A 112749-nucleotide genomic window follows, 5' to 3' on the forward strand; every position below is an offset into this window, starting at 1 on the left:
TGTCACAGTCACTCTGAAGCTATTGTCTGATTGTCTTAGCAACGTCTGACACGATTCAGAACAACACATAGTGTAATACAATGATCTTATCTCTGGCAGAGTGTATTCCAGACCAAAGAGAAGCTCCTAGTATAAACCACATCCCAGTGATCCAGAAAACAGTGAACATAGAAGAGGCTGGATTAGGACGAGCCCCTCGAGACAGACATGTTTTTCCTGAGCAGAGATGACATGCCATCACATGAGCCCATGACACCACTTCATGATATGATTTATTCATAGTGTTTTGTCATGCACTTCAGCTGTGTGATCGTAGCACTGACGTCTGACTGTATTGGGTCATTCCACCAATTCGGTGCCTTTTGAGAAGTGTAACTTGGTAAAAAAAAACATTTGATTTCACCTAATTTTAACATTCTGTCATAAAGAGTATTCTGTCATAAAGAGCTTTACAATGATGATGAAACTTGACACAGGGTTGACAGAGGGGCATGTCAAAATGCTGAATTTTGGCACTTTAGCCAAATCTGATTTATTGAATTCTCCATGTGGTCTATATTAAATTAAAGGGCACTTCATTTCATATTGAAAAGTTTGTGGTCATACGCACATCCTTAAAAACTTAGGTGCTGGAATATAACAAGCTTTTAAAATGCAATATTGGTGCACAATTTCTATCTTAAAAAAGGCACTATTTTGTGGAACAACCCTATTACCGCCTGATCTCATCCTCACTACATCCTATTACTAGTTTGTCATCTACAGTTGAAGTCGGAAGTTTACATACACCTTAGCCAAATACATTTAATCCTGGTACAAATTCCCTGTTTTAGGTCAGTTAGGATCACCACTTTATTTTAAGAATGTGAAATGTCAGAATAATAGTAGAGAAAATGATTTATTTCAGGTTTTATTGCTTTCATCACAATCCCAGTGGGTTAGAAGTTTACATAAACTCAATTAGTATTTGGTAGCATTGGCTTTAAATTGTTTAACTTGGGTCAAACTTTTTGGGTAGCCTTCCACAAGCTTCCCACAATAGGTTGGGTGAATTTTGGCCCATTCCTCCTGACAGAGCTGGTGTAACTGAGTCAGGTTTGTAGGCCTCCTTGCTCGCACATGCCTTTTCAGTTCTGCCCACAACATTTCTATAGGATTGAGGTCAGGGCTTTGTGATGGCTACTCCAATACCTTGACTTTGTTGTCCTTAAACCATTTTGCCACAAAAAACTTTGGAAGTATGCTTGGGGTCATTGTCCATTTGGAAGACCCATTTGCGACCAAGCTTTAACTTCCTGACTGATGTCTTGAGATGTTGCTTCAATATATCCACATCATTTTCCTTCCTCATGATGCCATCTATTTTGTGAGGTGCACCAGTCCCTCCTGCAGCAAAGCACCCCCACAGCATGATGCTGCCACCCCCGTGCTTCACGGTTGGGATTATGTTCTTGGGCTTGCAAGAAACACCCTTTTCCTCCAAACATAACAATGGTCATTATGGCCAAACAGTCCTATTTTTGTTTAATCAGACCAGAGGACATTTCTCCAAAAAGTACGATCGATTTTTTATGGCGGTTTTGGAGCAGTGAGTGGCCTTTCAGGTTATGTTGATATAGGACTCGTTTTACTGTGGATATAGATACTTTTGTACCGGTTCCCTCCAACATCTTCACAAGGTCCTTTGCTGTTGTTCTGGGATTGATTTGCACTTTTCGCATCAAAGTACGTTCATCTCTAGGAGACAGAACGCGTCTCCGTCCTGAGCAGTATGACGGCTGCGTGGTCCCATGGTGTTTACACTTGCATTCTATTGTTTGTACAGATGAACGTGGTACCTTCAGGAGTTTGGAAATTGCTCCCAAGGATGAACCAGACTTGTGGAGGTCTACAATTTATTTTCTGTGGTCTTGGCTTATTTCTTTTGATTTTCCCATGATGAGTTTGAAGGTAGGCCTTGAAATACATCCACAGGTACACCTCCAATTGAGTCAAATGATGTCAATTAGCCTATCAGAAGCTTCTAAAGCCATGACATCATTTTCTGGAATTTTCCAAGCTGTTTAAAGGCACAGTCAACTTAGTGTATGTAAACTTCTGACCCATTGGAATTGTGATACAGTGAGTTATAAGTTAAATAGTCTGTCTGAATTGTTGGAAAGATTACTTGTGTCATGCACAAAGTAGATGTCCTAACCGACTTCCCAAACCTATAGTTTGTTAACAAGACATTTGTGGAGTGGTTGAAAAACAAGTTTTAATGACTCCTACCTAAGTGTATGTAAACTTCCGACTTCAACTTTACGTTCCTTGTTTAGGCTTTATGATGACTGATAGGTGAGAGATTAAGGTTTGTTATTGCAAAGATCCATTTCAGATACTGAAAGCTTTTGCCTGCAATTACCTCAGCTTTCTGGGAAGATCTATAATATAATTATTAGATTGGGTTGAAAACAACTGACATTGTATTTACTACAATAGATTAATCAGATAAGTAGCAGACATACTGTGGAAGGTGAGGTCATAAAGTCAGGTCAGGCTAATCCTGCAGGTTTTATGACATGATGGGTGTTCTTCTCTCATCCACCATGATGGCTGATTCAGGGAAAAAAGGCTAACTAGTGAGTTATTTTTGTTTCCATTTTCCACATCTGGGAAGTTAACATTACTCCACTCTAACACTGTGGATAATGATGCTGTTAATTAAGGAGCTAATTATGTATTAATAGGAGGAAATTGATTCTGCAGCATGTGGACGACTATTAGTCTGGAGTGGAGGATCAGTTTAGAGAGATTTAGTGTTATTACAATAAATGTACATTGTGATGTGCGTGGAGCAACAGTGGATAGAGAAAAATAAATACATTAGACAACTGTGCAGCTATAGACTGGAAAGAGTCCAGCCTTGGAGTCCATCCACAAAGAGCCATAGCTGTATGCAGTAACCTTGGGAAACTTGTTTTGCCTTTTTGTGCTTCAGTAGGCTTCAAGCTGAGAGCCATGTAAGCCCCTTTGGGTGAGGTTGTTGGGCCAGCGAATAAATAAGAATGAATGATCTTTCCTCTGATACTCCAAACAGACATCTATGTTGTGTCCTACTGGGCTATTGTCCTTGGCTCGCAGTCCCAGTTACAAATTAATTTGTTATTGTTACGCAGTGTGCGCCTCGCTGATAAGAATGTCCCGTGTCAGCTGTGTTTGTGAAGCGGGAGGACTTTGTGCAAATGAGACTGACCCCTCTCTATCTCTGAAAGCACTCCTCTTTTTATTTTCTCTGTTTATTTGGTTCAAGGCTGAGCTGAGCCCCTCTCCCAGTCCTCCCCCAGCCCTCCACTCCTCCCACCCTCTTCAAAAAGAGAAATCCGTGGCTGAATGCCGGTGTCCATCCATCACCAGGCCCTAGCACTGAGACAACGCTTGATCACCATGACTACTCAGGGAGAGAGTGAGCTATCACAAAGGACGTGAATGGAGGTGCTCTGAATGTGGAGACTCACCACAGAGGCTTGATTGAAACTGGAATGAGTACAGTGTTGCAAACCCCTCAAAATAGCTTATAGGCAACTTGTAAAATGCAAATAGCCAGTAGTGACCTCTGGGCATATGGATTTAGACCACTACTGGACCATTACCATACTACACTGGCCTGACTCATGGCCCTGCATAGAAATCACACTACGTTAGCCCCTTGCCATTACTGAAAATGCTACAGTATTCTGAACACACACAGCCATGTGGACCAGTGTCAAGGGTACCATTTGGTACATATTCAGCTGTGTGTATGGGCGACTTATGCTAATAGCCACACAATATATTAGTAGTACAGCGTTTTTCATGGATGCCATCTGAATGCAAGGCAGTGATTTAGCCAAACATCTGAGGGTCATTAGGACCCCAGTGATGATACATACCACTCATCATCTTGCCACGTTTAATGTATTCCTGCCTTATTTAGTTGTCCTCTCACATCACAATCTCCCATTATGTCCATAAATAGTTAATAAGGCATTACAACCATCATTTCTTTCAAGCAATTGGCTCTATGCCCCAAGGTACTGTTATAATTCGTTAAAGAGCGCCCAACCACTCTGCACATGCATGATCCTCAATATGGTAGAAAGAAAACAATGGAGTAGACAGACAGCTGGACAGACAGACAGATAGATAAACAGACAGACAGACAGACAGACAGAGAGACAGAATGAAAAAAAAAAGAGAAAGAGGGAGGTCCTCACCCATGTCCAGTCCTCCTCTTGTCTGGAGTCCCATGCCAACAGGAGGAAGTAGAAATGTAGTCTGGAGCAGGGTGGCAATGTGTGAACCTCAATGTCATGAACAGTTTCTAGAATGACAATGTGAGAGGTGTTAGGAATCTGAGAAGCGGAAGATGACCTTGAATTTTAGCAAGAAGGAAACAATTTTATTCAACACTGGTGTAGCGCAGTATCTTCTCATTACAAAGCCACTGCACATACAGGTAACTACTAGAATAAAGGAAACACTTGAGTAAATGAGGGACACAAAGTATATTGAAAGTTGTAGTTCCTGAGTTAATTGTCTCTCTCTGTGTGTGTGTGTGTGTGTGTGTGTGTGTGTGTGTGTGTGTGTGTGTGTGTGTGTGTGTGTGTGTGTGTGTGTGTGTGTGTGTGTGTGTGTGTGTGTGTGTGTGTGTGTGTGTGTGTGTGTGTGTGTGTGTGTGTGTGTGTGTGTGTGTGTGTGTGTGTGTGTGTGTGTGTCAGTCACCAGATCTCCAACCAATTGAACACTTATGGGAGATTCTGGAGCGGAGCCTGAGACAACGTTTTCCACCACCATCAACAAAACACCAAATTATGGAATTTTTAGTGGAAGAATGGTGTCGCATCCCTCCAATAGAGTTCCAGACACTTGTAGAATCTATGCCAAGGCACATTGAAGCTGTTCTGGCTGTTTGTACAAATCAGTACAAACAGCCATACACACCCTCCCTGTACCCTGTATCCTCCTCACTCCCATCTGTCTGTGAGCAACTCCATGGCAGAGACTTCTATTTTTTACTTTAAAGGTCCAGTGCAGTAAAACACTTGATTTTCCTGTGTTTTATATATCTTTACACACTATGAGGTGAGAATAACACTGTGAAATTGTGAAAATAATGAAATTGCCCTTTTAGTGTAAGAGCTGTTTGAAAAGACCGCCTGAAATTTCAAACTGTTTTGGTGGGATGGAGTGATGGCCTGCCTGTTGACATCACTGAGGGTAAATTCATTAATAGACCAATAAGAAAGAGACTTTTGTCTGTAATAAAGCTCTTTTGTGGGGAAAAACTCATTCTGATTGGCTGGGCCTGGCTCCCCAGTGGGTGAGAGCAATGCCCTCCCAGACCCACCCATGGCAGCACCCCTGCCCAGTCATGTGAAATCCATAGATTAGGGTCTCATTTATTTATTTCATTTGACTGATTTCCTTTTATGAACTGTAACTCAGTAAAATTGTTGAAATTGTTGCATGTTGCGTTTATATTTTTGTTCAGTATAGTTAACATTTAATTAAGAATGTTTTTGGGAAAGCCTTTTCATCTCTACCAGAAGGAGGTTATCATTAGCATCATCGCTAACGGCTACACAAAGTGGTAGACACGTACACCGCACATACACAGATCGGGAATTCTCATTGCCTATTCTGAAATTTGCAGGAAATACGAATCACTGATGCATTCTGTTCATGTCTTATGATAAACTTGGGCAAATTCATTCATTTTCAATACATATAGTTTATTCCCTACTAAGTTAAAAATATATATACTATATTGTTGAATTCCGTTTTAATGTCTTGATTCTGTCTGTGTTCTCCACATTGTGGATTTTATAGGGCCCCATATTTCTCCAGGCCCATCCCTCAGCTTTTTACCAAAACACAAGCGGGGTGGCCACTTTGTTATTGTTTCAATTAAGGATTCTAGCTTTCAAGATATGTGGGTTTTTGGTAACAGAATGACAAGACACTAGGCAATATTTCTTAAACTTACAGAAGGCACATTTCTGCAAAACTAAATATAAATGTTGATATTAGTTGTCAGAGGTCTTTATTTCAACATTATTGTGTTTTGATGTATTTAATACCTTTTTAAATTGAACATTTTAGTCATTTAGCAGACGCTCTTCTCCAGAGTGGCTTACAGTTAGTGAGTGCATAATTTTTTTAATATATATATACTGGCCCCCCGTGGGAAGGTGCAACATGCAGATATCGCTCCTCCGTTTCCTGGTTGCAAAAATTGTAATAGTTTGCCTGATTTCAGTTTGTGACAACACAAGCAATGCATAGTGTAGAAAATCATTGTACCATCTAAACCCCTGTGAAATGTATTTACAATAACTACAAATATTTTATTTTCAGCTGTTTGAAGCCGGTGTACAAAACCAAAAGTAAAAGACGCAAAAAACTGAACTTAAGAATGGTAAGCATAGAAATAACGCACATAGAACATATCCTCCGCTTCTTAGACCTGCTTTCAATGATAATGACACATCTATAACTCACATTTCTAGGTGAATTTGCTCTGGTCATCCAAAAGTGACATATTGCAGCTTTATGACTTTTTCTGCAGCTGTTTTCCAAGACCCCTTTTCCATTTGTTTGAGCAGAAATCAAAGCCTTTGCTTATTCCTACTTTTTTGGATGGAAAATGGTTGACAAAATGTTTACATGCCTTAATAAGAAAAAAATATAGACTTAGGTTTCATGTGCTCCTATATGAACTTCACGTTAGTGCTCATGGGGCGTTTAACATTGAAATTCTCCTGTCTGACTGACAGTGCTGCTAGTAGGAGCAGTGTTCCTTCAGACCGTGGGATCTACAGATCAAAGTGGGGCCCCCTGCAGAGACCTGCGCTCCAGAGTAAAAGAAGCCTCTGTTTGGAAACCCATGCTCACACTGCTGGCTAATTAACTAAACCCTGTTGACGTCTTACCATTTGCATATACACGCTCAAAAAAATAAAGGGAACACTAAAATAACACATCCTAGATCTGAATGAATTAAATAATCTTATTAAATACTTTTTTCTTTACATAGTTGAATGTGCTGACAACAAAATCACACAAAAATTATCAATGGAAATCAAATGTATCAACCCATGGAGGTCTGGATTTGGAGTCACCCTCAAAATTAAAGTGGAAAACAAAACTTTGATGTAATGTCCATAAAACAAGTCAAAATGAGGCTCAGTAGTGTGTGTGGCCTCCACGTGCCTGTATGACCTCCCTACAACGCCTGGGCATGCTCCTGATGAGGTGGCGGATGGTCTCCTGAGGGATCTCCTCCCAGACCTGGACTAAAGCATCCGCCAACTCCTGGACAGTCTGTGGTGCAAAGTGGCGTTGGTGGATGGAGCGAGACATGATGTCCCAGATGTGCTCAATTGGATTCAGGTCTGGGGAACGGGCGGGCCAGTCCATAGCATCAATGCCTTCCTCTTGCAGGAACTGCTGACACACTCCAGCCACATGAGGTCTAGCATTGTCTTGCATTAGGATGAACCCAGGGCCAACCGCACCAGCATATGGTCTCACAAGGGGTCTGAGGATCTCATCTCGGTACCTAACGGCAGTCAGGCTACCTCTGGCGAGCATATGGAGGGCTATGCGGCCCCCCAAAGAAATGCCACCCCACACCATGACTGACCCACCGCCAAACCGGTCATGCTGGAGGATGTTGCAGGCAGCAGAACATTCTCCACGGCGTCTCCAGACTCTGTCACGTCTGTCACGTGCTCAGTGTGAACCTGCTTTCATCTGTGAAGAGCACAGGGCGCCAGTGGCGAATTTGCCAATCTTGGTGTTCTCTGGCAAATGCCAAACGTCCTGCACGGTGTTGGGCTGTAAGCACAACCCCCACCTGTGGACGTCGGGCCCTCATACCACACTCATGGAGTCTGTTTCTGACCGGTTGAGCAGACACATGCACATTTGTGGCCTGCTGGAGGTCATTTTGCAGGGCTCTGGCCTTGCACAAAGGCGGAGGTAGCGGTCCTGCTGCTGGGTTGTTGCCCTCCTACGGCCTCCTCCACGTCTCCTGATGTACTGGCCTGTCTCCTGGTAGCGCCTCCATGCTCTGGACACTACGCTGACAGACACAGCAAACCTTCTTGCCACAGCTCGCATTGATGTGCCATCCTGGATGAGCTGCACTACCTGAGCCACTTGTAGACTCCGTCTCATGCTACCACTAGAGTGAAAGCACCGCCAGCATTCAAAAGTGACCAAAACATCAGCCAGGAAGCATAGGAACTGAGAAGTGGTCTGTGGTCACCACCTGCAAAACCAGTCTTTATTGGGGGTGTCTTGCTAATTGCCTATAATTTCCACCTGTTGTCTATTCCATTTGCACAACAGCATGTGAAATGTATTGTCAATCAGTGTTGCTTCCTAAGTGGACAGTTTGATTTCACAGAAGTGTGATTGACTTGGAGTTACATTGTGTTGTTTAAGTGTTCCCTTTATTTTTTTGAGCAGTGTATAATATACCGCATTTGCTGTAATATTTGCCACACATACTAAGCGAGTGGCGCCTGTAGGTTTGTCTAACAAGGAACCCTGTTGTCTAATATAAATACTAATGTAATCCGTTTTTAAACAGGTGAGTTCATTACAAAATGTGTCAAGTTGTTCTGTAAATGGAAAGCTCCTGTACACATGGTGACGAAGAGCTTCCTTTTTTTCCCCCTCTTATGTTTTCTGTGTTACATTTACGTCATTTAGCAGACACTCTTTTCCAGAGCGACTAGGGTTAAGTGCCTTGCTTAAGGGCACATTGACAGATTTTTCACGTAGTCGGCTCAGGGATTAGAACCAGCTACCTTTCGGTTACTGGCACAACGCTCTTACCCACTAAGCTACCTGCCGCCCTAGATATTTTGAAGTATGTTTGCTGTGCCAACCTATTCACGAGTGCTGTGCGTTCAATAATTGAAGTGTGAAATCTCACGTGTGCTACCAATAATGCATATCCTAAATTCTCAGGTGTGCCATCTATTAAAGTGACGCTCCAGAACTTTTGTACAATTTCAGTCAGTAGTTTTGAAAGTGGCGCTCATGAACCAAAACGTGTCCCCGTTTTATGTATACTACATCATGCAATTGTGTACTACCTCATACATTTTGAATGATGTTACGTTCTGCAATACAAAAAAATTTGCAATTCGGGTGATATATTACGAATCCAATTCGTACAATATGTTACAAATTAGTTGCGTTTAAGACACCGGACTGCATCTTTAAGCTCGTTTGCCAATGATATGCCAATGATGGGCTCCCGAGTGGCTCAGCGGTCTAAGACACTGCATCTCAGTGCTTGAGGCGTCACTACAGACCCCCTAGTTCGATTCCAGGCTGTATCACAACCGGCCGTGATTGGGAGTCCCATAGGGCGGCGCACAATTGGCCCAGCGTCGTCCGGGTTTGGCCGGTGTAGGCCGTCATTGTAAATAAGAATTTGTTCTTAACTGACTTGCCTAGTTAAATAAAGGTAAAATAAATAATCCAAATTGAGAGGTGACATTCCTGCGTGCCTCTCTTTCCACTCTTGATTGTGCACAGGTGAAGGAAATGAACAGGACTCCCTAAAGGACAGAAGTGCACAGCCAGTGAGCGAGCCTCTCTCCCCATATCCAACAGTACAGCTCTCAGATGGCTGCCTGCTCCTAGGACGCACCCGGGCCCGTATCCACGACTGCCTCTGAAGACTCCTCACTCTAAACAAAAAACTAAAGATAAGTACTATTTTCCACTCTCTCTTGAAGTTATCATCTACGGATCAACGTCACTTCTGTAATGTGTGCACTTTGGATAACTTATGATTATGCAGGATATGAGCTAACATTGTGCTGAAGATATAGAAGTAAAAGGGAATTCATACGGGGAAACTCTATCTACCTGACTCGGATACTTACTCTGCCTCCTTCCCGAGGACGGACCTTAACCCTCCCTACACGGAGAAGGGAACTTGTGTAGCGAAAGAGATTCAATGGAGAGCTAAGGAGAAAAGGCCTAACTAAAAGTGGAGGAACTGACACCAGGGTGGACTCGACTACAAAGGCTACATTTGGATGAGTATTGACTGTTGGAAATGAAGATAAATGTTGATTGATGGATTTACACAAGAGGCTTTTTGTTGTGGAATATCTATTTTTGAACATTTTTACCTACCTTTTCCAAATAAAGTATTGTTCATTGTGAAACTTGCCTGGTTGTCATTCATACTTTCTGAAATTGCACTGGGCCGCATACAGTCAGGAAACACTCATTCACAAACATGTTTAGGCTTTACTCAACCCTGCTCTAAATCCTCGTACACAAACGTGCATACACACCACATTTGGGGTAAAGAGAAAGTATCCTGGCAGAGTTTTGACGTGGCCTCCAGTCCAGAGACACAGCAGTGTTGTGAACAGGCAGGGTTAAGACAGCCTCGGAATGTCCTCACAGTGGGAGAGAAAGGCCTGGATTATAAATTGTGGAGCCTTTTAAAGGCTATGTAGATTAGCAGCCAGTCATGTTTGCTGTCCTAAATAATTAATGAGTTGTTTGTACCAAAAGCGGACCCCACTTTTTTTACTGCTGTCTGCAAACAAACACTCTGGCACGCAAGTGGAAGTACTAGGCAAGGTGTGAGGAAGGCTCCAGAGATGGCCCAGTATAGGGTCTGATGTCAGAATTAAATAACAAACATCCATCCATCCATCCACAGGCTGTTGGAGGGGTGTGTGAATGTGTGAAAGGTGGGGGCTGTTATGTAAAGGCTGGGTACACCACTTGAACTACTCAACAAGGTTATTATAGTAAACTGAAACTAATCATGAAAAAAACAATTTAGTAAACTGAAATAAAATAATTTCAGTATAGTTTTAGTTTTTCATATGGGTTTGTTAATTATCTTTGACTCAAACTGACTAAAATAAAAACCATCATGAATTATGTTCAGATTTCATTTTTCTAAACTTTGAGCACAAATCTAAAGGGGTTTAAAATCTAAAGGGGTTTTCAATCTTTTGGGGAGTTTAAGCTACCCTGCTGCCAGGAGATGGCGATGTTTCAAACAGGCCTAGTTCGTGCCTCAATATCACTAGCTATCACTAGCTAACAGGTACAAAAATAGTCTAGATAGCTAAATTGACTCTTCTTACATGTACTACTAAAGTTAAAAAGCATTGGATTTGCACATGGGCAAGAGTTTCCTTCCACCATATTGTAGCAAATTTGGGGGATACCCCCAACTGGGACTCAAACCCTGATCCAGTGACTGACAAGCCAACATCTTACCCGTTACACCAAGAGGTCCAAAGCTCTTGATGAGATCGCTAGGAGTTTATTTAAAGTCGCTACAATATTTTCAGTCTCAGCGCTAGCCTATTCCTTTTAAATCCAAGTCACATTGAGATTTACTTTATAATTTAAACCTAACCTAACCTATGACCTGGCCCATCCCATTATGTATTACTGGCCCCCATTTGGCAAGGTGTGACATCCCAAAAAACACAACAACAAAAAATATTCAACACAATTGGCTCCTAGACTCTCCCACACATGCTTTCTATCCCTAACACTAAAACTAAATATTCTGAACAAAAATATAAACGCAACATGCGACAATTTCTACAATTTTACTGAGTTACAGTTCATATAAGGAAATCAGTCAATTGAAATAAATAAATTAGGCCCTTATCTATGGGTTTCACAAGACTGGCAGGGTCGCCAGGCCCACCCACTGGGGAGCCAGGCCCAGCCAATCAGAATGAGTTTTTCCCCACAAAAGAGCTTTATTACAGACAGAAATACTCCTCAGTTTCATCTGCTGCCCGGGTGGCTGGTCTCAGACGATCCCGCAGGTAAAGAAGCCGGATGTGGAGGTCCTTGGCTGGCGTGGTTAAAAGTGGTCTGCGGTTGTGAGGCCGGTTGGACGTACTGCCAAATTCTCTAAAATGACATTGGAGACAGCTTATGGTAGAGAAATTGAACATTAAATTCTCTGGCAACAGCTCTGGTGGACATTCCTGCAGTCAGCATGTCAATTACATGCTCCCCCAAACTTGAGACATCTGTGGCATTGTCTTGTGTGACAAAACTGCACATTTCAGAGTGGCCTTTCATTGACCCCAGCACAAGGTGCACCTGTGTAATGATCATGCAGTTTAATCAGCTTCTTTGCCAAACCTGTCAGGTGGATGGACTATCTTGGCAAAGGAGAAATGCTCACTAACAAATTTGTGCACAACATTTGTGCATATGGAACATTTCTGGGATCTTTTATTTCAGCTCATGAAACATGGGACCAACATGTTGTGTTTATATATTGTTCAGTATAATATAAAAATGAAATATAAATATTTGTATACAACTAAATAAAAACAAATCAGGTCTGAAAACTAACTGAAACTAAACTGAATTTCAAATAAAAATATATAAAAATTATAAAAATATAAAAACACAAAAATATAAAAACCTTGCTACCCAAGCACCAAGCACCAATTGCAACTGTTCTGTGTTTTCTGTGCCCATACCTGTCTCAGTTCCAAAGTCAATAGGGGAAGCCTAAGGGCCACAGAGAGAGACTGAAGTAGAACTATTACAAAGGTGGACGATACCCTGTTAGGTTAAGCTATAAAACATGCATAACCATGACTACAGCTCTTTACAGAACCATTCCTAACCAAATAGACAGGAAGGAGAATGAACTAATGTTTCACTCTACCCTGAGCTAAATGATGAATTGTGTAAAATCATCTTTGGCATGTCATATTAAAAATCCAGAGATTGGAGAGTCAGGCAAAAGCAGAAAAAGCTGATGTAGACAGACAGAGCACAGAACGCCATTAGAGAAATGGGCCTCTCTCATCGCCAGGGCGACATACTGTACACCTCTCGCTTTAATTAACTGTCTCTCTGTCCTAACGGGAAAAACAGCAACACAATAAATTACCATGCTGCTCATCTGCAGCCCTCCACTCAGATATGGCTGAGTAATCTTCCTATCTGACTGGTGACTACCCAGATGAAATTCTGTCAAATCATATCGGCAGCTCCCACAGCAATTTGCATAACGATGTTAGATGTTTCCAACCCAACTGATGACATGCATAGTCCGTATGCTTAATTTGATTTTAGAATTTGTTTTTCTATTTGAATTGCTGTTTTAATTTGAAAATGAAGCAATGGCAATCGTTGTGACGGAGTGGATAAGAGGGCAATTCAAACTACAAGTAGAGCGGGAGAGAGCCCCTAATTGTAATTTCAATCAGGTGGTTTTCAATTCAGCCTTCAATCAACTTGCTCTGACAAAACCCATTTACACAAATCTTGAGAGGATATTGTTATTATCTTAGATACCTTTGTTCCTTTAATGTACATCAGAAGAGGCTGGTGGGAGGAGCTATATGAGGATGGGGTCATTGTAATGGCTGGAAAGGAATCAATGGAATGGTACCAAACACATCAAACACATGGAATCAACGTGTTTGACTCCGTTCCATTGATTCCATTCCAACCATTACAATGAACCCATCCTCCTATAGTTCCTCCCACCAGCATCCTCTGCTGTATATACGCCTGTCCCCCACACCCATTTCGAAAATAATAATCAAAATCAAATAAAAACCTGTTTTTGATTTGTAATTATGGGGTATTGTGTGTAGATTGATGAGGGAAAAAATATATTAGTATTATTTATTTTTTTACCCCCTTTTTCTCCACAATTTCGTGATATCCAATTGCGGTCCAATTACGATCTTGTCTCATCGCTGCAACTCCCCAACGGGCTCGGGAGAGACGAAGGTCGAGTCATGCGTCCTCCGAAACATGACCCGCCAAGCCGCGCTTCTTAACACCCACTCCCTTAACCCGGAAGCCAGCCACACCAATGTGTCGGAGGAAACACCGTTCAACTGACGAACGAAGTCAGCTTGCAGGCACCCGGCCCACCACAAGGAGTCGGTAGCACGCGATGAGCAAATAAAGCCCCCCTGGCCAAACCCTCCCCTAACCCAGACGACGCTGGGCCAATTGTGCGCCGCCCTATGGGACTCCCGGTCACGGCCGGTTGTGACACCACAACACTGCGACGCAGTGCCTTAGACCGCTGCGCCACTCGGGAGGCTGGAAAATTTTAATTTCATCCATTTTAGAATAAGGCTGTAACATAACAAAATGTGGGAAAAGTCAAGGGGTCTGAATACTTTCCGAATGCAGTGTATATGTTAACTTATATGAAAAACAATTTAATACATTATTGTGGTAATTTTCCTACATATACAATCAGGTCCATAATTATTGGCACACTTGATAAAGAGGAGTAAAGAAGAATATTGTATAACATACATAATACAAATACTGAGCTATATTGCATGCAAAAAAAGAGACAATTATATCATTTTATACTGATACAATTAGTTAGAGAAAGAGAATTTGTTAAACAAGTAATAAAAAAAAATATATATATATATACTGGTCAAAATTGTTCGCACCCCTGTTTTCATTACTCCAGCACCTACCCTTGTGAGGATGACGACACTGAGCCTTTTTCTAAAATGTTTTATGAGCTTGGAGAACACATTGGGAGAGATCTAAAACCATTCCTCCATGCAAAATCTTTCCAGATCCTTGATATCCTTTGTTTGCGCTTCTGGACTGACCACAGGTTTTCAATGGGGTTCAAGTTGGAGACTGAGATGACCAATTGTTCATGTTGATTTTGTGGTCATAAACATTTCTCTGCCGATTTTGATGTGTGCTTGGGGTTATTATCTTGCTGGAAGATCAACTTGCGGCCAAGTGTCAGCCTCTTGGAAGAGGCAACCAGATTTTTGGCTAAAATTTCCCTGTACTTGGTGAAGTTCAAGATGTATGCTGGACACTGTGTACCATGGGATGTTGAGGTTTGTTACGAACTCCAAAGCCCTCACTCATCACTATACCCTCTATATGAGAGTGGGCTGGCCTTCCTTAGCTCTTCAGAGATTAACTCATTGGTACGTTTTTATTTATACTTGTGTAACTACATTGTCCAGCAGATTAAAACTATCGCCTGCGCTCACATGACTGACTGTGTTTTGTTGATTGTGCCTAAGACCCATACAGAGCTATGGAAAAAAGCTTTCCAGTTCTCTTCCCCTTCAGCTTGGAACAAGCTTCTAATGGTCCTGATATTACAGGAGCTCATCCCTTTAAATTAGTTTAAAGCTAGTTTAAACACAATGATGGAAAATGAAGTAGGGGGCTGTCAATGTTTTGACACCTAGTTGCACCACACTTTCCCAAACCATCTTGCTGTTACAGTTTTTCTCAATTGTTTACACACATTTTCTGAAAGCATGCCTCATATTCTCAGAACTCTACACACAAATCAAAAAACACACACACAATGGGCAAAACCCCTCAATTCTCCAGCAAAATGAAACTTTACATTCAAAACAATGTTATTTCTTATCAAAATGGTATTTTGTTTTCAAATGACACACACAAACCATCATATGAATAGACATTTATAAGAACCAGTTGAACACTGATGTGCTCAATGTAAAACACTATGATGAATGGAAAACACTTCTTCTCCATTCATCATAATGACTTAGGCTTTTTTTTGGTTCAGTGTTGCCATTACTACAGACAGTACATACATAAGTGTGTTGTAAAATATTTGAGAATATTGTTTTTATACTCAGAACACACAAATACACGGTAACAAATATGTTTCATTTTTCCAACAAAAACAATGTACACAGTGTACATCCCATTCCCAACCAACACAAAGTTGCACATACAGTGGTCTACATACAAAACAGAATAATTTAATGTATACAGTTACAGTAAAAAAAACTTTAAAAAAAAACTATGCTGCATCTTCTCTTCTGTTGCGGTCTGGCCACAGCACCTCATCCACATCACAAGCAATGTTTTCCCTGGCCAAGCAGCGGGGGAAATATCGTCTAGCATGGCGATTCCAGCCATGAAAAGCATCAGCTGCTATATCTCCACATGCGTCTTCCATAGCTTGGAGAAGAGGTATACGCGTTTGTGGATTTCGGTCATACACTTCCCATCTCCAGGCAGAAAAAAATTCCTCAATAGGATTGAGGAATGGAGAATATGGAGGGAGATAAACAACTAAAAAGCGTGGGTGGGCAGTGAACCAGTTACGAACCAGAGCAGCCCTGTGGAAACGTACGTTGTCCCAAATGACAACGTACCTGAGCTGCTCTGGGCCATCTACCTGATCTGGTGGAACGAGTGTGTTGTGTAGGGTGTCCAGGAATGTGATCAGATGGGCGGTGTTGTAGGGGCCAAGGGTAGCATGGTGATGGATGACGCCGTGGTGGGTAATCGCTGCACACATTGTGATGTTCCCTCTGCGCTGGCCAGGGAATTGAACAATGGCACGTTGGCCGATGATATTCCTTCCCCTCTTTCGTCTTTTTGTGAGGTTGAATCCAACCTCATCAATGAAGATGAACTGGTGCTCCACTGCAGCCACCTCTAGCTCAAGGACTCTCTGAAACACACATGACAATATCAGAAATAGACATGGAGTGGTCACTATTGTGAAGCACAATCATTATGATTACAATACTGAAATATGTATAATTTATACAGTGTTGAGAGTATGCATCAATTGTGGGATTGTATAGGACTCACTTGCACATAGTTATATCGCAATTCTTTGACTCTTTCTGAATTGCGTTCAAATGGCACCCTGTAGACCTGCTTCATCCTGAGATTATTTCTGCGCAAGACACGGTCCCGTGTTGATAAGCTTACCCTATCAATATTTTGAAATATCTCATTGTTTTCTATTATTTTTCTTTGTATTTGCCGTAATGTTATGGCGTTATTTTCTAGGACCATGTTCATGATTTCAGTTTCCTGTTCAGGAGACAGAACACGTTCCCGACCACCTTGTGTTGGTAATCTTTCAGTTCTGCCAAACAAATAGTTGTTAGGCCTACTGCTGCTAGGTAGCTCTCTCTCTGCTCTCCCCCTCCCCTCTGTATGTTCTTGATTGCAGGAGTGAAGTCTGGTGTGCGGGAGTCAGGGTTCCAGCTGCAGCTCATTCACCATAATCACCTCAGCCTTAAAGACCCGGTCAAACTTGCCACTCATCGTCAGATCATAGTCAAGACGACCATGTTAGTCTCGCTGTTGACTCAACCTGCTTGTTTTCGCTCTTTGTGTTTTTGGCCTGTTCTATTTACTTTTCTCCTGTGCCACAGATTATTGGAACCTGACTCCTGCCTCCGCTTCACTCCTGCCACCACCATCCAGCTTTCCACTACCGGACCTCCCTTTTGGACTCACCACGGACACTAGGACATTACGGTACCACTCCTGCTCAGAACCTGGATCTGTTACCCTCCCTGTAAACCTGGACTTGCTCTTCCCCTATTTTTGGAAACCTGGACGATTGCACATTGTAAATAAACCTGTTAAACCTTCTCTGGCTCGGTGTAGTTGTCTGCATTTGGGTTCATATCTAGTTAAATCGTGACAATAGTAAAATGCTGTAAATACAAAGTAGAAATACATTTCCAAATACTTGAAACACTTTATTTTTACAGTCCTACAGAACAGTCCACAGGCAATACTGTACTACTGTACTCATTGAGTACTTTATTGATATGCAGTACTGCAATTTTCTAGTGAGAGTAGATTTCTTACCTATTCTCATTTCGGAATGTCCGGATGGTGGATGCTACAGTGTACCTGCTCAAATTTGGCTGTACTATTTGCCCAGCCTCCCTCATTGTTAGACCATGGTTGACCACATGATCAACCAAAGTGGCTCGGATCTCATCAGAGATTACGGTCCTTGGCCTTCCTCGTCCTCGTCCTTGTCCTCCCCGTCCTCCTCCTCTTACTCTCACTCCTCTGGCTCTGCCTCTGTTTCCAATGTTGGCATCCATTGCTCCAAAACAGAAGAGCTCACCTGTTGCCCTTTTATGCTAAAGCTCTGATTGCTAATTGTAAAACTGTGTGACGGGTGTTTGCCCATGTGATGAGTCAGTGTGCATATTTGAATGGCAGTGTGTTCATTGCGAAACAAGAGATTTTCTGCATGAAAATTGTGCCAAATGCAAAGATTTGTGTGTAGTGTTTTGAAAAAAGTGTGTTGTAGAACTGCAATTTGAGTGTAAAGCAGGTATTGTGCTTGTAATTTAGCAGAATTGGTTCAGGGGGTTGGTGCATGAGTTACATGTTGTGGTCATTGTGTCTCAAGTACCAGTATTTGTGTGTAAACAATTGAGAAACTGTAAATGTGTAAATATGTATATTTTTTACAGTTTTTGCCTATTGCTTACACACTTTTTGCAGAATTTGGCTCATTATGTCAAAACTCAACACACAAGCCAATCAGACATAGCACTTGGAGATTAACAACTCACATATATGCCAAAATGAAACACTGCAATCAAAACTTAACACTCCTTTCTAAAAATGAAATTCTTGCAACAAAACCATACACACAAGCAACATTTGAATTACTCTTTCATATCACCAGCAACACACTGATGGGCTTTATATAAAACACTTTGTGTTTCTATTTTTATTGTAATTTTATTGTCATTGTTTTCTGTAAAACTCAAAAGTAGAATTTCTGCAGTAATCAAACAGTATTTACAAAAAAGTTTTTACAAAAAATTCTTACAGAAATTCTTAACATCAAATTTAGCAACAAAACAAAAGTAAAAAAAACTAAACAATTACTGGATAAATTGCTATTGGGGGAAAAAAACATATACTTGTTTTGTGTGTGTGTGGTGGGGGGCGGGGGGCTTATGGATCACGCCTTCTGTTCGGATCTGGCCACAAGACCTCGTCAACATCACAGGCGATGTCCTCGCGGGCTAGGCATCGGGGAAAATATCGCCTTGTGTGCCGAATCCACCCTTGGATTGATCCTACCTCAATGTCTCCACATGCCTCTTCCATTGCTTGCAGAAGAGTCATGCGGGCATGTGGTTGCCGATCATATACTTTCCACCGCCATGCTGAAAATAATTCCTCGATTGCATTTAGAAAGGGGCTGTAAGGGGGCAGGTATAAAACTGTGAAATGATTATGGTTGTTGAACCAATCTCGGACCAGAGCAGCCCTGTGGAAACTAACATTATCCCAGATGACAACAAACCTGGGCTGCTGTGGTCTGTCCTACACAACTGCATGTAGTGCATCTAGAAATGCAATGATCTGTCCTGTATTGTAGGGACCTAGAGTGGCATGATGATGCAGGACTCCTTGGACACTAATTGCAGCACACAAGGTGATATTTCCCCCACGCTGCCCAGGGACATTTATAACAGCCCTTTGTCCAACTACGTTATGGCCCCGACGCCTGGTTATGGCCAGATTGAAGCCTGCCTCATCCACGTAGATGAACTCATGCAGCAGTTCGGTGGCATCAAACTCCAGAAATGTCTGTAACAGAAAATATTGAATAGTGTTACTGAAAACACATACAGTAACTACAATGTCTATATTTTCACACAAGTAGGGGCTGGGTTGGGTGAGTATAGACAAAAACTACAAGCTACAGGCAGGGCAGGTGGCAGCATAAACCCTCATTCCCACATCACAATATATAGTATGTAAAGTAAAGTGACACATACCTGCACATAATCATGGCGCAGATCCTTGACCCTGACACTGTTCCTCTCAAATGGCACCCTGTACAGCTGCTTCATTCTGAAGTTATGTTTCTGTAGGATGCGACTTACAGTTTTTCTCAATTGTTTACACACAAATACTGGTACTTGAGACACAATGACCACAACATGTAACTCATGCACCAACCCCCTGAACCAATTCTGCTAAACTACAAGCACAATTCCTGCTTTACACTCAAATTGCAGTTCTACAACACACTTTTTTCAAAACACTACACACAAATCTTTGCATTTGGCACAATTTTCATGCAGAAAATCTCTTGTTTTCACAATGAACACACTGACATTCAAATATGCACACTGACTCATCACATGGGCAAACACCCGTCACACAGTTTACAATTAGCAATCAGAGCTTTAGCATAAAAGGGCAACAGGTGAGCCCTTCTGTTTTGGAGCAATGGATGCCAACATTGGAAACAGAGGCAGAGCCAGAGGAGTGAAAGTCAGAGGAGGAGGACGGGGAGGACAAGGACGAGGACGAGGAAGGCCAAGGACTGTAATCTCTGATGAGATCCGAGCCACTTTGGTTGATCATGTGGTCAACCATGGTCTAACAATGAGGGAGGCTGGGCAAAGAGTACAGCCAAATTTGAGCAGGTACACTGTAGCATCCATCATCCGGACATTCCGAAATGAGAATAGGTAAGAAATCTACTCTCACTAGAAAATTGCAGTACTGCATATCAATACAGTACTCAATGAGTACAGTAGTACAGTATTGCCTGTGGACTGTTCTGTAGGACTGTAAAAATAAAGTATGTTTCAAGTATTTGGGAAATGTATTTCTACTTTGTATTTACAACATTTTACTATTTGTTTGGCAGAACTGAAAGAACACAAGGTGGTCGGGAACGTGTTCTGTCTCCGGAACAGGAAACTGAAATCATGAACATGGTCCAAGAAAATAACGCCATAACATTACGGCAAATACAAAGAAAAATAATAGAAAACAATGAGATATTTCAAAATATTGATAGGGTAAGCTTATCAACACTGGACCGCAGAAATAATCTCAGGATGAAGCAGGTCTACAGGGTGCCATTTGAACGCAATTCAGAAAGAGTCAAAGAATTGCGATATAACTATGTGCAAGTGAGTCCTATACAATCCCACAATTGATGCATACTCTCAACACTGTATACATTATACATATTTCAGTATTGTAATCATAATGATTGTGCTTCACAATAGTGACCACTCCATGTCTATTTCTGATATTGTCATGTGTGTTTCAGAGAGTCCTTGAGCTAGAGGTGGCTGCAGTGGAGCACCAGTTCATCTTCATTGATGAGGTTGGATTCAACCTCACAAAAAGACGAAAGAGGGGAAGGAATATCATCGGCCAATGTGCCATTGTTCAATTCCCTGGCCAGCGCAGAGGGAACATCACAATGTGTGCAGCGATTACCCACCACGGCGTCATCCATCACCATGCTACCTTTGGCCCCTACAACACCGCCCATCTGATCACATTCCTGGACACCCTACACAACACACTCGTTCCACCAGATCAGGTAGATGGCCCAGAGCAGCTCAGGTACGTTGTCATTTGGGACAACGTAAGTTTCCACAGGGCTGCTCTGGTTCGTAACTGGTTCACTGCCCACCCACGCTTTTTAGTTGTTTATCTCCCTCCATATTCTCCATTCCTCAATCCTATTGAGGAATTTTTTTCTGCCTGGAGATGGGAAGTGTATGACCGAAATCCACAAACGCGTATACCTCTTCTCCAAGCTATGGAAGACGCATGTGGAGATATAGCAGCTGATGCTTTTCATGGCTGGAATCGCCATGCTAGGCGATATTTCCCCCGCTGCTTGGCCAGGGAAAACATTGCTTGTGATGTGGATGAGGTGCTGTGGCCAGACCGCAACAGAAGAGATGATGCAGCATAGTTTTTTTTTTTTTTTACTGTAACTGTATACATAAAATTATTCTGTTTTGTATGTAGACCACTGTATGTGCAACTTTGTGTTGGTTGGGAATGGGATGTACACTGTGTACATTGTTTTTGTGGGAAAAATTAAACATATTTGTTACCGTGTATTTGTGTGTTCTGAGTATAAAAACAATATTCTCAAATATTTTACAACACACTTATGTATGTACTGTCTGTAGTAATGGCAACACTGAACCAAAAAAAGGCCTAAGTCATTATGATGAATGGAGAAGAAGTGTTTTCCATTCATCATAGTGTTTTACATTGAGCACATCAGTGTTCAACTGGTTCTTATAAATGTCTATTCATATGATGGTTTGTGTGTGTCATTTGAAAACAAAATACCATTTTGATAAGAAATAACATTGTTTTGAATGTAAAGTTTCATTTAGCTGGAGAATTGAGGGGTTTTGCCCATTGTGTGTGTTTTTTGATTTGTGTGTAGAGTTCTGAGAATATGAGGCATGCTTTCAGAAAATGTGTGTAAACAATCGAGAAAAACTGTAGTGTAGAAATGCTGACCCTGTTGATATTGTTGAATTCATTGCCATTTGCAATTATGCGTTGTTGCAACTCACAAAGTCGGATTGCATTATTTTCTCGCACCATTTCAATGATGGCAAGCTCTTGTTGTTGAGTGAAGAGCCGTTCCCTTCCACCTTGAGGAGGTCGTCCAACCATTCTGTAGAAAATGCCACCACAAGATGTCATTGGTTAGGTTATTTTTCACATACTGTACTTTCAAACTGTACACAGTACTGCAACATCACAATGGTATTCCTTTACATATACAGTACTTCACAGCACTACCCATTTTTGTATAGTATAGTTAGTACAGTAATACTGTAATATGATACAGAATCATATGACACATACAGTAGGTACAGTCTGGAGTAGAAACGAAGATATACCTGTTCTCCAGTCGGAATGTCCTTATTTTCGATGCTACTGTGTAGCGACTGAGGTTAGGGTGGACTCTTTGCCCAGCCTCCCTCATGGACAGGCCATGATTTATCACATGGTCCACCAGAGTAGCCCTGATGTAATCTGATATACGTCTCCGCACTGGTCCTTGTCCTCTTCCACGTCCTCTTCCACATCCGACTCCTCTCTCTCTTTGTCCTCCTCTTACTCTGACTCTCATTGCCTCCATGCTTGCAAAGTTCTAAAAATGGCTTACCTAAGGCCTATTTGTAGTGCTAAGGCTCAGACTGATTGGTGTTCTGTTATCTGTGCAAGTGTTTTCAGGTGTGTATGTAAGTGCATACAATTGCCAGATGAGTTTTGCATTTTGAACAGAGTGTTTTCCCAATGATAACAGGTGATTTCGTTTTTGAACAAAGTGTCTAATGTAAGAAAACGTGTGTAGTGTTTCGCAATAAGTGTGTTACAGAATTGCAAACAAAGTGCAAAGTTGACCTTGTGTTTAAGCTATGGTTACACTGTGTTTAAGGTATGCTACAAGAAGTTTAGGTATTGAGGCTTTGGTCTAAGCATTCGGTTTTAGTGTGTAAGCAATGGGCAAAAACTGTAACTGTAGTGCTTTGTGTTTTATGTTATAAATGTGTCTGCAACATTGTGTGCTGCTATTTTGGCCAGATCTCTTTTGTAAAAGTGATTGTTAATCTCAGTGAGACTGACCTGGTAAAATAAAGGTAAAATAAAACAAATATGGGCAGGGTGTCCCACACATTGCTATTCAGAAGTCTAAGGGCCTTACTGTATCAGTCCACTCATCTCTTCCTACTCCACTTGGAGGAACACAGATATCCTTGTCTCTGGTAGAGGATGGCAGAGGAGGAGAGGAGGGAAGGGAGGGGAGGCAGGAGTGACTGATGCTGAGGCTGCCATCCGTGGACATCCATTAGCCAAGCACTCAGCATGGGATGTGGCATTTACTGAGAGCATCCAAATGCCATCGCAATCAATCAGGGCCCTGAATGCAAACCACATCAATATCTCATATACACTTTTATTAAACATGGAGAGGTACTATATTCAGACCAACTAACATCCTGCGCACACTTAAAACCTGATGTCTGTGTATGTTCATAAAATAAATAAATCCCTTTCCTTGAAAATGCTTATGATGCCCTATTTCCATCCAAGACCCCAACAGGAAGGAAAAAGCTAAATAAATATTGACCTTCTTTGTTCAAAAAAGATGTACAATCTTTGTAAATGAGACGTGCTGAAAGGAGAGTGAGACAAAGTGATGTTTTGGTGGAGAGCATTAGAGAGACTCTGTGACCATGTGACAAGACAAGAGGTCACATAGCTATCCACCATCTGAATACATTTTTGCACTGATCTGACCATTCAGAATAGTTGAGAGCAATATGGTGGAAGCCTACCGGATATTTTCTTTCATAAGTTCAGATATTGGAAAGGACACATGGGAGAGGAGGCTACTTCCAACTATTGAGAATAGATGCCCAAAGTTGCTGAGGGAGGTGAATTTATACTGCAGTTGAATGACTTCAAGACTTGAAATCCACTTCTACTCTGTGCTGCTAAAATAAGGCACATGTTAGAGAAATGCTATAAAGAGACTGTGGGCCTCTTGGTTTAAAGTATTCCAGCAAAATACTGACCTTCATGAAGGCCACTGAGAGACGTAAATGCCCCATTACCGCTAAAAGCTGCAGTTATGACCAGCAGTGTGTGTGTGTATGTGTGTGTGTATGTGTGTGTGTGTGTGTGTGTGTGTGTGTGTGTGTGTATGTGTGTGTGTGTGTGTGTGTGCGTACTCGCAAGCCAACTGAGCTGCAAACTGTGATGACATGTGGTTTTCTACCCCGCAGAGATAGAGACAAGAAGCCATGTTGACATTTTGTGTTAAACAGACCCTATCTCCAACCATCTTGCCAGACCTGAAGCCTGACACGCAATGCTTGCAGTGAGTCCCTATAGTGCCTTAAACTCAGCATTGGTAGGCTATAAACTTAGTGTAAATATATTCAGCCCATGGAATCTGATAAATTCCTGCTCAGTCTATAGTAGGCTATTACTCCAACACATGTGCCCTGCTAGATTTCTCACTTATTCTAGCCCAGTGGTCACCAACCGGTTAGTGCTGAGGAGTATTTCTGTCTGTAATAAAGACTTTTTGTGGGGAAAAACTCATTCTGATTGGCTTGACCTGGCTCCCCACATGACTGGGCAGGTGGCTGCAAAGTGGGTGGGCCTATGCCCTCCTAGGCCCACCCATGGCTGCACCCCTGCCCAGTCATGTGAAATCCATAGATTAGGTCCTAATTCATTTACTTCAATTGGCTGATTTCCTTATATGAACTGTAACTCAGTAGAATCTTTGAAATGGTTGCATGTTGCGTTTATATTTTTGTTAAGGATAGTAGCCAAGTGTATCATTTGTATTATTATTAGCAGCTTGTCGTGTCTATTTTAATATCAAGGAATATTTAGCTTTCTCTGGTCATAGGAACAACATGAATTTGTGCATGAGGCAGATGCGGATGTGGTGCGATTCGAGTTTGGCCATCAGGTGGATGACGGTGTCCCCTCTCTCTGGTCAGTCTCACCAGAGGAAAGGAAGGAGAGAGCATGCCTTGCAAGTGCTACAACAACTGTTCTATTTTGTTATCAAAGCTTGAGTTTTGGAATATAATATGGTCTGAGAAGAACAATATTGTCAGGCCAGGCATATAGCCAATATGCTGTGCTAATGTATTAGGCCTACTGCACAAACCTAATTTCTACAGAACTGTTTATGTTAGGTTAATGTTACATTTTTAAGTAATGTAAAAAAAACATCTGAGCGGTAAATCTCGGCTTGCTTTTTGACTGCGAAAGTGATCTTGACTCAGAAAAGGTTGGTGACCACTGTTCTAGCCTGTACATTTGTTGTGGTCATGCATACCCAACATCTGTTCTGTAATGTTGCCATTTATACTTTAACTTTAAATTAATACGGCTAGCCTATGAATTAGTCTTTGAATTAAACTGCTAAACATTTTGTGCTCATCCCCCAAAAAAACATCCCATCCAAAACATCTCCAAAACTCACCTGGCCAGTAACTCCTGCCTATGCGCATTGCGAAATTAGCCTGGGCATGAAGTTACTCCTTTTCAGGTATCTACCTCTTGCCTGACGACTCACCTTGAATTTGAAATCCGCTGCTCTATCGATTGCTACATACAGGGCGTGTCCCACAGCTAAGGCGAGGCGACGCAATAACCAATGGTTGTGTGCCACGTCATCGACTGTATCATCGACTGACAGATTGCTATAACATATGTGGTTAGCTGATATGTAAAATAACTATCCTGGCGTTGTAAGATCTGGCAGGCATCAGCAACGTTTAAGCATAGGAACGCACCCACATTCATCATGGAGAAGAAACGTCAGTTTGGCCGGAGCAATGTGGATGGGTAACCAGGTAAATCTACCTCGGGTTTTCCTGACTGCACCTTGAACAAAATGAGGCTATAGTTTGCCTACATGACAATTCAGGATGGAATTGGATCAGTCAGCACACACAGTGTACAGTGAGGGAAAAAAGTATTTGATCCCCTGATGATTTTGTACGTTTGCCCACTGAGAAAGACATGATCAGTCTATCATTTTAATGGTAGGTTTATTTGAACAGTGAGAGACAGAATAACAACAAAAAAATCCAGAAAAACGCATGTCAAAAATGTTATAAATTGATTTGCATTTTAATGAGGGAAATAAGTATTTGACCCCTCTGCAAAACATTACTTGGTGGCAAAACCCTTGTTGGCAATCACAGAGGTCAGACGTTTCTTGTGGTTGTCCACCAGGTTTGCACACATCTCAGGAGGGATTTTGTCCCACTCCTCTTTGCAGATCTTCACCAAGTCATTAAGGTTTCGAGGCTGACGTTTGGCAACTCGAACCGTCAGCTACCTCCACAGATTTTCTATGGGATTAAGGTCTGGAGACTGGCTAGGCCACTCCAGGACCTTAATGTGCTTCTTCTTGAGCCACTCCTTTGTCGCCTTGGCCGTGTGTTTTGGGTCATTGTCATGCTGGAATACCCATCCACGACCCATTTTCAATGCCCTGGCTGAGGGAAGGAGGTTCTCACCCAAGATTTGACGATACATGGCCCCGTCCATCGTCCCTTTGATGCGGTGAAGTAGTCCTGTCCCCTTAGCAGAAAAACACCCCCAAAGCATAATGTTTCCACCTCCATGTTTGACGGTGGGGATGGTGTTCTTGGGGTCATAGGCAGCATTCCTCCTCCTCCAAACACGGCGAGTTGAGTTGATGCCAAAGAGCTCGATTTTGGTCTCATCTGACCACAACACTTTCACCCAGTTCTCCTCTGAATCATTCAGATGTTAATTGGCAAACTTCAGACGGGCCTGTATATGTGCTTTCTTGAGCAGGGGGACCTTGCGGGCGCTGCAGGATTTCAGTCCTTCACGGCGTAGTGTGTTACCAATTGTTTTCTTGGTGACTATGGTACCAGCTGCCTTGAGATCATTGACAAGATCCTCCCGTGTAGTTCTGGGCTGATTCCTCACCGTTCTCATGATCATTGCAACTCCACGAGGTGAGATCTTGCATGGAGCCCCAGGCCGAGGGAGATTGACAGTTCTTTTGTGTTTCTTCCATTTGCGAATAATCGCACCAACTGTTGTCACCTTCTCACCAAGCTGCTTGGCGATGGTCTTGTAGCCCATTCCAGCTTGTGTAGGTCTACAATCTTGTCCCTGACATCCTTGGAGAGCTCTTTGGTCTTGGCCATGGTGGAGAGTTTGGAATCTGATTGATTGATTGCTTCTGTGGACAGGTGTCTTTTATACAGGTAACAAACTGAGATTAGGAGCATTCCCTTTAAGAGTGTGCTCCTAATCTCAGCTCATTACCTGTATAAAAGACACCTGGGAGCCAGAAATCTTTCTGATTGAGAGGGGGTCAAATACTTATTTCCCTCATTAAAATGCAAATCAATTTATAAAATGTTTGACATGCGTTTTTCTGGATTTTTTGTTGTTGTTATTCTGTCTCTCACTGTTCAAATAAACCTACCATTAAAATTATAGACTGATCATGTCTTTGTCAGTGGGCAAACGTACAAAATCAGCAGGGGATCAAATACTTTTTTCCCTCACTGTATGTGAGGTATAATCTTGCCTGCCTGGAAGAGAAGGTTAATAGCGCTTTGTTTTGTTACATATCCTTTTTCATAATGGAAAGATAACTACACAGTTAGCTAGTAGCCATCTATTTTATAACAGAATCGATGGAAGAAGTGTAGGCTGATGGATGTTCTCTTTAAATAGCAACTGCCCCTAAAAAAGGACTTCTCATTTAGAAAACAGGCTATGTGGCATCGATATGAGTCCGAAACATTTATTCTACTGTCAAAATTGACCACAATGTGTAAATAGGATCATTTTGGTCATAAAGTCAGTCTCATCCAAAACATAGTTTGGTGAGACTTGTGGTCATGACTGCATCCCTAGTTAGGGACCATCGGTAAATTACACAATGTACATGGGACAATATGTAAAAATTCCAATTGCTCCAAATTGTTATTACTTAAAAACCTTAAACCAAATTTAAATTGTAGAAATTCATATACAAATATTGAAAGCATTTAATGCGAAAACTAAAAGGTGTGCAACATACAAATATTGTCCGATTTACATTGTGTGATTTATTAACGGTCCCTAATTAGCCCCTGAGAAGAAGATGCTGAAGATAATTGGCGAAAGGTTCCCACCTGCGAACCACACCCCAAAACCAACTCACGTTTGAATTCAGTCATGGCCGCTAGCATTTCTTAATGAACAAAATCTAAAACAAGGCCAAATCAGGAAGTGCAGTCGCCCTTTAAGTTGCGTAGTGCCACTTGGGCTCCCAAGTGGCGCAGCGGTCTAAGGCACTACATCTCAGTGCTTGAGGCGTCACTACAGACCCCCTGGTTCGATTCCAGGCTGTATCACAACCGGCCGTGATTGGGAGTCCCATAAGGCGGCGCAAAATTGGCCCAGCGTCGTCCGGGTTTGGCCGGTGTAGGCCGTCATTGTAAATAAGAATTTGTTCTTAAATGACTTGCCTAGTTAAATAAATATAAAATAACAAAATTAATAAAGTGGTATGTATGTACCGCACATCAGTTCTCCCTGTTCTAATTCAATCTGTCAATTATTATCGGCATATTGATTTGTGGCATATGTCTTTCTTTAAAAACATCTGAATTCGTTAGACAAAAGGGAACATGATATGTCGCTTCTCAAAGGCCATTTCTCTGTCCCTCTTTGAGGGAGTTGGTGTACCCCTGCGCTTCAGTATTTGAAGCTGTAAGAACATGTTTTAGACACAAGGGGGCGCCAATACATTGCTCCAGAAACAAGAAGCAGAGAACAAAGCTCAAGAGCAAAAATATCAGAGCACATCTCTTGAACCTGCAGTTTGTGACAAGCAGCTTTTGCCCACGATGTTGACCACTTTGACATAGGTTTACCATTTCATGCTTAATATCAATCTCTCTCTCTCTGTTGTGAAACAAAAGTCCGAGCCTTTTAGCCTGCATTCGACTGGAAGGATGAGATTACAGTTTCCCTGAGGAAGTGATGTAGATCCAGGTAAACTGTTTCTAATCTGATTTGGATATGTTCCAATGCCAGTTGTGTCCACAGTGCACCCCTATGGTCTACACTCTTCCATGGGTGCAAATGAGACATGACATGAGCATCTGACATCTAGTGCCCGAGGGTGCATAGGTGCAATGCAGAGAGAACAATCTCTAATTAAGTAAGCTGGATCAAATCAAAATGAAATCAAATTGTATTTGTCGCATACTCTGAATACAACAGGTGTAGACTTTGCCATGAAATGCTTACTTACGAGCACTTTCCCAACAATGCAGAGTTAAAAAGTAAGAATATATGTAAATAAAAACAGAAAATAGTAGCACAATAAATAACAATAACGAGTCCATATACAACGAGAACCAGTACAGAGTCAATGGGGTATGAGGTAATTGAGGTAAAATATACATTTACATTTACATTTTAGTCATTTAGCAGACACTCTTATCCAGAGCGACTTACAGTTAGTGCATACATTATTTTTTATCGAACCCACAACCCCTGGCGTTGCAAACACCATGCTCTACCAACTGAGCTACATCCCCTGCCGGCCATTCCCTCCCCTACCCTGGATGACGCTGGGCCAATTGTGCGCGCCGCCCCATGGGTCCATGTAGGTAGGGGTAAAAGTGACTAGGCAATCAGGATAGGTAAACAGAGTGGCAGCAGCATATGTGGAGAGTCTGAAAGTGTGTGTATGTGTGTGTGTGGCGTAAATATCTGTGTGTGTGTGTGTGTATGTGTGTGTGTTGGAATGTCAGTGTAAGAATGTGTGAGTGTGTGGGTAGAGTCCAGTGAGTGTGCATTGAGTCAGTGTAAGAGAGTCAGTGCAAAAAAGGGTCAATGCAATAGTCCAGGTAGCCATTTGATTAACTGTTCAGCAGTCTAATGGCTTGGGGGTAGAAGCTGTTCAAGTGCCTTTTGGTCCCAGACTTGGCGCTCCGGTACCGCTTGCCGTGCGGTAGCAGAGTAAAAAGTCTATGGCTTGGGTGGCTGGGATCTTTGATAATTTATTTGGGCCTTCCTCTGACACCGCCTTGTATAGAGGTCCTGGATGGCAGGGAGCTCGGCCCCAGTGATGTACTGGGCCGTCCGCACCACCCTCTGTAGCACCTTGCTATCAAGGGCGGTGCAGATGCCATATCAAGCGGTGATGCAGCCAGTCAAGATGCTCTCAGTGGTTCAGTTGTAGAACTTTTTGAGGATCTGAGGGCCCATGCCAAATCTTTTCAACCTCCTGAGGGGGAAGAGGTGGTGTCACACCTTCTTCACGACTGTGCGTGTGAGTGGACCATTTTAAGTCCTTAGTGATTTTGACACTGAGGAACTTAAAGCTCTCGACCCACTCCACTGCAGCCCCGTCAATGTGGATGGGAGCGTGCTCGCCCCTCCGTTTCCTGTAGTCCACGATCAGCTCCTTTGTTTTGCTGACGTTGAGGGAGAGGTTGTTGTCCTGGCACCACACTGCCAGACTGTTTCATTGTCATCAGTGATCAGGCTTATCACTGTCGTTTCGTCAGCAAACTTGATGATGGTGTTGAAGTCGTGCGTGGCCACACGGTCGTGGGTGAACAGGGAGTACAGGAGGGGACTAAGCACACACCCCTGAGGGGCCCCTGTGTTGAGGGTCAGCGTGGCAGATGTGTTGTTACCTACCCTCACCACCTGGGGGCAACCCGTCAAAGTTCAGGATCCAGTTGCAGAGGGAGGTGTCCAAGGGTCCCGAGCGGCAGTGGCCCAGAATCAAGAGCTCAGTGAGCAGTGAAAACACAGCCGTAATAATAATCTGTGGATCACTTCACTCTGAGTAAACATCAAGGCTTGCTGTTTGTTTTTCATTATTTCCCAGTGGCCCAGAGCTTCCAGTGAGGTTCCCATGACCTTACTGATGAACACAGTGTCCTCCTCCTACTACCACCTCTTTTCCACTCCACTGGCGACACACCACACTGTGCTGTTTTTAACCCTAATGTTTGGATTTCACTTCAGAAGCCATCTCTGATTCAGCCATGTGCATATCATTTTCACAATTTTAAATGATCTCTATTTTCTTCTAAGATGGAGAGAGAGATCCCTCACAGAGACGACACTATAATCAGTCTAAAGGCTGGGTAGAGTTGAGTTGCACATCATGATCTGTGTTATTGTTATTACCATCGTGTTTTATTACTGCTATTAACATAGGCTTGACAGACTCTTTTTGCTGGTTTTGTTACCTGAAGGTAATTCAAGACATTGTAATATTTTCTCACATCACTGGTGTTATTATAAATATAAACAGACACGGCATCTATTCATTAGTGTGTGTGTTTATATGTGTGTGTGTGTGTGTGTGTGCGTGCATGTGTGTGTGTATGGTGAGATACTGTATCCCCTTTCTCTCTCTCTCAGTCAGGATGAGAAAGGTAGACTACAACGTGTCTGGTGTTGTCTTTCTGGCAGCAGCCCGTTAAGGGTACCATAATCTTGTCCACCAGCCGGCTCTCTCTCTCAAAAACGCCTCCGAACGGATTGGTTGTTTTGTAACAAAACCGACGCGTGTGCAACTATGGGGTAAAACAGACAGGGTTGACTTAGATTGTTGACAACATGTAAACTATATTTAGTCTCCAATGTTTATTGAAACCATGAATAAATGTGCAAAATGAGCACTTGTTGTCTCTCCAATACATCGTTACAGTTGTTGGTTATTTAGCTATATTAGAAAACACCTCAAAACAAGACATGGTATCAAGAACAAGATTCAACTAGCTGTAATGACCCACCTACCGATTCCCCACATGGCATTTTGTCATGGTTGCTAGCTATCTGGCCATCCAGAATCACAAGACACGTACTTCTGCCCCATTGAAACGTGTGCATCGTTTTTGCGACGGAGCAGACGAAACAACCGCTGGTTTTAATTGGCTGATCTCTCAGTCCTTCACCAGCTAGCCTAACCCTTAGAACCTCCCCCCCTTCATCAAGGACTTCAAAGCGCGAGCAGCGCAAGTGATTTAAACAAGGAAGTTCGGGATGTCTGAAAGTACGCATCTTAGAAATAGTTTTCACATATGAACTTTATATGTCCGAACTCAGAATCAATTGGTCTTCCCAAAAAGAATACTCTGTTGTGCAGTGTGCCGATACCACGACGGCCCTCAAGGAACTACACTGAACTTTATGCAAACTGAAAACCACATATCCTGAGGAAACATTTATTGTAGCTGGGGATTTTAACAAAGCAAATTTGAGGAAAACGCTACTGAAGTTCTATTAACACATTGCCTGTAGTACTCGCTTAGGAAAAACACTAGACCACTGCTACTCGCCTTTTTGAGACGCCTACAAGGCCCTCCCCCGCCCTCCCTTCGGCAAATCAGATCACGAAGCCATTTTGCTCCTCCCTTCCTATAGGCAGAAACTCAAACAGGAAATATCCATGCTAAGGTCTATTCAATGCTGGTCTGACCAATCGGAATCCATGCTTCAAGATTGTTTTGATCACGCGGAGTGGGATATGTTCCTGGTAGCCTCTGAGAATAACATTGATGTTTACACGGACACAGTGACTGAGTTCATCAGGAAGTGTATAGGGGATGTTGTTCCCATGGTGACTATTAAAACCTACCCATACCAGAAACCATGGATAGATGGCAGCATTCGCGCAAAACTGAAAGCGTGAACTACCGCATTTAACCATGGCAAGGTGACTGGAAATATGGTCGAACACAAACAGTGTAGTTATTCCCTCCGTAAGGCAATCAAACAGGCAAAACGTCAGTACAGAGATCAAGTGGAGTCGCAATTCAATGGCACGACAATCACGGATTACAAAGGGAAAACCAGCCACGTCGCGGACCCCGACGTCTTGCTCCCAGACAAGCTAAACACCTTCTTTGCCCGCTTTGAGGATAACACAGTGCCGCCAACACGACCCGCTCCCAAGGACTGTGGGCACTCGTTCTCCGTGGCCCACGTGAGTAAGACATTTAAGCGTGTTAACCCTTGCAAGGCTGCTGGCCCAGACAGCATCCCTAGCCGCGTCCTCAGAGCATGCGCAGACCAGCTGGCTGGAGTGTTTACGGACATATTCAATCTCTCCCTATCCCAGTCTGCTGTCCCCACTTCAAGATGTCCACCATTGTACCCAAGAAAGCAAAGGTAACTGAACTAAATTACTATCGCCACATAGCACTCACTTCTGTCATCATGACGTGCTTTGAGAGGCTAGTTAAGGATCATATCCCCTCTACCTTACCTGACACCATAGACCCATTTCAATTTGCTTACCGTCCCAATAGATCCACAGACGATGCAATCGCCATCGCACTGCACACTGCCCTATCCCATCTGGACAAGAGGAATACCTACATCAGAATGCTGTTCATTGACTATAGTTCAGCTTTCAACACCATAGTACCCTCCAAGCTCATCATTAAGCTCAGGGCCCTGGGTCTGAACCCCGCCCTGTGCAACTGGGTCCTGGACTTCCTGACGGGCCGCCCCCAGGTGGTGAAGGTCGGAAACAGCACCTCCACTTCGCTGATCCTCAACACAGGGGCCCCACAAGGGTGCGTGCTCAGCCCCCTCCTGTACTCCCTGTTCACCCATGACTGTGTGGCCACGCACGCCTCCAACTCAATCATCAACTTTGCAGACAACACAACAGCAGTAGGCCTGATTACCAACAATGACGAGACAGCCTACAGGGAGGAGGTGAGGGCCCTGGCGGAGTGGTGCCAGGAAAATAACCTCTCACTCAACCTCAACAAAACGAAGGAGCTGATCGTGGATTTAAGGAAACAGCAAAGGGAGCATGCCCCTATCCACATTGACGGGACCACAGTGGAGAAGGTGGAAACCTTCAAGTTCCTCGGCGTACACTTCATTGACAATCTGAAATGGTCCACCCACACAGACAGTGTGGTGAAGAAGGCGCAACAGCACCTTTTCAACCTCAGGAGACTGAAGACATTTGGCTTGGCCTGTAAGACCCTCAGAAACTTTTACAGATGCACAATTGAGAGCATCCTGTCGGGCTGTATCACCGCCTGGTACGGCAACTGCACCGCCCGCAACCGCAGGGCTCTCCAGAGGGTGGTGCAGTCTGCCCAACGCATCACCGGGCGCACACTGCCTGCCCTCCAGGACACCTACAGCACCCAATGTCACAGGAAGGCCAAAAATATCATCAAGGACCTCAACCACCCGAGCCACAGCCTGTTCACCCCGCTATCATCCAGAAGGCGAGGTCAGTACAGGTGCATCAAAGCTGGGACCGAGACACTGAAAAACAGCTTCTATCTCAAGGCCATCAGACTGTTAAATAGCCATCACTAGCTGGCTACCACCCGGTTACTCAACCCTGCACCTTATAATAATAATAATAATATGCCATTTAGCAGACGCTGTTATCCAAAGCGACTTACAGTCATGCGTGCATACATTTTTTGTGTATGGGTGGTCCCGGGGATCGAACCCACTACCTTGGCGTTACAAGCGCCATGCTCTACCAGCTGAGCTACAGAGGACCACACCTTGACATGGAATCACTGGCCACTTTAATAATGGAACACTAGTCACTTTAATAATGTTTACACACTGCTTTACTCATCTCATAAAAAAATCTACTGTATTTTAGTCAATGCCACTCCGACATTGCTCGTCCTAATATTAATTTATTTCATATTTCATTCTTTTACTTTTAGATTTGTGTATTGTTGTGAATTGGTAGATACTACTGCACTGTTGGAGCTAGGAAAACAAGCATTTCGCTACACCCGCAATAACATATGCTATATATGTGTATGTGACCAATAACATTTTATTTTATTTGATTAGATTTTGTTACCAGGCTCTATCCGCCAGCAATTCGAGCCTGGGGACAAGGTTAAGGGTACTGTTATAACCCAGCTATATAAACCCCACTTATTTCATTATGTAGTGTGTTACAAACCAGGTTAACACACCAGACTATGGTTAGAGTGTAGTAAAGTGCTTTACACACTGAACGTGACAGACTGGTTTGACAGATGCGGTATACAAGTATAGGCTACACAGACATGTTGTTTTAGTAGTGAGCCTTGTTTTTTCGTTTCAGTCTACTCGCTGAAAGAATAACATTCTCCCATTATCTGTGAGTGGGGTTGGTCTGTTATGGTTCTGCTTCACTGAGCTCCTCAGAAATACCAGTCCTGTTCTCTCCAACTGTTATCTTATCTGTGTGGAACGGCTGCTGTCTAAACATTTGAATGTGCTTTAAAAATCTGTGACTTTCCCAACTATCTCTTATGTTGAAAAGTTTGAGTTTATTTGATTGAATATTGTGTTTGTTGGTACCATTGTGTGGCTTTGTCCATATGGAATAAATATCGAAATACACTACTTGCTGTTTCTATCTTATAGGTCAGTGGTTCTTTTATCCATGTGGGCAGGTCTGATGTGAGGGGCTAACCCAGGCCCTGTGGGTGCCAGGCCTGGTCCCGCTGGTCAGTCCTGTGTTGGCGGTGGTGCAGTCTTAGTGGCTCTGGTGTGTCAGCTCCAAACACACACCCAGCCAGCCAGCAGCACATTCACTGTGCAAAGCCATGGCACCATTACCCACACTGAGGGCCTTGGCTCTGTCGCAACACGTCAATACAAACCCTGACACACACACCTCCCCAACATTTTATTGCACAACTTAGAAGTCTCTGATGGTCACTATGAATCAGCCCTTATCCCTGCCTCTAGAGGAAATAACAAAAATCACATTCAGCTGCCTCTGAGTGTTTTTCCTGTCAAATAATTGGCTGCTTCGTTGAGTGGTTTTCTGTCTATGGCGAAATACAGGCATTTCTTAATTTTTACTACTGTACCAAATATTCTGTAAAATATCATATCACATACTGTAATGCCAATATGGCTGGATGATCTTGTGAATGAGTGAGTGCCGATGTAGTTTTCCATATTCTGTTCTTAGTGCCAGCTGGGGTCAGCTTGGCGTTTCACAATCAGTCAGTGAGAACTGTTCAAAACCTCACCTTCAGAAAGCAGAAGAGGGGAAGAGGATCTTTGTGACCTTTGTAGTGTGATACTCAGCCCAAACTACCTCCTCAACAGGTGACAGCAACAGTGGCTGTTTGCACCTGTAATCAGAGGAATGAAGGTGGCCTCTAGCCTCAGTCACCTGGGAGTGCTTACTCTCTCCTGTATCTGGTATCGCCCCTCCCTCTTCATCGGACAGAAAACAAGGGTGGGAACCCGAGTGGATACAGGTGGCAAATGGGTGTGAGTGCTTCACCAGTGCAAATGTGAGAGATTGATTTCATAGTGAGAGCCATTCAGACACGCAAAGCACACTTTGTCTATTTGTCATAATGGCTTCCAGAGAAGGCAAACAGAACCAGTGTTATCCAGATGTGACTAGGCTGTCTTTTATTTTTTTAATGGATATTACCTTGTGGTTCCCAAGTAGCCACAGTAATTTATTCCATTTGAGAGTTGGAGAGAGGAGGGCAGGCAGTTCAGGCAGGTTAGGGCCTTGTTGGGGTATCGCGTAGCTGCCTTTTACGACCTGTTTAACACCAGAAACCTGAACACAGCCATTTATCCCAGAGTGTATGACACAGTGTGAATGTGATAGGGCCGTAAAAACACCATGTTCATTACTGGGGAGGAAATCAGGGAACATGGAAAACGGAGGGCCCTGTTTGTCTGCAGTAAATCACGTTGCCGTTCGGGACGCCTAACTCTCTGGGTTCTCTGACAAAGGTTGTTTCTTCTAGTTTTCCGCCCTTCGGAGGGGGACACTATTGTGATTGTGTTTTTATGCCAGGGGAAACCCTGGGTTGAATGCTGTTTACAACAGAACGAGCAATAAAGTTAGAAACAGAAACCTCTGTGGAAACTCACACACATGCATAAGCTAACTTTAGATTAAAACAGGCACTGGATTACTCGGTTATTTGTGACATAGTGGCCAAGTATTTACCATCCATTTTACATGCAAAATACCCAATATATCTGCCATATAATTGGCAACAGAGCATGTCTCCATGCAAACCATAAAACACATCAGCCAAGTTACACAAACAATATCTTGATGAAGATTAGGATAGCAAACACACAAACGCATGTGCCGGTGCTGACGTATATGACAGAGTAGCCCTTATAGAATCCCATACATACACCACTAAAGAGCTCCCAGAGTCATAGTATATGTGATAGAGGCCTTGTAAAATAAACCACTGTCAGCTTTAAATGTTCTCTGTGTGGGTGAGGGATGGTTTGAGGGAGAAGAGAGGGGTGGAATGACGGAGGGTGATAGAGAGGAGGAAGAGAGCAGGAGTGTCAGGATTAGCAGACCCTTGAGGGGGACGGAGAGCATTTGCCCAGAAACAGGACCACACTTAGCTCACACTGCCAAAACAACAGCAGCTGTGTGTGTGTCCCTGTGTCCGTTTGTTTGTGTGTATGTGTGTGTGTGTGTGTGTGCGAGAGAGAGAGAGAGAGAGAGAGAGAGAGAGAGAAAGAAGCAAGATAATAAATAAAGAGCGTATGCAGATATAATGTTTATCATGATAGTGTTTATTGTGTTTGTCAGAGTGAATGTGTTTATATGACCATTCTTTGGCTTGACAACATGTTTGTAAATTCCTCAAAAGATCACTGTCTGTCCCCTGTGAACGCTTATGCTCTCAGTCTTTGGAAGGATAGTAATAACAATCCCATTTGTGATGTCTTCCACATGCTCTCTACTACTACAGTCATTTTACCAGTTATTCTGTCCTTCATCATATGAGTTTGGAGAGAGAAGGGAGTGTGTGTATGTTCATGTGACTGTGGGGGTGAGGGGGATTCAATTTCAATTGAACACCAGCACCTATGCAAACAGACAGAGGGGACGGTGGCCCAGGCAGGGCAGGCAGGCAGGCGAGTGGCTGAGGGAGAGAGGGAGAGAGGGAGAGAGGCCTAGTAGAGCCAGTGAGTCTAGACTCCAGATGTGCTGTGTGCTGTTGCCTGGCCTGCTGGCCCCCGGTCTGCTCTGCGCTGCTCTCTGAATATCCCCAGCAGATGTCACCGCTCTGCCTATAAATCACCCAGGCCAGGACTGCGGCCACAAAACTCCCTCCGCACGGATCCCCAAAACGTGCAGGCCAGCGACAGGCGGACGCCGGCGAGCCCGCCGCGACGCCAATAACCTTACATCCCTCTACTTATATGAGATGCACAGGGATCCAACTAACGTTACCACCCTTTTCCATGTACAGTACCTCTTTACTCTGGTTGCAGTTAAAGTGCCACTCCAGTCTCCTTTTCACATCATTTAACTCCTGATTTACTTAACAAAAGGCACATATGTGTGTGTGTGTGTGTGTGCGTGCGTGCGTGCGTGCGTGTGTGTGTGTGTGTGTGTGCGTATGAGTGTTTGGGAACCGCTGTGCATGTGATTATCAACATGTTACTATAAAGTACAGAAGAATAGACTACTGTATGATAACTGGCGCCGAAGCTGTCCTCATTTAGCTTACCACAGAATGTCATTTTAAATGTGGTCTTTTTGGTAAGATGTCATTCATTCAATAGAACACCACATCCATGCTGGGCCAAACTCTAGACTCTCGTCCAATCCAAACTCCAGAGAAAGAATTCACACAACTACAGATTCTTGGTGTATGTGTGTAATCTTTTCCCATCAGCTCCAACACATAATTAGATGTTTGAGTTGAAGCTCTAGTCCATATATAGCAAGCCATGCACACCACAGACATTCACTAAAACCTGCAGGCTTTCTCATTGTACATCTGATCAGAATGGGCTTGTAGTGGCTCATTGGGCAGAAGGGGTTAGGGCAGCAATGGACACGCAATTACACCCAACCAGAGAGCAGCATGTGTTTCCAGCTGATCCTCTGCCATTGTGAGGCCTCTAGAGTCAAGGCATACTCAGCTGTTTAAACAGGTAGCGTGTAGACATGCAGGCTGTGTTGAAGTTGATCAGGGTGCGGGCATCCTCTAAACAAACAGGTAGTGTAGTGGCCTGTCCTCCCTCAGGGACATCTGCTTCCTCCCAATGCCTTTTGTCCCTGTGTGTGAACAGGTGAGCAAACTACAGTCATTGCTGCCGACACAGACACACACACTCCAGTAGCATTGCACATAATGCCGCATCCTGTGTGTTTTTTTTTGTTGCTACAGTGACTCAGAGGGAGTTCTCTCAGCATCAGGCCCAAGTCCCTTCATGGAAAGTGGATACCTAGTCAGTTGCACAACTGAATGCATTCAACCGAAATGCATCTTCTGCATTTAACCCAACCCATCTGAATCAACACCTGCTCCCCGTGCCCGGGGCAGATTTTCCCACCTTGCCGGCTCTGGGATTCAAACCAGCAACCTTTCGGTTACTGGCCCAATGCTCTTAAGCGCTAAGCTACCTGGATTTGCATAAATTTACATACAGATATATTTTAGGGAACTAGTGAGTGAAGGAGTTGACGATTTTGTTTGTCCTTGGGCCAATGGGTAGCATCAGGAATAACAGTTGAAGGTCTATGTCACGGTTTCGGCCGAGGCTGCTCCTCCTCCTGGTTCGGGCAGGCTTCGGCGATCGCCGTCCCCGGAGTACTAGCTGCCACCGCTCTATGTTTCGTCATTCGATTGCTTTTGTCTGTCTGTATCACCTGTGTCCATTTGTGTGTTGATTGCGTGTCTTATAAGTTCCTTGTTTTGTTCTAGTATGATTGTGTGTTGTTAATTACTGCCACAGTGTCGGAGCTACCTCTTTGCTCCCTGTTTGTTTTGTGTTTTAGTGTTTACGCGTGTGCGTAATTCTCCCTCGCCTCTTTGTGTTTTTGAGGTCGGAGGTTTTTCTATTATACTTTGGACTATTAAATACTGTTGGACTTTACCTCAGTGTCCTGCGCCTGACTCCTCCACCACATCCACATCGGTTTATGACAGTCTATAAAACCCTGCCTGCTAACAACATGCACGATGGGACGGAGCTCTGCTATGCCATTTACGCTACCAGTCAAAAGTTTTAGAACACCTACTCATTCAAGGGTTTTCTTTATTTTTACTATTTTCTACATTGTAGAATAATAGTGAAGACATCAAAACTATGAAATAACACGTATGGAATCATGTAGTAACCAAAAAAGTGTTAAACAAATCAAAATATATTTAATATTTTAGGTTCTTCAAAGTAGCCACCCTTTGCCTTGATGACAGCTTTGCACACTCTTGGCATTCTCTCAACCAGCTTCATGAGGTAGTCATCTGGAATGCATCTTTTGAGATGGTTTGGGATGAGTTGAACCGCAGAGCGAAGTAAAAGCAGCCAACAAGTGCTCAGCATATGTGGGAACTCCTTCAAGACTGTTGGAAAAGCATTCCAGGTGAAGCTGGTTGAGAGAATACCAAGAGTGTGCAAGGCTGTCATCAAGGCAAAGGGTGGCTACTTTGAAGAATCTAAAATATGAAATGTATTTTGATTTGTTTAACACCTTTTTGGTTACTACATGATTCCATATGAGTTATTGCATAGTTTTTATTCTACAATGTAGAAAATAGTAAAAATAAAGAAAAAACATTGAATGAGTAGGTGTGTCCAAACTTTTGACTGGTACTGTATGCAAATGTTTCATGGTCCATGACAGTCTGACATGGACATGTTTGCATGTGGATAGGTGGAAGTTGACTTCAGAATGAATCTGCCTCTTAACATACTGAGAGAGAAAGAGAAAGATGATACAGAAGGGTTCCTCCTGTTTTCTGCAGTGTCTTGCCTATACCACAAGGGGGCCACATACACCACATGACTCTAAGGGACTCACAAGGTCCAGTTAATTAGTAGCATGGATTGGCTACAGCCCAACAAACAGCCCATGTGATAGCTGGAGGGGGGGGTGTAACTCTCTCTATCAATTCAATTCAATTTAAGGGCTTTATTGGCATGGGAAACGTATGTTAACATTGCCAAAGCAAGTGAAGTAGATAGTAAACAAAAGTGAAATAAACAATAAATATAAACCGTAAACATTACACTCAGATGTTCCAAAAGAATAAAGACATTTTAAATGTCATATTATGTCTATATACAGTGTTGTAACAATGTGCAATTAGTTAAAGTACAAATGGGAAAATAAAGAACAAATAATATAGGTTGTATTTACAATGGTGTTTGCTCGTCACTGGTTGCCCTTTTCTTGAGGCAACAGGTCACAAATCTTGCTGCTGTGATGGAACACTGTGGTATTTCACCCAATAGATATGGGAGTTTATCAAAATTGGGTTTGTTTTTGAATTCTTTGTGGATCTCTGTAATCTGAGGGCAATATGTGTCTCTAATATGGTCATACATTTGGAAGGAGGTTAGGAAGTGCAGCTCAGTTTCCACCTCATTTTGTGGGCAGTGTGCACATAGCCTGTCTTCTCTTAAGAGCCAGGTCTGCCTACGGCAAGGCCATGCTCACTGAGTCTGTACATAGTCAAAGCTTTCCTTAAATTTGGGTCAGTCACAGTGGTCAGGTATTCTGCCACTGTGTACTCTCTGTTTAGGGCCCAATAGCATTCTAGTTTGCTCTGTTTTTTGTTAATTATTTCCAATGTGTCAAGTAATTCTCTTTTTGTTTTCTCATGATTTGGTTGGGTCTAATTGTGTTGTTGTTGTTGTCCTGGGGCTCTGTGGGGTCTGTTTGTGAACAGAGCCCCAGGACCAGCTTACTTAGGGGACTCTTCTCCAAGGTCATCTCTCTGTAGGTGATGGCTTTGTTATGGAAGGTTTGGGAATCGCTTCCTTTTAAGTGGTTATAGAATTTAACGGCTCTTTTCTGGATTTTGATAATTAGCGGGTATCGGCCTAATTCTGCTCTGCATACATTATTTGGTGTTTTTCGTTGTACACTGAGGATATTTTTGCAGAATTCTGCATGCAGAGTCTCAATTTGGTGTTTGTCCCATTTTGTGAATTCTTGGTAGGTGAGCGGACCCCAGACCTCACAACCATAAATGGCAATGGGTTCTCTCTATCTCTCTCTCCTGAGATGAAGCTGTTCAAAGGCCTTATCTGTGTCTGGCCCTGTCTTATCTGATCTGACCTCCACTCATGTGCCTCCTGTTACTCTGGCCTTCATGTGTGTGTGTGCGTGCGTGAATGTGTGTGTGTGTGTTTGTGTGTGTGTGTGTGTATTGAACGCTGGACTTGGATGAGAGCCGGGTGAAGTCATCATCAGTTGAGGTTATGAAATATAATTGCATATCAAATCTCTACAGGTAATGTCATTAAAGTGTACAGTATTTGATGTGGGCTTTTTGGAACCTTATTTGTGCATGCTATGTGGCTGTGGCTATACGCAGGTGTGTGTTTGTGTGTAAATGCGTATGTGTGTGTGTGTTTGTGTGTTTGAGTGTGTGTGTGTGTGTGTGTGTGTGTGTGTGTGTACTGCAGGTGGCTATTTATGTTATTCAATCAACTGTAATAACCAATGTTCCTATATGTTTTAAATCAAATCCATTGCAAACCACTTATCCCCTTTGTACTTCTCTCTGGCATGGCTTTAAGTAGGTTAGGTATGAATTGATATAAACAATTGAGCTACAACACTGCAGTAATCGTTGTTATCTCTCTCTCTCTCTCTCTCTCTCTCTCTCTCTCTCTCTCTCTCTCTCTCTCTCTCTCTCTCTCTCTCTCTCTCTCTCTCTCTCTCTCTCTCTCTCTCTCTCTCTCTCTCTCTCTCTCTCTCTCTCTCTCTCTCTCTCTCTCTCTCTCTCTCTCTCTCCCTCTCTCTCAATGTTGACACAGCTTCAGCGGGACACCCCCTCCACACCCTGACACCCCCTCCCCCCCAACACACACACAACCCTGTTTGGTGCAGATCAGAAGCCCAGCTCGGAGGCCCCACACCTGGGCATGTTTGCGGAGGAAGAGGGCCTGGGCGGGCGGCGCTCCATGCGCCTGTCGACTGGCTCCACAATGTCTGGCCAGCTGTGCTCCTGGCCTGGCCTCGCACTGTGGGGGCTGTGCAGCTGGGAAAGGCATGTTTCCCAAAAGAGGGGAAAAAAGAAGGGAGGACACAGAAAGAGAGAGAGAGGAAAAAAGCACTGGGTTATTTCAAGCTCATTACACATACAGTGCCTCTCTCTCTTGCTCTATTGCTCTTTTCATTTCCCAATCTTTTTATTAGGTAACATTATGATTATGTGAGCATAGTTGGGTTTTTCCACCTACAGTGTTCATGCTTTTTCTGACTATGCTTCTGATGTTTTTCTAGTTGAAAATGTCAGTGTAACTAACCTATTGATTAATGTCCATTGTTCTTCACTTTATTGTCATGGTTTAGGCCAATTAAGCCTCAGCATACCAAAGGCTTATGCAAGTGTATATTATCTCGCTAAATGTGCCATATTTTGTTGTTGCCTTCAGATGTTGTTTTTCATTAGCTGGTATCAAGTTAAATCAGATGCCATTGTCACAACAATGTGGCTGGGGTAGAATAGAGTTGCACATGGTCCAAAGACAATGAGACAGCATTTGCTTGCCACCTCATATTCATACAAAGTTTATTCACTTTTATTCATATACTCTTTACTGTTACTGCTTAGGATGACAGATCATTGTCTATCTGTGAGTGGCCTCCTGCCCTAGCCTGTATGCTGGTCCTGGGGGGTGCAGTGCCCAGCAGTAGCAGGAAGTGGTGTACGTGTGAAGAGGCACATGTGTGCCCCTGCCACTCAGCACAACCAGGCAGAGCCAGGACCAGGGGAGATCCCGTCAGGACATGCCCAGGATGCTTTGTCCTGGGTAGAGGCTTCAACCCCATCAGCTCAAGGCTAGCTCTTAAAACCACCCACACCCACTAATTGTGATGGATTGAGATTGTATCCTAGCTGTTCATTCTTGTGTAAGGAAAGTGAAATGCCACAGGCTCTTGCCAAAAGCTCCTCTCACTTAAGCACCGATAGTGGATTTTCAGCTGCCCTTGTCCAGGACTATTCACATATCTTAGATTTGAGATGCTATCTGTATTGATGTTAACTGAGGCTATTTAAGCTTTAAGATACCATGGGCATGACCAGACAGCCCCTAGGTTATGTGGTTTCACATTTATTCCTTAGGTAGAACAACCCTAAATAATGTTATTTATCCAGTCTGATGAATCATTGTTGAATTAAATAGAATGTATCTACCGTATCTCCCCTATAAATCCTTAAACATACATCAGTGAATCTGAGGGAACTCATACACATGTGTACTCAATGGGTACTCAAACCCATTTGTCCATTCCAAATACCATCTGACCACACTGACAATATGACCGGCCAATGAGAAGCCCATGTGGCTGCCATGTCCCCTGGTTCAAAGGAGACACTCACAGTTTGGGGAGAGGGGCTGGGGAGACATACCAATGGGCCTGTACCCTCCCCAGGATGGGCTGACTCCCCATGCCCCAGCCCCTCTCCCCAGCCCCACTCCCCAGGCCCTGACCCTGGCAGCCACCCTGCTGTCACCCCCGGCCCATGCATGTGGCCACATGGACAAACTGAGTGCATAAGGTGAACATATGCTGACCAGTATGCCTAGAGGTGTCGTTAAGGCGTTAGCATCCTTCAGTTCGGCTGGCGCTTTGCCGAACCGAACGAGTGTGCCCGCACACTCCCTTAAAAGACCTCCGCTTGAAAAACTAGAAAAAGTGGCAATAGTACTGTTTGTCCATTTTGAGACACCTTCCTCAAAATAGTCAGAATTAATCTAAGACAACTCAAGAAATCTGTCATTAATTTTGACGTCTTTGCCGAGGAGATCTTAGTCACGCAATTTTACATCTAACTAAGATGTTTGGTGCAGTATTTCTCAATGAAAAAATGCATGAAAACGAGTAATCTCTCTCGTTGAATGACAACAAAGACTTTATTGAAGAATCCCTACTGTTGACCAATCGCCTCCGAACTTCAGCTTGTCTCCAGAAATTTTTTGTGTGACCTAACAGCCAAAAAAAACCCTCACTGAAGTCCAAAACGAACAAAAACGTCACAAAATGTCGTCATAATGCACAAACTCTTCCGAACTGTTTCGGCTGGGAAGCATGCGGACGCCTTTAGTTAGTGGGGAGACAGATAATGTAGCCTACAGTGGGCTTGACAGAGGAATGGGAGGACTGCGAGATTCAACAGCCTAGAGCAGGGTTCCCCAACTGGCGGCCCGCGGGACGAATTTGGCCCGTGGGGGGTTTATTTGACCCCCAAGTTTTCTGAGCAAAAAAATGTACAATTAAAATAAAGACTGTAAAAACACCAGGAAATCAGCCCCAATTAATTTTAATTTGGGAAATCTGTTCCCAAGTATTCCCACGCTTAATAGAGAGACACGTGATTATATACAAATGTAAGCAAGGTTTAAAATGATTATGTTTTTGTCAAACATTGTATCTGTTTGGGCTTCTTCTGGTCAATTTGCATTCTACAAATTATTTGTAATTATGTTCCGGCCCCCCGACCAACCACTCAAGAAAAAATTGGCATGCGGCTGAATCTAGTTGATGATCCCTGGCCTAGAGGAACCATCTCAATGTAGAGGAGGCTGGTGGGTGGAGCTATAGGAGGACGGGCTCATTATAATGGTTGGAATGGAATCAATGGAATGGTACCGAACACATCAAAGACATGGAAACAACGTGTTTGACTCTGTTCCATTGATTCCAATCCAGCCATTACAATGACCCCGTCCTCCTATAGCTCCTCCCACCAGCCTCCTCAGATGTAGAGCATGTGGAATTTTTCATATCAGCTGGTGTACACATCACATCTACACACACAAATATACATTCATACATACGGTATGAATGGGTGGAGTGGTGTATTATTTTGAATGATACACTGCAATCCCAGAGAGCAAGGCACCCAAAACAGAGCCTCATCCACATGTTTCCTTCTCCGCTCCCTCATTCCCGCTCCTTTGCTCCCTCTCCACCTCTCCCTTCTGCCTCTGGCCTGTGATCCCTCACCAAGTGAAGCCCTCCTCCCTGCAGGCTGTCTCTGCTCTGCCCGTCAGGGAAGGCTGTGGTGGAGCTTCATGTACCGACCAGCGCCTGTCTCTACCGGGGCCCACAGTCACCACACCCACTGCATTCCTCCAGACACACACACCCAGGGCTCCTGGAGGGCCTAAGGGGAGGCTCTGGGGAGAGGAGAGCTGACGGGAATATACAGTCCACTGAGGATAGACTGGTGCAATACTGCAGTTAGTCTTTCACATCACCATGTTGAATATGTACTTTGTGCCTATATTGTGTTTCAACATGGAGTATGTTATATTTCCATCTCATTTTACTGCTCTGCTTCAATAGCCCCGACAGGTCCACTCTCCAAAAATGGAGATGACATATCTCAGGGGGATTTGATTTGTTTCACTCTATATCAAAATAAACCTGCAGCCAAGCAGAGTAAGTGGAAAAACAGTGCAGGGAAAAGAAGACACTGGAGAGAAGAAAAATAGAAAAATCAGCAAAAAGGGGGAATTATCTCCACAGCTGTCTGTGGAACAGGAAGTCTCTCCCAGAGAGGCGGCTCCGCGGGGCCTGATCACAGGGGCAGGGCAGGAAGTCACACAAAAAGACAGGAAGTGAACGCCAGCTCCAGGAAGTGAGTTTTGCAGCTTTGGCTCCACAAAGTCTGGACCCTGAAGCAAGGGAGGCGGGAGGGAGCCCATCATATTTACATTTTAGTCATTTAGCAGACGCTCTTATCAAGAGCGACTTACAGTTAGTGAGTGCATACATAATTATTATTTTTTAAATTCATACTGGCCCCCCGTGGGAATTGAACCCACAACCCTGGCGTTGCAAATGCCATGCTCTACCAACTGAGCTACACGGTACATCACAACATCAGAGAGAGGGGAAAGGGAAGAGGAGAGATACATACAGGGGAAAGGAGGGGTAGAGAGAGAGAAAGAGAGCAGGGCCTAGTGATGGTAGTGACAGCTGTCTCCACAGAACCAGCTGTGTGTCATTCACTGAGTCCTCACAAAAACGAGACTGGCACCAGGGAGTGATGTCGAGCTCCCTGCTTCAAATGGATGCATCATGTCACCACTAACATCCTTTTAACCCACACACACACACATCTTCGTCATTTAGCAGACGCTCTTATCCAGAGCGACTTACAGTTAGTGAGTGCATACATTCTTCATACTGGCCCCCCGTGGGAATCGAACCCACAACCCTGGCATTGCAAGCGCCATGCTCTACCAACTGAGCTACAGGAGGCCCACACACACACACACACACACACACACACACACACACACACACACACACACACACACACACACACACACACACACACACACACACACACACACACACACACACACACACACACACACACACACACACACACACACACACACACACACACACACACACACACACACACACACACACACACACACACACACACACACACACACACACACACACACACACACACACACACACACACACACACACACACACACACACACACAAGAATACACAAACAGATATACACATGAAAGAACACACATAGTGCTCACTTAAACACAAGTAAAAACAGCCCTGACTGTGTTTTGCGCCATGCATAAATAAAGTGTTATCCATGCCGTGCTGTATGCATGCATGAGAAACAAAAAGGACACAGCAAATAAGCCTTAATGAAATGCAGAATTTGCCCAATACATAACACACATTACATAGTACAATAACCAATAACTATCATAAGATTTGTTCATATTTCATTGTAACAAATTGGGATAGAAATGGATTTAATTGTCATTATTTTGTCGATGATCTCAAATCAAATCAATTTTTATTTGTCACATGCGCCGAATATAACAGGTGTTAAACTGTGAAATGCTTACTTACAAGCCCTTAACCAACAATGCTGTTTTAAGAAAAATAAGTGTTAAGTAAAAAATAAAAGCAGCAGTAAAATAACAGTAGCGAGGCTCTATACAGTGGGTACCAGTACAGAGTCAATGTGCGGGGGTACAGGTTAGTCGAGGTAATTTGTACATGTAGGTAGGGGTAAAGTGACTATGCATAGATAATAAACAGCGAGTAGCAGCAGTGTAAAAACAAAGAGGTGGGGTGTCAATGTAAATACAGTCGTGGTCAAATACTAATTTTCACAAAGTCTGCTGCCTCAGTTTTGATGATGGAAATTTGCATATACTCCAGAATGTCATGAAGAGTGATCAGATGAATTGCAATTAATTGCAAAGTCCCTCTTTGCCATGAAAATGAAATGAATCCCAAAAAAACATTTCCACTGCATTTCAGCCCTGCCACAAAAGGACCAGCTGCCATCATGTCAGTGATTCTCTCATTAACACAGGTGAGAGTGTTGACGAGGACAAGGCTGGAGATCACTCTGTCATGCTGATTGAGTTAGAGTAACAGACTGGAAGCTTTAAAAGGAGGGTGGTGCTTGAAATCATTGTTCTTCCTCAGTTAACCATGGTTACCTGCAAAGAAACACGTGCCGTCATCATTGCTTTGCACAAAAAGGGCTTCACAGGCAAGGATATTGCTGCTAGTAAGATTGCACCTAAATCAACCATTTATCGGATCATCAAGAACTTCAAGGAGAGAGGTTAAATTGTTGTGAAGAAGGCGTCAGGGCGCCCAAGAAAGTCCAGCAAGTGCCAGGACCGTCTCCTAAAGTTGATTCAGCTGCGGGATCGGGGCACCACCAGTGCAGAGCTTTCTCAGGAATGGCAGCAGGCAGGTGTGAGTGCATCTGCATGCACAGTGAGGCAAAGACTTTTGGAGGATGGCCTGGTGTCAAGAAGGGCAGCAAAGAAGCCACTTCTCTCCAGGAAAAACATCAGGGACAGACAGATATTCTGCAAAAGGTTCAGGGATTGGACTGCTGAGGACTGGGGTAAAGTCATTTTCTCTGATGAATCCCCTTTCCGATTGTTTGGGGCATCCGGAAAACACCTTGTCCGGAGAAGACAGGGTGAGCGCTACCATCAGTCCTGTGTCATGCCAACAGTAAAGCATCCTGAGACCATTCATGTGTGGGGTTTCTTCTCAGCCAAGGGAGTGGGCTCACTCACATTTTTGCCTAAGAACACAGCAATTGAGAACTTGTGGTCGATCCTCAAGATGCGGGTGGACAAACAAAAACCCACAAATTCTGACAAACTCCAAGCATTGATTATGCAAGAATGGGCTGCCATCAGTCAGGATGTGGCCCAGAAGTTAATTGACAGCATGGCAGGGCGGATTACAGAGGTCTTGAAAAAGAAGGGTCAACACTGCAAATATTGACTCTTTGCATAAACTTAATGTAATTGTAAATAAAAGCCTTGGACACTTATGGAATGCTTGTAATTATACTTCAGTATACCATAGTAACATCTGACAAAAATATCTCATAACACTGAAGCAGCGAACTTTGTGAAGAACAATACTTGTGTCATTCTCAAAACATTTGACCACAACTGTAGTCCGAGTGGCCATTTGATTAATTGTTCAGAAGTCTTATGGCTTGGGAGTAGAAGCTGTTAAGGAGCCTTTTGGACCTAGACTTGGCGCTCCGGTACCGCTTGCCATGCGGTAGCAGAGAGAACAGTCTATGACTTGGGTGACTGGAGCCTTTGACAATTTTTTGGGCCTTCCTCTGACACCGCCTAGTATATAGGTCCTGGATGGCATAATGCTTGGCCCCAGTGATGTACTGGGCCGTACACACTACCCTCTGTAGAGCCTTTACGGTCGGATGCCGAGCAGTTGCCATACCAGGCGGTGATGCAACCGATCAGAATGCTCTCGATGGTGCAGCTGTATAACTTTTTGAGGATCTGGGGACCCATGCCAAATATTTTCAGTCTCCTGAGGGGGGAAAAGTGTTGTCATGCCCTCTTCATGACTGTCTTGGTGTGTTTGGACCATGATAGTTTGTTGGTGATGTGGACACCAAGGAACTTGAAACTTTCAACCCGCTCCACTATGGATGTTAATGGGGGCCTGTTCAGCCCTACTTTTCCTGTAGCCCACGATCAGATCCTTTGTCTTGCTCACATGGAGGGAGAGGTTGTTGTCCTGGCACCACACTGCCAGGTCTCTGACCTCCTTCCCATAGGCTGTCTCATCGTTGACGGTTCTCAGGCCTACCACTGTTGTGTCGTCAGCAAACTTAATGATGGTGTTGGGGCCGTGCTTGGCCATGCAGTCGTGGGTGAACAGGGAGTGCAGGAGGGGAATAAGCACGCAGCCCTGAGGGGCCCCAGTGTCGAGGATCAGGAAGTCAAAGGATCCAGTTGCAGAGGGAGGTGTTTAGACCCCTGGTCCTTAACTTAGTGATGAGCTTTGTGGGCACTATGGTGTTGAACGCTGAGCTGTAGTAAATGAACAGCATTCTCACATAGGTGTTTATTTTGTCCAGGTGGGAAAGGTAGCTCAATTGGTAGAGCATGGCGCTTGTAACGCCAGGGTAGTGGGTTCGATCCCCGGGACCACCCATACGTAAAAATGTATGCACACGTGACTGTAAGTCGCTTTGGATAAAAGCGTCTGCTAAATGGCATATAATTATTATTAAAGGGCAGTGTGGAGTGCGATTGCGTCATCTGTGGATCTGTTGGGGCGGTATGCAAATTAGGGTGGATCTAGGGTTTCCGGGATGATGATGTTGATGTGAGTCATGACCAGCCTTTCAAAGCACTTCATGGCTACCGACATGAGTGCTACAGGCGGAAGTCATTTAGGCAGGTTACCTTCGCTTTCTTGGGCACAGAGCAGACTATGGTGGTCTGCGTGAAACATGTAGGTATTACAGACTCGGTCAGGGTACTACACATTATACTCTGTAATGTCAGAGTGGAAGGATAATTCAATAATAAAATGTATTATCATGACAATGACCTGGAGTGTTTGCCCAATATTATTTTCAAAATTCTTCTAGCTCAGTCAAGTTGGTTGTTAATCATTTTCAAGCAGATTTAAGTCAAAACTGTAACTCAGCTAATGAAGAACATTATTATTTTATTTTTTAGCTCCATTCCATTCCTTTCCGAAGACAAGCATACCCATAACATGATGCAGCCACCACCATGCTTGAAAATGTGGAGAGTTGTACTCAGTGATGTGTTGTGTTGGATTTGCCCCAAACATAACACTTTGTATTCAGGACAAAAAGTTAATTCCTTTGCCACATTTTTTTGAATATTACTTTAGTGCCTTGTTGCATGTGATGGATGTTTTGGAATATTTTTTATTCTGTATAATATAAGAATATGCCATTTAGCAGACACTTTTATCCAAAGCGACTTACAGTCGTGCGTGCATACATGTTTTTGTGTATGGGTGGTCCCGGGGATCGAACCCACTACCTTGGCGTTACAAGCGCCGTGCTCTACCAGCTGAGCTACAGAAGACCACACTGTACAGGCTTCCTTCTATTCGCGCTGTCATTGAGGATAGTAATGTGGAGTAACTACATTGTTTTTGATCCATCCTCAGCCATTAAACTCTGTAACAGTTTTAAAATCACCATTGGCCTCACGGTGAAATCCTTGACCTGTTTCCTTTCTCACTGGCAACTCAGTTAGGAAGGACACCTGTATCTTTGCAGTGATTGGGTGTATTGATACACAATCCAAAGCCTATTTACTGTAATAGCTTCACAGGGATAGTTAGCATCTGCTTTTTATTGTTATTTTTACCCATCTACCAATTAATGCCTTTCTTACCAAGGCATTGGAAAAGTGGTACAGATATCCCTGGTCCCTGGTCTTTGTTGTACAGGCTTCCTTCTATTCGCGCTGTCATTTAGGATAGTAATGTGGAGTAACTACATTGTTTTTTATCCATCCTCAGTTTTGTCCTATCACAGCCATTAAACTCTGTAACAGTTTTAAAATCCCCATTGGCCTCACGGTGAAATCCTTGACCAGTTTCCTTTCTCACTGGCAACTCAGTTAGGAAGGACACCTGTATCTTTGTAGTGATTGGGTGTATTGATACACAATCCAAAGCCTATTTACTGTAATAGCTTCACAGGGATAGTTAGCATCTGCTTTTTATTTTTATTTTTACCCATCTACCAATTAATGCCTTTCTTACCAAGGCATTGGAAAAGTGGTACAGATATCCCTGGTCCCTGGTCTTTGTTGTTAAATCTGTGCATTGAAGTACACACTCAAGTGAGGGACCTTACATATAATTGTATGTGTGGGTACAGAGAGGGGGTAGTCATTCAAAAATGTTAACCCCTATTAAACCCCTCTTATTGCACACAGAGTGAGTCCATGCAACTTACTATGTGATTTGTTAAGCACATTTTTTTCTCCTGAACTTATTTAGGCTTGCGATAACAAAGGGGGTGAATACTTATGCAACCAACACATTTTTGTTATTTATTTTATATTCATTTGTAAACATTTGTAAAATTGTCTTTACACTTTGACAATATGGAGTATGTTGAGTCGATCAGTGACAAAAAAAAAAACTTCATTAAATCCATTTCAATCCCACTTTGTAATGCAACAAAATGTGAAAAACTTACCTATGATAGGAACTGTATATCATCTGAGTTTTACGTCTGAATCAAGAAAGACACATACAGTGGGGAAAAAAAGTATTTAGTCAGCCACCAATTGTGCAAGTTCTACCACTTAAAAAGATGAGAGAGGCCTGTAATTTTCATCATATGTACACGTCAACTATGACAGACAAAATAAGAAAAAAAAATCCAGAAAATCACATTGTAGGATTTTTTATGAATTTATTTGCAAATGATGGTGGAAAATAAGTATTTGGTCACCTACAAACAAGCAAGAGTTCTGGGTCTCACAGACCTGTAACTTCTTCTTTAAGAGGCTCCTCTGTCCTCCACTCGCTACCTGTATTAATGGCACCTGTTTGAACTTGTTATCAGTATAAAATACACCTGTCCACAACCTCAAACAGTCACACTCCAAACTCCACTATGGCCAAGACCAAAGAGCTGTCAAAGGACACCAAAAACTAAATTGTAGACCTGCACCAGGCTGGGAAGACTGAATCTGCAATAGGTAAGCAGCTTGGTTTGAAGAAATCAACTGTGGGAGCAATTATTAGGAAATGGAAGACATACAAGACCACTGATAATCTCCCTCGATCTGGGGCTCCACGCAAGTTCTCACCCCGTGGGGTCAAAATGATCACAAGAACGGTGAGCAAAAATCCCAGAACCACACGGGGGGACCTAGTGAATGACCTGCAGAGAGCTGGGACCAAAGTAACAAAGCCTACCATCAGTAACACACTACGCCGCCAGGGACTCAAATCATGCAGTGCAAGATGTGTCCCCCTGCTTAAGCCAGTACATGTCCAGGCCCGTCTGAAGTTTGCTAGAGTGCATTTGGATGATCCAGAAGAGGATTGGGAGAATGTCATATGGTCAGATTAAACCAAAATATAACTTTTTGGTAAAAACTCAACTCGTCGTGTTTGGAGGACAAAGAAGGCTGAGTTGCATCCAAAGAACACCATACCTACTGTGAAGCATGGGGGTGGAAACATCATGCTTTGGGGCTGTTTTTCTGCAAAGGGACCAGGACGACTGATCCGTGTAAAGGAAAGAATGAATGGGGCCATGTATCATGAGATTTTGAGTGAAAACCTCCTTCCATCAGCAAGTGCATTGAAGATGAAACGTGGCTGGGTCTTTCAGCATGACAATGATCCCAAACACACCGCCCGGGCAACGAAGGAGTGGCTTCGTAATAAGCATTTCAAGGTCCTGGAGTGGCCTAGCCAGTCTCCACATCTCAACCCCATCAAAAATCTTTGGAGGGAGTTGAAAGTCCGTGTTGCCCAGCGACAGCCCCAAAACATCACTGCTCTAGAGGAGATCTGCATGGAGGAATGGGCCAAAATACCAGCAACAGTGTGTGAAAACCTTGTGAACACTTACAGAAAACATTTGACCTGTGTCATTGCCAACAAAGGGTATATAACAAAGTATTGAGAAACTTTTGTGATTGACCAAATACTTATTTTCCACCATAATTTGCAAATAAATTCATTAAAAATCCTACAATGTGATTTTCTGGATTTTTTTTTCTCATTTTGTCTGTCATAGTTGACATGTACATATGATGAAAATTACAGGCCTCTCTCATCTTTTTAAGTGGTAGAACTTGCACAATTGGTGGCTGACTAAATACTTTTTTTCCCCACTGTATATATGGCTCCAGTGACAACAGTGTGTCCCTCCTCCCATCCATCACACACACCTGTGCTCACAGATTTGCTTAATAAACCTGCATGTGTTTTGCATGTAAATAGAGTGTGTCGGCATGGTTGAGGAGGTGCTAACTTCCTCTGTGCTGCACCTGGCCCTGGACCTGCTGCTGATCTGATCTGCACAGAGAGATCCAGAGACAGAGGGGGGAACAGGAGAGGTGTTAATGGGATAAGGTCTGGTCATTGTGGGGTCCTTAAGCAACAATTGCCAACAGGAACAACAGATGAAGCCTTATTGTGTTACTGTTACCCATGTGACCCGTGTCAGGTTCCATCATATTCTTCAGAGACACAAAGTCTCATGACACAACTGGTGGATCGTACCCTCTGATCAAACCATTTCTGTTATAAAAATATTAAATCACACGAACAGCCACTCCCTCAAGCTAGTAAAATGTCTATGAATAACGCATCCATACATCTCGAGCGTGGGATTATAATATGTAGGCTGTTATATTCCATGAACAAACTCATAAAAGGATGCCTATGAAACTGCCTCTCAATTCATAAATAGCCCAAAATACAATGGAGAACAACTTGAAACGATATTTGGGGACATTTGCGCCTACATTTGTAAAACGTGCATAGGAAGGGGCAGAAGTAGGATGATGTCACCATCATCCAGATACAGAGATTATATCTGTACCACCATTCAACCACACACCCTGAATGAAGGCTAACCTGTTTTAAGCAAAGGAAAGAAAAGCCATGAACTCTTCATATCAGAGCTGATGAAAGTATTCTATTGTAATCATCAAGGTCAGTCTTCCAAAATTGCTTCAAGCTCAGATACAATTTTGGTGTCTGAGTGTGAGTCATACAGTCATAACATTTGAGTTTGAGCATTCCAACAGACATAATTCACCACAGATTTAGAAAAACAAAGCCCTATAAAATTTGAAACAATCTCTGTCATCATATTCTGAAAGTAAGTACATCTGGCTATCTACACAGAGCTATATTTGGCCATGTATTTTATTCTAAGGACTTAGTGATGGTATTTTGGGTGGATATAACGTGTTGTTTCAGTCTCATTTTCAGTTAGCTTTGTGATCACCTTGCCATCACGTTCCAGAGGGCTTTCACTCTCTGCACAAAGAGAGAAGGGCATTAGTCCACAAGAAAGACCAGCTTTGGCTTCCTAAAGAAAGCAAAGGTTTAGCTCTTTCACTTCCATAGCATTGTTATGCTAAGGGCGGCGTTAGAATAAAAATGTATCATTAGCATCTGAAGAAGACCCAACATCTGAGGGAAACATGTCTTTAGGCCCCACAGAAAAGGATCCGTCTGTTCTCTCGCTCCCTCTCCTCTCTCTCACTCACTCACTCTTTACTCAACTCTCATCTCTCTCTATTCGAGGTTCATTTTCTTTCTGTTTCGGTGGGAGGAGGGAGTTTGGCAAATTCATCTCTTGGATAGAAAGTTAGATTTTCGATATGAATATCTGTACGCTATTTGGACTTGCATATAACATTTATTGGCACTAAAATACCATTCACTGTTAAACACTAGAGAGCCATCATAACGTGTGAATAGAATCAATGATTCACCCTCCTAACAGAGACATGATGTTACCATGGTGTAGTGAAGATACAGGTGAAGCCATATGAAGAATGTGTTAGTCAGTAGAGATGGATCCATGATGGGCATGTTCAACGGGTTGTATTTGCTGTGTAATAGTATCTGTACCAGTCAGTAGTCCTATACATATAATGTGTATCATTAGTCCATTAGGCCTGCTGCGGTAAACACTATGGTGATGCCACTGGCTTTTGACCTGGTCTGACTGGGTCTACTCCTCCAGTGTGGGTGGGAGTCCAGGGGCAGCTGTGTGATGAGTCACAGCTGCTGCACTCACACGTCACCCTGGGGAGGAATGAAGAGGCACTCCCCTGGTCCAGAGCTGGACCAGAGCAGGCAGAGTCCTCTAGACCAAGAAAGATACTGTATACACAGAGAGCATGTATGCGTGGAGACACACACACACACACACTAGAATCTGGAAAATAAAAAAAGGTGATTATAATAATATGCCATTTAGCAGACGCTTTTATCCAAAGCGACTTACAGTCATGCATGCATGCATTATTTTGTGTATGGGTGGTCCCAGGGATCGAACCCACTACCTTGGCATTACAAGCGCCGTGCTCTACCAGCTGAGCTACAGAGGACCACAACACCTACCTGTGGCTGTCAGGTTTCTGTGGAATAGATACGATTATTTAATGACACACAGCACAGGCACATTCGGGGAAGAGTGCATGAGTAATGCCTGCACCTGCACCTACTCAGGGTGTTTCACTGGAGCCAGGACGGTGAGAGGATGGAAGGGGAGAGGGAGGGGCGAGAAGGGGGGGGGGGATTTCCAAGGACAGGGAAGATGTTGTGAAATAATATTGCGCATGTGGCTGGACAGCTGCAGAGGGAGAGAATTACTCCATGTGCAATAACATGAGTCATCAGGAGAGTTCCTCTGACCTAGGCTCAGATTCAAATATTTTCCGACTTCTCTCCCTCACTCCATCCATTCATTTTCCATGCCTCTCCCCCTTTATCACAGGTGCAAGTATGGAAGTAAGCCAAGAGATTACACACACACACACACACATGCATTCTCTGCATCATCGTGAAATCATGTAGCACATGTGACATAGTGTTTAGAGACTTCCTTCCTGCCCTTCAACCACAGGTGGCTTCAGACAGATCATTCCCTGATGACTGATGTCTCACTGCAATAGATAAAGGAAGTGGGTTCATCGTCTTGGAAAATTTGAATCAACACAATGTTAGATTAGTCACAAGTATTGTTTCCAGCTCAATTGGATCACTTTGCGATTGTGTTTAGGTTCGATACACCAATGTTGGCTGAGGCAAGTCATAGTGGGTGGTTTGGGTTGGCACACTCCACTGATCCTGTTGTGTTACAAACTACACTGTTATTCTCCCAGAGTAGAATATGGGGAAAGCGATCTGTGAAATTCCCATTGATTAGGGAGGGACACCTCTTCACACTGAGAGGAGGCTCACAATGTCTCTATCAATCATAACTACAACTAGAATACGTCAGGATGCTAAATCCACCCAGAGGTTCACTACCCTGAAGTGCCCTCCATGGCAGCGGGCAGTGTCACACGACCATGATGAGACCTGTCCAATATTAGTCTGTGTGGTCCAGCCGCAGGGCCCCTCAGTGTCCCTCTCCTTCTTGTCCTCCTTTGATATCAGGAGTGGTGGAATGGAAGGGTTGTGCAGGGAGGGGTGCAGAGTGAGGGGTAAGGGGACAAGGGGGGGTTCTCTCTAGTTGCCATGCGTTCCCCATATGGGAAGCTCACTGGTGTTACTGGGAGCCCAGGGCAGTTCCCAGAATTCACATGATAATGAAGCGGAGGGCCATTCAGAGCCTAAAGCTGGGCCTAAGAGCTTTCGATAGCCCCCAGCAGCCTGTAGCCTGCCTACCCCGGGCCCAGCCAGCTTTTCTGCCAGGGACAAAACACCTGTTTGATTTTCCCAGGGCCTGCGAACGACAGAGAAGTGGAGAGGCGAGGAGGGAGGAAGACGGGGAGGAGGGGAGGGGCTTGTGAAGGAATGTCTCACTCTCATTCGGTCACTGAGTGTGTACTTCCAATTCACTTCCTCTTTATAATCCTACACCCCTCCCCTCACGTGCACACACACACACTGGCGTGTAAAACCCAGACGCACACACACACACCCCTGCTGACCCACACACACCCTCCCTCCCCTTTTGTTAACTCCCTGAAACAATCCCAGGGAGAAGAATGAACTTTCAAACTAGGGCACCTTCTGCTGCGTTTAGTTTCACACAAGCGGATTCCTGGAAGTGGGCCCTGGCTGGGTGAGAAGCAGGGCGATGTCCTAGCTGAGCGTGCCTCAGACAACGTGGGAAACACAAGAGCATCAAGGTGCTGTTGCCGGTGTGACTGTGAGAGTGGTGCTAAGAGAGGGGGGAGAGGGGGGAGAACAGGGAGTCAGAGGATATGAGGGGAGGGAGATGGGGGATACAGGGAAACAGACTAGTGTCTTTAGACGTTGCGGGAATGAGGCCGTAGGGAGGGGGGATAGGGGGCTTGTAGGAGAGTCTGTGTTTATGTGGTGGGTACATTCCTAATACAGCCAACACACAGGGACAAACAGGACAGAAGGGCATGACGAGTCCTCCTTTACTGTCATCAATTAGAGGACAAAGGTTGTTCACAAACTATCATGACTGTATCACTATTAAATCATTTTAGAGTCATATGTTGTACTGTTATTACATTGTTTTATTGTTGTAAAACATCTTAAGAGATCTTAAGAGTTGCCAGTAGAAGATCGTTTTTTTAACTCTAAAAGACTAATCTCATAACTTTGATAGTTAACGAAGACAACATGTCTTTGCCTCAAGTTGTCCTGATGAAATAGTTTGTTGTATTGTGTAATCAAACAGAGTAGCTCACTTCCTGTGAGCACAGGTGATTGTGTGTGTTGCTTAGTGGACACCTACAGTTTCCTACATGGAGGGAGGCGGGGCGGGTTATTTTAGTATAACCTGAAAGGGTGCCTTGCTGGGGGCTAAACACCTGCACTCCACTCCCAGGTTGAGGGCGAGGCCTCCCATAGGGCACAGTGCCGTGGTATACCACATCACACCACCTCACCTAACACTGTATTTTGTTACTGTGCTTCCCGCACTGAGGGTGTTCTTTCTAACGCTTTGTTCAGGGCAGGTAGAAAGGGAAGCCTGCATAGAATACAAAGCAATAACAATAAAGCAATGTAGGTCTGTTGACTATGATTCACGCTCATACCTGTTGCTCTTGCACCTCATCTTCAGAAAAAGATGGAGGATGAATGGAATGGATGTATGATCTCCAACATCCAATACCATCATGACTGTGATGTTCATTCAACATAGCTTTGATAAACATAAGCAATAAACAAGAGAGGAAACCTAGGCCCATCATAGCCCTTTCAGAAATGTAGAAATGTCAAGGGCCTCAAGGGAGAGAAACAAGAAACCAACACCCAAATAACCTGATTATATACACGCCAGAATCAAAACAAAAGTGGTGGGCCAATCTGTTCACTGTCAATGGCGGAGCTAATTTGTCAAGACCATCCAAAAGGTTGGTTCTCAGGCAACTCAGACAATACCCACTGACAAACAGGAGGGCTCTCCTTTTAGCCGAGCCTGCCACCGGGAAGCTGATCTGAAGTATTAATCTTTGGGTGGAACAGCAGAGGAGAGGGCTCAGCCTGGCCCAGCCATTGTCCCCAGGCCTGGGCCCTCTGAATGGGGCTTTGTGAGCTCCCCAGCTGCCACTGTCCAGGCTCCATCTTTAGGGTTTGGCTCCCATGTCCCCTGGCTGTGCTGACTGGAGGCCTCTGTGCAGCTGTGGGGATGTGTGTGTGATAGGGAGAGAGGTCAGGTGACTGACCATTCGTCACACAAATGAATACACAACACATCCTACACACAGGCACTCACGCATAATCTGAAAGCCAGGCTCTCTATGTTAAAGGTTAAATATTCTCAATTATGAGTACATGCCTGTGTTACTGAAACTGGTTTTGAAAAGCCTCAGAGACATTAACCACAAAACATTTCATCTCATTTTGAATTCAGTGTCTTGATGCTCCTGGACAACCCTCCACACCGGTGAACAGTGTACCATCTCTGTCATATCATTTAACATAGATATGATGAGGTCCCAGTGTGTAGGAATGTAAACTAGATCAGTGGTGGAAAAGTATTGTCAATTGACATACTTGAGTAAATGTAAAGATACCGTAATAGAAAATGACTCAATTAAAATGAAAGTCACCTAGTAAAATACTACTTGAGTAAAAGTATCTGGTTTTAAATATACTGAAGTATTAAAAGTAAAAGTAAATGCTATAAATAATTTCAAATTCCTTGTATTAAGAACGATTTCCATAAAATAAAAATAAAAAATACGGATAGCCATGGGTACACTCCAACACTCTGACATTATTTACAAACAAAGCATTTGTGTTTAGTGAGTCAGAGGCAGTAGGGATGACCACATGTTCTCTTGATAAGTGTGTGAATTTGACCATTTTCTTTTGGGTGTCAGGGAAAATGTATTGGAGTAAAAAGTTTATATTTTATTTAGGAATGTAGTGGACTAAAAGTAAAAGTTGTCAAAAATATAAACAATAAAGTAAAATACAGAAGCCCCAAAAAACTACTTAAGTAGTACTTTAAAGTAGTTTTTACTAGTTACTTTACACCACTAAGCTAGATGACTAGGAGCCATCCATGTCTAGTTTAATGCGCTATGCAGTCTGAGGTGAGGATGGGCTCTGCTCTGGGGAGGCAGAGGAGGCTGTCTGGTTGAGCTGATGATTTTCAGCAGCAGCACTTTGTTTGCCCTTTATCTTCCTCCCTGCTGGTGGTGACAGCTGCCCAGCAGCAGTGGGCCCTGGTCCCCATAGTCCTCCACAGTCCTCCCCCCGCTGCCCAGCTGTGAACAGCTGGTCCCCCCTAACGGATTCACTGGACCTGGGCCCCACTGTCTGTGTGTCTGTCTGTGTGGGGGCCATGTAGGCCAAACACAGGCCCTATTCACAGATAGCATAGCAGGCCACTGGAGGAGCTGCTAATGACTAGGCCTCATTAGGAAGACATCACCGTTTCTAAAGAGGTAAAGCCATTGTTCCCCCTGTGGAGAGGTAGAGCTGCAGGGTCGCATGCAGCACAATGGATCGGAACACCTTATCAGGTTTATTACCTATGCTCAAAACAGAACACAGAACAACACCTTCTCCATGCTGTGTACCAGATTCACTTTAGAGAGGCCAATCTGTTGCAGATGAGCAAGATGAGAGGTAAGGGTGGGGGGCATTATTAGATTTGCAACAAGCCGTAACACTGTCTCCCATTGTGTGTCCCGCCACCCATGCCCTCCCCCAAACTCCTGACCGTAGAACACTCCCCCTGGCTAAAACTCTCTCCAGGCAATTGCCAGTGGAGTGGAAAGTATTCCAGAGTACAATGCCGATGCTCTGAATGGGTGCTTTTGCATGCCATCAGTGCACTGTCACCAGCAGATGGGGAGCTAATTAGAAGCCATTAAAGGGCTTTGATAGTGTGTGTGGGAACCAGGCGGAGGCAGGGGGTTAGGCTGGGGTCCACTGGTCCCACTGTGAATGTGCAGGCACACAAGCTGCTGCTGGCTGCAAAGTGCCCAAACTGTGCTTGTCCCTGAGTGTGAGGGAGAGGGCAGCCATCCCCAGGCCAGGGCCAAGGACACAGTCCAAGACATCTGTGGGACAGGATGGATCTCTATGGTGCAGCACTTACTATCAGTCAACACAACACTTGTATAATCTAGAGATTTGCCAGTTTCGATGTCCATAAGACTGCTATGATGAACAGCCAGGAGCTAACTTTGTTCATCCTCTCAGGAGTCAGCACTAGAGTTGCGAAATTCTGTGAACTTTCAATAAATTCCCTGGTTTTCCAGAAATCCTGGTTGGAGGGTTTCCTGCTTATTCACTCCTGATTCCGGGAATCCTCCAACCAGGACTTTGGGAAAACCAGGGAATTTATTGAAAGTTCCCCGAATTGTGCAACCCTAGTCAGCACCACCTCCCCCAGCAACATTCCCCTGTTTCTCAGAGTATTTCAGTTCAAAATCAATTCAGATCTAATTTTATTTGTCAAATGCTTTGTAAACAACAGGTGTAGACTAACAGTAATAATATAATAATAATATGCCATTTAGCAGACGCTTTTATCCAAAGCGACTTACAGTCATGCGTGCATAAATTTTTTTTTTTTGTGTATGGGTGGTCCCAGGGATCGAACCCACTACCTTGGCGTTACAAGTGCCGTGCTCTACCAGCTGAGCTACAGAGGACCACAGTGCAATGCTTACTTACCAACAACGCAGAGAGAAGAAAATAGAGAGTAGGACAAGCCTGTGAAACTCAGGAAAATAAATAGCCTTACACACAGTGACCGTTCAGACGCCTCCAGACCTTACAGCAGAAAGCCGGTTCTGCTGATGACACATCTGTGAACAGGGCCTGCCCTGTCATTGGACAGGATGTGACTGACTCCCCACGGCCAGGAGCTCATTAGAGGCCAATCTCCCCAGGGGGACACCAGGGCTGACCAGACCAGGGCATGGCAAAGCAGAGCATAGCAGAGCAGGACAGTTACCACAGGGAACAGGAGGGAACCAATAAAAAACAAACCCGTTGTGTAAGCAGAAATCACACACTCAGCCCAACCACCTTGTCATCATCTTTATTTCCCCTGCTCCTAATGTGTCTCAATCACTAACAACATTACACATTTGACATTGACTATCACACACTATGTATACCTGACACCACACCGCACCACTCCCTTATGAGTGGCGGTGCTCCTCTCCACACACCTGCACAGGTGTGATCATTATCGACCAAACAGGAAGAGCCAGACTGGGAACTGGAAACTAATCCCACAGCTGCAGGGAGATGGTGTGTGTGTGTGTGTGTTTGTGTGTGTCTGTGTGTGTTTTTGGTTGTATTATCCTTGTGGGGACCAGAAGTCTTCACATGGATAGTAAAACAAGGAAAATTCGGACAAGTGGGGACATTTCGCCGGTCCCTACAAGGAAAAAAGCTATTTTAGGCTTAGGGGTTAGGTTTAGGTTTTAGAATGGGAATCGATTGTTTGGTCCCCACAAGAATAGTAAAAGAAATGTGTGCTTGTGCTATATTAAATTACATTATAAAAAAAAATCAACTATATGATGTCATGATTTATGATTGAATGATAATTGTTAAGTGTGAAGTCCACAATCAAAAATGATATCACACATTATTGTTGACTCATAGAATTAGAAGATCCATGTTTCAGGAAGCCCTATGAGCAGTATCTATTGTTCCATGGTAATTATAACAGTGGCAACAGGGTTAATACCGGAATGTCGTTTCCCCTCTGATCACCAGCTTTCCCCCTCACTACATCCTGTACTTTGCTTTTGTGGAACTACTTTCTGTAGCGATAAAGAGGGTGCATTAGCCAATACACTTCCCCTCTTCAAATGGGACAATCTACTACAGTATAGTGACAAATCTGTGGGGGAAAGTTTATGTTCTGGCACAAACTGTTGAACACACTGCTGCACTGTACACAGTGTTCCTTCTGAGTAACAGACTGCAACTGTTGCAAATCAGCCTTTTTGATGGATGCTGTAATAGCATGTGCTACATTGATACATTCAGAATACAATGTACAAAGATTAAATACAACTTGGGATCAGATTTTTACCATATGTCATTCAAATTCATTCGGGCAATTAAATGTATGCATTTCAGTATTAACTAGAATGAATGAATGACCATGGAAAACAGGGTTTTGGGTAGGTGGGTGGTGGTGGGGGGCATTGCCATTCTGTCAGTTCAAATCAGGAGCTAATATGTTTCACGTTTCTTTTCCCTCCTCTGTCTCTTCCCTCTTCCCTCTCTCTGTCCTTGCCTTGATGTGCTGTAAACAGGCTAAAAAGGGCCCAGCTGTGTGGAGTTATTGTTGGTGTCAATAGGAAGTGCTGATAGCTTTCGGAGCTGAACAAAAGCTGGATGAGGGGAGTGGAGGGGCGCTCCAGACACTGTGGCTCCAGCCTAGATTCTCTCCCACAATCCCTTCACCGCACTCCCATTGTTCTGGCTGCCGGCCCTCCCTCCTTCCCCCCTCCAACCTGTCAGCTGCGACCTGGGACAGAGTGCAAAAAAATAAAATACTAAATTACGTTTTAAAAAAGTTTTAGGGGCTACTGCCGCAAGTTAAAAAAGTTCCTTAACTTTGTTATTACCAGTGATAATAGTTAACTTACCATTATGTGTGAGGCTTGTAATTTATTTTGAACCCTATAGCAGTGGGTTTAGTTTATAAATTGAATTAAACTTTTTGAAGAAGCAACATATTGCAATTAGCCTATATGTATGCAAATGAGCCTAGATTTCACTAGAAAAACAATGGGGAAAAAACTAATTAAAAACAGAAAATAGTCAGTTTAAAGTAATTTTAGCATACTGTCTTAAACTGTTGCAGAATATATAATTGAATAACACTGTTTGGTATCACTGTTTAAAAATAATAATAATGCATAACTTTTCCTGGAAATTCTAGCTTTTAGAAAAGCTGCATGTTTCATAGAAGATATTTTGCTGGTTATACTGCTGTGTTGATTTTAGGAGACATTCATAGACAGACAGCCTCCATAGTTTCATGTGAAGGAATGCTGCCGCAATTTATCCTATTATGTTGCGTAAAAATGCGGTACAAATGCATGCTTTCACTTTACAGCTCTCCCTCTTTCTCTTTCTCATTCGTTTCCTAAAATACTCTGCTCGAGTAAACTGGCGAGAATGCCCGTTTGCAGGTGCGCGGGCGGTAACCTCATCAGAGTGATTTAAGGCGATAAATGAATGACGATCTCCTAAAGCAGTTAGTTCTCAGGGTTTGCGCGTGTGTAGTGCAATCAGGGATCCTTGGGACGTCCCTACCCTAACCCTAACCTTAACCATAACCCTTGCCTAACCCTAACCGTCCATTTCAATGGGGTAGGGACGTCCCAAGGATTCGAAATAGCATGGACCGTTTGCGCGCTACGCAGGTGAATGGTGGAGTGCTAGCCTGTTGTTTGAGGTCTCCATAGCGACCGCCCGCTAGGCGCCAGGCTGACAGGCGCCAAGGCTCAGATGAATGGGTGACGTCACGGCGCTGGCGCCTGCCAGTCTGCCTCGGCTTGTTTGGACAATCTGGAGGAAGATTCAGAACAGAGCAATGCAATTTCAATGTGCACACAAGGCTGAGCACACACGGAGAACATGTGAAGGAATCCGTGAAGTGACTCACAGGGGCTTCCCTTCATGAGAGGAAAAAGAGAGTCTGTGCTAAAAAGTGCAGTTTGTAAGTATAAAGGAAGCTTAGTTTGACTTTTAACACACATTCTCAGCAAATTATGGTGAATAACGGGAGAAAGTGCGCCAAATACATACATGTTGGCCTATAAATAAATATTTATAATAAATAATAACTAACACTACACTAAATTGTGAATGTTGTTTTTCCCCCTTGTGTGTAAAGTTCTCTCAATCATAAATTGCACACAGGAGTGTTATAGATATAGAGCAAATTGTTTGAATGGACTTTAATCATATTACACTATACCCAATGGTAATAAACCAATTATTCATAGTCTGAATATCTCTTCATTTATGGCACATTTATAATGTGGTCATCTAAGGTGCCCTCTAACTGCTGGGTGGCAAATCTCAGGGGCTATGGTTATTAATACTAGCCATTCATCCCATCCGACACACACCACATATCCCCCATACCCATACACAACACCACCTCTTGAGTGTCCCCAGGCACTCTACACCTGCAGAGTCCCCAAGCCATGGCCAGCTGGATTCCCACATAGGCCTATCACCCGTAAAAATACACATTTGTTTCCATTTGTAACGCCTTCTCTCAAACATATTCTAAATCCTTATAACCAGGCGCACGCTCCCATTGGCCAAGAACACAGTTGTGAAATGTCCTTCTAGCGCTAACACGGCCGCGCTATTGGCCCTCGCACCGCAAACAGGACAAGTTTGGGCACGCCCCCATGTCCAGTCTATTATAAATTCAAGGCGGTACACTCGTGCGTTGTTGAGAACTGTCAACATTACTGAGACAACGTTCCCAAGACTACTAACAATACTTTTGGAGCCTTCGCTAATCTCCAAAACTTTTACGCACCATCTTTTCATTATCCTTGGAAACTACAGCTACACCATCAGCCAATATGAAGGTTGTCGGACCTACCTGCGCACTGAAGAGCAAGGTTGGCGGCGAGGACATGGTGCGGTGCCTTTCCGACCAGAGCCTGTCCATCTCCAAATGCAAGATCCCGCTGCTGGACGAGCAGATGACCGTGTTTCTGCAAGACATGAACAGCTGCTACAGCAAGCTGAAGGAGCTGGTCCCAACTCTGCCCACCAACAAGAAGGCCAGCAAGGTGGAGATCCTCCAGCACGTCATTGACTATATCTGGGACCTGCAGGTCGAGCTGGACGAGCCGGAGAAGAGCCGTCAGCAGAGCAGCGTGCCCCGCACACCTCTGACCACCCTGAATGCAGAGCTGGCAAGCATCGCTGTCGAGGTAAATATCACTCTGACATGTCTTGATGAGTTTCTGCAAGAGCTACCTAGTGTCTCCCAATATCAGACTTGGCTGTTGGAGGTATCCTAAATATGAATAAACTGTAGCCGTGCGTAAAGGTGGTTTATAACCGTGAATAAAGTTATGTTGCATTGAAACTAGTAGGCAAGTACTTTCACAGCAAACACTGACCTAACTTTTTTATCTTCTCTCCAGAATGGATGCTCGGATGACAGAATCATGTGCCGCTAGACCTCTCAGAGCATCGCCCCATCGTTCCAGAGCGAGCACCACGATGAATGAACAAGGTTATATTATGTGACATTAGATCACAAACAAACCTTGAGGCAAGTAGGGAAGTTGCAAACTCCCATGCTAGAAAATACTTTTGATTGACATTCTGAAGAAGAAAGGAACTGTCACTCAAGGCCTTCGATCCATCCCGAGGTCTCTGATCTCATGGAGACTAGTGGGTCCGAATAGACTGTGTTAGTCATGGGACCATGGCAGTTACTGCAAACAGCTTCGCCTGTTGTTGTGTGGAGTTTCTCAAGAAATACAACGTTTTTGTATCTTGTAAAACATGTAGAAAATTCAAAATTGTGTAAAATAAGATGTATTAATTTTCTCAGTATCCTGAGCGACAAAATGTATTGTATATTACAATGCCACACTATGTGAAAAATATTGTTTTTTTTACAATGTACCTTAATGGTGTTTTTATTAAAACAAGGCAATACTTTTTTTAAACATGGCTTTTGGTGTTTATGGTGTGTGTGTGCCACAGATCATTTCCCAGTCACATCACATTTAGTTAGCCATTATACATTTATTATAGTGTTTACATGTGCACATAAGATGCACAGGCTGAGAGTAGAGGGAAACAAACATTCCCTGAACTCACTGGCTCAACTATTCAGAATCAGCTGTCTCAGCTCCTGACTAGATGAAAAATCTGTCGATGTGCCCTTGAGCAAGGCACTTAACCCTAATTGCTCCTGTAAGTCGCTCTGGATAAGAGCATCTGCTAAATGACTAAAAATGTAAATGTAATGTCTGAAATGACATTGGACCACCGCTGGTAGCCTACATAATGACTTAAGAGTTAACTTGTAATTTGCTGTTGTAGTCCTCGTTAACATATGAAATAACACGGTGGAGTGTTGAGTTAAGAGGTCTTGACGGATATTGACAATGATAACTAGCATGCAGAAAATATGTGCGGAAGTGTATAAAAGGTTATGCACTCTCTGTCAAACAAATTTGGAAAGTTATAGGAAAGTATTCGGTCTAATCAGGAATTCATCAAAAATAGATAACAATTTGGGATATGTTATAAAACACTGATATCAATAATTGTGTTTTAGTTGAGGATCCTATGCATTAGCGTTTTCTATTTCGGCAGGGAAGGGGTTAAATTGGTTTTGGAAAGGCAATTCGTTGAGATTTATTCTATCTCCCATGGTGCAATGTTTTTCCCATTTCCCTGCGGTGCGATGCGCACAGCTGCAGCCCTGGCGTTCTGAGGCACCGCCAGTGTGTGATTGTGTTTGTGTGATAGCTTTGTGCCAAGGGCAGGGGAGGGCGGCGGGACCCAGACTGAGCGGCGCCTCTGCACACCTGGGGAAGTTCAGGTTAAATAGCTCCACATTCCTCAACACACAGCTGATTGAAACATTAACAAACAGTACTCTAAGAGCCAGGCCGCAGATGGGCCGGGGGCTCTGCCAAGAAAGAGACTATCGCTCTCTGTTATAGATTCTATTCCCACATATAGGAGACCTACAGCTATTAAAATATACTTTTCACTTTCTGTAAAGAAACATATAACTAACATAGAACATCCCCTAACCCGGACGACGCTGGGCCAATTGTGCACCGCCAAATGGAACTCCCGGTTAGGGCCGTGACACAGCCTGGGTCTGTAGTGAACCCTCAATTATGGAGTGCCTTAGACCACTGGGCCACTCGGGAGGCCACAAACTCCGGCGTTTTTATACATATATTTTTCCAATAATTATATTTTACCATTTGATTACACTTTTCAATCACACTTTTTGTCAGAGGACAGTTTATGAGCCCTCTTACATAATTCTGCCTCGGAACGTTGGATAGGCTACAGATAGGGCCTAGCCTAGTGATATAATACAATGATATGACCAACATTGCATATTTGCTTTCATTCCAACCCCCCAATCACACTAAACAGATTCCATAACTATTTTAGAGTAGATATCTTTCCTAAATACTTTACGCATGCATGAGTGCGTTTGCTTGACTACTCAAAATGAATTCTTCAGCTGCTCTATATTTCGCTATGAGTGTGGGTGGGTAGCCAGCCAAGCAATGAATGTGTAGCCTGTTTATCGATGTTTTTTTTAAAAATGCCTTATAATATACCGCACCCATGTGGCCGCTTGGTGGACTACAGTCTTTGAAACTCAGATACCACCCAAAGGACATCAAATGTGTCTCAATCTTATTCATGGTTAATTCACAGGCTTTAAACTGGTACCACGTGAAAGCAGCAATCTGAACACAGCCGTCATGTGTAGAACAGGCACCGTGCAATGTTATTGGGATTTACACCACCACTCTTTACAGTTCAAAGACTCTTTACAGTAAAATATACAGTTGAAGTTGGAAGTTTACATACACCTTAGCCAAATAAATGTAAACTCAGTTTTTCACAATTACTGACATTTAATCCTAGTAAAAATTCCCTGTCTTAGGTCAGTTAGGATCACCACTTTATTTTAAGAATGTGAAATGTCAGAATAATAGTAGAGAGAATTATTTATTTCAGCTTTTATTTCTTTCATCACATTCCCAGTGGGTCAGAAATTGACATACACTCAATTAGTATTTGGTAGCATTGCCTTTAAATTGTTTAACTTGTGTCAAACGTTTCGGGTAGCCTTCCACAAGCTTCCCACAATAAGTTGGGTGAATTTTGGCCCATTCCTCCTGACAGAGCTGGTGTAACTGATTCAGGTTTGTAGGCCTCCTTGCTCGCACACGCTTTTTCAGTTCTGCCCACAAATGTTCTATAGGATTGAGGTCAGAGCTTTGTGATGGCCACTCCAATACATTGACTTTGTTGTCCTTAAGCCATTTTGCCACAACTTTGGAAGTATGATAGATTTTCTATTGTGTTATTGACTGTACGTTTTGTTTATTCCATATGTAACTCTGTGTTGTTGTTTTTTCCGCACTGCTTTGCTTTATCTTGGCCAGGTCGCAGTTGTAAATGAGAACTTGTTCTCAACTGGCTTACCTGGTTAAATAAAGGTGAAATAAAATAAAAATAAATAAAAATGTTTGGGATCATTGTCCATTTGGAAGACCCATTTGCGACCAAGCTTTAACTTCCTGACTGATGTCTTGAGATGTTGCTTCATTATATCCACATAATTTTCCTTCCTCATGATGCCATCTATTTTGTGAAGAGCACCAGTCCCTCCTGCAGCAAAGCACCCCCACAGCATGATGCTGCCAACCCGTGCTTCACGGTTGGGACGGTGTTCTTCGGCTTGCAAGCCACCCCCTTTTTACTTATTTTAAATTTTAGTCATTTAGCAGACGCTCTTATCCAGAGCGACTTACAGTTAGTGAGTGCATACATTATGTTTTTATTTTTCATACTGGCCCCTTGTGGGAATCGAACCCACAACACTGGCGTTGCAAACGCCATGCTCTACCAACTGAGCTACATCCCTGCCGGCCATTCCCTCCCCTACCCTGGACGACGCTGGGCCAATTGTGCTCCGCCCCATGGGTCTCCCGGTCGCTGCCGGCTACGACAGAGCCTGGATTTGAACCAGGATCTCTAGTGGCATAGCTCGGGTCATTATGGCCAAATAGTTCTATTTTTGTTTCATCAGACCAGAGGACATTTCTCCAAAATGTACGATCTTTGTCCCCATGTGCAGTTGCAAACCGTAGTCTGGCTTTTTTATGGCGGTTTTGGAGCAGTGGCTCTTTCCTTGCTGAGCAGCCTTTCAGGTTATGTCGATATAGGACTCGTTTTACTGTGGTTATAGATACTTTTGTACCTGTTTCCTCCAGCATCTTCACAAGGTCCTTTGCTGTTGTTCTGGGATTGATTTGCACTTTTCGCACCAAAGTACGTTCATCTCTAGGAGACAGAACGCGTCTCCTTCCTGAGCGGTATGATGGCTGCGTGGTCCCATGGTGTTTATACTTGTGTACTATTGTTTGTACAGATGAACATGGTACCTTCAGGCGTTTGGAAATTGCTCCCAAGGATGAACCAGGCTTGTGGAGGTCTCCAATTTATTTTCTGAGGTCTTGGCTGATTTCTTTTGACTTTCCCATGATGTCAAGCAGAGGCAGAGTTTGAAGGTAGGCCTTGAAATACATCCACAGGTACACCTCCAACTGACTCAAATTATGTCAATTAGCCTATCAGAAGCTTCTAAAGCCATGACATAATTTTCTGGAATTTTCCAAGCTGTTTAAAGGCACAGTCAACTTAGTGTATGTAAACTTCTGACCCACTGGAATTGTGATACAGTGAATTATAAGTGAAATAATCGGTCTGTAAACAATTGTTGGAAAAATTACTTGTGTCATGCACAAAGTAGATGTCCTAACCGACTTGCCAAAACTGTAGTTCGTTAACAAGAAATTTGTGGAGTGGTTGAAAAACAAGTTTTAATGACTCCAACCTAAGTGTATGTAAACTTCTGACTTCAACTGTCTCTACTTTGCCTCTGTGAAATATGCCATGAATGTGAATTAAATCAGTGTACATTGTCTGGGCCCCCAGATAAGTAATAATAGGACTGAGGTGGACATAGCGTCAAGAACGCTACTGCTGATAGTGCTCCATGAGAAGGACACAAAGCAATTTTGAACCCTGATTTGAACCTTGGGTGCTCATCGTGTGTGCTAATAAATGAGGCATTGCTATTACCTAGGCTCGTCGATCCTTTGGGAGCATAGGCCATTGAAGATTACTTTCCATCGCACTCGGTTGTGAGCAGCCTTCTCCAGCTCATTCCACCCCATGCCGGTATTCTTGGTGTCCGTCAAGATCCAGAGATGAGGCATGCCTCATTAGACAACCCTCAATTCTTCTTGATTAATGAACGGTGGACAAAAAAAACCAACGGTTGGAGCCATGAGTTTAAATATAAATGTGTATTTACATCAATATCGAGAAAAAAAAAACGTTTGTTACATACATCCTGTAAAATAAAAAAGGAAACAAAAAATAAGCATACCCAGGTGAAAATATCCTTTGTTTTTGCTCTTTAATACAATTCTACTTAGGTAATTTCATTAAGTAATTAAAACTGGACATAAAATAATTATATTTTCTGGAGGAAAAAAAAGATTATTTCATTCCATATGGTATTCCTCTTCCACAGCAAAGGGCTTTGCCAGTCAATTATACATCCACACATTACTGCTACTGTTAGCTACCCACTGGCCTCTGAACAATACGCAGTCACCTATGCTTTCAGTACAAAATCTAAATATGCATTTATAATTTCATGATATGTACCCAGTAACTGTCTGCATATACAATGCATAGATAAAAATGTACACCGTCAACGTCAGACGCTAAACAACGAACTGGAAAAATATATTTGGATTGCGCAATGTTTTAAGGTAGATTTCTTGGAAAGTCAAGAGTAACAGTCAACGGAAATGAGGAAAACAAGAGTTAGGGAAGGAAGGAAGGAAGGAAGGATAACTACTTTAGGAACTGTCCCCACCCCATCCCATCTTTTTCTACAATGTTTATACACAATTCCTACACATCAGCTTGCCAGACATCTCTGCTCATTTGAGGGACTGCCCTTTCTTCATTCACTTCAGTCCTGTGTTTCTTTCCATATTCACCACCATCAAACCTTTCGATAATTTCGAAGTTCCAAACAGTCAACACACCAGAAATAAAAGTGCTTCTAAAAAGAAATAGACAGCTTATCACGTAAAAAAACATGTTCAGAGGATAAGGACAAAGTGGAAAATGGGAAACCCACACACCCTCACTTAACATCGTCCAAAAGGCTCAAATAAACTACAAACTAAAATTGTATTGACCTTCTAGAATTGGACCAAGTCTTACACTGTGCAAAAAAAGTGACGTATAAAAAGCATGTATGATCCATTTGTAGCATATTCACAATTTTTATTCACATAGAATACATTTGTGACTAATTTGATCTAATACTGCAGTACCGTTTGCTTATGAGTTCATGATGCTCAGTTTCAGTTTAAAGCATAGAGGAAATTTGTATTGCTTGAATCTGCATAATATAGAAATAACCTGTGCTTACAGCTCCTGATGATTTAAAAACAAAATGAGGCACATCCAAAGGATAAAAGGAAAAGAAAACCAATGCTGTGAATGCATTGAATCTCTGGTAAGGCTATAATGACTAAGAAATATTGCAACAAACCTTTTACATAGAAGCCTTCTGGTAAAGTGCAGCCATAGCTAGTTGTACCGTATCCCATCCTGTTTCCAAATAGATTCTGTTTCCCAGTGTTGATACTGTATACTGTATGACAGCTAGCTCCAGTGGTCAAGGGGTGTTATTCATTAGTCGGTTTCCATTGCAAAACGCTTCGAAATGGAAACCGTTTACTCCAAACGAAAAACCTTTTGCAACAAAAACAAGAGTTTCTATTGGACAAATTCAGGTAGGTCCCTCCCAGTACTGTTCCGTTTGGTTCCAAGAGTAAAATGTAAACGGTTTCTGTTGCAAAATGTTTCGCAATGGAATCCGACTACTGAATACACCCCTTACACACACACACACGATGAGGCCTCCTCTGGTGTAGAAGGCAGTACGCCGATCACATTCCCACAGGTTAACGCCGATCACACTCCCACAGGTTACAGGAAGAGAAAGCAGGGCGTTTTCTTGAACTAAGTCACTCACACAGTCCTCCAGAGAGAGGCAAGCCTACAGTGAGAGGCTGCATTAGGTGTCTTTATTTCTGTCACTCAGTCTCACTGTGGCTTCTTACGAGTCTCTCTACACACAGGGCTGAGAACAGTGGCGGGAGCAGATCTTGGAGCTGTGTCTGGTGGCCCCTGGCCAGGCTCTCAGTCTCTGCTGGGGCACTGCAGTCTCTGCTGCCTTCCGGATGAAGGCTCTTATTGATTACATACATTTTCAGCAATATTTCTGTAAATGACACAAAATGTAGGCTAATGTTACAATAAATTCACACAGTTCAGCCTGAGCTATCAAATAACTACTGGGAAGTTATGACATTTTATAACTATCTTGATTTACTGACAAATGACAAACTATTTACCTGTTCAGGTCCCATTGGCATTCGGCCCAATCCCATGGAGTTCATGCCCATCTGCCCCTGCATTTGCCCAGCCATTTGCCCCTGCATTTGCCCAGACATTTGTCCAGACATTTGCCCAGACATTTGTCCAGACATTTGCCCCTGCATTTGTCCAGACATTTGCCCCTGCATCTGGCCCATCTGTGCTCCAGCAGCACCACTGACTGGGCCTGGCCCGCCCATGGAGCCGTTCATCATCATGGGCCCCCCAAACTGGCCTGGGTTCCCCTGCTGGGTGAACTGCTGCTGGGGGTATGAGCTGAAAGACAGAGAAATACAGAGAAGTATAAAGAACAAAGTAGATGGAGATAGAACAGGAAGTAATGGAGTGTGTTTTTTGCCATTATATCAGTGTATCAGACATACTTGTTCCGTGCCATGCCACCCTGTGGCCAGCCTTTCATGTCTGCTGACTGGTACATGGGGCTGCCTTGGGGCTGTTGTTGCATCATGGGATTCTGAGGTCCTCCCATGCGACCTGGCATCATGTTGCTGGGCAGGCTGCTGCCTGCGCCTACAAACGAGGGGTCTCCTTGCTGGTTCATTCCTATAGGCACAGCCACAAGTCTTATCATTTCATGTCTGCATTGTAAATTCTGTGTTAGAAATAACAGTTAGAAAGAGAGGAAGACAGTTTACGTTACAACCCCCATGGATGGAAAAACTCCTGGTCAGAAGGGTATGAATGGGGGAAAGAGTTGGGAGTACAGAGCCTTCTATTTTAGAGAATAGTCAATGGAGGAGACTCATCAAGGCTAGTAAATAAATGGATATGAATTTAGGTCAGATAGCTCACCATAGTTTCCGCCGTAGGTGAACTGCTGCTGCCCTGGCTGGTTCATGGGGGGTCCTGCCATGGGGTTGTCCATGCCTGCAGGGGCCGTTACGTTAGGTGGGGGGCTGAAGCCTCCTGCTGCAGCCTGTTGCTGCTGCTGTTGTTGCTGCTGCATTATCATCATCATCCTCTGTCTCCTCATCTGTAGGGTCATCATCTCTCTGCTGCGCTGAGCCATCATCTGAGCATTCAGGAAGCCAGGCTGACCAAGCAGACAGGGGAAAACACTGATATGACTGCAAGTACTGCATGGCAACAGCATGGGTTTCATCAGTGTGTGTGAGGTGGTCTACCCTACCAGATGTTGATTTAATGGAGCATGATGTGGAAGGGGTGTACCTGACCGTCCATGCCGGGCTCCATCCCGGGCCGTATCGCAGGGTTTCCTGTAGGGGCATTCTCCATCTTGATGCCCATGCCCTGACGGGTCTGGTTCATGAACTACAGCGGGAGAGAACAAAGTTACTCACATTTGCCATCCATATACAGTGGGGGAAAAAAGTATTTAGTCAGCCACCAATTGTGCAAGTTCTCCCACTTAAAAAGATGAGAGAGGCCTGTAATTTTCATCATAGGTACACGTCAACTATGACAGACAAAATGAGAAAAAAAAATCCAGAAAATCACATTGTAGGATTTGTTATGAATTTATTTGCAAATTATGGTGGAAAATAAGTATTTGGTCAATAACAAAAGTTTCTCAATACTTTGTTATATACCCTTTGTTGGCAATGACACAGGTCAAACATTTACACACACTGTTGCTGGTATTTTGGCCCATTCCTCCATGCAGATCTCCTCTAGAGCAGTGATGTTTTGGGGCTGTCGCTGGGCAACACGGACTTTCAACTCCCTCCAAAGATTTTCTATGGGGTTGAGATCTGGAGACTGGCTAGGCCACTCCAGGACCTTGAAATGCTTCTTACGAAGCCACTCCTTCGTTGCCCGGGTGGTGTGTTTGGGATCATTGTCATGTTGAAAGACCCAGCCACGTTTCATCTTCAATGCCCTTGCTGATGGAAGGAGGTTTTCACTCAAAATCTCACGATACATGGCCCCATTCATTCTTTCCTTTACACGGATCAGTCGTCCTGGTCCCTTTGCAGAAAAACAGCCCCAAAGCATGATGTTTCCACCCCCATGCTTCACAGTAGGTATGGTGTTCTTTGGATGCAACTCAGCATTCTTTGTCCTCCAAACATGACGAGTTGAGTTTTTACCAAAAAGTTCTATTTTGGTTTCATCTGACCATATGACATTCTCCAAATCCTCTTCTGGATCATCCAAATGCACTCTAGCAAACTTCAGACGGGCCTGGACATGTACTGGCTTAAGCAGGGGGACACGTCTTGCACTGCAGGATTTGAGTCCCTGGCGGCATAGTGTGTTACTGATGGTAGCCTTTGTTACTTTGGTCCCAGCTCTCTGCAGGTCATTCACTAGATCCCCCCGTGTGGTTCTGGGATTTTTGCTCACCGTTCTTGTGATCATTTTGACCCCACGGGGTGAGATCTTGCGTGGAGCCCCAGATCGAGGGAAATTATCAGTGGTCTTGTATGTCTTCCATTTCCTAATAATTGCTCCCACAGTTGATTTCTTCAAACCAAGCTGCTTACCTATTGCAGATTCAGTCTTCCCAGCCTGGTGCAGGTCTACAATTTTGTTTCTGGTGTCCTTTGACAGCTCTTTGGTCTTGGCCATAGCGGAGTTTGGAGTGTGACTGAGGTTGTGGACAGGTGTCTTTTATACTGATAACAAGTTCAAACAGGTGCCATTAATACAGGTAACGAGTGGAGGACAGAGGAGCCTCTTAAAGAAGAAGTTACAGGTCTGTGAGAGACAGAAATCTTGCTTGTTTGTAGGTTACCAAATACTTATTTTCCACCATAATTTGCAAATAAATTCATTAAAAATCCTACAATGTGATTTTCTGGATTTTTTTTCCTCAATTTGTCTGTCATAGTTGACGTGTACCTATGATGAAAATTACAGGCCTCTCTCATCTTTTTAAGTGGGAGAACTTGCACAATTGGTGGCTGACTAAATACTTTTTTCCCCCACTGTAGGTCACCCACCTGCCTGCTTTTATATGTGCTTCTATATCTAGACCTATCTATCACAATCAAATATAGCCTCTTCTGCAACTTCGAAGTCATGTGTGTCATGCTAATACCTGCTGGCCCTGTAGTCTCTGCTGTAGCTGCAGTCTGAGGGGCTTGGTGGCGCTCATCATGCGGGGTCTCATCATGGTGGCGCGGGGGTGACCCATGCCCCCAATGCCAGGGAAGCCCCCTGAGCCTACCTGACCCCCCATCTGGTTCATGGGGTTGAAGCCAGCAGAGGACTGGCCCTGCATGGGGTTGGCCCCATAGGCTGACTGCATGCCCATGGAGGGGGGTCCTGGATACCCCTGGACATACATGGGCTTCTGCTCCATCTCCATGGAGCTGTCTGGTCCTGGGCCAGGGAAGGGCTCTGATGGGGACCTCTGCCCCGGACCTGGCTGTGGCTGCTGCTCTCGACCAGGACTCTGTGTGGGAGAGAGGTCAGACATAGTCAATATAACAGTGTAGTTCTTGTCACATGGTTTATAGGGGCCGTAAATAGAGGACGCTCCATGTTATCCGAATGTCCTCATAAGGTACCTGTCCTACGAGGTCGGGGATGCCCAGGGCCCGGTCAATCTCCTCAAGGGCGATGACGTCAGTGTTGTTGAGCAGAGAGTCCAGCTGGTCCAGCAGCGCCAGCTCATCACTCTGCCCCTGGCTGGTGGAGGGCGGCACCAGGAGCTCATCCAGGGGGTTCCCAAACTGACGCCTGGTACACAACAAGGGGAGGGGGGGGGGGGATCAGTGCAGGCACTAGTTGTATAAAGAGGAGCCAACGTACTTCACACTACGTGTTAATGATGTGTGGGTTAATAGGAGACAGAGCGAACAGATGAGAGTGTGTGTGTGTGTGAGATGAAGATGGTTATTCACCTATTTGTGTTAATGGGTGGTCCGTCCATTCCCATTGCACTGTCAGGCCAGGAGGGGGACTGAGGTGGAGGACCCTGCCCACTGAAGGGACTCATCCCCATATTCACCTCACTGGAACCTATAGAGGCAGTAGAATTCAGCATGAACCAATCAAACACACATATAGTTGGTAATATTCACACAGACACACTTCAGTACATACCCATTTCTATGAGTTGCTGCTGCAGCATAGACCTGGTGCTGCCAGGTAAACTGTTGGACCTGTTGACAATGGGGCATCTCATCATGCCCTTGGAGTTGAAGTCCATCCCTGGCCGGCCCATTGAGGGGTGTCCTGGCACACCCACAGGACTTCCACTGGACCTGGGCATCCCCCAGTCACCTTGCCCTGCCATGGGAGGTCGCTGTGGCATCCCAATACCCCTGTTCATTCCTCCAGGGGAACACATAAACAGTGCAGTTATTATCCATGAACTAGACATAGTCTTCTAACTGTAGTCTTTACACTGTTCCAGTCAGCTGGGAGTAGTTACTTGTGGCAGCACCGCCCCGTGGTGGACACACACCCATGCCTCCTGGTACAGGGAAGCCGCTGGTCATGCCTGGCCGGATGGGGGCCTCCATGTTTTCCTGTTTGATGAGCGTGGGGCAGGGGACGTTCCTCCTCCCCGCCAGGCATCCACCACCACCCAGGGGTTTAGCATCCACTGACAGTGCCCGCTGGAGAGGTCCACGCCGGGCAGGCAGCATGGCTCCTCTCTCCCCACCTGGAACACACAGCGGAAGGGTCAGTACAGGCCAACGACAAACATTATATGTATAGTAAGGATGTCTGGTTTGCTGCATAACAGTCAATTAATGGCCAACATATTAGCACTTCTGGACTGATCCATTCATAATTTAAATTAGAATCCACTCATGCTAGTATACCATGCAAACTGTCTGGGCCATTTCCCTGCTGGTTTCCCCCTTCGTTTCCTGCTCTGGAGTCCGGTTCGGGATTAAACCCAGAGCTGGAGTTCTTGCGGCCTCCGAGAATTGTCTCCAGGGTTTCCAACTGGGAAAAAAAACACACGTTACTGTTAATTAACAGTGGAATCAGTTAACAAGCTGCTCTTTGCTGAATAAATAATATAAAGTAATTAACCGTAGGCAGGGCACACATTATTATACACACTGATGCTCACAACTTTAAAAAGTTAGGAGCACAACATAAAATGTAGGGGCACCAGAAAATGTTTTTTTTTAATCAAATGAGATATACAGCAGCCTATATGAATTCTAGCTACTTCTGAATTACGTTGTGCATTGGTTTATTATAAAAAGCTAAAATGTTGATACAAATACCGGTAATTGAAATTAGAAAGTTATGTGTGGAATATTAGGTTTCTACATTATGTAAAAGCACTATTTTCCTATTGAGATGCATTACAATGAAAATTGTACAAGTCTCTTTAAGAGCGTCAAGTTTTTGATGACTACATGCAAGACATCTGTCATTCATTCAATGCTATGATCATTGATCTCCAGAAGAAGCTATCCCTTTACTTTTTGTGGCCGCAAATGTTTGGATATACTGGTAAAGTTACGGGGTTGTTAGAACTGCCCGCGACATGGTTTATGAATGTAAAATTAAAACTCCAGGTCGCACAGCAAAATATGTTGTTGCATATGTGATCAAATTGGTTGCACTTTAGAGCCCTGACTGTAGGTACAACGTCCCTTCCTACCTCATCAGGTGGTTCAGTCTTGACCTGCTCCACAATGGGGTTGGGTTCAGAGGTCGTGACCCCTGAGGATGCTCCCTGGGCTCCCCTGCCTTCCAGCTTTGGTTTGACATCACCCCTTGCCCCTTTGGAGTCATCTTTGTTGAGGAGGTAGTGGAGGAGGGCGTGGGTCTTTTCCTTCTTGGGGCTGTGCTGTTCATGCTTCACCTCAGCCCCCCTCGCCCCTGGTCCCTCTCCTGGATCTACTGGCCCAGCCTCTGGACCCCCACCATCTGTGACCTTCCCCGTGGCCTCGGCTGTGATGCGGGCCACCTCGTCTGGGGTGTTCCCATTCTGCAGCAGCTTATGGAGGATCTTGTGCTTCTCCTGCAGGGACTGGTTGGCAAAGTGTGCTGCTGCAGCCCCTGCTCCTAGGCCCTGCTGTCCCACTGCAGCCGTGGAGGAGGACACGCCTGTGGCGGAGGGGCCGGTCAAACCCCCTATGCACTCTTTGGACTCAGAGCCCATGGGGGTGGTGCCAGGGCCGGCCTGGGGGTTAGGGGGCACTAGCTCCTCCGTAGGGGAGGTGAGGAGCTGCAGGAGCTTCTTGTGGCCCCCCTTGTTGTCTGGGTCCCGTCGGTTGGCTTCTCCCCCGGCTGGGCCCTCCCTGCTGGCCTGGCTGTCTGGCTTGTCTGGGGTTTGCTGCTGCGCTCCCCCACTGGCCAGAGAGTTGCCCGGGCTCTTGGAGTCTGAACTGCCTGGTTTACAAGGCCCACCATGGCACTGCCCCTGGCTCTGTCCCTGCTGGGTGGAGTTGACACTGGGGGAGCTGTCAGGCTTGTGTGCAGGGGGAGAGTTGAGGGGCGAGGGGAGGGCTGAGGATAGAGAGGTGCCCACCCCCTCACTGATGGCCTGGAGGGCGCTCAGGGAGCTGCTGGAGAAACTGGTGCTCCCTCCTGCGCCTCCAGGACCACCTGGGTGACCCGAGCTCATGGGAGAGTGCATACCTCCTGGGGAGAAGGGGCTAGCGCCCATTTTGGGGCTCCCCCTTACTCTAGGGGAGCCCATGATGTTCTGCTGGGGGGCGTTAATCCCTGGACTGCTCTGGGGGGGGCTGGTCATGCCCCCCATGCCGTATCCCGCTCCATGGAACGGGGCCTGCTGTTGCTGATGCTGTGGATGCTGCATTCCAGGGTGGTTCATCTGATTCCTCTGGTTCATTTGATTCATCCGACTCATAGAATTCATCTGGTTCATGGAATTCATCCGAGAGTTCATTGGACGTATGGAGTTCATTTGATTCATGGAATTCATCTGACTCATGTTGTTCATTGGTTGACCCATTGAATTCGTCTGAGAGTTCATTTGATGCATTGAGCGGTTCATTTGAGTCATCTGATGCATTGAGTTCATCTGATTCATGGAGTTCATCCCGTTGCCCCCTGTGTACGAGGGGCCGCCTCTCTGTCCCATGTGCCCCTGCTCTGCCCCCATGCCATAGCCCCTGTTCATGCCACCCCTGCCCCCTCCAGGAGCCATGTTCATCTGGGCATTGGGGTTGGTGATGCCCATGCCCTGGGGCCTCATCACTCCCCCCTGGTTGGTTTGGTAGCCATTCTGCTCCCTGACAGAGAGAGAGAGAATGAGGGGTCAGGAGTGGAACATGGTGATTAAACACTAAACTCTACTTACATCTACAGTAAAAACCTCAGTTCAATCTTATCTACTACGATTGGGCAAAGAAAACAGTAAAATCCTACACTGAGTGGGTGATAATGATGCCATGGCTCTGAGCGCTCCAAGCTGACAGACTAACCTCTGTAGCAGATGGGTAGAGAGGAAGGTGGGTGGCTCATTGGAGGCGTGGCTACGACATAGCTCGCTCCTGGTCTGAGCAGTGACTGGGGTGCCGTCGGAGAGAGAGAACCGGTAAGATGGCGTCTCGGCACGGCCATGCAGGAAGGCTGGAGAGGACAGAGGGAGAAAACTATGAAGACTGAGAAAATGAGACTGACCGACCAACATGCTTATCACCTAGTAGTAGCCTTGGTTAGGAGCAGAGATGCATTGTACTTGTGCATTTACAGCAGAGTAACAACGTGAGACATTGGCGAGAAGACATGGTGATATAGCAGGGAGCATGGAGCCAGAGAGGAGAGTTTAGCAGAGAGAGGCGTACCCTCATGGTAGTGGCGTTTGTAGGACCAGGGATGGCCCTCAGTACGATGGAGGAACATCTGCATGCAGCGCCTGACCAGATCCTCCCAGCCTGGCCGCATGGTGGTGTGGAGAGAACTCTGTTGTTCTATCTCTATCAGTTGACCTATCAGACAACACAACCACACAAAGGGCAGGGGTCACATACATGGCAATTATATTCTTATTTAATTTTGATCAACAAATGTTGTATCTCAATGTTATAATGTAGTCAAACTAAACTGTATAATCCTACATTTTTGCAGATCAATCGACAATCCCGCAACAGTTTGAGAGTGTGTTATGTTACTCAGAATGAATGGAGAGAGCATATGAATAGAGAATGAAGACGTGAATGCAATGTGTTTACAGTCATCTCACCTGAGAGCTCATGGCGGGTGCTGAACTGCTCGGTCCTCTCCACTGCAGTGACGCGCCGGGCCACACAGATCATACACGACTGCAGGTCTGAACACACACACACAATCCTTCTCTAATGAACCTATATCAGGCTTCCCATAATCAATTTACAGCAACTCAATGTGAAGAGCACAGCAAGTCTGCATCATAAATAGAAATTACACATCTAACCGTGACACATGACTGAGGAGGACTTCCTGCCCTTAGACCCCTACCTTCTCCCTCCTCCATCATGGCACGGGGTTGGGTCAGGGCGAAGCACTGCATGGTCTCGTAGTGCTGCCTGTTGGGCCCCTCAGACGGACCATGGTTCTGATGGTTCTGCCCGTGACCGTACTTCACCAGCATACGACAGTTAAAGGTGTGGCTCTTCTGACGCGGTGCCTCTCCTCCCCATGACCCACCGTTGGGTGCTGGAAGAGACAAGGGGACACAATAATTGCTTTCATGCTGTAGGTTGGGAAGATTACCGTTCTGCAGTGCCACTAAATAAAAGTCTAATGGCATATGTGTTATTGTGACTGCAGTTGTGTGTGCGCACGTGTCTCTGCGTACCGTTGGTCTTGGGCAGGTTCTTGTGCAGCTCCTCCCGGTCGTCCTCATGGAGGATGTTGTAGATGGAGGTGTTGATGAGCTCCTCCTGTTTGTACTGAAGGAACTGAGTCACGTTGTCAGACACAAACACGATGCTGCCCTCCCGGTTCACCACAAACAGGAAGCCATCCAGGGCCTGAGCCAGAGGACAGAGGGGGAGGAACAAGAGAAGATAGTTATTGACACACAGAATTCTATTATCTATACTAAATGTGTGTGACCAGCTGCTCAGTCTTGTATGTCCCCCATTCAACATAAGGAGGTGAACCTAATTCCACTGCCCTTTGACCCCCCCCCGTCCTCAGGCTAACCTGTAGCAGCAGCGGTCCCAGATGGTCCTTGTCAATGACCCCCTGACCGGTGGACGACACATCTGCCTTCTGGACGTCGTCATCGCTGCACGAGCTCTTCCCTGCAGAGGGACAAGGACCCCAAGTCACTTCACAGTAGATAAGGTCAATCTAGTAATAATGCAACACATAGCAGCACATGTACACCCTCTGTAAACAACCAGCATGATATCCATTGTGGAATTGTGAGGAGAAATGAGAAACATTACATCTGCAAAACAGTTTTACTGGAGCCCAACATTTGCATAAAAGACAGAGACGCCAGTGATCCAGACAACCATTTGTCACTGTAAGATGACTGTTACTGTCTGCCACCAGGAGGCAGCATTACCAATGTTTTTACAGTTCTAAAAATATAATTCCATTTTAAATCATGATATAGTTATGAGTCCGACACATTCTGAGTGAATAGATTCAGTTGCAAGGAAGAGAATGAAAAAAAAAAAATGCTTCTGATTTTAAAGGCTGCTTCAAGGCTAACACTAATGTAAGGGAAGATAATGCCTAAATGAGATGACTTAAGGATTAAAGGAATAGGTGAAAGAAAGAGCAAGAGATAGGTAGGGGGTTAAAAGGTCACGGTGAGAGAAGGATGGCCTTCATCATTCACTTCCTGTAACTATGGGAACCTGGCTGTACAAAGCTAGAAGCAGCAGCAGCCAGCTGTGGCCCTGGGGTGGCTTCCAATCCAATAACTTCCTTCCTTCCTCCCTTCCTTCCTCCCATCCTCCCTTCCTCCCTTCCTCTTCACTGATCTGAGTGGACTACATAGCTATAAGATTCACATAACCCACCAGAAGGCTGGGTGGAGATAATACGGCTTACACCGATCCAACCACTTCAGAGCCATAAAGGGGAAATGAGCGGGGGGGGGGGGGAGTGATTTATGGGGTTGGAATCCCTCCCCTGTCCCAGCCCTAACCCTCCCGCCCTGCTCTCCTCCAGTCCCATCCGTCACCCAGGCTGGGCCTGCCACTCAAGTGCAAACAGACAGATGAGCCTGGAGCACCACAGCCTTGAGCCATCACCACCACGACTCAACTACTGGTGTTCATTTCCCCCAAACACAAACACAGAGGCCAGGCAGGCCACCCGGCCATGAGCCCACCACCTAGTCTCTACAGCCCTGTTTGGCACTGGCATCCTCTGACCATGCAACCATGCACTGAGCTAATACTACAGCAAGGATTCACGAATGCCAAATCATGTTCTCCTACATCTACCTCCTTTTTTTGCTAAATCCAAAGGCGATAACGTGCTGATATTAAGATGACTGTTAGCATTAGCATGTTAGCATTAGGGAGCTGGTACCTTGCCCTTTGATCTGTCTGATCTGCCGGACGGTCTCCTTGAGGATGGCACATTTGTCTGGCTTCACGTTGAAGCTGTCCATGTTGCTGAGGTTGGCAGAGATCAGCTCGGCCAGCTCCTCCATGTAGTTACTCTCCTGCTCCCTCCTGCGCTTGTCACATCTGCAGGGACAGGGAGTGGGGGGGAATAGGAGATACGGTCAGATATGTCACCATGATAACCACACCTCTCCCTCCATAATGACTTGCTGTATACTGGAGTCAAGATGCTGACATCACAGAAATCTTCTACATGGAAAAACAGATATTGAAGCCGAGTAGAGGGAATTTAACAGAGGCTAGAGTGAAAAGGACACAGGCAGTGTCACACACAAAGATCGACAGAAAGGAAGATGGAGACAGACAGACACAGCTTCCAACAGTGACTCACCCCATGCCTGGTGTATCACAGGTGGAGATCTTGCGTTTCTGTTCGGAGCACATGGGCTCCAGTGAGTTGTCTCCCACTTCACTCATCCTCAGCACATATCAGCACCTGGGTAGACAAGACAGAGATGCACTGTAACCAGACTGACATGGCTAACTCTATTATGTTAGAACTTAGAAAAGGTCCCTTCTTTGGGCGTCTCATCCAATTGGTTAGTCCATTAAAACGATTATTCCATACACTAACTACTACTATAATCCCTCTATTCATATTTCAATTAAAAAATAAAAATAGCAAAGGCAATTTCAGATAGTAAGCTGGAGGTAGCTAGTAGTGCTGAGTGATTAGTGCTTTTTGAGGTTGGTTCAGTTATATAAAAAAAAAAAAATAGTTTTTCGATTTCGGTTTTGATTATCTGGGTTGAATGCTATAACACAGGGGTGTCAAACTCATTTTAGCTCAGGGGCCACATGGAGGAAAATCTATTCCCAAGTGGGCCGGACCGGAAAAATCATGGTATATATAACTTAAAAACAACAACTTCAGATTGTTTTCTTTGTTTTAATACGATCAACATACAACATAAAGCTGGAGCCTGAGGACAGTGTGTCCAAAATAGTACAAGCACAACATCACTATTAATCATAAAACACGTCAAGTTTATTTGAAAATTCTCAAGAAAAAGAACACACAAACACACAATGCCTCAGTGATTAACAGAACTGTTTCACAGATCACAGAACTATATCAGGGTGTCATTTCTCAGGCAGAAATGTAAATAAAAATAATGAAATCCTGTTCCCCAAACAAGTGCAAGAACCACAGAGTCAAGAATAGGTTAGATATACAAATAAAATAAAATCAATTAAAAACAATAGCACATCAACATAAAAACATATAAACATAAAGCTGGAGCCTGAGGACAGTGTCCAAAAGCACAACATCACTATTAATCATAAAACACCTCAAGTTATTTGAAAGTTCTGAGGACAAAGAACACAAACACACAATGCCTCAGTGATTAACAGAACTGTTTCACAGATCACAGAACTATATCAGGGTGTCATTTCTCAGGCAGAAATGTAGATAAAAATAATGAAATCCTGTTCCCCAAACAAGTGCAAGAACCACAGAGTCAAGAATAGGTTAAATATACAAATAAAATCAATTAAAAACAATAGCACATCAACATAAAAACATATAAACATAAATCTGAAAGCGTTGCTCAAACTCCCGTAACAGTCCCGTTATTTTATCTTTGAACCGCTTCATGTCTGCCACATGTTGGGTCGCGCACACATTTTTCAGACAGAGGAAGTGAGCTGCATCACCACCGGCAAGTTGCGTCTCCCACAATGACAGCTTCAACTTGAAAGAACGTATGCTGTCATAATACTGCGTGACAACTTTGTTGCTCCCTTGCAGCTGTTTGTTCAAGTTATTCAGGTGCTCTGTAACATCCACCATAAATGCAAGGTCCTGCATCCATTCTGCGGAATGAAATTCTAACACTGGTTTGCCCTTTTCTTCCATGAACTGTTCAATTTCTTCTCGTAAATCAAAGAAACGCCTCAGCACAGCACCTCGGCTTAACCATCTTACCTCAGTGTGGTATGGTAGGCCATAGATGTGGTCTTTCTCTCTGAGAAGGCTGTCAAACTGACGGTGATTCAGGCTTCTGGATCGGATGAAATTAACAGTTTGGATGACCACCTTCATGACGTTATCCATCTTTAATGACTTGCAACACAAAGCCTCCTGGTGCAAAATACAGTGAAAAGTCAAAAAATCACGTCCTCCATTTGCAGATTGCACTTTCTCTCTGAACTTTGTCACAACGCCTGCTTTTTTCCCGATCATTGAGGGCGCACCATCTGTAGCCAGGCTGACAGTGCGGGACCAGTCCACTCCGACCCTGTCCAGCGCGCCGACAAGTGCAGTAAAAATATCAGCTGCTGTCATTGTATCTGTCATCGGCACCAACTCCACAAACTCCTCGGTGACGGTCAATCTGTCATCAACTCCGCGGATGAAAATGGCCAGTTGTGCAACATCTGTAATGTCCGTGCTTTCATCAATTGCAACCGAAAACGCAATAAATGACTTTACCTTTTGCTTCAACTGGCTGTCCAAATCCACTGAAAGATCGGAAATCCTGTCTGCAACTGTGTTTCTTGTCAGGCTGATATTTGCAAAAGCCTGCCGCTTTTCAGGGCACACAATCTCCGCTGCCTTCATCATGCATGTTTTTACAAATTCACCCTCACTAAATGGTTTTGAAGCCACTGCGATTTCATTAGCAATGAGGTAGCTAGCTTTCACTGCAGCGTCACTGATGTCTCGGCTGTGAGTAAACACAGACTGCTGTTTCTTCAGACCCGCCAACAGTTCATTCACCTTCTCTCATCTCCGCTGTCCTTGAAAGTTGTCATATTTGTCGGCATGAAGACTCACATAGTGGCGACGAAGGTTATATTCTTTCAGCACTGCAACATGCTCTGAACACACCAAACATACAGCTTTCCCATTCAATTCCGTGAATAAATAGGATGACCATTTTTCTTGGAACACTCTGCACTCTGCGTCCACTTTTCTCTTTTTTGACAGAGACATATTGGGGCAATGAGGGTGCCAAAGCACATAATGTTAAAAGTAGAAGCCGTAATAAATATCGCGGGCAAAACAAAGTAGCTCATTGGCTGCACGTGCTTGACCTACTTGCTCTGCCCCGGTATAAACAGTTTGCTTGCTTAACACAATTGCTATTGCGCCATCCAGTGGACGCAATTGGAACAGCAGTTTATTTTATTGAAAAATTGCAGCGCATTTTTATACTTTACAAAATTATATATATATATATATATATATATATATATATATATATGTTTTTTTTTTTTTTTAATCATCTCGCGGGCCGGATTAAACCCGTTTGCGGGCCTGATCCGGCCCGTGGGCCGGACGTTTGACACCCCTGCTATAACAGAATAAAACAATACAAGTCCCATGATGGTAGTGACTGCCCATTAGTGCTTATCACTTATTAAATAATTTATTTACATTACTTTACTTTAATAAAATATTTCAGTTGTGTATATTACATTTGTATTATTTGATGACTATTATTTAATTCCAAGTCATCATCTCATCTCTATAGAGCTGCTGCCTATGCTGTCTGACAAAATCACTATATTGTAGTTCTTCAAAGTAAATAAGGCATACTTTTATGACTGCTGAATACCAACTATCAATCACTTTGATCATGTATTTGCAGGTCGAGATACCTCGCGAAGCAACAGATGCTCTCTATATCCCCTCATGATCTCGCATTCTTGTCTCTTCAGTAGCAGGCATTAAAAGAACCAGAGACTGGACAAGTAGATGTGCACTGGATTATGGTCATTGTAGTTAATTATCACATTTTATGCTCTAAACTATGTAGAATATTGGCCTGTTGGAAACTACAACTCCCAACTACACCACACAGTTCAAGCTGGATCTGATTTATCTCTAGAGAAACTGTGCATTGAACTTACACATTCTAATAATTGAACTGACTTGGTCAATTAGTTATTTTAAAAATAATAATAATAATAATTCACTGAAATCGCTCAGCACTAGTAGCTACTCGCTTCACGAGTCTCCCTTCATAGCATTTGATAGGAGGGAAATCTCATCTGTTCCAGTGTGAGGAGAGACTGACGATGATGTAGTGATTTAGAGCCTCGGGGGAAATGGGTCATCCTGCGTTCATCCTGCTGCTGCTGCCTGCTCTATTCCTCTTGCTCTAATAGTACAGCACAGCACACAGTGCAGTACAGTACAGTCACTAAACCCCCAGCACAGGGACAAGCACAAGCTGAATTGTGTGGATTGTGTACATAGACAACAATAGAAATGTTGGTCCCAAGTTTAGGCTATACTGCTCTGTTTAACCTCACTGAACAGCAAGATACATTCACATTTCCAACCGCTCCCTTTCCTGCATCCACTTCACACCTCTCAATCATCTTCACTCTCTCCTCTTCCCTTTGTGTCCACTTCTGACCCCGAATCCTCTCTCTATATCCGCTCTCCCCTTCTTCGTACACTCTCTGGCCATTCCTCTTACTGTCCCGCCCAACCCCCCTCTCTCTGAGCGTGCTGCAGAGTGCTGCTGGCCGGCCGGGCGACCCTGCCCTTGTTTTCCTCCCCTGGCCCGGCCTTGCACTGCGTCTGACCCCTCAGGGTTCACACAATAGGAAGGCAGCCACTAAGGCCACTGCTCTTTCCCGTTCTACACAGAAAAAATATTAGAGTTCATTGTTCCAGCAGTTGAGACGTAGGCCACAACAGACACACATCTCAGATGTGTACATTCTCAAATGTGTGGGCAAGCACACTGGCACGCACAGACATACACTGGCTTTCTAACAAGCACACACACACACACACACACAGCTATGAGCTCATCATTCCTGAGTGGAAAACTGCAGAACGGATGGAAGTCGTTATGCAACCTTAGTCCAAACTGCAGGCATGGACGTGTATAGCACCACCTTTCTGACACTCCTAGTCTCCTACTCGTACGTCTCCACTGCATGCTCCCTGTCTTTTCTGTCCCCGAACTCACCTCTGCAGTAGTGGAGAATGATGACATCAAACCACAGTCAGCTTCACATCTTGAAAGACACAAACACACCGCTAGAGCAGAGTGCTGCTTGCCGGTAATGATAGAAAAGGCAGAATATATATCTCACCTGTATACAGTATATAGGGGGAAAAGAAAAAGGAAGAAAGTGGTTATATAGATCAGGGTTTTCCAAACTTGGTCCTGGGGCCCCCCCTGAGTAGACATTTTGGTGTTTGCCCTAGCACTACACAGCTGATCCAAATAACCAACTCATCATCAAGCTTTGATTATTTGAAATCAGCTGTGTAGTGCCAGGGCAAAAAACAAAACGTGTACCCAGGGAGGGCCCCAGGACCGAGTTTGGGAAACACTGCTATAGGAGACCGCAGTGAAATGTTTTCCTTGTAGAGATCTTTCCCCTGCATAGAATCTGCCAATCATACTATGGTAATGGTAAAGCATTTGAACATAAATTATTTTTCTCCAGTATTTTGACAACCATGCTGCCATGGCATCAAACAGTATATACATGTTTGTAACATGCATCATTCATTTGTTGTTAGCCTTTATTCCTCAACTTTTTTCCAGTAAGTTTGTTGACTTTGAAACCTTGCATTGAATCACCCTAAGGGAGATACAGTAGGCCATACTCTGGAGAGGACGCAAACAATGTAGCTATACCCTTTCTATTTCAGAGAGACGTCGACTGAAAACAGCAGCGCACCACAAATGAGTTACAACAGGCCTGGCATTATGCAAATAATCCTGAATCAGACACTTCTGACAATGTGAAACTTGCCCAGAGATAGTTAGGAGATGTTTGTTCCATCAGATACGGGGCAGGTATTAAAGTGATAGGAACCGAAAGCAGTTGGTTTTATAAAACAGCATAGGCTTACACAGTTAGTTGGACTATTGGAGACTGAGATTAATGAAGATCTGGGGACTCATTTATCATTCGTGTGTCCATTTCTCACTAAATTCTAGGATTTGCATGCTCAACAAATTATTGGGCTTATAAAAACAGTTGCACGCAACATAAGCATGTTTTTATTGATAAAATCAGAGCCGCACTACATTTGTGTGCTCGTGAACAAGCATTACAACCCCGCCTGGAAAACACCATAAAAGGTGAATGGAGGGCAACAAAAAAACACCCTCATTTGCTGTATGATTTGGAGATGTTAGAACTGGGCCATGACAGTTTCTAAAAAAGAAAGAGCAATGGCGAATTTAAATAAATAAAAAATGCATGAAAATGCATAGCGAGTCCGAAACACTGGCTGCGCATTATGAAAGATTCTCTGTCTATTATAGTAATTTAAAAAGTAAATGCTATGGCCCACACTTCTATACAAAAGACTAAATGTTGTTCAATATTTTGTTTGTTTCTCCATCTCCTGCCTTGGTATAGGCACTAAGATTAAATAAGCTATGGTGTTGCGCTCGTATCGCACAGCAATACTGTCGCCTCCCCATATTGTCAAATGTTTTGAATAGACTATCGGTCTATTTTCTTTCGAGCATGCTTGGCTTTGTTGTGTAAACGGGAATAATCTGGTCATGTCAGAAAAGGAGAGACATGTCCTGTAATATGATTGTGCTTTAGGCCTATATAATAAAAGTTAAATAAACATATTAGACTACATGCTGCTATGCAATCTCCTTACCAACAGCAAATGCATCAGTTTTATCATTAAAATTGTCATGTTTTTATTAGCCTACCATTATTATAATTCCTGTGCATCAAACACCTTCATTTCCCCCTCGCAATATAATTGATCAACCACTAGAAGTTGTGCGTACGCATGGTTTGAGCTGTGCGCGGAATATGCACACTTTCCCGTCAAGTTTGATAAATACCAACCTTTGCGGGAAAATTGGCGCTAGCAAGGTTTAGTATTTTTTGTGCGCAGGCACCTTCAATAAATGAGGCCCCTGGAGAGTGTAAATGACAGACTCTAGTGCACTGGTCTACACACCTTCACCTGATTGTGTCCAATCCCAATCCATTCACAGTCTATGGTCTCAATGTCTTAGCACAGCCAGTTATAAGAGAGAAGAGACCAGCTCACACACTGTACAGATCCAGTTCATGCACATTAGCAGGTCTGCAGCATATCAGGCACTCTGACCAAAACACAAGCACGGGCTACAGCAGTGAAGGGCCAATGGATGGTACCGGAGTCGGACAGACAGGACTGTGACATGATAAAAAAAAGCTGACAGTTGGTGAACAAACATAACCAAGACCAATGTGCCTCCTGAAATGTGTAACGCAATACAAACCATACGTTTAATTTGGCTACGTTGACTTTATGTTCACTGACTGTGGGCTTTTATTGGAGATGTTTTCATGTGGAGTATGTCCCGCCTAAGTACTACAGTAAGAGCAATCCAGTTGGCTGGCTGATACAGGATGGAACAGAACCCACTCCTCTACTTCCTGTTAAAAAGGTTTAATATTTTGGTAGAACTTCATGGGACCATTATAAAAAATATATATATATATTTTTTTTTTTTTAAGATACAGGAAGCCACAGAAGATAGCATCCTATTTGCATCCTCTCTCACTGTCCCCTGCGTCATCACTTTAGCTTCCTGGATATGTGGCTACCCATCCACCACATTTAAATATTCTGTGTATCGGTCCCTTTCCCACTATCTGGCCCTTAAATCCTCAGTTGGCTGTCAGAATCCATTACTGTAGTACCAAGCAACTATCCAACGCTAAGCTTAGTTATCCTCTGTCAGTTTCATTGGTGACCTAATTTCCACATTATTTCACAGGTTTACTTCCTGCCCACACCCATTAGGAAAATGTGGCACCGGACAACATGTCCAGGAAGATTTTAATTTACCGTCCATTTGAGAAATGTACCAATGGCAAAGTTTTAGAAACCCTTCTCTTGGCTGCAGAGACAATTTTGCTGTTTTGAAGCTAGTTTCCTGCAATTCTACGTATTTGTCATGGGGCTGAGAGAATTTTCAATTTTAAAGCTAATTTTCCAGCAATTATACACATTTTGCCATGGCTTATGCCATCTGAGTGACTCAAACATTATAACAAAATCAATGGGGGTCCCAATAGATAGATAAATCTATCTATCTATCCCAAGGAATACCTGGGATAGTATAAAAGTAATCCTTCTACCCCCCCCCCCCCTCCCCCTACAAAATAAAAAAATAATACAATTGTAAAGTAGTTGTCCCACTGGCTATCATAAGGTGAATGCACCAATTTGTAAGTCGCTCTGGATAAGAGCGTCTGCTAAATGACGTAAATGTAAAACCGTTCAAAAGTTTGGGGTCACTTAGAAATGTCCTTGTTTTCAAAAGAAAAGCTATTTTTTTGATCAGAAAACACAGTATAGACATTGTTAATGTTGTAAATGACTATTGTGGCTGGAAACGGCTGATTTAACTGAATATCTACATAGGCGTACAGAGGCCCATTATCTGCAACCATCAGTACTGTGTTCCAATGGCACGTTGTGTTTACTAATCCAAGTTTATCATTTTAAAAGACTAATTGATCACTAGAAAACCTTTTTGCAATTATGTTAGCACAGCTGAAAACTGTTATGCTGATTAAAGAAGCAATAAAACTGGCCTTCTTGAGACTAGTTGAGTATCTGGAGCATCAGCAATTGTGGGTTCGATTACAGGCTCAAAGTGGCCAGAAACAAATAACTTTCTTCTGAAACTTGTCAGTCTATTCTTGTTCTGAGAAATGAAGGCTATTCCATGCGAGAAATTGCCAAGAAACTGAAGATCTCATACAACTCTGTGTACTACTCCCTTCACAGAACAACGCAAACTGGCTCTAACCAGAATAGAAAGAGGAGTGGGAGGCCCCGGTGCACAACTGAACAAGAGGACAAATACATTAGTGTGTCTAGTTTGAGAAAGATGCCTCACAGGTCCTCAACTGGCAGCTTCATTAAAAATAGTACCCGCAAAACACCAGTCTCAACGTCAACAGTGAAGAGGCGAATCCGGGATGCTGACCTTCTAGGCAGAGTTGCAAAGAAAAAGTCATATCTCAGACTGCCCATCTTTTCTTTTTATTGGCCAGTCTGAGATATGGCTTTTTCTTTGCAACTCTGCCTAGAAGGTCAGCATCCCGGATTCGCCTCTTCATGTTGAGACTGGTGTTTTGCGGGTACTATTTAATGAAGCTACCAGTTGAGGAAGCTGCCAGTCATCCATTTTAAAAATCATTTGTTTTGTTTTTGCATCCATGTAAAACGTGACCAAGTTCACTACAGAATCTGAACAACAACGGTTTAATCTATTTGTGAAAATACATGCGTCTCATGAAAATAGAGAGCGAGTGAGACAGACAACTGTGACTTAAGATCAAGTAAGAGACAGAAATATGATTCACAATGGGACTGAAGTACAGCGAGGCCAGACATGCCAAGCATGTGTATACATGTGCAGACTTCTAAAAAGTTGAGCTGTAAAATTCTAAGAAAGACTCTATTATCCATTCGGAAGCACACTGGCAGCTCTGAATTCCAGCCAAGCCCTGAGCATGGGGGGAAAAAACAGGGGTAAAACACTAACTCTCTCTTCTCGCGGTCTGCACTTGAGGGCAGGACAGTCTGGAGCCGTCCCCTCTGTCCATCCCAAGAGAGTTGTCGAAATATACTGAACAAAAATATAAGAACGTAACATGCAACAATTTCTAAGATTTTACTGAGTTACAGTTCATATAAGGAAACGAGTCAATTGAAATAAATTAATTAGGCCCTAATCTATGGATTTCACATGACTCGGAATACAGACATGCATCTGTTGGTCACAGACACCTTTTTTAAAAAAGTAGGGGGTAGATCAGAAAAACAGTCAGTATCTGGTGTAACCACCATTTGCTCATGCAGCGCGACACATCTCCTTTGCATAGAGTTGATCAGGCTGTTGATTGTGGCCTGTGGAATGAATTCCCACTCCTCTTCAATGGCTGTGCGAAGTTGCTGGATATTGGTGGGAACTGGAACAAACTGTCGTACACGTCGATCCAGAGCATCCCAAACATGCTAATGGGTGACATTGCTGGGGAGTATGCAGGCCATGGAAAAACTGGGGGATTTTCAGCTTCCAGGAATTGTGTACAGAACCTTGCGACATGGGGCCGCGTGCATAATCATGCTGAAACATGAGGTGATGACGGCGGATGAATGGCATGACAATGGGCCTCAGGATCTCATCAAGGGATCTCTGTGCATTCAAATTGCCATCGATAAAATGCAATTGTGTTCGTTGTCCGTAGCTTATGCCTGCCCATACCATAACCCCATTGCCACCATGGGGCACTATGTTCACAACGTTGACATCAGCAAACCGTTTGCCCATAAACGTGGTCTGCGGTTGTGAGGCCGGTTGGACGTACTGCCAAATTCTCTAAAACGACGTTGGAGGTGGCTTACGGTAGAGAAATGAACATTCAATTTTCTGGCAACAGCTCTGGCGGACATTCCTGCAGTCAGCATGCCAATTGCACGTTCCCTCAAAACTAGAGACATCTGTGGCATTGTGTTGTGTGACAAAACTGCATATTTTATGGTGGCCATTTTTTGTCCCCAGCAAAAGGTGCACCTTTGTAATGTACATTTTTACATTTTAGTCATTTAGCAGACGCTCTTATCCAGAGCAACTTACAGTTAGTGAGTGCATACATTTTTTCTCCATACTTTAAACCCAAAAGCATGTCAAATTATGTGAGTATGATGATAAAGCAATGATGGACAGGTTGAAACTACAGGCTTGGCGTAAAAGAGGTTAACTTTCTAGACAACATTGCATCGAAATAGAAATAGAATGCATAGACATGACAGTGTTCTGTTCCACAACAGATTGAGTCTATGCACTCTATTTCTACTTGCAACATTGCGCTGTGTTCCTCAGTTCTGCAGACTAAGAGTGCCCCCGGGTCTATTTTCTCTGTTGCAGTGTGTCATTTATTCTTCATCAGAGCTGCTGTCATCCTCAGGCTTTGATAGATCAGCAATGGGGAAACGCAAGATGGCCGCCACTCCACTGAGCTGGGTCAACTGTTCTCCAGATACATGAAGGCTTGAAAATATTCTGACCTATAAATATAATGATCATGCTGTTTAATATGCCACACCTGTCAGGTGGATGGATTATCTTGGCAAAGGAGAAATGCACACTAACAGGGATGTAAACAAATTTGTGCAACAAAATTGTGAGAAATACACTTTTTGTGCGTATGGAACATTTCTGGGATATTATTTCAGCTCAAGAAACATGGGATCAACACTTCACATGTTGTGTATACATTTTTGTTCAGTGTATATCAAAACCAGCCCCATAGTACTGCTAACCACACTCCTCCCCATTTCCGCAACCAACATCCCTCTGCCTGAGATGGGAGGAGAAAGCAGCTACAGTACACAAAAATAAAAATCACACATATCTTCTCATCCACAAATGCTCTATTATCTTCTCCAGTGAAATGCCAGCACCTCCCTCAGACAGGAGACAGCAGGAGCTAAGGTTTACAGTAGAGTTCAAACACAGCCCCATGGGGAAACAGCTCACATTAAAATAAAACAAGCCTTTCACAGTCTTCATACTGTGTGAGAGAATGGAGGACAGAGAAAGAAAGAGGGGGAGGTAAGGACTGAAAGGAGGGGAGGGCAGAGATTTGGGACATGAAAACAACCTTACCTGTACCTCTTTAAAGGGGCAGGCCGTGTAACATCCAATGGGCTTATTCAGAGAGGTGCAACGATAAAAGGGATATTCCACTCTAAATACAACCCAACATCCCCACTACATAGGACCCACAGTAGGTGTGCAGGTGTGTCTTCTCTGCCTGTCTGTCTGCGTGCTGTGTTCTGATGAGGTGCAAGTGTGTGCACATGGACATTAGAGAGTGAATTGAGGAATTGTTGGTGCTGCAGTGCAGGGGAAGAGAAATACACAAAGAGAAAGAGGCACAGCAGAGCAGGTAGTTCAAAGCAGAAAGAACATTCAGAGCACAGTAGCTTCTCTTCTTGAGAAGGCACCCTCCCTCCCTCCCTCCCTCCCTCCCACACACACACCATCACGCAACCGATAGAAAACCGACCATGGCTAAACTAATGTGTGTGTGATGTGATCACACAGGGCTAATATTATGCTAATGAGGTCATTAATCAATGGCCAAAGAGCCTTTTATCTTACAGCACAGAGCGCCAAGCCTGCTATGCCTCCATTCTGCCTATTGAGATAATAAAGCGCCAGCATCTTCTGTCTCCTATTGAAGAGGCAAACACACAGTAACTTATCAACCTCATGAGAAAATGATTTTAAAAAGACAACCTAAAATCTATACCACAATTTTCAACTCAAGGGTAAATAATATGAACAAAGAAAACACACTCCAGTTTACAGAGACAAGAGTGCTAACATTACAGACCCCCCTCAGCCCCCAGCTGTGCCCTGGACACCATATGTGAATTGATTGCCCCCCATTTATCCTCAGAGTTTGTACTGCTTGGTGACCTAAATTGGGATATGCTTAATACCCCAGCCATCCTACAATCCAAGCTAGATGCCCTCAACCTCACGCAAATTATCAACGAACCTACCAGGTACAACCCTAAATCCGTAAACATGGGTACCCTCATAGATATCATCCTGACTAACATACCCTCTAAATACACCTCAGCTGTCTTCAACCAGGATCTCAGCGATCACTGCCTTATTGCCTGCGTCCGTAACGGGTCCGCGGTCAAACGACCACCCCTCATCACTGTCAAACGCTCCCTAAAACACTTTAGCGAGGAGGCCTTCCTAATTGACCTGGCCCAGGTATCCTGGATGGATATAGATCTCATTCCGTCAGTAGAGGATGCCTGGTTGTTCCTTAAAAGTAATTTCCTCTCAATCTTAAATAAACATGCCCCATTCAAAAAATACAGAACTAAGAACCGATATAGCCCCTGGTTCTCCTCAGACTTGACTGCCCTTGACCAGCACAAAAACATCCTGTGGCGTACAGCATTAGCATCAAATAGCCCCCGCGATATGCAACTTTTCAGGGAAGTTAGGAACCAATATACACAAGCAGTCAGGAAAGCAAAGGCTAACTTTTTCAAACAGAAATTTGCATCCTGTAGCACTAACTCCAAAAAGTTTTGGGACACTGTAAAGTCCATGGAGAATAAGAGCACTTCCTCCCAGCTGCCCACTGCACTGAGGCTAGGAAACACTATCACCACCGATAAATCTACAATAATCGAGAATTTCAACAAGCATTTTGCTACAGCTGGCCATGCTTTCCATCTGGCTACCACTAACCCGGCCACCAACTCTGCACCCTCTGCTGCAACTTGCCCATGCCCCCCCCGCTTCTCCTTCACACAAATTCAGACAGCTGATGTTTTGAAAGCGCTGCAAAATCTGGACCCCTACAAATCAGCTGGGCTAGACAATCTGGACCCTTTCTTTCTAAAACTAGCCGCCGAAATTGTCGCTACCCCTATTACTAGTCTGTTCAACCTCTCTTTCATAACGTCTGAGATCCCCAGACATTGGAAAGCTGCCGCGGTCATCCCCCTCTTCAAAGGGGGTGACACTCTAGATCCAAACTGCTACAGACCTATATCCATCCTGCCCTGCCTTTCGAAAGTATTCGAAAGCCAAGTTAACAAACAGATCATCGACCATTTCGAATACCACCGTACCTTCTCCGCTATGCAATCCGGTTTCCGAGCTGGTCACGGGTGCACTTCAGCCACGCTCAAGGTCCTAAACGATATTATAACCGCGATTGATAATAGACAGTACTGTGCAGCCGTCTTCATCGACCTGGCCAAGGCTTTCGACTCTGTCAACCACCGCATTCTTATTGGCAGACTAAATAGCCTTGGTTTCTCAAATGACTGCCTCGCCTGGTTCACCAACTACTTCTCAGATAGAGTTCAGTGTGTCAAATCGGAGGGCCTGTTGTCTGGACCTATGGCAGTCTCTATGGGGGTGCCACAGGGTTCAATTCTTGGGCCGACACTTTTCTCTGTGTATATCAATGATGTCGCTCTTGCTGCTGGTGACTCTCAGATCCACCTCTACGCAGACGACACCATTTTGTATACATCTGGCCCTTCATTGGACACTGTGTTAACAAACCTCCAAACGAGCTTCAATGCCATACAACAATCCTTCAGTAGCCTCCAACTGCTCTTAAACACTAGTAAAACTAAATGCATGCTTTTCAATCGAACGCTGCTGGCACCCGCCCACCCGACTAGAATCACCACTCTCGACGGGTCTGACCTAGAGTATGTGGACAACTACAAATACCTAGGTGCCTGGTTAGACTGTAAACTCAACTTCCAGACTCACATAAAGAATCTCCAATCCAAAGTTAAATCTAGAATCGGCTTCCTATTTCGCAATAAAGCCTCCTTCACTCATGCTGCCAAACATGCCCTCGTAAAACTGACTATCCTACCGATCCTTGACTTCGGCGATGTAATTTACAAAATAGCCTCCAACACTCTACTCAGCAAATTGGATGTAGTCTATCACAGTGCCATCCGTTTTGTCTCCAAAGCCCCATACACTACCCACCACTGTGACCTGTACGCTCTTGTTGGCTGGTCCTCACTACATGTTTGTCGTCAAACCCACTGGCTCCAGGCCATCTATAAATCACTGCTAGGCAAATCCCCGCCTTATCTTAGCTCATTGGTCACCATAGCAGCACCCACCCGTAGTCTGCGCTCCAGCAGGTATATCTCACTGGTCATTCCCAAAGCCAACACCTCCTTTGGCCGCCATTCCTTCCAGTTCTCTGCTGCCAATGACTGGAACGAATTGCAAAAATCTCTGAAGCTGGAGACTCTTATCTCCCTCAATAACTTTAAGCATCAGTTGTCAGAGCACCTTACCGATCACTGCACCTGTACACAGCCCATCTGAAATTAGCCCACCCAACTACCTCATCCCTATATTGTTATTTATTTTGCTCTTTTGCACCCCAGTATCTCTATTTGCACATAATCTCTTGCACATCTAGCATTCCAGTGTTAATACTATTGTAATTATTCTGCACTATAGCCTATTTATTGCCTTACCTCCATAACTTGCTACATTTGCACACACTGTATATATATTTTCTGTTGTATTTCTGACTTTATGTTTTTTACCCCATATGTAACTCTGTGTTGTTTTTATTGCACTACTTTGCTTTATCTTGGCCAGGTCGCAGTTGTAAATGAGAACCTGTTCTCAACTGGCTTACCTGGTTAAATAAAGGTGAAATAAAAAAATAAAAAATACATTATACCCCCACCATCCAGGCAGGAGCAGTGTGTAGTGTTAACTGTGTTGCTCAGCTGAAAAGCCAACATTAATTTCAGAGCGCAGCGCAGGCAGCTCTGATGATTTCCCCCTCACTCGCTCCTCCCTCATGGATCTGTGGAGTAAACACAGGAAGAGAGCAGGCTCTGTTGCACGCAAGAGCTGGGCGTTCCTGTGTAGCTCCTGCGGGGTCAAAAGTTTAGCGTGGTTTAAATGTTACCTTTCCTCAGCCAATCGCAGCCCCACACTGCAGCAGCTGAACTATGACCCCTGCAAATAATTCCACTCAAAAGGTCTGACGCCAGTTTCACCACTACTACTCCTTTTCTTTATTTACTCTGACAATTTCGTTTGTTTGAGAACTTATGGGAAAAAGAGAGCATTTCTGACTATGCAGAGAGAAAGAAGCACACACAGTAGCTGTCAAATAAGAGAATGATTTGTCTTCATCACAGATAATATTACATCAGGTTACTCATGAGTTAAACACTGAATTACAAGAATTAAAAAGAAACACCACCACATATTTATAGCTGCAAGTGGTGAACTTGGTCAAATGCATCAAATTAGGTCAATCCATTTATCTCCATACAATCTCCACTGGGAGTGGGTACAATAGAGTACAGTACATTACACTGTGCTCTACTGTGCTGTCCAAACTTGTGAAACAGACATCTATGATTGGTTCAGATTTGGTCCGGCCAGGGCGGACTGAACAAATTTCAACTACTTTTCAATGTCCATGGACATTCGGTGCTTAGTGGGTGAGGATGCTTGTTACAGTAAATGGAAAGATGGTAGATGTCATGGTAGTAGGGATGGGCATTTGAAATGATTTCACTATTCGAATAATATCCATACATTTTTTGGGGATATCCGATTGGGACTTGCTCGAGCGAATCAGGAACGAGTCTGTGCACACTGCTTGCTTTGACCACTACATGACAGAAAGAGAAAGAAAAGTTATGAGCTGAACATAACAGTATGCCAGTGTAAGGGAGGACGCTAGCAGGTGACACAACTGATGTGACTAGTATTATTTCCCATTGTAGCCAATTCAAATTGCTGTAGTTCCACTACAATTTTTGGGGGTAATTCCATTTCCAACTTGGTAACAGAATTGCAGTTTTAAATCACTTAACTTGATATCAGTAAAAAACAATATAATTGGTAGTTCTACCTTTACTTGTTACTTCTGTGAACTTTCATTATCCTCCCTCCTCACGAGGGAGAGAAATTAGAAAATATCTTAAAGATGTGGGTTTTTGGTAACGGAATTACAAGGCACAAGGCAATGCTTCTTAAACTTACAGAAGGCAAATAATTTCTCCAAAACTAAATATAAAATGTTGATGTTAGTTGGCAGGGGTCTTTACTTCAACATTGTGTTTTGATGTATTTCTGATACCTTAAGACTTTTTCTCATATATGTTTTCTAAAGACCCCTTTTCCCATCTGTTTGACCAGAAATCAAAGCCATTTCCTAATTTCTAAGATGAAAAACGGTGGGAAAACCTATGCCTTCATTTCCCCCCAAAAAATATAGACTCAGCTTTCATTTGACATCCAATTGGCTATATCCCTTCCCAGTCATGTGATATCCATAGAATAGGGCCTAATGAATTGATTTCAATTGACTTATTTTCTTATATGAACTGTAACTCATTAAAATCATTGAAATTGTTGCATGTTGCGTTTATATTTTTGTTCAATATACTATGACTGAGATGTGGTTGTCGTATTTAGCTACCTTAAGATGAAAGCACTTTACTGTAATTGACATCCAAGTCCTTTTACATGGAAATGACCATAAAATCCACCTCCTATCATGTTGGTTCTCTGTACTAGCAGAGCTACACCAACACTGGATTAAAAATCTTCTCAACTGCATCTCTGTGTAAAAGCCTATTCAAGTATGGTAGGATGTTCTAGAAAAAGGCAGCTGAGGAACATTCAGCTTTCACCACTCATTTAGAATAGTGAAGTGGTAAAGGCCATTTGTTTTGGCTTGCACTTTAAAATATAACCTTTGACCTGGGTTTAGTTCAGAAGGTTTCTCTACATGTTGCTGGTGTTTCATCAGGTAGCCTAATATAAAGTATGATGGCAGAGCCTCCCAATGTTGGGTGCCTCTTTTGCGCATAGGGAAAGACGAGCTTCATTTGCCAGGCTAGTAGCAATATGGGAACGAAAAAAGAGAAAGACTCAAGACCAAACAGGAGGTTATTCCTCTGCAATTGGATCTCTATCTGCAAATCTGAGCCATTAACCTCTGACAACAGGGACCGGTCAAAGCAATGGTAGAGTCCGGACTCCTGGTACAGACCATCAGTTGAGGTGCATGAATGCAGAGCCAAGACTTAAAAACAACATTCAGAATCTGAAAACCACCTAAATGGGTTTGGTCCTGTGTTTCACCCCATTGCTCTACCTCTGTGGGGAAAATGACAGCAGTGCTGTCCTGCTCTTAAAACAGGAATCGACAGGTATCGGAAAGCAACCCTTGGATTGGGTGTTGCCTTAACAACAAACCACATGAAGAAGACTGACATCACAGTAACAACTGAGCAGAAGTGACAAGGAAGGGAATATGTTAATTTATTCCAAAAACAGTCCCCCAACACCACACCCCAACCACCATTTAATTAAGAGTATGTAGTTGGACAAATGTAAAGATTACAATAAATGTTTTGTCAGGCTTTGGTGTTGACAGTGTTGTAAATCTGAAGTATGCTTGCTGATCGACCCAGAATAGCAGGGGCCTCTCACTTCAGGGTGGAATTCTGTGTCACTCAAGACTTAACTCTACTTCTAGCTGTGGAGGAGTGGGGGCAAACATGGGGTGGGCAGAATGAAAGCAAGGTGGATGTGTAGCAGTTGAGAAGTTCATCCAGAACTGACACTCCTCTCTGCCTGCCTGCCTGACAAAAAGCATCTGGTAACATTTATATCACAAACCAAAACTATTTTTTTTCCTTTTACGAAAAAAAGGGGGCCCTAAACAAAACACAAATAGTCTTGCTAACAATTTACAAATGGTAACAAAACCAGGGCAGGGAGCTACCCTCCCAGTCGGTGTTCAGGTGAACCAGTTTTACGAGCAAGGGAGAGAAAGTAAAGACTGGTGGAAAAGAGAGCTGTGCACCACCTACATAGAACTAACTGTTCCAAAGCCTTGCTGGTTATAAATTGGAATTTGGTGGAATGATTGCTTCAGGCTGCACGTTTGGCTTTCATAAGTGTGCATGGCTCACATTTGGCAGATTTACCCCTGCATTTGGGTATTACCTCAGAGTTGAACAAGAGGTGAATGGGGGAATTAATGAATACGAAGTAATAGTAGTAGAGCTACACTGCAAACTGCATGAAGTGATTGAGACTGGGGCTCGGTGGCTTCCATTGAAGGGGGAAATTCTACCATTTAAGTTGCTCTGCAGTTCCTACTTAGCCGGTATTTAACTCTCACTCTCTGTCTGAGACATTAGGCCTAAATATTTTCACCTTTCAGGGGAGGGAGCAGAGTTTCGCTTTGATGAATCAACCAACCAACTTGTTGCAGGGCTTTGGTTCCCCTCAGGTGTGGGTTGACATGCAGTGACAGTTTACTGTCACCACATCAATGACCTTGAGCTTGTTGTGAGGGACTGTATCGTCATGGAAATGTAGCTTTATACAACTGGATGCTACTTTAAAGCGCTCTCTCCAAAGAAGAACCATAACTAAAATGTTAAAATCTCTAAAAAGGTGTAAAAAATAAAAAAAAGTTTTACTTACACTGAACAAAAATATAAAACGCAACATGTAAATTGTTGGTCCCATGTTTCATGAGGTGAAATAAAATACATTTTGAGGGAGCGTGCAGGAACGTCCACCAGAGCTGTTGCCAGAGAATTTAATGTTGATTTCTCTACCATAAGCTGCTTCCAACATCATTTTAGAGAATTTGGCAGTACGTCCAACCGGCCTCACAACCGCAGGCAACGAGTAACCACGCCAGCCCAGGACCTCCACATCCGGCTTCTTCACCTGTAAGATTGTCTGAGACCAGCCACCCGGACAGCTGATGAAACTGTGGAGTATTTCTGTCTGTAATAAAGCCCTTTTGTGGGGAAAAACTAATTCTGATTGGCTGGGCCTGGCTCCCCAGTAGGTGTACCTTGCTCCCAAGTGGGTGGGTGGGCCTATGCCCTCCCAGGCCCACCCATGGCTGCACCCCTTCCCAGTCATGTGAAATCCATAGAATAGGGCCTAATGAATTTATTTCAATTGACAGATTTTCTTATATGAACTGTAACTCATTAAAATCATTGAAATTGCTGCATGTTGCGTTTATATTTTTGTTCAACATACTATAACTGTGGTTGTCGTATTTAGCTACCTTAAGATGAAAGCACTTTACTGTAAGTCGCTCTGGATAAGGGTTTCTGCTAAATTACTCAAATGTAAATTTTTCAAGTTTTAATGATCACGTGCACAAGTACAGTGAAATGCCTTTCTTGCAAGCTCCAAACCCAACAATGCAGTAATCAACATCAATGTAGCACTAAAAATAACATAAGGCAGAACAAAAACACATGAGAAATAAAAATAAGAAAAACACGGGAAAGCAAGAAGCTATATACAGGGTCAGTTCCAGTACCATATTTACAATGTGCAGGGATACTGGAGTGATAGAGGTAGATACAGTATGTATAGGGGTAAGGTGACTAGGCATCAGGATGTATGATAAAATGTAAATGTAAATGCATCAGGATATATGATAAAAAGAGTAGCAGCAGTGTAAATGATGATTGTATGCGAGTGTGTGTGTAGAGTCAGTATAAATGTGTGTGCATGTTATGTGTGTGTTGGAGTGTCGGTGTGTGTAGAGTCCTGTGAGTGTGAATAGAGAGTGCAAACATTAAAATTAAATACAAGCGTCAACTCAGATGGTCTGTGTAGCCAATTTGTTAGCTATTTAGCAGTCTTATGGCTTTGGGATAGAAGCTGTTCAGGAGCCTGTTGGTGTCAGTCTTGATGCACCGGTACCGCTTGCCATGTCGAAGCAGAGAGAACAGTCTATGGCTTGGGTGGTTGGAGTCTCAACAATTTTCCGGGCCTTCCTTTCACGTCGCCTGATATAGAGGTCCCTGATGGCAGGGAGCTCGGCCCCAGTGATGTACTGGGCTGTCCGCACCATACTCTGTAGCGCCATGCGATCGAGGGTGGTGCCGTTGCCATACCATGCAATGATGCAGCCAGTCAAGATGCTCTCAATGGTGCAGCTGTAGAACTTTTTGAGGATTTGTGTAAACTTTGTGTAGCCCAAGTGTGATTTAAACCGAACAAGAAAATTGCACTTAAAACTCCACAAGAGAAAAAGCCAATCTATTACAAGTTAATAAGGACCACTTAAAGGGATACTTCAGGATGTTGGCAATGAAGCCCTTTATCTACTTCCCCAGAGTAAGATTAACTTGTGGATACCATTTTTGTGTGTCTGCGTGCAGTTTGAAGGAATTTACTAACTAGCATTAGCACAATTGCTAACTGGCGTTAGCACAATGACTGGAAGTCTATGGTAACTGCTAGCATGCTAGTAGATACCATATACTTCCAGGCATTGTGCTAACGCTAGTTAGCATTGACTCACGAAACGACCTACTACTTCCTTCATACTGGATGCAGAGACAAAAATGTTATCCATGAGTTAATCTGACTGGGGAAACATTGCCAAAATCCCAAAGTAGCCTATCCCTTTAAGCTTTCAGATCCTCACTACCGCTCCTCTTTTACCCCAAAAAAGGTGCAGGCCAATGAATAAAATTCCAATTAGGAAAACAATCAGACGTTCCTTTCAGCTCACTGTGTCATCAAGAGCCCTCCAGCAGCCTCGATTCTGCTCTCCCCACTATTCATCTTGTTAATTCCACACACACTTACTTGTTGACCACCAAATACCTTTGATCTAACATCCTCTCTCAGTCACACACACTCATGCACTAACACACCCCTTACAACACACTAAAAGAATGCCATCTACTCAAACATCAATGGAGCACAAATGCAGTGTGACAAAGACAGAGTGGAGGTAGTTATCAAAAGGTGATGAGGCATTCGCTTATTTTCCCTCTCATTCTTTCTGCTGGAAGTAAAAAGACCACACTTTCAGAGGTGGCAAGTATGAGGGCAATTTTCTGATAGTAACAATTAAATAAGGCCAAGAATGCTCTTTCAAATCCTAAAGTCTTACTGCTGACAAACACCAATGCAAAAACACAGTAACAGTATCCAATCAATATGCCATGGAAATCAATGGATTGGTTCATCTGCTACGAAGCTCTGACACCACAGAGAGATGTTCCCGCTCCCATGAGACGAAGCCCGTTAATGAGTTATTGAGAACACAGTAGCAAAACGGACAAAGAGCTAAAGCAATGCATCCAAGTCACTTCTTCACCCCATCTGCAGTCAAAGAATCTCCCAGAAGATTGATTCATTGTTAATGCAGCCTGACACCCTGTGTGTCAGAAAGAAAGGGAGCGATAAAGGGAGAAAAAGGGGAATAGAGAGGCTCCATTTGCAAAGAATATGAGTAGCAGCAGCAGTTCATTGGGTAATTTCCCACAGTGGCCACTGTTCCCCTCCTACAAACATACTAACACATATAGGCCTACACTGCTAGAGAAGAGGGCGAAGATGTAGGTGTGCATTACATTGAATTATTTATTAATTATAAATAAATAGGCCTAATCCCAAAATGAAGAGACCATGAAGACCACCCGCTAAATAGGCTAGCTCAGTGGCCTTATTCATACTCCAGGCCAACAACCCAAAAACCATACACACATTCACCTGATACCATACTCGCAAGACTTACATGTCACATGTGTGTGGAGAGGATGTGTTATAACTAGGGCCTCAAGATTTTCTCGGTCAGGTCACATTGTTAGGATAAACTCCTGGCCCTACTTAGAAAACTGACAGACAGAATATGGTGTTGTTATAAGCCATGTCTATAACAACACAACACCCAAAGCATGCATGTGATTGAATAGTTATTCTAGGGCAAATGTAATTAATTTGCCCCCAAAAAAAAATTCTGAAGCCAGACACAGAGCATTGAGTCTTGCAATTGGAGATGGGTAGGTCCTCCTCATATACATGTGTGCCTGAGTATCAGTAAGGGTGCTTGTTATTCACGTGTTCTGCCCCCAAGCAAAGACTGACTGCACACACCAAGACCTGAACCTTACAATTCAAGCGACATGACTCACTCTCCATTGTCTGTCGACATGAGCAAGCTCTCGAAGAATGCTCCCTTACTGCCTCAGAAAGTGAATGTTCAGCATACACACTGAGATCAGTAGTTTTGTTGCCCTTTTTTAAAAACCAAAAAACTCAGTGAGGAGTGTGCACTGCAGAGTACACGTTCTCTCTAACACAACACACACGTAAATGGATACCAATATGATTCTCACCATTCCCCATCAAATGTCTACACTACAGTAAATAAAAATGTAGCCTATGTGAACTTGAGACATGGTGTCATAAGTAGCCTATTCTGTACGATGTGAGATGTAGCATAGACTAGAGGGTTTCAAGGGTGGCCTGACGTCCGTATGCAACCCTCCACTTTCCGTTGTACAGCGCAGTGGTGGGTCATTATCCGTTACAGTCATAGAGCTACTTAACCTGCTAGACTACACAAATACAAGAGTTCACTCACAGTCGAAATGAAATATAATTGTTTCAGAACGTAGCCTATCAATTGCCCCTCGGATAAACTTTGTAACAAAGAGTAGGTATAAAAGCAGTCCGAAACATCCACGAGCAATGCACATTCAAAACAGCCAAAATTACAAATTTGGTCTCGCATCATCAGTTAAAAAGAACACTTCATACAGCCCAAAATTCCCAAATAAACGAACATGATCGGAACTAACGTTACAAGGTAGGTTGGTTGCACTGAGGTATAATAACACGGGTGAAACCTCTATCTATTCCAAGTAACGCGGTACATCAGATCAACAGGAACATTTGCCACATGTTTAAAACCCAATCAGTGTTATCAACAAAACACTTTAAAAAACCTCTAAAGAAAACACCGGCTACTAGCAGAAAAACTCACCCGCTTCAATGCATTCATTGAGTACACCACACCAGTTTCTTTTTTGCCACTATTAACTCTCCGCCATCTTCACCACCGTGCTTGTTTAAATGGGAAACACTCCCAAAGCTCAATAAGTCAGGGGCTTATTCATTATGCCGACTCTGTTGCTAAACGTTTCTTAAACGAAAGCAAAAGGAACGAAACAAGGCGGGACCTACCTGAATTTGTCCAATAGAAACTCTCGTTTTGTTTTACAACAAAAACTAGCGTTTCTATTGGCCAGATTCAGGTAGGTCCCTTCCTGTTGGCTGAACCTGTCCAATAGAAACGCTAGTTTTCCTGGCAAAACGGAACATTTTGCCACTGTTTGGAGTAATGATTACACCCCAGCTTGCAACAGAGCGATCCGGCTTCTGGGTAGGGTAGTTGTCTTCCTCCTCTATCAGCATACAGATGTATGGGTCTTTCTAAATATGGACTACACGTACACGAAATAAATAACCTACCTATGAGACAGGCAGCAGCAATGCATTTATTTATAGCTCACCAAAGTAGCTCATGGAGATAACTGTGCGCGTGGCCGTTGTGACATGCTATTCGCCATTAGGCCAAGTCCCCATAAGGAAACCCTGTTAACTATTTTCTAAATGTTTATAGACACATCATTCTATGAGGTCTCAAAAACAGATATTGACAGGTCTAATGTTTCGGTCTGCAATTGTAACAAGACTAGAATTAACCCCCCAAATTTCATATAGGTCTACATATTTTCTGAGATTGTATGATGTTGGTTAATTTATCAACATGGTCTGTTACACTCAAACCATTGCAGGTTTCCAAGTATGCATTTTCAAAGAGACATAAGTGGGTTGCGTTGACCTTTTTATATAATCCTTAAAAAGTATTAACAAAAATACAAAATGATGCAGATTTTAGAGTAAACAGTTACATGGAGAAGGATACATAAGCATGATACAAAATGTAGCTAACGCTTCCTCAGAATGCTTCCTTACTCCCAGTCCTTACAATTGCACATTAACTGGCAGTCAAGCTCAAGTATGCACTCACACACAACCCTCAGACTTTCAGTCTGTTTCAATTATGAGGGGGATATAAAACATGCATGTTATCCACTAACACACAAACTGGCTAATACCCATATGCCACATTGGGACTGGGGAGCAGCGGTGGTCAGGATACAATTTGCAATTATGTAGCAAACACTATGAAGTCCAATCGCCCTATGGGAGACTGAAGGGACTCAGGAGGCCCAACTGTCCTCTGGAGAAGTGCCACAGAAGATAGTGCTGAATTTGTCTCTATGGTGATCTCTCGGCACACCAGTGTAGAATTTCAACTGTTCGGGAGGGAGTCAGGGCTAAAGATGGAAGGGGTAGAAAGAGGGAATTGTTAGAGGATAGCGCCAGTGAGAGACAGTGTAACCACCCAGAGGCGCATCATCGTGAGACTTCCGGGAACGCTTGCGAAACAGACCAAACAGATCAGGCTGGGATTTGGGGTTTAAGAAGTCAAAGAGAGAAGTCAAACATTTTCAGTTAGTTGTTAATTTTCTAAAAATCTAAAGGCACAACCTATATTCGAATGATTTAAGTAGTTGAACATGTTATTACTCCAACCTTGTGAAAGTGACAAACTGACACATTTTCATTTGTCAAAAACAACTTTATATCGAAGGAGTGCCTTTGATTTGATGGTCTGCACATGTGCAGTTCTGCGCAAGACAACCGTTAGACCCGATGAGGTGTTTCTATGCATGAGCTTAGCTAGCCAATGTCGCCATGACATTGCCTACAAGCAATGTTCCCTCAAAACATTTTCATCACTGAGCAAATTTCAGGTCTGCTGAGCGCAAACTTCAACGTTGTGAAAGTTCTGTTCAACTTACGAAGTGCGTTTACTGTGAACACTAAGGCTGTACCTGCTTTAAGTGGTCAAGTAGGCTCCTGTGGCTATTTGATCATAATGTAGGCCTACCAGAGTGGCCTACCATCAAAAACAATGGAGAAAATGCATCCCATAAATGTTTTACATGGAAATAGCTGTTCTATCGTTCAGTCTACAGTAGCAGCCAATGTGTGGTGTTCAATGTAGGCCTACATTCCATGAGACTTTTGGGGGGAAAAAACATGCAGGGCTTGACATTAACCTGTTTATTCACTTGTCCTTCAGACAAGGAGTTGACTGAACATTTTGTGTTGTTTGATGCAAGAAACCACTTCACAAAATAAAATGCATAATTATTCCCATACCATTATTACAGAGAATCAGACAAATTATGCTACCCTCTGCCTATTGTCTACTTAGCTTATTCAAGCCTGTCTCAAAATACAACACTGCCCCTTTAAGACCAAAAAAAAATTGCCTGACACTTTTCAATGATGTCTAGAAATGCACACATTTTGTGCTCTTGTAGGAAGCAATCACTCCCCCATTGCTGACTACACATGATCTATAACTGGGCTAATAACTCACTAACTAGCGAAAGATATGAACAAATGTACAAATGTCGCTACATGTAGCTCTCGCTTTGATCTCCAAACAAGCCCATCTACTCACGACCGCTTATGCTGTAAAAACAGTCCAGTTCAAAGTGAATGCATATAGGCCTACTGCAGCTCTGATTGGTTATGGCGCACCGGTCTGTGTAGAGTACGAGTCTTGCTTTCTGCCTACAACAAAATATCTTGCATAGTTAGTTTTGTTTCGGTATATTGAATTGAAAGTGGCTAATATTGCGTTGATTCGATCACAATTCCCACAGTAAAGGGAAACATTGATAGTGTTAATGGGGTAAACTCTAGAAAGTTGAGTGAAGTTCATTCTCATGCTTATTAGCGCAAGGCATCCCCAGGGAGCTGCGCGCCGGCACACACGTGCAGTTTAGAGGGAACATTACCTACAAGTGTGATTGGGGATTTCTATTGGAGAAGTAGTTTTAGCCTTTTCTTCATACTGTACTGTCTTTGGTGTAACACTCGGTAATTAGCTCCTTGCTTGCTGTTTCCTGTCTGGGCATATTTTACCTTAATCAGTCTACAAATGAGAGGGGAAACGTTGACAGAAATAATATATACTGGAAAAAATAGCCCACCTGAAACACAGTTTGTCTCTTAAAAGTTGTACTTACATGCAAGGCCTCTTTGATGTCGCCTTCAAAGGGGTGTTGAAAAAATCTGTGAAGTTCATTGCCTCAGCTTTGTCCCAAGTTTCAAGCTCAAAAGAGATTTACGCAGTCCAGCCAATGGTATACAGATTTTAACGTCTAACCTAGCAATTTTATTTAGGTTGTTGATCCGCATGAACTCAAAACACAAAAGGAAGTATTATTTGTCACAAGAGACAGACAGATTTAGTCTTGACAGAGAAAGTTTGATATGGACCCTTCCCCATAATATTATGCTACGGGAGTTCACTTGTATTTGATAAACAGCATTCAACTGAGATGATATGTTTATAACAGATATCACCACAGCCAGAAAGCCAACACTGCTATCATGAATCCTGGTTGTTTGCTTGTGTTTTAAAGAGCGAGCCTCAATTACATTCCACAGAGACCTAAAGGGGGCCCATGGCCCTCTGTTTGTGCCCCCTCCCCCACAACACACCGCAAACTGACCTCCCCCTCTGTCAGTGAGTGTGAGACGCTACATCTCAACCCCCTTCCCACTCTGCCTCTCTAGTATGAAAGGACAGGAGATAACAGTTTGAAAGGACAGGAGATAGCCCCCTAATAATTAATGTATTTGCAGATTGCTTTACCTGCAAACAACCAATCGGATGCCTCTCAGCTCATCACCCCTTCCCCCTCCCCCACTTTGTTTCAATTGCACTCAGATTCAAGGCTTTAGGATCATGATGAAGACAAACAGAGATACAGTACATTGCAGTACATGGGCACAATTTATGAATATGATTTTACAAAGAAATGTGAAATTGATAGATACAGCACAAATGAAAATGGCAGAGAATGTTCAATATTTAATTAATTTGTTATTTTCAAGAAAAATATTGAGTTTACTTACAGGGAGAGAGAGAGAATGAGAGAGAGAGAGAGAGAGAGAGAGAGAGAGAGAGAGAGAGCGACACACACACAGACACAATATGATAAATGTATTTTTATCCAGCTGATAGAGGTAGTCAAATGTACATTTGAGAATGATAGGTGTTTGATGGTTTGCTTTAGAGGCCTGCTCAGTTAAACACATACAAGTATTTCATCTTTCCCAAGTTAATGATTCTTGAGCGTATTTCATGGGTAGTAGCCTACATAAGATGGATTTACAATTGGCTTTTGTTTTGATTGCATGCCTGAACCTGCTTGTGTAGGTCCACTGAAAGTTTGGAGATGCAGGTGGAATACCAGAGACGAACTTGTTGATATCAAATCATCATGGACTGGCGGAGAAAACTATGACACAAGCGCATTGCCGCAGGAGATTAATACAACATGGATTATACAATGGAAGAGACGAAAAGGAGGACTAAGGAAAGGAGACAAGATAGGAGGATTACGAAGGAAACTTCAAAAACATAAGAACAATCCCCCACTCCCCAACATCCTTTTTGCCAACGTGAGATCAATAAGAAACCAAATTGATGAGCTCAACGCCAATGCCCGCTTTCTGAGTGAATATAGAGACTTGGTTATCTGACATTTCTAATGACACGCTGAAATGTAATGGATTTTATGGTCCCATTCGCACAGATCGTGACCTGTCAATCACCGGTAAAGCAACAGGAGGAGGGGTGTGTTTTTACATAAACAAATGCTGGTTTTCTTCCATTAACATCAAGAGCACTATCTGCACAAAAGATGTTGAACTATTATGCATCTCACTGCTCCCTTTTTATCTCCCAAGGGTATTTGGACAAGTGTTTATCACAGCTGTTTATGTACCACCCACAGCAGAT

The 112749-nt window shown here is 43.7% G+C and overlaps 2 protein-coding genes across 2 annotated transcripts; one reads left to right on the top strand and one right to left on the bottom strand.

The window, feature by feature from the left end:
- Window positions 1-66012: 66012 nt before the first annotated feature.
- LOC311133930 (DNA-binding protein inhibitor ID-1-like) lies at window positions 66013-67387 on the top strand. Its single transcript, XM_084167552.1, has 2 exons — window positions 66013-66633; window positions 66850-67387. The coding sequence occupies exons 1-2, from the start codon at window positions 66277-66279 to the stop codon at window positions 66883-66885; spliced, it is 393 nt and encodes a 130-aa protein (XP_084023678.1). The 5' UTR covers window positions 66013-66276; the 3' UTR covers window positions 66886-67387.
- A 4533-nt stretch (window positions 67388-71920) lies between these two features.
- On the bottom strand, window positions 71921-107908 carry LOC311133928 (nuclear receptor coactivator 3-like). The gene is made up of 21 exons (XM_084167547.1): window positions 107836-107908; window positions 84800-84904; window positions 84371-84531; window positions 83021-83121; window positions 82671-82845; window positions 82331-82528; window positions 82077-82163; window positions 81679-81822; window positions 81316-81463; window positions 79524-81123; window positions 78724-78850; window positions 78327-78560; window positions 77996-78226; window positions 77794-77911; window positions 77458-77629; window positions 76986-77342; window positions 75152-75253; window positions 74774-75014; window positions 74344-74524; window positions 73939-74236; window positions 71921-73805 (listed from the first exon to the last, which is right to left on the bottom strand). The coding sequence occupies exons 2-21, from the start codon at window positions 84883-84885 to the stop codon at window positions 73794-73796; spliced, it is 4773 nt and encodes a 1590-aa protein (XP_084023673.1). The 5' UTR covers window positions 84886-84904; window positions 107836-107908; the 3' UTR covers window positions 71921-73793.
- Between the last annotated feature and the right edge of the window lie 4841 nt (window positions 107909-112749).

Source organism: Coregonus lavaretus (assembly GCF_964263955.1).
Source record: "Coregonus lavaretus genome assembly, chromosome: 8".
NCBI lineage: Eukaryota > Metazoa > Chordata > Actinopteri > Salmoniformes > Salmonidae > Coregonus > Coregonus lavaretus.

Excerpts from the sequence above, each read along its gene's own strand:
- LOC311133930 (XM_084167552.1), top strand. The coding sequence starts at position 66,277 with ATGAAGGTTGTCGGACCTACCTGCGCACTGAAGAGCAAGGTTGGCGGC. Across the intron at positions 66,634-66,849 it reads TGGCAAGCATCGCTGTCGAG|AATGGATGCTCGGATGACAG; the intron begins GTAAATATCACT and ends TCTTCTCTCCAG.
- LOC311133928 (XM_084167547.1), bottom strand. The coding sequence starts at position 84,885 with ATGAGTGAAGTGGGAGACAACTCACTGGAGCCCATGTGCTCCGAACAG. Across the intron at positions 78,851-79,523 it reads AGACTGAACCACCTGATGAG|TTGGAAACCCTGGAGACAAT; the intron begins GTAGGAAGGGAC and ends TTTTTTTCCCAG. Across the intron at positions 78,227-78,326 it reads ACGGGGCGGTGCTGCCACAA|GAATGAACAGGGGTATTGGG; the intron begins GTAACTACTCCC and ends GTTCCCCTGGAG.